The sequence below is a fragment of the Cupressus sempervirens genome, chromosome 11 (assembly GCF_028749045.1).
Source record: "Cupressus sempervirens isolate cs-2001-9-10 chromosome 11, ASM2874904v1, whole genome shotgun sequence".
Classification (NCBI taxonomy): domain Eukaryota; kingdom Viridiplantae; phylum Streptophyta; class Pinopsida; order Cupressales; family Cupressaceae; genus Cupressus; species Cupressus sempervirens.
Genome location: NC_143128.1, coordinates 481,206,208 through 481,350,386, shown reverse-complemented (window position 1 = coordinate 481,350,386; position 144,179 = coordinate 481,206,208). Strand labels below are relative to the sequence as shown.

At 36.0% G+C, this 144,179-nt stretch overlaps 2 protein-coding genes and 1 pseudogene across 18 annotated transcripts; 2 read left to right on the top strand and 1 right to left on the bottom strand.

Moving 5' to 3' along the window:
• The first annotated feature begins 26,397 nt into the window (after nt 1-26,397).
• On the top strand, nt 26,398-140,834 carry UCH2 (Peptidase C12, ubiquitin carboxyl-terminal hydrolase 1). Of its 17 annotated transcripts, none has more exons than XR_016359224.1 (8): nt 26,398-26,493; nt 26,788-26,837; nt 85,821-85,867; nt 139,014-139,060; nt 139,147-139,249; nt 139,369-140,180; nt 140,355-140,404; nt 140,520-140,834. XR_016359224.1 is itself a non-coding variant. In XM_089811762.1 (7 exons), exons 2-6 carry the CDS (start codon nt 26,807-26,809, stop codon nt 140,161-140,163), a joined length of 1,023 nt encoding a protein of 340 aa, XP_089667888.1. In that variant the 5' UTR covers nt 26,398-26,493; nt 26,788-26,806; the 3' UTR covers nt 140,164-140,180; nt 140,520-140,834. The 17 variants fall into 17 exon arrangements, 2 of the variants coding, with proteins under 2 accessions (XP_089667888.1, XP_089667887.1); XR_016359218.1 differs by having other exon boundaries at nt 139,369-140,214; XR_016359223.1 differs by having other exon boundaries at nt 139,369-140,214; nt 140,355-140,415.
• LOC149530474 (putative RNA 3'-terminal phosphate cyclase-like protein) lies at nt 107,227-111,941 on the bottom strand (annotated as a pseudogene).
• Nucleotides 119,416-120,318, top strand: LOC149530473 (uncharacterized). Its single transcript, XM_089809940.1, has 2 exons — nt 119,416-119,709; nt 119,900-120,318. The coding sequence occupies exons 1-2, from the start codon at nt 119,620-119,622 to the stop codon at nt 120,224-120,226; spliced, it is 417 nt and encodes a 138-aa protein (XP_089666066.1). The 5' UTR covers nt 119,416-119,619; the 3' UTR covers nt 120,227-120,318.
• Nucleotides 140,835-144,179: the final 3,345 nt, after the last annotated feature.

Below are 144,179 nucleotides of genomic sequence, written 5' to 3'. Positions count from 1 at the left end.
TACTTGAATGGCACTGAAGATTATGGATTATGGTATAAGTTTGGAGGAAATCTAGACTTAAAAGTGTTTATTGATGCTGATTGGGTAGGAAACATTGATGACAGAAAAAATACAAGTGGTGGAGCATTCTTTCTTGGAAAAAGGTTGGTATCTTGGACAAGCAAAAAGCAAAATTGCACATCCCAATCTACAACAGAAGCAGAGTATGTTGCAGCAGTAATGAACTATTCTAATATTGTTTGGTTTCAACAGTTGTTGGAAGGCATGAAGGTTGAAATCAAAGAACCAGTTGTTATGTTTTGTGATAATACAAGTGCAATTAACATAACAAAGAATCTAGTGATGCATTCCAAAACCAAGCACATTGCTGTAAAATACCACTTTGTCAGAGAATTGGTGTAGGAAAAGGAAATTAGATTGGAATATGTCCATACAAAAGAATAGATTGTAGACATATTCACTAAGCCTTTACCTAAAGATGCATTCTTGTATCTAAGAGGTAAGTTAGGGGTCATTCCCCTATCTGAAGCTCACTAAAATAAAGTTTTAGTGATGCATCAACAGGAACCAAGTTGAAGATCTATCAGTTGATGCAGCATAATCATGGGAACATTGCATATGAATCAGTACTCAAGGTACATTGATACTCATTTGGTATGTCTTGTCTTTGGCATGTGTTGTCATAGAGGGAGAGTTTACTATCATATCTTTTTGAAATTTGTTTGTGGAAGAGTTTGTTGTTTGAAGAAGAAGCTATGTAATTCCTTCATAGAGGGAGATTACTACATTAGAGAAGTTTGTAACATAAAATCTAAGAGGGAGAAAATTTCTATTAGAGAAAGACTTGTTTTCAAATTTCATTGTGCTATGACATATTGTGTTGCCATCAATGCCAAAGAGGGAGATTATTGGATATAGTTGTCTAATTGTGTGTTGTCTTTGATGTTACACAAATGTCATATCAATTGGTAGTCAGTGCTTACTTATCTCAATTGGTCAGTAATGCAACTTTTAGAGTCTACTGAGCATTCCTAAAAATTACTCTGTGTAGACAGTGTCTACTGATCTCACTTAGGCATCGAAGGAAAATGAGGCAAGATATAGTGTTAACCAAGCTCTCATGGTTAACGAAGGAAAGTTAGTGTCTACCAAGTTCACTCGGTCTCCAAGGAATTTTACAAGATTCACAGTGTTAACCGAGCTTCTGTTGGTTAACACAGGAAATCTTTTCAGGATCAGTGTTTACTGAGCAGGGTCGGCCAATGAAGGATTTTGTTGTTTTGAGAAATAAAGTTTACTTATTTGAAGTATTGATTCTAGTTGACTAAGGTAATGATTATTGGTAATTGTAACTTGTATTTGAGCCGACTTGATAATTTGCAAGGTATAAATGAAAGGTCAAGTTGAGATTCTAATGAGTATGAGTGAGTATGCAAGTATATTGATTGTTTGAAGAAGAAAGTGTGAGCAAATTTGAAGGATGGTTAGACATCCTTGAGGAGCAACAAAGTTATATTTGATTAGGAAGGATCTTGTGTGAAGTAGGAAAAAGGTTTGTAATCATCAATTTAGTTGCATCCCATTTAGGTCATTTCATTGTTACTTTCTTATCATTGTAGCAGTGATTCCAAAATCTCTTAGCAGAGTTGGTTTAACAACCATTTGTAAATCCTCTAACAAGGTGACAATTCCTTTGAATTTTTCTAAAGACCTCTTGCAAGGCCACTCCTAAAAGGGTGATTAAATCCTCTAACAAGGTCACACCTAACAGTGTGTTCTGTAACCTTTAACCAGGTTGGCTCCTAGCAGGGCTCACTTCAGAAGAGTAAAAATTAGTAGCTAGTTACTTGGTGGTTTTTCTCATATTGGGTTTCTACATTAAATCTAGTGTCTCATGTGTTCATGCCTTCTAGTTTTTTTTCTCTATTTTGTTTTAATCAGTTAGCTTGGTTAAGTAACCAAATAAATATCTACTCCTTGCAAGGGTAATTTTGGATTCTATTATCCAACCTTGAAGGGTATATATATGTAAGGACTCTCTCTCAGTGGATGCAAAACTAGAAATATTTTTGGATTTCGTATCTGCATTCTGAAAAGAAAATTTTGATGAAAATTTTTGGTTGCGATAAGGAAATATAAGATTTTGAAGTTTTATGTTATGAAGCTTTTCTTGAATAGATAATATTGTTTATTTTGTAATGATTTGTATCCTTGAGGAGATTGGTCATTCATGAAAAGGTTTGCATTGTCTTATTGCAATTTAGAATCTTTTTGTTGAGGTTAAAAGAATTCTAATAGATAGTGGTAAAAGTGAGCTTCAAATCATTTTCATCCATAGGGATTAATCATGTGGAGGATCTTGGTTATAAAATTTAAGTGGTTTTTCAATCTATGCATTCTTTTCATTTTTATGAATTGATTGTTTAAGTTTTTTCAACATTTTCTTTAAAATACTCATTGGGAAGGTTTTCCCTCAAAGGAGGAATTAACAAACATCTTTTCAAACTAGTTGCTGCACCTTATAGTGTTGTGAAGTAATACTAAGCAAAAAAATTCCTTACTCTTTAAGGAAATTTCAATCTGTTAGTTTATCAAGAGTTTTTCTCTCTTTGAGTTTTGAATTTAAAAGGGAAAAAATTGTTTACTAACACAAGGTTAGAAGGAGTGAGATATTTTCTTGCATATGCTACTTACAAAGGAATCAAAGTGTATCAAATGGATGTCAAATCTGCATTTCTGAATGGAATACTGGACAAAGAAGTCTATATTGAACAACTTGAAGGATTTATTGATCCAAGCAAGAGGAATATGGTATGTAAACTACACAAAGAATTGTATGGAATGAAACAAACCCCAAGAGCATGGTATGAAAGGTTGGACACATATTTGGTGAAGATTGCTTTTGTAAGGACAAATGATAAGATACTATTGGCTGAGATATTTGTGGACGGTATCATATTTGGAGGAAAATATTCATGAAGCAAATCATTTTCTAATGAAATGAAGAAAGAGTTTGAGATGTCTATAATCGGAGAGATCAAATTCTTTGTCGGTTTGTAAGTATATCAAATGAAGAAGGGTATATTAATTACATAATCCAAGTACATTAAGGAGATATTGAAGAAATTTGAAATGGAAGACTCAAGACCAATTAGTACACCTATGGTTACTGGAAATAAATTTTCAAAGAGTGATCACATTGACGTAGGTGTGAATCAAACCTTATATAGATCAATGACAGAAAATTTGCAATATGTTGTTCATAATAGGCTAGATATTACACTAGATGTTGTGATTGTTGCTAGATTTTCTAAAAATCCTAAGGAGAATCACATTATGGTTGTAAAAAGGATACTTAGATACCTAAAAAGGGGTGGAGGACTTTGGAATGTATTACAAGAAAAATGACAAGTTTGAGTTAAAAGTATACACTGATGCAGATTGTGCTGGAAATCTTCATGATAGAAAGAGTACAAGTAGTGGAGATTTATTTTTAGGAGAGAGATTGGTTTCACAGACAAGTAAGAAACATTATTGTATTTCTCAATCTACGATAGAAGTTGAAAATGTAGCAATAGCAATTAATTATCCAAACATAGTGTGGATCAAGCAATTGTTGAAAGGAATGAAGGAAGAGATCACTAAACCTATTGTCATATTTTTGTGATAACACAAGTGCTATAAAAATATCTAAGAATCTTGTGATGCACACCAAGACCAATCACATTGCTATCAAGTATCATTACTTGAGAGACTTGGTACAAGACAAAGAAATGAGATCGGAGTATGTGAATAAAAAGGAACAAATAGTTGATATTTTTACTAAATATTTACCTAAGGATGCTCATGAATATCTATGAAGTAAATTAGGGCCGATTCCCCTAACTGAGGTACCTAAGCTAGAGATGGAACATTGCATCAAATGTTTTGATTAGAAAATCTTACAACTTGATGCAAGAGGTCACACTTTAGGAGCTACCTAAAGCTATGAATATGCACAATATGTTGAACTAGTTATAAGAAATATGACAAAGAGGGAATCTAGTTCAAAGAGTTGACGTAGAGTTATCTACATGATAAAGATGTATGAGATATATTAAGGTGTCTTTGGCATTGATATCAAAGAGGGAGAGTTTGTACAATTACCATGGGAAGCATGAGTAAAGGGAGAAGTTACACATGAAAGAGGGAGAGTATGAGCAAGAGATATGATGTTTTGATATGATTGAGGAGTTGTTTTTAGATTAAGGTAAAAAAAGGTTTGGAAGGGACTCGAAACCCTTAATAGAAAAGCAAAAGATAAACCAGTAAGCACGACTAGGTTTTACAAGGACTTGAAATCTGCAATTTAAAAGTTACAAAATCAAGTTTTACAGGGACCTGAAACCACAAAATAAGACCATAAAATGAAACTAGGTTTTACAAGGACCTGGAACCTAGTTTTTAAACAAAATGAACAAAAACCAGATAAAAAACCTAGACCAAAGACCAGTTACCAAGATCGCCACCAAAATAGAGACCAGTTACCAGAAACACCACTAGTTGCTATTGCAGCTCTTTGATCATTTTCACCACCTCTTTGCCCACCTCCGCAATGCTTTGGATGGTATCAGTAGTAGATCCCCCAGTTACCTCAGCCGCCTTCTTTCTTGAGCTCTATCTTGTTCTTTTACTTAGACCACCATGAGAAATTATTTCTTCATTATTTCTCTTCCCTAAGCTTGCAGCAGTTGCACAAATGCTGGACGTAACCTATTCCATCTTATTGCCACTCTCTTTGATCAAAAGATGAAGTTTGTGTTCATATTCCTTTAATTTATTTGGTATATTACCAACCTGAACTTCCATCTAAATGATCTTTACTTGGTCAGCTTCCTGGTCCTGCTGCATCTTTCCCACTTTTCTTTTCAAATTCATTAACTCATTATAAATCTAGGAGTCACCTTGAAGAGAGGAATCAACTTTAAGCTTAGCAGTATGCAAGAAAGAAAGCATAATGTCCTTACCAGTAGATTCATCCTTCTCCTTCCCTATTTCTTCCTTACCAGTAGACTCTTCCTTCTCTTTCCTTGTATCTTCCTCTACATTCATAGGATCCTTTCCAGTGAGGTCCTCCTTTTCCTTTGCCATTTCTTCTTTTTCATCCCTCACTCTTTGGGTATGTTCACTTTGATTATATCCTCTTCTCCAACATTATCTGACACTGTGTTCTTATCATTGCTTTCATTAGCCTCAACCTGACTAGTCTCAACCTTGCTGCCAGGGTAACCATCCAAGTTTGAACTAAAACCTCCCACATCCATATTCTCCTCCTCCTCCATATTCTTTTCATCATTATTATCTGAATTCCCAAACTCAGTAATCTCCTCTGCATTTTTCTAAGGAGTTTCTTGCTTTAGACTCCTCCTTCTCACACTAACCCCTTCCTCACTCTTACTCTTCCTAGAGTAGGTTTCACTAATAGAGCCCTTATTTTTCTCAAAGAGAGGGGAAGAAACAATAGCCTTGTTCTTACAGTAATTCTCAATTAATAGGATTAACCCTTCACGTAAAATCGAACAGGACTCTTTTTCCTATGGGCTTGAAGACTTTGGAGCAAAGAAAATCTCAGATAAAAAGCAAATGAGATCCTATCCTTATACCAAAAACGATTGAAGAACACAAAATGAAATTTATGCACACGCTTAGCCCTACCATCTAAAATAAAATACTTGCGGATGCAAGAGAGAACATCCAACCAAAGAACCTTAATTTGACCTAGCTCATAAAAGTCACCATTATTCTCTAGATTCTTTTCCTCCTCATCCATTTTTGGAAATTTCTTAAATGCGGCATTGGAAATATTTGTTTCCTTACTAAATTTTATGCCCTCCTTAGGCAAACCCATCACCTCGACTATGAAATCTTTAGACAAATGCATTGTCACCCCATGCATAGAAACCCTATCCTTGATCCAATTTTTGAAGAATGCCTCTGTGACATGTGGTTTATAGCCATGAAGGCACTCCAGGTAAGTGGTAACATTACCCTTCTACAAAATTTGCCAAACAGAGGCTTTGGCCTTCCATGCTTTACAGTTCTTTGGTTCCTATTTTCTTGGTTCCCTGCCCATTTCTAAAAACTTCATTTCACTACAAAAAGCCAAATTCGAGTAGACAGGTAGACATAAAGAATTAATCAAAGTGAATGTATTCATTAAAACAACTAAGGTGCTCGTATAAACACATATGTGCCAAGCTAGGATAATAATCACATTTATGTACTTTCTAAGGAAAACAACACTAGCTTTCATAACCCCACTTCCATCTATCATTAAATTGCTAATCTTAGCAAATATTTCCCTTCATCGCGTGAGTTCTATCATAATTAATAATAGCTTTCAAATCCACACTCCCACTTAGGTCATCGTGCCATGTCATCTTACATTCCTGTTGGACTTTAGCGATCTAGTCAGCCACAACATTACCTTCACAGAAAGAATGAGATATAAAGACTTTTTTGAATTTATCCATTAAAGATTTAATTTCCATTACACTAGCTTTAATAGACTAGGTGATCAAACTTTTACCATTAAGCATATTTACAATGTTCAAGGAATCTCCTTCCATCTAAAGGTACCGAAAACCAACTTCCACTACTAACCTCATCATATATAGAGCTGCAGTAGCCTCAACTTTATGGCTATTAGAAATACCAATAGGTATAGTAATTGCATCTATTATATTACCTGTGTGATCTCTCAAAACTCCTTCACAACCTGCTTTGCCCAGGTTTCCCTTAGCTACACCATTGAAATTCTCTTTAATCCATCCCATAGGAGGAGCCTTCCATCTAGTATTCATTCTTGGATTTTCTTTCTTCATATTAGAGCCTTTGGAAAATATTGGATTGTCAATTTGAAAATCTTTATTACACTTTCTTTGGGAATTGAAGTTTTCTTTTATTGCCCTGACAATGTTTTAGCCAAGCACCCACTCTAGCATTTCTTTATTTCTAAAGATTATGTTATTTCTTTCTTTCTAGATACCCCACCAGAGATGGGGAAGAGTAATTTTCCATAGGAAATCAACATCAATATCCTTAGATGGGTAAATCTAGCTTTTAAAACAATGTTCTATATTATTTTGATAAACCCAAGTGATATTCCAAAAGTTGAGAATAGAGCTCCATACTTGTTGATTGTAAGTACAGTTTAAGAACAAGTGATCTTTGTCTTCATAACCTTCTTTACATAGACTACACCTATTAACCACATTAATGCCTCTCTTTTACAAATTGTCCTGAGTAAGAATTTTATTCTAAAGCAACATCCAATAAAAGAATTTTTTTTTTGGTATATGACATTTTATCCAAGCTCTTGTCCATAAAGAGCAGTTACCTAGCTTTCTCCTCAGATTTGAAAACAAAGAACACTTTGAAATGTCCACTTGCATCAACACTCCATATCATCTTATCCTCCTTAAGGGGATACAAAGAAAATGCATTCAACATAATCTGGATATTATGAAAAGCTTGGTTAACATCAACAAGGTTAACCCAATTTTTATTATGCCAGTAATGTCTCACAAGAGTCCCATACAATTGTTTGCATTTATCAATATGAGTCCTACCCTCAAAATTCTCAAGCAGGGGATGATCTAGTATCCAAATATCTTCCCAGAATCTAACCTTCTACTCATTTTCAACTTTCCATGAACATCCTTTCCTTAAGATATTCTTAGTTCCCTGCATAGCCCACCAGATAGCAAAAGGGGAAAGAACATCAGGAGATGACAAAAAATTAGATAATGAAGGAGCATTAAAAAGATACTTATATTTCCATATATTACTCCATTCCTTATCATCATGATAAACTCTCCATCCTTGCTTGGCTAAAAGAGCTCTATTCATACTTTGCACTAACTTGATTCCCAATCCACCTTCCCTAATAGGCTTACAAATTTGATCCCAAGCTATCAACGCCATTCTCTTCCTTTCCTCAGTTCCAAACCAGAGATTTTTTTTTTGGATTTTATCAATAGTATCTGCAAAATTTGTTGGAATTTTAAAAAGACTCAAAGCATAAAAGGGGATGCTTTGGAGACAAGCTTTAAGGAGGGTAATTTTACCAGCTTGACTCAAAAAGTTACCCTTCCAACCCACCAACTTCTTATTGAACTTCTTAATGAGATCTTCCCAAAAAGAATATAGAGCTTTAGGTCCCAAAGGGAGATCCAAGTAAACACAAGGAAAAGATCCTATTGAACACCCTAGATTTTTAGCAATTTTCTTCTATCTTAGAATAGGGGTATTAATAAAAAACAAAGAGCTCTTATTCCAATTTATCAACTGACCTGAAGTAGAAGAGTACAAACTAAGGGCTTTCTTGAGATTTCTGGCTTCCTTGACTTCAACTTTCCCCATGAAAATGGTGTCATCAAAAAATTGACCATGAGAACAAGTAAGAGGCTGAGAAGAAGGCTACAAACCTTTAATATCCCCTTGCAAAACTAGTTTCCCAATATATCTCCCCAAACAATCAGCCATAATAGTGAATAGAATAGGGGATAAAGGGTCTCCCTATTTTAAACCCCTAGAAGGGCTAAAGAATTTAGAAGAACACCCATTCACCAGAACAATAATAGAAATAGTAGAGATCAACTAAGAAATAGCCCTCACAATCCTATGATTAAAGCCAAAGGCCAATAAAATCTTGACAAGAAAAGCCCATTCCACTCTGTAATAGGCTTTCACAATATCAACTTTCATGATAAACCCCTGATTGTTAGAACAAGATAAAGAATGAATATCCTCATGAGTAGCAATAATAGAGTTTAGAATTTTCCTACCTCAGACAAAACCATTTTGTTGAACAACAATAAGAGATGGAAGCACCAAAAGCATCCTGGAAGAAAGGACTTTAAAGATAATCTTATAAAAAGAATTACATTGACTAATAGGCCTGAATTGGTATGGAGAATCAACCCTAATATTTTTAGGAATAAGGGATCGGAAGGTTGAATTGATATCCTTTAGCATTCTTTTAGCCCCAAAGAATTCTTTAACAACATTACATACATCTTTTCCTACCAGTTTCCATGCCTTCTGGAAAAACAACATAGGAAAAACATCTAGCCCTGGAGACTTATCCCCTCCTAAGGAACAAACAACCTTTAAAATTTCCTCTTCCTTGGGAATGACACCTAACAATTTATTTTTCTCCTCAGAAACTAGAGAAGGAATCACCTTTAAAAGTTTAGCTTGATGAGTAGAATCAATGTTAGAGTTAGATGTCATCAAAGAAGAAAAAAAGGAGACCATCTCTTTCGAAATATCATTTGAAATATCATTTTCCTTAGTAATCTTTAAATTACCTTTCTTAAGATATGCGATACAAGTTTTAGCTCTATGCTTCAAAGTAGAAAGATGAAAAAACCTAGTATTCTTATCTCCTTCATTCAACCAAACCAATCTAGATCTTTGCCTCCAATAAATTTCCTCTTTCGTAACAATATCATGATACTCTAGCAATTTTTCATTCTCTTCTCTAACAAGGTCAAGAGTGTAACCTTCCTTCTATATCTTGCCCTAAATATTTTGTAGCTCTTCCTTAATACTTGCTTTACACTCAAAAATATTACCAAAACATCTTTTATTCAAGGTTTTAACCTCCTTTTTGACATTTCTTAATTTTGAGGCCACTCTAAAAAGAACAGTTCCTTCAACATCTATATTCCACCATTCAGCCAATTTACTCTCAAACTGCAGGTGTTGCATCCACATTTTTTCAAACTTAAAAGGAAAGTTTTTTTTGATATTAACCTTTTCAGTAGAAAAAATGATATGATAGAGGAGTTGTTACAATTGGTGTCTAGAGGTGTTGTATATCAGAGCTACGAAGATGAGAATCAAAATGAAACTAAAAGATGAAACCAAGGAGATTATTGGATCATGAGATGAGAATTAGAATGAAACTAATGATATTAATAAAGATTTATTATAGGTCATAGAAATTTATGAAGATATTTAATATTTAAGACATGATTATTAAATAATTTTGGTTTAAATATTATGTTTAATAAAAAAAACTGTTAGAGTATAGGATTAATTTAATTTAATCTGTTAAATTACCTTTACTCCTTTTTTAAGATTTCACTTTATGCACATGCATTCCCATTTAATAATTAAATATTAATTATTAAATTTCATTTACCTCTTAGGGTTTCCCTTTTAGGTTTTATGATCTCCTTCTATAAGGATTGATCCATTGTATATTGTTACTAGTTCTTTTAGTCTGATAATATATTCTTGCATATTTGAGAGGCAAACCCTTGCCTTCTCTTGTCTTTTTCTTCTTTGTGATAGGTTCTTGCATGAACATGTTCTACTAGATCTATGGATTTGTTCTCATCAAATCCTTCATGGTATTAGAGCCTGATTTGTTGCAACTTGTTCAAATTCATTGAAGAAAGCAGGAACAGGGGTTTGTTGGATAAGATCTAGTATTGTTCAAGCATTTTTTATGGAAATGAGAGGGCCTCTAAAATTTGGAGCACTTTGAGTCCAAACAAACCTCCCTATTAGATTCAGAGCATGTCAAAACCCTAGTCTACATATAAAACATGCCTATTTTGGTCAACGTTGGATTCTGAGGCAAAAAAAATTGCCTACCAGGATCATATGATCCTTGGAAAGTAATATGAGGTGGAAAATTAAAAAATGTAATATTAAAAAATATATATATTGCATTTTTAAAAAAAGCATAACATATATTAAAAAATGTGCCACTTGCACTCCACCAGCACACAACTCACACGCCTCTTTTTCCACGCCGCCACTGACTTCGTCGCCACTCCATCACCACCTCCACATGTCGCTCCTACACCACTCGTGCCCTACCACTACTAGTGGTCAATGACCACGCACTACTGCCACACCAACATCAGTCCTAGCCCTATTTTTTGCCTGCTTGCGGTTACATGGTTAACTAGGGGACTTAATTGTTTTGCTCAAGGGTTTTGTTTTTTTTTTTCTTGCCTTTTGGAGTACCCTATAGTGTTTTTGTGACATCCTAAGCAAAAATTGGGTAAATGAAATATCATTGGAAATATGATTTTGAGACAGATGCATTGGTGTAGGTTTTACTAGTGAGTTTTTCCATAATGACACCTAATTTTACTAGTGAAGTCCGATAATCATTTTTGCATTAGAGGGGGTATAACCTGCTCAATTTAGCTCAATTTTTTTATCCAAAAGAAGTGTTAGAAAGGTCTCTTCGAGATCTTTCTGGATTCTATGTTATTTTCATTAGAATTTTTCAAAGGCACACATAATATTCATTTGAAACTTTTTTGCTCTTCTCATTGCATAACCTTTCCTTTTAGCATATGGTGTTCAATTTTTGCATTGTGGGGGGTATTTTTTGTTCTTGTTTCTATAATTTACATCAATAAACCAAAATTATATCAAAATAAACATCTTTAAAAAAAAATGATTGAGACCCCTTCTTGTCTAGTTCCTTTAAACCCACATAAATCACACATGGACAACTACCATGATACAAGTTCTCCGTTCAAAGGGTAACTGGTCTTGTTTAGATGAAATGCAACCAATTTTTTTAGAGTACCTATCAAACCTTGTAGTACAAACATAAAATGGATGAGGCCATGGATTTGATTTCTTTGAGTGTTTCAGACAACTTACAATTTCATCTTGATGGGTGTGATACTCCTCGAGAGATGTGCGCCAAGTTAAAAAAAACTTATTTGGTACCATTAACAAGTTTAGGGTACTTTAGATTGAGGTAGAGATTACATCACTTGTACCTAATTCTTTTCCCTTCATTAGGGACTTTCTGATGAGATTTAAATGATGTAGATCATTTTTACAAGGTTGTGGAAAGAACGAGACTAATATAGAGTGCGTCTATCTGATTCTATCAAAGCTTCAAGGAAACTTTAGATTTTGTCATCCACTTTCATTCCACTATGGATGCTTTGGGTCCTAGATTTACCATGGCCACATTTGAGGTATTATGTGATTGGTTGATTAGAGGGTAGGGCAAGCTTACACAGTTGGATTCTCTACTAAGATCAAAGAACCAAGCATTGGTTGCTCAGACATCTATAGGGAAGTCAAAGCCAAAACTGAAGCCCATAGCAATTTCACCTGGCAGTGAGAGTTCCTCCATGTCATCTCCTAGATCAAATACTAAAAAATCCACTCCGAAGGGTAAACCTTCTAAGTCTAATGAGTCTTCCTCCAAGACTAAGAAGTTTACAAGTGATCCTTGTAGTTTTTTGTGGAAAGGAATGAAATCTAGTTTCCATGTGTTAGAAATGTCTGAGGCTTTAGAGGAGGTCATGTAACAATATAATATTGCTTCTCTGAAGCCATCACCTCCTCGTTCACAAAAAGGACATTCTCTTTCTATATGATATTTTTCTTCATCTGTTACTTGGATCATTGATTTAGGTATTTCCCACCATATGGCATACTCACTTGATTTGGTTACCTCACTTGCTCAAAGTGTTACTGCACAGATTGCAGTTTGTTACGCTACACAACTTTTAGTTTTAGGCTTTCGCACTATCTCTTTGGAGGGTGGTTTCCTACATGATGTTATATTAGTTTTGTCCATTTCTATGAACCTCTTGTCTCACTATTGGATTTTTCATTGTGGCTCTAGTAAGACAGTTGAGTTCTCACCACATGATGTGGTTATTCAAGACCTCCACGATCTTGATTTGGTTGTTGCTACTAGGAGTTTCAATTTATAGTTTCACTTATATTAGTTTGATGGCTTCAAGAACTCCAATTATATAGGTGTTTCTCTTATTTCTCATGCAGACATAGTGAGCACACTTTGGCATGACCATTTTGGCCATGTTAACTACATATATCTACAATAGATGAGTACATAGGAGCTAGTGACTGGGCTACCTCAGATCTTTTGTACTAATAGTGTTTGTCAAGGTTGTGCACTTGGAAAACATCATAGGGATCCTTTTTCGATAGGTATATCCACACTTTCTAAGGCACCATTGGATTTGATACATAATGATCTTATGTCATTCTCCACTCCATCTTTTTTAGGTGCCCAGTATGTGCTTACCTTCATAGATGACTTCTCTAGAAGCACATGGGTGTGATTTTTGAAGTACAAGGTTGATGTATTTGATTCATTTAGAGTCTTGAAGACATTTGTGGAGAAATAATCTAGACTTTCTATCAAGTGTATATGCGTTGATAATGGCAACGAATATGTGAATCATTCTTTTAGAGATTTTTGCACTGAGCATGGTTTGCATCATTAGTTCATAGTTCCTCATACCCCTCAGCAAAATGGGGTTACTGAGAGAAGAACAAAACATTATGAGAGATGGCCAATTGTATGATATAGCCTTGAGATATGAGTCCTTCCTTTGGGCTAAGGCTATCAATTATACCAACTATATTCAGAATTGAATGTCTTAGAAGGCATTCCAATATTTTACTCTTGAGGAGGCTTAGAATCATGTCAAGCATGATGTTTCTACATTCCATTTTGGTAGTGAGGCTTGGGAATTCATTCCAGATGCACAAAGGAAAGCCATGGAGAGAAAGAATTGACCACTCATATTTGTTGTCTATTGTGAGGATGTGAAGGTGTGCAAGTTGTTTGATCCTAATTCTAGAGAGGTCTTGTTTCAACAAGATGTCCAATTTGATGAGCATTATCCCTCAATGGAGCCTATATCACCAACTTCTCCCTCACTACCTAGTACTTCCTATTCTCTCTATAGGATTCTTTATCCTTTGAGGAAGATATTATTGATGATCCACCTACCCCTCCTCCCCTTGATGTTCTGCAAGTACCCAAGTGGGCTCATTATTGTTGATGCAACTAGATCTATGACAGGAGATCCTTCAAATTCTCATCATACTCATGCTTAGACATCTGGTATTGGACTATTGAGTCATGCCATTCAAGAGGATTCACAGAGCTTTTCACAGGCAACAAGACACTCAGATTAGGATAGGGATTGTACAATTTCATAATAGATGAAGATAATCACACCATTGTCTTTCTCAAGGATACTATATCTATTCTAAAGACTACTTATTCCATCATGAAATACACTTGAATTGTCAACCCAAAGATGTAGGACCTAAAATGGGTTAGCTTAGTATGTGCACTAAGTTCCTTTAAGAGTCTTAACACCTATGCTGCAAGAAAATAAAATTCATGAAAAGAATCTATACTACTATTACAAAATAGTAAATACACTTGGGCTAGAAATAGATAATTGTAGAAAGCTTTGGAAAATGAACCTAAACTAGTTATTAACTCAAAACATCCACCATGATCATTTTCTATAAGTGCTGTAGGAACTTTCACAGTAACAATGTTGCAGGACTAATACAGTAAATCTATCTTGAAAAAAGGAAATTGCAAAGAATGAATCTACTCTACCTAAATCTATTCCACCTCCCAAGTGGGCCCTCTTGGTTGGTTTCAAATAACTATGAACACAAAAAGGATTCCAAAATCACTCTTTCATTAAAATCCTTCTTTGATTACATCAATTGAATAATTCGTGAAGAGCTAAAAAATAGTAACTTTTGAATTTTAAACCAACATTGTCTATATTTGTTAGCTTACTAAGACAATCTGAATCATTTATAAAGAGGATTGGATACTTATTAAAAATGTGACATAAAATTCTTGAACAAACATTGCCAGAAAAGAAGGCGGAAGATCAACCATGACATAGTACATTGATTACTAAGCAATAGAATAACAACTTGCAAGAAGGATAGCAAGTTGTGTCTCCTAGATTTCTTGGAACACTAACTCCTCTAAAGGCATGGCTAATCCATAAGAATTGAATTATGCTTTCCCTTGCGACGATCGATCTCTATCATCCTCTTCATTTAATGCAGTAATCACCACCCTTTGCGTCGCTCTTTATATTCCTAAAAGTTAGAAACATCTGGAACATATATGCAAGATAACACTCTTACTCTTATTCAAATATTAGAACATAGCTTAAGATATTTATATGAAAAATTGCATTCTATGTATAATATTAAGCAAAGTATGTCATACACACTACCCATAGGTTTAGTAAGTTCTAGCTGTCTCTGACATAAGTTCGCAAGATATTTACACAAATGTTTTTGACAAAGCACAAAGAGTAAGTCCAAACTATGAAAACTATATCAAAATTAAGACATTAATATGTATCATTAGGGATATGGATGAGGAGTGCTCTTCTCTAATGAATAACCACATTTGGGACCATTGTCCTCTTTTGAAAGCAAGAAAGTTGGTTCGGTGCAGTTGAGTGTATCGTACCAGGTATGTTGCAAATGGTTCTATTGATAGGTACAAGACATGTCTTGTCATGAAGGGATTTTTATAAGTGGAGGGTATTGATTACTCTAAGACCTTTGGTCCTGTAGCCAAGATGAGTTCTATTCATCTTGTACTCTCTCTTGTAGCTTCTCAAGGATGAACAATATATTAGATGGATGTGAAGAGTGCCTTTTTGCATGGAGACCTACATGAGGATATCTATATGGAGCAACCTTAGGGTTTTGTGTAAGACTCATCGATGGTGTGCAAAATTTAAAGGTCCTTGTATGGTCTCAAACAACCCCCTTGGGCTTGGTATGAGAAGATGGATTCCTTCTTGCTTGCATCACACTTCACACATTATCATTCTGATCCTACAATGTACATTCAACATCATGGGTTTGATCTATCGATACTTGTGTTATATGTTGATGATCACATTATTACAGGTAGCTCACCCTCTATGATTCAAAGTGTTCAACGAGCTTTGAGAGAGCAATTTAAGATGATAGACCTTGAACTTCTGCACTATTTTTTGGGTCTGCAGGTTGTTCAGTCTTTAGATGGGATAGCCATACTCTAACACAAGTATGCTTTTGATATGTTTCATAGATCAACATGCTGATTTCAAGCCTGTTCCCACACCTTTTCAGTCAATTGTTGTTTTATCTACCACTTTCTCTACTCCTACAATGAATTTCACTTTATATAGATAACTCGTGGGTAGTTTGTCGTACTTGATGCACACACATCCTGATCTTTCCTTTGTAGTTGGCCTTGTCTCTTGATTCTCCCATGACCCTCATGAGATCCATTGGTATGTTGCCAAATGAATTTTGAGGTACATTCAGGGTACTACATGTTGTGGCATTCACTATACATCAGGAGATCCTCGCATTGTTGGTTATATAGACTCATATTGGGCTGGTGAAATTGATGATTAGAAGTCTACTTTTAGCTTTGTTTACTATCTTGGTTATGGTCCTAGTACATGGTCTTGCAAGAAGTAACATTCTCATGCATTATCATCTATAAAGGCAGAATACAAGGCAATTGTGCTAGCTAGTCAGGAGGTTTTATGGCTTTGATAGTTGATGACAAATTTTGGATTTCCCCCTGATAGTTCCACCTTTCTTTGGTGTGACAATTAGAGTGCTATACACATTTCTCGCAACCCAGTTGAGCATTAGTAGACCAAGCATATTGAGCTTCATATGCACTTCATTAGACATTTTATTCAAGATGGCTTTCTTAGCTTGAAGTATATTCCAATTGTTGAATAGGTTGCATACATCTTCACTAAACCTTTTGCAACCTCATGGTATCTTCAACTATGTTTTATGCATGGGGTGAAGGAAGTTGTCCTTGGGGGGTCTCAGTGATGAGTCCTTCCTTCCTTCTTTTCTTTTTAGCATTCTTCTATCGCTTTTTGGAATAGGGTTTTTCCCACGTGGTTTTCCCCATTTCTCCATATTTTAGAGATTTGGTTGTGTTGGGCACCTCATTAGGCTATGTTGTCTGGACCCATTTTATGCTTTCAGCATTGCAGTTTCCTTTCTTTTTCATGAGTTGTTGCTCATCTTGGGGGGGTGTTAGAGTAAAGGATTAATTTAATTTAATTTATTAAATTACCTTTACTCTCTTCTTAAGATTTCACTTTATGCACATGCATTCCCATTTAATAATTAAATATTAATTATTAAATGTCATTTACTTCTTAGGGTTTTCCTTTTAGGTTTTATGATCTCCTTCTAAGAGGATTGATCCATTATGTATTTTTACTCATTCTTTTAGTTTGATAACATATTCTTGCATATTTCAAATCCAAACCCTTGCCTTCTCCTGTCTTTTTCTTCTTAGTGCTAGGTTCTTGCATATTGCTATTCTACTAGATCTGTGGATTTATTCTCATCAAATCCTTAAAAACAAAACATCAAATAAAGAATTTCAAATGTGGTATTTACATACATTTACAGACACAATTATATTTTATTTTATTCTTCCCTAACCATTACACCTCCTTAGCTCTAAGATCTTATATTATACTTTCTCCAACAATCACACCTTCATTAGCTTTAAGTTCTTATATTTTACTCTTTCCACCTTACCATTACACCTTTCTTTTGTTACAAGTGCTAATATTATCAGTGTTCATTTCAAATCTTCTATAATAAAAAAGGTTTATTCCCCTTAATGATTACATTCTTTTAATTAATATTTCTATGCAAGTATTATACTCTTTCAAATAATATTCTCCATAACCATTTAACCTCCCTTCTCTTACTACACTATTTTAATTAATATTCTCTATAACCATTTAACCTCAGTTCACTCAAGTATTTGTATTCCAGTTTCATTTCCCTTCTTGCAAGTGCTTTTATTGTGCATAACTACTAGGGCCCATTTGGTTACAAGCTAGGAATAGGAAATTAGAATGAAAAATGAGAATGAGAATGGAAAATGGAAATTTGAGTCCTATTTGGTTCACCTAAAATTTAATTGAGAATTTGTTTTAATTTTCAAAGATGCAGATATTAACTAAAAAACTATGTCAAAATTGCCATGTTTTGGAAAAAAATTGGGCAAGTTCTCAAAGAAAGAGAGATGGTTGTGGAGAAATAAATGAGCACAATTATTCTATTAATTTGTTTATGCACACAGATCAAGATATACTCTAACCTATGCAAAGAACATCCAAAAACTAGAAAGACACTTGAGATAATGGTTTGGCATAGAATGAAACATGACTTTGGAACAAAACTTGTAAATATATAACCAACAAGTAAAGAAAACTAGATCCACCAAATTCATAGATACAAGCGAAAGTATACATAAACAACAAAATTGATTGACTTAGATAGCATAACATACACATTTGAATGGAAATCTAAGCCCAAGACATAGTTTGCACACTTACACATTCCACATGAAATCAATCCTTCCTTGTTTATTTCAAAATTTGACCTTGCCCCAAAACCATAGTTGTATTTCTAACAAAAACAAAACACATGTATATAAATGAATGTATTTATGTCACTACAAACAATGTGAATGTGGGCAATCAATGAGTCAAATTGAGTGTTTGAAGGTAGATAAAGACCACATATTCGCAATTGAATAGGATGAGGAGACACACACACATGACGTACCACCAAGATTATGTTCTTTACTATTTACAATGTCTTTGATGCCTAGGATAGGGATTGTGGGTGATAGATTTCATCCTTGTTATTGTAGGGGCAACAAACTTGCTTATCCGCGGGAGAGCAATAGTGGAAAGTTCAGGCTTGGAGGAATCAAACTTTGGCTTCTTTGACAAAAGAAGAGAGTCTACAGACCAAAGTGACTTGTCCATGAAAGAAGTATTCCTATTCTTCATTCCAATAACAAGTTTTTTGGGGAATGGACCTATGCTCATTTTGGGCTAAAATGAAAATATGTATTCCTATTCTCATTCCCATTTCACACACCAAACAAAGAATACAACTAGATATTATAACTTTTAATGATTATTTTGGTTGTATTCCAGTAACCAAACGAGCCCTTAGGGTTGGTTTGGTGGTTGAAATACAAATTGGGAATGAGAATAAGACTTAGGATTTTGAATGTAAATTGAAAATGAGAATTGGGAATTGGAACAAGAATTGAGAATTGCAATTCTAGACGCATTTGGTTCAACAAAACTAAAATTTAAATTATAATTGAAATTAATGGTGATTTTAAAACTAAATAGGAGGAACGCAATGTGTATCTATTTGACCATCAATAGTAGGCTATGGGTTGGGAAACTCCATAATGATGAGCCAATGATTATAATCACTTCCTTCGAAAAGTATGCTCAATTTCTTTCCATCAAGAGTAGTAGTAGTGAATGAATTACTTTTGTCCAACAATCCAAAGTCCAAATTACTGAAGAAACGAGAGCCTTGGAACTGAAATGGCAATACAAAGGATTGATTAAAAAGTGCAAAGCTTGCTGTATTTTCTACTAAAGAAGACATGGAGACTCATGTCATAAAGGTCAATGAAGCTATGGAAGAGACCTTTGCAAGTGAAACAACACATTGAAGGAGAAAACCCATGATCACCATGCAAGAAAAGACTCAACGTACCCAAGAATTTGTGGCAACTAGGGTTTAGAACCTCACCACCGTCGATGACCAGGTCCTCTGCATACAAACTCAGGATATAAATGTCAGAGTTAAAATTAAAATATGTTGAAGATCTGCATAACAAAATCAATTTTCCATTATGTATTGTAAAATTCCATTCCAAATCATCAAAAAATTGGGTGGAAAACTGATTGAAACTTGCAAGCCTATATCCTAAAAAAGTCAGTCTCATTAAGTAGACCTCAAAATTTTATCAAATAAGAAAATGTCAGGATAAGAATAGGAATTGCAATTCCATTAACATGTATTTTGGTGGATTGACATATTCTCATTTTGGGGCCAAAATGGGAATGTAAATTCCAATTCCCACTTCCCAATTATGATTTGGTGCACCAAATTGAGAATTAAAAATAAACTCCAATTCCCAATTCTAATATGACGCACCAAACAATCAAAAACAAATTCCAACTCTCAATTGGAATTCTAGTCGAATTCTTGCAAACAAATAGACCCTTAAAGGGCCCATTTGGTTGCTAGAATATGATTTGAGAATTGACATTCAAAATTTTGAATTCAGGATTCTGGAACTTGAAATCCACATTATGGTTTTGTGAATTTGATTTGGGACCATTTGGTTCATCAAGAATTCATAATGCCAAAAGACATTTCCTCTATTTGGTTGGATATTTATAGAATTGGAATATTACTGAAGTAAGCATATTTTCAATTTTATAGACCCCAAACTAGCCAACCAATTATTAGAGAAGTCAATCGAACTCAACATCAACAAAGCAAGGCTTGCAAGAATTAAACTAAAGAGCTTGTTATTAAAAAGGTTTAGAGAATTCAGGCCTTGAATGGATCCTAGAGTCATTGGAATTGAACCTTCTAGCATATTGAATCAAAAAATATGATATTGGTCTACCAATCTTTATACAATTTCAGCCCAAATATCAACTCATTACCATTTTACAGTTCGGTGAGCCAAGTATCTACTATTAATCAACCCAAAAATGCATTTTCCAAAGAGGAAAATAATGCTAAAACTAGAGGATTCTTTTATCAAACATTGATGATAATTATAATGACCTGCTTGGGTTGAACCAGAGGGGTAGATCAGACCAAATTTCTAGGATGCCTACATAGGTCAAACCAGTTGGGAAGAGGGAGAGAGGGCTCACTATTGTGAGATAAGCTAAACCATTAACAACACAAGAGAAAGGTTTCATAGTTAAAAAAGATAACTTTCACATGCAGTAGACCCTAAACACCATTAGCCACCTTGCTATCGAGATTATTGTTATTGATTCTAAAGCCTATCAAACTATATGGAATATAAGGCATAAACTGAAATATAAATTAATCATCTAGATGTCAAACCTAATTAAATTTTACTTTATTTGGAATCCTCATTTTCAAAAAATGGGATTTGAAACCTAGATTCCAAATAACAAGTATTTTGAGAGGAGATGAAATTCTTGTTTTGGGGGTCAAATAGGGATACCAAATCCACATTTCCTCGAATTTCAATTCCCATTTTGTAGACCCAAATAATAGATTATGAATTTTTTAGCCGATAGGCTATTTGTGGGAACTTTGTTCTCAAAAATTAAAATTTTGACTGAAAATTTGGAAGAGTTTGGTTGGAAAATTAAAAATCCTTCCCCTTAATTATTTACAAACTAGTTTTTATCTCCCTCCACTTTTAACTCTTGTTTTGATATTTATTAGTTGTTTTTGAAATATACAACAACCAAAATAAGGGGGTTGACCCTTACAAAAAGAATGCTAGTAACCAACACACTACCAACAAATACCTACAGAAGTAACAAGAGGCAACACAACCACATAAACTATACCAACCAAAAAACTCCAGCAAGAAGTAGCTAGTCTAGCAAATGTCTGTAACAATCCAACCAACTACTGTTCAGGATAAACACAATAGGTAAAAGTAAGCCAACCCAACCCATACAACACACAACATGCAGATCAGACCAATTTTTCAGGATGCCTATACAGGTTAGACTAGTTGTGCATAGGGAGAGAGGGCTCACTGTTGTGAGATAAGCTAAACCATTAACAACACAAGAGAAAGGTTTCATAGTTAAAAAAGATAAATTTCACATGCGATAGACCCTAAACACCATTAGGCACCTTGCTGTCGAGATTATTGTTATTGATTCTAAAGCCTATCAAACTATGTGGAATATAAGGCATAAACTGAAATATAAATTAATCATCTAGATGTCAAACCTAATTAAATTTTACCTTATTTGGAATCCTCATTTTCAAAAAATAGGATTTGAAACTTGGATTCCAAATAACAAGTATTTTGAGAGGAGATGAAATTCTTGTTTTGGGGGTCAAACAGGGATACCAAATCCACATTTCTCCGAATTCCAACTCCCATTTTGTAGACCCAAATAATAGATTATGAATTTTTTAGCCGATAGGCTATTTGTGGGAACTTTGTTCCTAGAAATTAAATTTTTGATAGAAAATTTGCAATAGTTTGGTCAGAAAGTTGAAAATCCTTCCTCTTAATTATTTACCAACCAGTTTTTATCTCCCTCCACTTTTAACTCTGTTTTGATATTTATTAGTTATTTTTGAAATATAAAGCGACCAAAACAAGGGGGTCGACCCTTACAAAAAGAATGTTGGTAACCAGCACATTACCAACAAATACCTACATAAGTAACAAGAGGCAACACAACAACACAAAATATACTAACCAAAAACTCTAGCAAGAAGTAGCTACTCTAGCAAATGTCTATAATAATCCAACCAACTAATGTTCAAGATAAACATAATAGGTAAAAGTAAGCCAACCCAACCCATACAATACACAACCATTAACATAAACAAAAAAATACAGTAGTAGACAAACTATAAATTTTCAAATAAAAAATTGTTGGCTTAAACATACCAACCCAAGTCTTAGTAATAACTATGAAACAACAAACTAGGTAGCAACAGAAAATAAAATAAACTAGGATCATTAAATCCCTCATAAACAATCAAATTATTTCTCATTTTTTTTTGTTTCCTTTCCTGACCAAAAGAGCTTGAGCCTAGTCATCAGTAATAAACTTATAGAGGAGCTTATAATCTTCCATGTCCATCCCCTATTCATCCTTCTCCTGTGCTAGCAACTGGAGGGTGGTAGCAGCTGCATGAGTGACCTTTAGTGCAAATTTAGAGAAAGTGTAGAATCCCTCCTCCAAGGTTTTGACTATTTTTTCTAGCTGTGTAGTCTTTTTATTTCGTTCCTCCTCTTTCTCCTTACTTTCTTTATCAACCTTTCCAGTTCCCTCATTAGTCTTCGTCAATTGATTTTCCTCCTGCACAACTTGAGAGTTAGTAAAAATATTACATTTTTCCTTCACTAGAGAGGACATTGTGATGGGGGAAGTGTCCACTTTGTTACTGTCTTCACAGAAAGTAATGGGCTAGAGGGTGAAGTTGGCTGACACATGAGTTTCGGTGGTAATGTCTTTACCAGCAGATGCCTGGGTATGACCAACAGACCCCTAAGTATTATCCACCAAGTTTTCACTTTTTTTTTTCCCCCTCCTCTTCTTCTCTCTTAGAGTCAGAGAAATTCTCCTCCTCCAGTTCCCTTTCCTTAGTCTCAAAACTCTCCTCTTCCTCCTCTTCCACCCTATATCTTCTAGACTTTTGCTTATACCTAGCCTGGGATTTAGCAAGCCTTCCTGACCTTCTCCTACCCTTTCCTCCTCCCTCCTCTTCCGACTCCTCTATTTCCACCTCCACCAATTTTTCAACCTTAATATTTTTACAAATCTTTTTTTCAATAGCTGACTCTGGTTTTTTCTCTTTCTTATCATCTCTGTTGGGGGAGGGGTGCGGGGTGTAGATTTTGGTACCTGTGCTGGTACTCGGGGTGTGGGAATTCTGGTGGTGACACTAGTTGTCAACCACTATAACCCTAAGGGCACATAGGGCAAGATGGAACTGATAGAGTCTAGAGATCAGACCTTGGATATTTATTAGTTGTTATTTCCACTTTTAACTATTGTTTTTCTTTTTCTATTTATTAGTTGTGATCTTCGCATTAGCTCATGTTGTGATCTATTCAGTTAACTTTTTATTTTTAAAATTGATTTAGATTTTAGTTTTTAAATTATTTTTATTTTTATTTTTAAATTTTTTTTTTATGTTAGTTTAATTTTTTCTTTAAATATTAATTTTTAATTTCTATAATTTATTTAGTCAATAGAATATTTATTAGACATTTTTTTTTGTATTTCTCTTACTAATTTTTCATAATAGAGTTTTTTATGAGTTTTTAAAAATGATTATTTTTTTCATATTTGATAAATTTAATTCAAATAAATAATATTTATTAATCTATTTAAAAGATTTTAGTAAATATTATGTTATTTAAATAAAAAATTATTAATAATCTAATTTGTTCACAGAAGATTATAATTTAAATATCCACTTTTAACTTTTTTTTCTTTTCTTATTTATTTAAAAAATAAATACTTGTGATCTCCACATTAGATTATGTTGTGATCTCTATTTATTAAATTTTTGATTTTTTACATTGATTTATGTTTTAGTTTTTAAATTACTTTAAATTATTTTTTTATATTAGTTTAGTTTTTTTTTTAAATATTATTTTTTCAATTTCTATAATTTATTTAGTCAATAGATAGATAGATAGATAAAATTTTAACGTCCACGAGGCCAAAAATAGCCTATGGGACAGCAAGACAACTCAAGCAGACTTAAGTAGCGCTGTTCGCCTCTTGTGTAGACTAATGATGAACCCCCCCAATTGCTCAATGTACTCTTCGTTGAACAGGTTATGCCAAGAACTGTCACATATAGTATCCACAAACTTATCCCTGCTATCCTTGTAGGCCTCACATTCTAGAATAAAGTGCTGTTCAGTTTCCACTTTCCCAGAATTGCAAAATCTGCAAATTCTCTCTTCCCAAGCCTCCTTTGGCCTCTTCCAACGCCCGGTCTCACAACGAAGTTGGTGAGAGTTGGTTCTCAGCTGAGCAATAAGAATTTTAGCTCTCCAAGAAATGTTGGCTCCTATGTACACTTTTTCGAGTTGATCACAAGTGGGGTTGAACTCATTTATATAATATAGTTTCTTCCTCCCAATCTCGCTTCCCCAATTTCTCTTGTAGAATTTTTCCATAACAAAGACCTTTATTTCTTTATTACTTGTGGGGCACATATTGAAATGAATATTCCATTTACTCATCCACTTGATGTTTTGTTGCATCCATGTCCTTTTTCGCTTACATAGTGTGTCACTAAAGACAACTTTCGGCCATCTATCCTCTTCCATTTTTTCGATTCTTTTTAGATAGCTTAAAAGGCGAACCATAGCAAGTGCCTCAATAGGCGCAGCCCCCATTTCACTTAGCATGATGTCATATGGAACAGTGCTTTTAATTTTAAACTTGCTTGTAATCAAGCGCTTTTGGATTCCTTCGATTTGTTTCCATTGTGCTATAGTACAATGGAAACATGACACATATATATACATATATATAAAGCCTATATATATGTGTGCGTGTGTCATGTGTCTGTCTATCTGTGAAGTTTCCATATATATACCTATTCTGAAGAGCGTAGAAAGCCTTCCATCCACCTAATGTCCTTTTATACCTGCAACTAGACCAGCTTAGTTTTTTGTTGAAATCGATGCCAAGGTATTTATATTCCGCAACTTCTTCGAGAACACTTCCATTGTAATAAAATTCATGTTGATGCTATTTTTTATTATTAGAGAAAATCATAGCCTTGGTTTTGCTGATATTGACTTGCATCCCCACCATTCTACAAAAGCGCTCAAGAGAAGATAGATGGTCTTGCAAACCACAAGCAGATTTGGCAATTAAAATGAGGTCGTCCGCATATAGGAGTAGCTTTATAACAAATTCCCCTAGTTGAATGCCTTCACGCTCTTGCGTGTTTTACACTTTGCATTATTAAGATGAAGATATTTTGGTGTGTTGTTATTTTTCTTAATATTCTCTTTCTTGCATCTCTTTATAGAAATTATGAAGTATATAATATTTGTTAGAGATATTGCTATTTTTCATTTTTTTTTTTTGTATTTCTCTTATTAATTTTTCGTAATAATTTTTTTGATGAGTTTTTTTTTAAATGATTTTTTTTTTAATATTTGATAAATTGAATTTAGTTGTAAAAAATTGAAATTATTGAACACGTTTCTTAAGCAATATTCAAATTTCCTAAATATCGTGAATTTTATATCTATGTTTTAATCTTCAACTTTTTTATTTTTGTATTTTCATTTAAAAAATATTTATATTTACATTATTTAATGTTCATTCTACATTTTTCTCTTAAATCTCATCTCCTATCGACGCACTCGTTGCATGTACAAAAGCATGCGACTATTAGTTTAGAATCCTAAATTGTAATTCCTACTCAAATCCACGATCCAAATGGACCCTCCGTTTGTTTGCTAGAATTAACCTAGAATAAGGAAACGGGAATAGAAAAATTGGAATAAATCTATTCCAATTTTGACCCAAAATGAGAATAAATCGAATTCCACATTTTTTTAGGAATTAGATTTATTCTTGCATTGAACCAAAATTGGAATAGATTTATTCCAATTTTCCTATTCCCATTTCCTTATTCCAGGTTAATTCTAGCAACCAAATGAGCTTTCATCTCCCTTCTTACAAGTGTTATTATTGTCCATAACTACTAGATTCTTTTAATAAAATATTGAACATATTTTATATACCTTCTCATAAATATTAATATTGTACATCACTATATTTATACTCTTTTAGTTGATATTCCACATAACTATTTCATTCCCGTTGACTGAAAGTATTAATTTTGAAGATAAGTAATATTCAGTTCATAACCACTGCACCTCCTTTGAACACTATCACTAAACCTCTATAGACATTTAATACAATACATGTTTAATTTAATAAAAATTGTGCACAAATTTTGTGTGGACAGTTAAAAAGAAGTTGCAATTTTCCAATGTTTTGCAGGCGAGTTTAGAGGGACCGAGTTGTGCAGGTAATTTTATTTGAATGCTCAATAAAAACCCTCTTTCGTTTCGTGACTATCAACAAGCGTTCCTCTATATTACACTTCTTTCTGTATTTCAGTGTCTAGGCGCCACAAGCGTTGTGTTTTATGCTATTATATTGAAATCTGAGTTTGCAATAGGGCTTGCTACACACCTCTGCCCTATTACTTATTTTGTTTTGCACCTTCTTAAATTTAGTAGGGTTCATATATCACTTCAACGTTTTTGAAACAGCGTTGCCTTCGTTTATAAAATTGTTGCTGGTGATCTTCCTGGTGCAGGCGAATACGAATCTTAAGAATGTCTTGGTGCACTATCGAGTCGGACCCTGGTAAATTTTCTATGCTTCATCCCTTCTTATCCATACAGCATTAATTTATGCTTCGGCGAATGCCTCGGTTTTGAGTATAATTGTTTTACTATTTGCATAGTTTTTAATAAAGAAGTCTGCGTTTTTGGTTTCAATCGGTGCTTCAACCTTGTAGCGCTCCTGCTCATGGTTGCGAAAAACCATTTTGAAGCACAGATAGACAGACACTTATAATCTCACAAAATGACAGATATATTACAACTTCACAGATAGACAGACACATGACACACGCACACATATATATACATATATATAAACGAGTATATTTGTGTATACATATATGTATGTATGTGGACATCTTTACTTGTATAAACACAAATGTATGTATAGGCTTATTTACACTTGTATATCTACGTTTTTCCAAGTTTTAGGAGAAACATGGTAGGCAATGGGGAACCATATATTTGGGAGGGCTTTTTTTGGGGGTAAATGATAATGGATGACTTTTTAAAAATTAGATTTTTTAAAACAGAAGGAAATTTTAAACATTTATATGATAACATTGATAATCTATTAATCATATGTATTATAAAACCTTAATATATAACTTCAGATTTGATTTGAGATTGCACATTAGAATTGACAAATAAATTAACAGAATTTAGTTGTTTTCATTGTTAAAGTGTATGTATTATATAAAATTAGAGTAAAACACTCAAGGCCAAAATTTTTGACTACAAAAATGACAGAAAACAGGGAACACATGCAGCTACTCCTAGTCAGCATTTGCTAATATCATGGTTTAAATACTTGGACGCCACAGATCAAAATTTTGATTTGGACTCAGGACTTCGCACAAACTTGATAAAAAACCCTTATAATTATGCCCAAAAAGAAGAAATTAATGTATTTAGAGAAGATAAAAGTCTATTTTGACTATCAATGTTTCGTAAGTAAACATTATAGGTCATATAATTCATGCACTCTCAAAATTTGAGATGTTATAGTTCTAAATATATAACAACATTATAAATTTATAATTGTTTACATATAATTGTATGTCAAATTAGAAGAAAAATAACCAAATACAATCTACTTCTTCTTCTTTCCCCTCCCAGTGTAAACATTTTAGGCCTAAAACTAGAAGGCAAGTTAGTATCAAATTGGTGATGGTCTATTGTGTTCATTTTCTTCCATTGCATCCAATTTTCCTTCATTCATTGCTCATCTCTCCAAAGCTGCTAGATCTTCATATGAGTAAAGGGGACACCATCTTGTTCAATTACAATCCATTCACCATAAGCATCAATTTCATCCGAGTCGGTGGAATCATGTGAAATGCCCTTCACATTTCTAGTTTGAAGGGGAAGGTTGTAGTGAACAAGGACAAGATTGTTGAAGCACTCTTGGGTCAACTTGTTTCTCTTCTTTGTGTTAATGCGCCCTAATTTGCTTTCGATTGTCTTCACATGCAATAGCACTACAACCTTTAGAGGAATAGGAATGACCATCCTTTGAAGATTTTGTATGCCAACATCATAATTCCCAACCATCAATCAATAAGAAAACATCTAAAAAATATACAATTCAAGTAAAAAATCTAATAATCAAGTTTCTTATTTTTTGTAAATGTCCTCTTCCTAAAATTCGCCCTACAATCACAATTGCAACAAGTTAGTGTTAGTGTTACATCTTTAACAATTAAAATATCTCCTTAAGCATTATAGTTAGGGATTTGGGTTGTGCAACCATATCCAAAGGAATATATACATGTATATATACTTCCAACTATTAGGGTTAGATAATATTCATATACCATCTAAAAGAGGAGAATGCCTGCGTCTACCTTTGCTTTGCCCCTGAGGACGTTTGCTCCCAGTTCAACTTCTGACTAGGCCTTTGTGCGGGCCTCTTCCAGGTGTGGTTGCAACTGGGGCTAGCACGGCGTCTTTTGCTCGTTAACTCCATTTTGCACGGTGATGCCTTAGAAGGGTTTCATTCTCCGTCCTCTCCCGCCCCTGCTTTTGGTGCTGGCTTTGGCGGTCTCTTTGCGGTTGGTCATGTTGGGATGGCTTTTGCTCCGCTTCGTGGTGCTGCAGGCAGATCTGCCATCTCCTACGTTGATGTTGCTGCTTACGAGGCTGACATTGGAGGTCAAACTATGCGTTTGAGGCTGAGTGATGCTGTGCTAGTCGCGGTAAGCAACCCGATAATGATTGATTTAGAAGCTGATATTGTTGATGAGATTTCCACTTATGTGGATGATTTCTCTTCCACTGTTGCTATCTTTCGTTTTAAGGGTTTCTGGCCCTCTCTGTTCGATCTGCACGCCTGGATTACCCGTGTTTGGGAGCCCATCATTTTGAAAACAGCTTAGATATACCCTGTGGCAAGGGGTTTTTTCATTGTGAAATTTGTTACTACTGAAGATAGAAATGCTATCCTTCGCCGAGGTTTCTCATGGGGGGGAGAAGTTTCCTTTGATGGCTAAACCTTGGTATAAGGATTTTGACTCGTGGACGGAATCCTTTAATAAGATCCCTCTTTGGGTCAGTTTGCCGAATCTCCCCCTTCACCTATGGGTGGATTCGGTCCTGGAGGCAGTGGGGGATGCCCTCGGGGACTTCTTGCTGGTTGATACTGCATCTTCCAATGTATTCCGGACGACATATGCTTGCATTCTAGTGGAGATTGACATCTCCAAGGGACTCCTTGAAAAGATTAAGTTGGCCTCTCCTCTTGGATCTTGGATCTAGCTTCTTGATTATGAGGGTATCCCTTTCCGATGCAAGAAATGCCACAAGACCGACCACCTTGCTGCCTGTTGCTCCTCTGAAAAATCTAGACCGAAGAATTCTCCTTCTTGGTGGAAGGGGGTTTCAGATAATCACTACATGGTTTAGAAACTCCCCTCTACTGGGGATGGAGACTCTTCTTAGGACACTTTGGTGATGGACTCAATTGCTATCTTTGATGGTACGTTGGCTGCCCTAATGGTGGTGACCTCTTCTGTTCACCCTCTTTTAGATTATATCTTTGGCGATTTGACTGCTGTCCCTCTTGTGACTCCATCTTTGATGTTGCTGCTCTGTCTCAGGATGTTGTCCCTTCTTTTGTTGCGGTTTGCCCCCCGACTGCAGGGGTTTTGGGGGCTGTTTGTGGTGTTGCTGACTTTGCGTGATAGAAGGCTGCTAGTATGGTGGAGGATGGATGGACCACAGTAAAAGGTAAAAAGGTCAAGCCCTCCACTCCTTTTGATATGGCATTATGATCTCAAAAGGCGGGACCGAAAGGGAAAGCTTGAGTCCATGTTGCGGCTGTCCTGTCTTTGGTTCTCCTGGCTATTTTGGCCTGTTGTTCTTTGTAGTCTGACATGGTAAGGGACTTATTGTCTATTCCTCTTTTTACCATGGGGTTTCAGGTGCCCGTTCAAAACCTGTTTTTGTGGCTGAAGAGTACTATGTTATCTATGATGCCACCCTGATCACCTTGTCTTGGTTGGTGACTTGTTCCACCTTTGGGTTGTAGTTTTGTTTGGTTTGGGCTTCATTGAAAATTTTATGATTTGGAAAGGGTTTCAGGCACCCTTCAAAACCTGTTTTCCTTAATCAAAAAAATATTCATGTACCATTTATATTATTATACAAATACATTGGGGTTTGGAGGAAGAAGCATAAGAGGTCCATTCAAAGAAATCTCCACACTAAGCCCAAGATTGGACTCTCACCCGCTTGGCCCTAATGAACAGGCAACATGGACATCCACCGAGGTGTCCTACTTAGTGTGTTGTTTGTCCCTACTTTTCCTATTTGTGCCTCATCTTCCTAAAGTCAATAGCCATGTAGGGTTGGAGAAGAGGTTGCAAAGGGGGTTTCTTGATTGTCCGATCTAAGCCCAAGATTGAATCTTTGCCCTCTTGGCCATAGGGTCAAGCTATATGGACCTTCCTAGGTGGTGGCTTACTTAGCCATTTTTAGCTCCTTTTTACGTCTTGTACCTTCCATACAGGATGGGTTTTTTTAATTAGTTTAATGTTCCCTACTAGGAAGCTACCCATTTTCAATGATTAACATACATTACTATAAGTTTAATTCAAATTGAATTAAGAAATAGTGAATGATTCATAACACATTTGACAGTCCCCAATTTGTTGCTTCTCCTAAACTCCAACCCTAAGAAGGATGGTGGATTACTTTTCCTTAGGGTGCTTGGAAACCAATCTACAAGTAGCTCCCTCAAGGCATTGTGAATGCATGTTCATACCTATCTTGGGATTTTTCCCTCAAGGCATTGGAAATACATGTCCTTACCTATCTTGGGACTCACCTACCTCGTGAGGAATTATTCCGCCTCTTCCTGACAAAACAAACCTATCCTCATAAGGGGCTGAAGTGATTGATTTGGAAATAGGCTATGCATATATTAAAGCGATTGATTTAGAAATAGGCTATGCATATATTAATGTTTTATGTATTATGGATACATATATGTTTAGATGTAGGTATCTATGTACATACATGCATACACACGTGTAATATAGTAGCAATATGTAATATTCTACTTAATAACAAATGAGAAACTACTCATATTCAGCCAAACCATTATGTATTCTATCAATATATACATCTGCTGTTTTTCTTATAGCAGTCTGATCTGCTGCTTATATTCAGATATCTATCTCTTATTCTGATTGATTGAATGTCGTATTCTCTTCTTATTAAATATTGATACTTATGGATTAAAATAAGTGACAAGTTTTCAATTTCATTCCCTATTGAATACTTCTTTCACTTATATATATATATATATATATATATATATATTTTGTGGGGAAGGGTCACAATTCTCCACGATGACTGCCCTTTTCAATGGTCAGATCCTTTCACAGTTACCACCCTTTGAAAGGGACACAACCCTCCATCATTGCTGCCTTTGGAAGTTACTATTAGAAATATTGCATCATAGGAAGGATATACTAATTGTATCACCTAATCTAGTAGTGCCATGAAGGAATACTAATTAATAAACGAAAGCATTCACAATACTAAAACAGTTGACACTTATGATAGGACCAAAGTTATCATCAAGAAGGAAAGCAAACTAAGGATGGCAGGCTCCTTATGGTATAACCTATGATGACGTGGATATGTCCCTGATGGATGGAGATGTGTGCTCACGGTGTGGTCAAGCTTCCAATGGATGGGTGATTATCAAGTGCGTGTATGGGTGAGGGTTTCAAACAATCGAGGTATGGATGGATTTCAGCATTATTGTAAAATTGCTATGATTGAGTAGTTAGTGGAGCATTATAAGTTTGCATGAAAAGTGGATGATATTTGTGAAGGGAGAGGGTTTCATTTATAGGCGAAGGGGTAGAGGGATGAAAGGCCAAGATGCAAGGATTGGGAAAGGCTTATGGAGGGCTAGGATGTCCTAAAAGAAAGCACATGGATTGTGCTAGTTTGGAGCCAATTAGGAGGTAACACATGTCACAGGGTGATTGGATGGAGGGAAGGGCAAGATGAATAGTCAACAAAGGAGGCTCAAGAGATAAGGGCTACATAAATGTTCATAAATGCTTTGTAAGAGCTTTTAATGCTCGTGTAAGAGCCATAAATGCTTGAGGGTGAGGGTGAGGATGAGATTGTTGACTTTGGCTTGGGTTAGCAAGTCTTAACCCTTGCTTAAAGTTGTGCACATGTTTAGGAGGGGGATTAGGCTTAGCTTAGAAAGGGGGTTGGGGGGCAAGTGGCTTAGCTTTGATGGGATGGGTTAGTTAGGAGGCTAAATGAGGTTTAGTATGGGTGGATGGGTTGTATTAGGGGTTAGGATAGGGTTTAGGGATGTTTTAAGGGTTAGGATGATTTATTTAATAAATAAGGGATATGGGATTAAATTAAATAGATTTGGAAATTTATTTAATTTAATAGAAGAATAGGGATTTAATTGATAAATTGATTTTGGGTTATCATTTGATTTTATCAATTGGTCTATAATTAATTAATTAAATAAATAAACTAGGGATGACGATTAATTAATTAAATAATAAATATTTAATCAATAATGTCCTGGGAGATGACAGTTACGATCACGTATTTGTGTAATTAGATTTAGGTCTATATAATAAGTGGTACAAATTGAGTTGTTAGAACAACTCAATACAATTAGGGAGGTTGTTTAGGAATTATTCTATAAAATAGGATTAATGGATCCTATAAATATGTATGACATTTTTGCTCACTTGTTGGTCAACACCTCCTTGGGGACTAATGACATGGTTTAATCGCCTCCCATAGGTCGGTTTAAATTTGGTGTTTGTATTGGGTGTTGAGTTTGAGCTTTTAGTGCAATGACAAATAATTCTGACAATTGGTGTGAGAGCCTCGAATCACAAGTTTGAGTCTCCATTCAGTGGGTTTTGAAGGCTTAATAATCAATGCTAAGGGGGAGATTGTTGACTTGGCGGTCAGCACCTCCTTGCGGACTATTGACATGGCTTAACCGCTTTCTACAAGTTGGATTAAATCTAGTGTTTGTATTGGGCCTTGATAGTTCAAGCTTTTGGTGCAATGACAATTGATTCCAACATAAAATAGGATTAATGGAAGGCTCTTCTCCTATTCTTATATTTCCTAATATGGTATTTGAGCATAGGCATATCTAGTTGTTTTGCTGATATTTTGCTTTGGATTGACTATGGTCAAATTCTAATCCAGTCTTTGTATTTTGAGAGGATGCTTCAATAATTGTGTACTTGGCAAACAATGATGCAACTTATTTTGTAGCTTAAGTTTCTTACATTTGGCTTCAATATGTCTCCCGAGTTCTATGTCATGCTTGCATGATTAAATTTTCTTCACTATGTAATTGCATTGCCATTACCATTGCTTGTAAAGCTAGGAAGGCATTTCCTTGGTTGATTCATTGGTAAGATTGTGTAACTTTATTATTAGTTTTAGTCATGCCGATGGTTATCACTTAGGCATGTTTGCTAATTTTACTCATTTTAGATTAGGGTCCATTTCTTCTTCTTTTTCTTCTTCTACATATGGTTTTTTAATTGTAGATATCAAACTATAAAAGTGTTGAAAATTGTTTCAATTATTATTGGAGTGCATGACTAGTGGAACCTGACACTCATTATAAGTTCACATCAAGAGGAGCAAGTTATTTTCAATATGGAGAAAATTAGCATATTGATATAAAAATTTGAGGGTTCAGAATTTCATACATGACAGACCAAGTTATGGTTGATCTATATTGAAAAGGATCTATGGGATGTGGATCACATTGACATACCAAAGAACTCAAAGGAAGTGTGGGAGAATTTGAATGCTTTGTTTGGATCAAAAGCATCAAGTGCAAAGATGTGCTTAAAGATGAAATTAATTGAGCAAAAAATGGATGGAAGCCTGAAGGTGACAAGATTGTTCAACATATCAGTAAGTTTCTTTTTCTATTAAATCAGTTAGCTAGGATAAAGGCTAAAGAAGATGAAGATGCTTCAAAAGCTATTTTTTAAAATAACATGGCTTCTAGTTATGAATTTTTTTGTTTTCATATTAAAAAGTAGATGCTACCTTAGAGGAAATAATATCTACATTGACCAATGAAGGAGCTAAGATAATTGATTTAACTAGAGAGGGTAATGCAATGTATAGGAAAAATAGGCCTAATCATTCCTTCAAATCTAGTTCTTCTTATTAGAATATTATATTGTTTCTTTAATGCTCATCTTAGTTAGTCTTTAGTGTATTAGGTGGTTTCTATATCTGTTTTTAGTTCATGATTGTTTCTTTCAGAAACATCATCTTTGAAAATATATATAAGGAGCTTTCATCTTCTTTGTTTAATACAACTACAACAACATTGATTTACCATAACATGGTATTAGAGCAAGTCAATGAGATTTCTTAAATTTTGATGATTTTTTTAAGAAAGATTTGAGCCTTGTTTGATTTGGATTTTTTTCCAGAAATTTCTTTTTCCATTTTTTGAAATAAAAATCATGAGGTATTTATGAAATTTGTGGTTTGTCTTCGAAGATTTTTGCTGGAAATCGTAAGTATGGTTGAGGGTTTTGATCATGCAATTTCTTGGTTTGAGCAGAAGTCTTTGATTTTTAAAGGTTGCATGTGCTGAAATACCAAACAAAGTCTCGTGTTTTGTTGTATGAAGGTTGCTTTGATTGGCTTTCATAAATTTTTCCCTTGCAAAATTTCTCATGGGTTTTCATAATTTTTTCCATTGAAACTTTATCTGATGGGTTTCCATAAATTTTTCTTGCAAAAAAATTATGATTTTGTAATTCGCAAAGTTGCATGGGATTCCTTTGGGGGTTTATAATTTTTTCCTCATAAATTATCTGGTGGAATTAGTTATTCCCTCAAAACTTATATGATGGTTTCTACGATTTTTCCTCCAAAGTGAAGCTTTGTATTCTTTGATCCGTGTCTCAAATTTAGTTGTTTGGTTTTGATTGATTTTTCACCTAAAAAATTGTGATATTTTCTCAAATTATCATGGCTTTTTGCAGTTTGTTCTGGGGCATCATGCTTATCTACAAAGTTTGGAGGGATGGCTGATTTTCCTGCAAAAGGGTGCTAGTTGTTCTTAGTGTCTATCTTTGTCTCTAGGGAAGAGCAGCCCCATTATCCAACACCAGGTTGGATTTCATGATGATTTTTGGTTTGATGTTTTGCTGATTCGGGGAGTATTAGTGGCAGGCTCATCTCAGTGGTAGAGTTCGCAGTAGGCTCTTGTCTCTTTTTGCAAAGCTTTTTGGAGAAGGGGGTACCCTTCTCGGTTCTTTTCTGGATGGATTTTGGCTTCTTGGTCATCTACATTTTGCAAATCTAGGGAGGGCCTATTTTGCAGAATTTGTGACCAAAAAACAATAGTTAGACGATGACATTAAGGTAGGCTATTAGAATATTTTAATGTTTCTTTAATGCTTAGCTTAGTTAGTCTTTAATTTATTAGGTAGTTTCTATATCTATCTTTAGTTCACGATTGTTTCGTTGAGAAACATCATCTTTTTAAATCTATATAAGGATTTTTCATCTCCTTCGTTTAATACAATCACAACATTGATTTACCATAACACTTTTACATCAAAGGGAAATCATTTTTTCAAGAATAAATTTTTATTGCTACTATTGTGAGAAGAAGGGACGCTTTGTTATGTATTGCACTTAGCATGACAAGGATATCCTTGATTGCAAGCTAAATACATATAAGATATTGGCACTAGATGATGTTGAAGGATACCTTCATCGAGTGGCTATTGAAGTGAGAAAATTTATAAATAAGGCACCCTACTTGTAAGGCTAGGAACTCTAGCCTTTTTTGCCCCCCTTTAAATATATCAATATGCAGGTCCAAACAACTTGACAACCATTTTTGCTCCATCAATGAGTGAGGGGTTGCAGCGAAAGGTATGATGGAGATAGAAAGTGGACAGTGGCAATCTGTTCGACATAGGACCACAATATTGGAAGGTACACTGTCCATATGAAATTATATACATTTGAGATAATTATTGTTTATTGATTGTAAGGGAGATGTTGGGTTCTCCACACGAAAATAGTGAGGAGGAATATGCTCTCTAAATCAAATCTCCTGAAGGATGGAGGCAAAGGAGGTTGAATTACATTCAATTACCTCTTGTCAGTCATTAGCGACAAGGCCATGAAAATGCATTAGTGACAAAACTATTTGTGCCCAAATGACCAAAGCCAAAATTATTTTCCAGGTGGTAATGATAGCCATCTCATATCATTTGAGATTAGAGTGTGATGCAAGAGCATCCTAGGGTAGTTAGTAATCCTGCATGTTGGAGGGATTTTGGCTTTGGAGTGGAGGACTCGGTCACCAAAGGAGTGGTGCTTGGTCGTTACTGGGTGTAGTGTTGGCCGAGTAGCTCGGTCATTGAAGGAGCTCGGCATGTACTGTTGCTCGGTATGTACTATTTGCTCAACAATGCTTGTAGGAGCTTGGCAGTGCTTGGCTGGTGGTTGTTGACGCTCAACAGTGTGGTTTGTGGGATGGAGTACCTGTGGATTTGCTTGGCTGACTTGGTGCATTTATTGCATGAGGATTGAGATCGTGATGTGGAGCGATTGTGGGAATTTGTGTGGACCTATTTGGGTCTTGGTCATTTGTCCTAGGTGTATTTAATGAATCTTGTAGGTCTTTTAAGGCATTTGGTATTTAATATCTATTGTAGGTCAACTTGTGGCTCAACATTTATTTAATGTAAGGGTTTATTTAATTTGTAACTTGCTAGGCTGATTTGTGGCTTAGTTGGGTATAAGTAAGGGGTCTTGTGGAGCCTTAAGTGATAATCATCCATCTTGGAGAAGAGGTGTGAAGGAGGATCAAAATTTGAGAAGAGTTAGTGTCTGTGGCTTGGAAAACAAGGAGATTACTTGGTGGCTTGCGAGCACAAGTTTAAATTTTGCTTGGAGGTTTCTACCAGAGTGCCGTGGTGCTACAGATCTGGACTAGCTAGGGTTGGATTGGATCTTGCAAAACTATTACTTGCTTTGTATTTGGCCATAATCGAGAAGGCCTTACAGCTCGACACATAGCATGAAATCAGTTGTTTTATGAATAAAGAGTTGTGTCTGGTATCAGATCTTATATCTTGTGTTGTGTGGTTATTTGTTGGGGGCTAGGACATCTCCTTTGGGGATTCTTCTACCTTGTACTACATCAGATGGTATCAGAGCAAAGGTTTCCGTGAGCGTGTAGATAAATACCGAAGTTGAGGTAGTTTGCACCTAGACCTGGGGTGAAGATCATCAAAGTGAGGATTTGGTTGATCTTGTGGATTTGTTGCAGAGGATTTGCGAAGATCTTGGAAGATCCCTCTAAGAAGATTGGACCCTAGGGCGATTGAAGACCTTTGTGATGCTGTGGAAGCAAGGATCTCAGAGAAGGTTATAACAGATTTCATATCTGAGATGGAGTTGATGAAGAATGAGATCATGAGGGCTATTGCTGGTGTACCTTGGCATCTGGGTACTGAAGATGGTTATGAGGAAGTTGCTGAAGACTTTGAGTTTGCTGGATCGAGTGGTGAGAACAGAATTGATTGTGTGGAGAGACCTATGGGAGATAGGGCCAATCAATTTGCTAGATCTGGATCTTAGTTGAAGCTGAAGCATAAGATGGAGGTTTCTAATTTCCCAGGTACTTTGAATATTGAAGACCTGATTGATTGGATTGGTGAATTGGAAGACTAATTTGAGTTAGAAGATATTGGAGATCCGCTTAGAGTAAAGTTGGCATAGACTAAGTTGAAAGGGCTTGTTGCTCTTTGATGGAAAGAGTTGTAAAGAGATAGAGAAGAGGAAGGTGAAATGAAGATCATTTGTTGGAGATTGATGGTGACAAAACTAAAGACTAAGTTTATTCCTGCTGATTATGAACTTGAATTGTTTAATAGGTTGCAGAATCTGAAGCAGAAGGATATCTTTGTGAAGGATTATACCAAGGATTTTTCAAGTTGACTATTCGGTCTGGACAGAGAATTCTCTAAGGAGAAGGTAGCTCGGTACATTAATGGTTTTAGATCCAAAGTTCAAGATGATGTTGGTATGCTGAAGATTGATTCGGTTGAGGATGCTTATTAGTATGCTCTAAAGGCAGAAGATAAGTTGAAGAGGAGAAATCAAGGAAGTTCCGGAGGGAAAGAGAAGCAAGATCACTCAGCAAAGGATAAGTCGAGTGCAGAAGATGAACCAAAACCTATTGAGCTGTGGAAGAGGATGGGTAAGGTTGCCTTTAAAGTTAATTGTTTTCATCGTGGTGAAGGACATAGAGCTTATGAGTGTTCATAGAAGGCTGGTGATAGGAGAGCTACTATGGTGAATGAAGTTGAAGGTGATGTCAATGAACCTGAGCAGAGAGAGAACTTGTTGGCTTGGGGAGTACTGTTTGGTAGGAGGGCACTAGATACCGGTCAAAGGAGTAATTTGTTTAGTACTCGTGTAACATCAAGTTCTTAGACAACTACAAAATCAACTGAATAAATTATCTGTTGAGAAATATCTGTACTAAAACTGAAGTTAACTTAAATTCTAAATCTATTTTAATTACTGAATATCAAATTCATTCTAACGTTTGAAAAATCCTGATCTATTTTATTGTAAAGAAAAACTGCAAACTATCATATTAATAAGATTCAATTTATAATACATCTGTTTACAGAGAAAGAATATTGCTTTAAAGAAATAAAGATAAATAAAATAAAGATACGTACTGATTTACTTGAGAAACTTATCCAATTAATTGACCAAGCTCTGACTTTGGTGAGAGAAGAAGCATTAACGTAGGCTTAACCTCCCAACCACAAACCTTTTTACTTATCCCCACAAGTTCTAAATAAATAGAATGGCCCTCCCTACCCTAAGGTCAGGCTTGGGATGTTCATCGATCCAGTCATCGGAGTACTCAGGGGGGTTGAGGTCCCAACAACTATTCGATTGAATAGCTGAAGTATTAGGGCAACAACACGATCTTTTGTTGTGGCATGTTTGCCCTTTTATCGCCCTGGCCAGGGATTTCAAAGGTGGGTTTTTATAACCCGATCTCCACCGCTCAGCTTGACAATTAGTCTTCAAAGTGGACTTACATGAGCTAATCAGATTATTTTGATTATAATTAATTATTGATAGTTTTCTTGTTTTCCTTGTGTCAGGTTCATCTACGCCTCACACCATTAACAGATCTTTAGATCGGTGATTCTTCGGTGCTTGAACTCGTTATATCTTATTCATAAGATTATGATTCTGCATTCTCAGAATTCCTTGGTTTTTCAGAATTGATCATTATTACTGATTTCGGTTTATTGAAGCAGAACAGTTCATGACTCAGTTCTACAGATTTATAACATGGGCTGGTAATGGAATAGTTCTATATTCAAAAGTATTGTTGATTGAAGTGGTAATATCAGACAGATTAAAATGAGATAAGAAGTCTTAATACTATCATATGCATTATCTGCTTTAATTGCTAAACAATGATTACAAACTCTGTTGGTTTTTCTACAATTATGATGAGCTCAAGTGTAATATTATAGCTCAACCTTTATACAGAATCCCTTCACTCTGTTTCAACCCGACTTAGAAAGGAAGAAGACATAAAAGATGGTAACGTGTGAGCAAAGGAAATGAAAACCTTTTTAATACACTCTTACTTGTTTACAATTACTGAGCACCCTGTTTGGTGAAGTCTTCAATTTAAGCTGAATCCCGACTCTCAGAAAACGTGCAAGAATGGCTTTCACGTGGCTCAGATGAATGATTTCGTGGTTAACCAAAACGGGTTGCAGGCAGTGAATGTTTGGCAGGAAGATCACGGGATCTTAAAAAGAAGTCTAGCATAGATAACGCACGGCAGGGGGAGAGAGACTTTCACTTAACACCACTCTCGGATTATTGGTAGACAGTACCTGAGATCATCGCGAAGGCAAGAACAGGCGGAAACATTTGTTACTGTCATTTGAAAACGACAAAGGCAGAATTTAAAAGATATGAATCGACTTTTCATCTCCTGCCGTTACAAGATTGAAATACGATTGGAATTCCCATCGATTGGAAATATAAAATGTTGGGACAATGGGTGAAAAGTTTTATTAGTATAATTTAATGTTATATTATTATTTTGGTTAGATTATAGTTAAGTATATTCGAAGTGACATTATTGTATTATAGATCCTTTTATAATAGTGCCACTTTGCAAATATTTAATTGTGATTCTAATCAAAATAATGATATAATATTAAATGATATTACTTATTTTTTTAAAAGGTAAGAATTTTATTATTTAATTTAATAATCTTGTATTATTATTATTATTTTTAGCTCATGTAACTTTCCACTTTGAACTTTTATTGTCAAGCTTTAACAACCTTGCCATGGCGTCTTTTTGATCAAACCTGATATTCTTGATAACTAGGTCACATGATCGTCGCATTTCCAAATGACCTCATTTCGTAATGCTTCCCCTCCTTCTCGAGTCTTTATCCTGCAACCTTCAAAACAATCATTCTCGCCAAAAACATCAATTTCATAATTCATAATTTGCTTAAATAATACCGTTAGGAATTTCATCATACATAATAACTGATTGAACAATGGTTAAAGAAAAATTATATTCGTTTCACATGAACACAACGGCTATAAACTATATTCATTTCATATGAACACAACGGCTATAAACTATATTCATTTCACATGAACACAACGGCTATAAACTATATTCATGTCACATGAACACATCGGCTATAAACTATATTCATTTCACATGATCGCAACGGCTATCTTTTAACTAAAGAGAAATTAGGGCAAAAATTGGGATGTAACATACCCACCCCCTTAGGTTTTTCATCGTCCACGATGAAATAGTATCAAAGAAAACTAAAAATTAAAAATAAGAGGAATATTTAGTTCCCAGTTTCTGAAAATAGATAAGGGTATTTTTGAAAGATGTCATGATAGTTCTCCCACGTAGCATTATCCTTTGAATACTGGTCCCACTGAACCTTGCATTGAGTTACTTCTCGATTTCGTAAGCGCAGCTCACGCACCTCGAGTATTCTGGTTGGCTTTACCTCTACCACCCCTGGCTCTCGTACCTACAACAGCTTCCAATCAATCATGTGTTCATGATGACTAACAAACTTTTTAAGGTAGGACACATGGAAGACGTTATGCATCCTGGCAAGGGTTGGAGGTAAAGCAATCTTGTAGGCTACTGGGTTAACTACCTCCAAAACTTTAATTTAGCATTTTTGCCGAATTTAATAGTACTTTTCTGAGGCCTAATTCTTAATAACACTTTGTCCCCTACAGTAAATTCTCTGGGTGTTCTTTTCGCATTAGCATAACTTTTTTCCCTGTCATTAGCTTCTTTCAATCTCTGGTGGATCTGAAGTACTTGTTCTTCCATTTCTAGAAGCATTTTCGGGCCAACTATAACTCTATCTTCTAGTTGATTCCAGCTTACTGAGGTTCTGCACTTACGACCATACAAGGCTTCAAAAGGTGCCATTTCAATCGAAGACTGATAGGAGTTATTGTATGCAAATTCAACCAAAGGCAGATACGTTTCCCATTGATACTGTCGATCCACACAATAAACCCTTAGAAGATCCTCTAATACCTGATTAACTCGCTCTGTTTGACCATCTGTCTCAGGATGATACGCTGAACTTATATTCAGTTTAGTGCCCAAGGCTGAGAATAATGTTTGCCAAAATCTGGAAGTTATTCTTGTATCACGATTTGAGATAATTTTCTCTGGTACCCCATGTAATCTGAAAATTTCGTTTATGAATTTATGGGCTATCTCGGATGCTCCATCGGATAAATTTCTTGGAATAAAATGTGCTACCTTAGTCAATCTATCCACCACGACCAAAATAGTATTATGTCGATTTCGAGTCATAGGCAACCCTTGCACAAAGTCCATGGATATTACTTGCCATTTCCATTCAGGTACCTCATTTGGATGTAACAGTACTGCTGGGTATCTATGTTCTGCTTTCACCTTTTGACACTCTAAGCAACTTGCTACAAATTCAATTATCTCTTTTTTCATTCGCTCCCAATAGTATGAAGGTTTTATATCTGATAACATTTTCGTGACTCCTGGGTGTCCTGAATATGGAGCTGAATGATATTCCCCTAGAATTAATCTACATAACTCAGGTTGATTGGGCACATAAATCCTGTGGCGATATCTCAACAGTCCATCCTCCTCTAAATTAAAATCTGAATATTTAGGGCCCTGTGGATCTCTAATAAGTGCCAAACTGATTTCTGCATAAAAATCATCATTCTCCAATTGCTGTAAAATCTGATCTCTCAATTGAAATTTTACCTTAGTCATTGCTGAAATGTGCCTCCTTCGACTTAAGGCATCGGCAACCTTGTTTTTCTTTCCTTTAATGTAGCTTATGTCAAATTCATAATCTGCTAAGAACTCTAACCATCTCCTTTGTCTAGCATTCAAATTTTGCTGAGTAAAAATATATTTTAAGCTTTGATGATCAGATCGAAGTTCAAAGGGTTTTCCAATTAGATAATGTCTCCACATTTGTAAAGCATGGACTATGGCTAATTCTAGATCGTGTGGTGCATAGTTTTGTTCATAATTCTTCAATTTTCTAGACTCATAGGCGATGACTTGTCCCTCTTGCATTAACACACCCCCTAATCCTTCACCTGAAGCATCAGTGATTACCACGAATGGTTTCTGTGGATCGGGTAGTCTTAAAATAGGTGCAGTAGTCAGTTTTTCCTTCAACAACTCAAAAGCTGATTGACATTTTTCTGTTTAAATAAATTTCTTTCCCTTTCTTTGAAGTGTTGTGATTGGATAAGCTATTCTTGAAAAGTCTTTGACAAATTTCCTATAGAATCCAGCTAATGCCATAAAACTCCCGACTTCGGACACGTTTTTGGGTATTGGCCATTCTTTGATCGCCTTAATCTTAGATGGATCTACTGCTATGCCTTATGCTGAAATTATATGCCCTAGATACTGAATTTCCTTCTGGTAGAAAGCACACTTTGATAATTTCCCATACAATTTATGTTTTCTAAGTCTTTGTAGTACTATCTCTAAATGCTTCTGATGTTCTTTTTCATTTCTAGAATAAATAAGAATATCATCTATGAATACCAACACAAATTTGTCTAGACAATCTTGAATATACTGTTCATTAAATTCATGAAAGCTGTAGGGGCATTTGTTAATCCAAATGGTAAGACTGTAAACTCATAATGTCCATAGCTAGTACTGAAGGCAGTTTTATGTATGTTTGCTTCCTTTATTCGCAACTGATGATATCTTGATCTTAGATCGATTTTTGAAAACACAGTTGCTCCCTTCATTTGATCAAATAAATCATCTATCCTGGGTAGCGGATACCGATTTTTGATGGTGACCTTATTAAGCATCCGATAATCTATACATAGCCTCATGGTTCCATCCTTATTCCTTACAAATAATACAGGGGCTCCCCATGGTGAGACACTGGGTCGAATCATTTTCTTATCCATCATATCTTGCAATTGAATATGTAATTCCATAAGTTCTGTGGTGGTCATCCTGTACGGGGCTCTGGATATAGGTTCTGCTCTTGGTACTAAATCTATGGAGAAGTCAAATATCCGAGAAGGGGGTAATCCAGGAAGTTCCTCAGGAAATACATCTTGATAGTTCTTTAGATAGGGATATTTTTCTTCAAATGATTCTTTTAATTTTTGTTTAATTTCCCCATCTTCATAAATATAGTCATCTCCGAGTGTAGTTTCTCTTAAATCTTCAACTTTTACTGCAAATATCTCACAACCTTTTCTTCCATACTTCTTAAGCTGCATTGCTGAAATCTGCTGGACTCTTATTTTATGTTTAACCCCTGAAATATTTGTAGGCTTGCCTTGGTCATCTACACAACTTATTGTTTTGGCAAGACAATCTACCTTAGCTTTGTGCTCGCTGAGCCAATTTATTCCTATAATAATGTCATAAGATCCTAATGGTGCTACGTATAAATTTAGTTCTGTAGAGAAGTTTGGAAAGTCAACTTGGGCTTCGAACAAACATTGCTCTACCTTAGCCCTTGTTTGGTTTGCATATTCGACTGTCCACGGTTTTGCCATAAAGCCAGGTCTTTTTGGAAATTTACGTAATAATTTAGGTGAAATAAAACATTCTGTTGCTCCAGTATCAATAAGAATAGTTACTGGGTTACCATAATTCTTACCCGGTGTTTCAATGGGGCCTATTTGTTGCTCTGCTTGTTGATTATCCAGGGCTGCATGAATTTTTTGTTGAAAAACATGTTGCTGCTACGGCAAGGATGGGCGTTGTTGCTGATTGAGGTTAGGGCATTGTCTTTTAAAATGATTTCCTTTACAAATGAAACAACCTCCTGGAGGTCCTCTTTTTTCATTGTTCTTGTCATTTTTATTTATATGAACATTTCCCTGATTATCGCTGGTTCCACTGCTTCTATTATCAGGTTTGATATTCTTAAAGTCCTTGAACTGTTTCCTTGGTGGTCCAGATTCAACACCTTCTGAGTTCCAATTGGTTTTTCTCTTGCTGTCCCTAATAGAATCATCCTTTTTGACTTTATGCTCCTGACACACAGCTTTTTCCAAGGCTTCTTCCATGGTTCGTGGTGCTAAAACATCTACGGCTCCCCCTATTCTATTATTCAAACCCATGATAAATTTTCTTACTTTTAGATTGGTATCCTGCTGGTAAGGGGGTACATACTTAAGTAATCTGGTAAATTTCTCCCAATATTTATGAACTGTCATTTCCCCCTGTTTCAGATTTTGAAACTCCATGAGTTTCTGGTCATAGAAGGTTTGAGGTAGCCACCGTGTTCTAAATATGTTGACGAACTTTTCCCAAGTTATGTCGCTAGATCTAATGTTCAATTCTACCTTAGTGTTTCCCCACCAAGTTGCTGCTTCCCTAGTGAATTGGTATATACCTCAAATAGCCTTAGAAGTCTCTGAAAAATTCCGAATCTCAAAGTATTGTTCTATCTCCGTCAGCCATGCCTCGGCTTCTTCCCCAGATTCAGTACCACAGAATTTTGGAGGTTTAATTTTCTTAATATCTGATAAATCAACTTCAATCTCCTTTTTCTTTTGTTTATCAGTTTGCTTAGGGGAGGGAGTCCTATTATGTTCTGAGACTTCAGTCTCAACTCTGGGTGTCTCTTGCATTTCCTGGCGTTGTTGCCCCGTCTGGGCTGCCATCTCACTTATTCTTTTATCCATTGCTTCTAATTTTAATTGTGTTCCTTGAAGAATTTGAAGTAATAATTTGTTAGAGGCTTGTTGATTCTCTCGGATTATTTCTCGGTTTTCCACATCCTCATTGTTATTCATGTTGTATTTCCAGGAGTTGCACCTGTTAGTTTACACAATTAAGTTTAAAGTTTAGCTTTTGTTGCTCAAAAGTTTAATCCCCATTGTTTGCCAAGATATTTATTTATTTTATTTTGTTGCACATCTATGCAAATCTTTAATTACAAATCATATCCATTGCTCAACAAAGCAATTTTTGCAAAAATAAAAATTATATCTTATTGCTCGACAAAGCATAATTGCAAAAACATATCTATTGCTCAACAAAGCAAATTTTTTTTTAACATTCCTCGACAAAGAAAAAATCTTATTTAACATTGCTCGACAAAGCAATCCTTTATTACAAAAATTCCTCTAATGAGGTTACCTACATTCATAGAATAGGTTTATTTTTGTTTTGCAACTTTTGGCTTAATTTGGTACATGTCCCGTACCATCCAAGATCTATGAAAGTGAAGAAGGGAATTGTTCTGTTCAGCGTTCCAATTCTGAATCAATTTGTTCCTGTACACTACTTTCTTGGTCGGGGTCCATCGAATCCTTTCCTTCTTCATTCGTTGTATGGCTTGATACAATGTTTCATCATCTCGAGGCTCGGAGCAGCTAGAATAGTCATACTTAGTCATATTTTTTATGAGGTAAGGAAATATAGGATGTCGGGTTTTCTTGCGGGGTGTTCTACGTACTAGCATCCTGTATTTGTATTCATATTTATTAGATTTTATGGATGTGATGAGCCCTAGGTTCAGTGTTGAACCCAGCGCTCTGATACCATATGAAACATCAGGTTCTTATACAACTACAAAATCAACTGAATAAATTATCTGTTGAGAAATATCTATACTAAAACTGAAGTTAACTTAAATTCTAAATCTATTTTAATTATTGAATATCAAATTCATTCTAACGTTTGAAAAATCCTGATCTATTTTATTGTAAAGAAAAACTGCAAACTATCATATTAATAAGATTCAATTTATAATACATCTGTTTACAGAGAAAGAATATTGCTTTAAAGAAATAAAGATAACTTAAATAAAATAAAGATACGTACTGATTTACTTGAGAAACGTATCCAATTAATTGACCAAGCTTTGACTTTGGTGAGAGAAGAAGCATTAACGTAGGCTTAACCTCCCAACCGCGAACCTTTTTACTTATCCCCACAAGTTCTAAATAAATAGAATGGCCCTCCCTATACTGAGGTCAGGCTTGGGATGTTCATCGATCCAGTCATCGGAGTACTCAGGTGGGTTGAGGTCCCAACAACTATTCGATTGAATAGCTGAAGTATTAGGGCAACAACGCGATCTTTTGTTGTGGCATGTTTGCCCTTTTATCGCCCTGGCCAGGGATTTCAAAGGTGGGTTTTTATAACCCGATCTCCACCGCTCAGCTTGACAATTAGTCTTCAAAGTGGACTTACATGAGCTAATCAGATTATTTTGATTATAATTAATTATTGATATTTTTCTTGTTTTCCTTGTGTCAGGTTCATCTACACCTCACACCATTAATAGATCTTTAGATCGGTGATTCTTCGGTGCCTGAACTCATTATATCTTATTCATAAGATTATGATTCTGCATTCTCAGAATTCCTTGGTTTTTCAGAATTGATCATTATTACTGATTTCGGTTTATTGAAGCAGAACAATTCATGACTCAGTTCTACATATTTATAACATGGGCTGGTAATGGAATAGTTCTATATTCAAAAGTATTGTTGATTGAAGTGGTAATATCAAACAGATTAAAATGAGATTAGAAATCTTAATACTATCATATGCATTATCTACTTTAATTGCTAAACAATGATTACAAACTCTGTTGGTTTTTCTACAATTATGATGAACTCAAGTGTAATATTATGACTTAACCTTTATACAGAATCCCTTCACTCTGTTTCAACCCGACTTAGAAAGGAAGAAGACATAAAAGATGGTAACCCGTGAGCAAAGGAAATGAAAACCTTTTTAATACACTCGTACTTGTTTACAGTTACTGAGTGCCCTGTTTGGTGAAGTCTTCAATTTAAGCTGAATCCCGACTCTCAAAAAATGTGCAAGAATGGCTTTCACGTGGCTCAGATGAATGATTTCGTGGTTAACCAAAACGGGGTGCAGGCAGTGAATGTTTGGTAGGAAGATCACGGGATCTTAAAAAGAAGTCTAGCACAGATAACACACGGTAGGGAGAGAGAGACTTGCACTTAACACCACTCTCGGATTATTGGTAGACAATACATGAGACCATCGCGAAGGCAAGAACAGGCGGAAACATTTGTTACTGTCATTTGAAAACGACAAAGGCATAATTTAAAAGATATGAATCGACTTTTCATCTCCTGCCGTTACAAGATTGAAATACGATTGGAATTCCCATCGATTGGAAATATAAAATGTTGGGACAATGGGTGAAAAGTTTTATTAATATAATTTAATGTTATATTATTATTTTGGTTAGATTATAGTTAAGTATATTCAAAGTAACATTATTGTATTATAGATCCTTTTATAATAGTGCCACTTTGCAAATATTTAATTGTGATTCTAATCAAAATAATGATATAATATTAAATGATATTACTTATTTTTTTAAAAGGTAAGAATTTTATTATTTAATTTAATAATCTTGTATTATTATTATTTTTTTTAGCTCATGTAACTTTCCACTTTGAACTTTTATTGTCAAGCTTTAACAACCTTGCCATGGCGTCTTTTTGATCAAACCTGATATTCCTGATAACTAGGTCACATGATCGTTGCATTTCCAGATGACCTCATTTCGTAATGCTTCCCCTCCTTCTCGAGTCTTTATCCTGCAACCTTCAAAACAATCATTCTCGCCAAAAACATCAATTTCATAATTCATAATTTGCTTAAATAATACCGTTAGGAATTTCATCATACATAATAACTGATTGAACAATGGTTAAAGAAAAATTATATTCGTTTCACATGAACACAACGGCTATAAACTATATTCATTTCACATGAACACAACGGCTATAAACTATATTCATTTCACATGAACACAACGGCTATAAACTATATTCATTTCACATGATCACAACGGCTATCTTTTAACTAAAGAGAAATTAGGGCAAAAATTGGGATGTAACAACTCGTTATAAATTTGGTGGTAAAATCTACAATATGATTGTGGATGGTGGTAGTATGAATAACCTTGTTGTTGAGATGGTTAGAAAACTTGGTTTGAAAAGAATGAGACATCCTTGTCCTTATAAGATTGGCTGGTTACAAGACGATCATGCTTTGGAAGTGAGGGATCATTGTCTTGTTGATTTTCAGATTGGGCAGTATAAGGATCAAGTGTTGTGTGGTATTGTGGACATGAGTAGTTGCCACATATTGTTTGGTAGACCTTGGCAGTATGATTGTAGGGCTATGCATGATTGTGTCAAGAATGTGATTACTATTGAGAAAGGTGGTAGGAAGCATTCCTTGATTCCTTTGTAGAATGAAGAACTTGGTAGAAGGAACCTAAATATTGGTAGCTGAGTTGAGTTGAAAGATTTTGAGAGGGTTAGAGATCAACGTGGAAAGCAAACCTGTGGTGCACGTAGGATGGATGTGAAGAAGCAAAAGTGGAACAAGGGAAAGAGTGCAAATTGAAGACTTGGAGGACATGTGTGTGAAGAACTAGTTTGGGATTTATGTGGTAAATCCTAGAAGATGTTCTTCCAGCTACTGAGAACATCTTTTTGCACCTAGGGTGTTTGATGCAAGAGCATTCTAGGGTAGTTAGTAATCCTGCATGTTGGATGGATTTTGGCTTTACAGTGGAGGATTTGGTCACCAAAGGAGTGGTGCTTGGTCGTTATTGGGTGTAGTGTTGGCCGAACAACTCAGTCACTGAAGGGACTTGATCGCTGAAGGAGCTTGGCATGTACTGTTGCTCGACAATGCTTGTAGGAGCTCGATAGTGCTTGGCTGGTGGTTGCTAACGCTTGGTAGTGTGGCTTGTAGGATGGAGTTCTCGTGGATTTGCTTGGCTGACTTTGTGCATTTATTGCATGAGACCGTGATGTGGAGCGATTGTGGGAGTTTGTGTGGACCTATTTGGGTCTTGGTTATTTGTCCTAGGTGTATTTAATGATTGTTGTAAACCTTCTAAGGCATTTGGTATTTAATATCTGTTGTAGGCCGACTTGTGGCTCAACATGTATTTAATGTAAGGGTTTATTTAATATGTAACTTGCTAGGCTGACTTGTGGCTTAGTTGGGTATAAGTAAGTGGTCTTGTGAGGTCTTAATATAATCATCCAGCTTGTGGAGAAGAGGATGTGGAAAAGGAGCGAAGTTTGAGAAGAGCTAGTAGCTATAACTTGGGAAACAAGGAGATTGCTTGGTGGCTTGTGAGCACAAGTTTAGATCTTGCTTGGAGGTTTCTACTAGAGTGCTGTGGTGCTATAGATATGGACTAGTTAGGGTTGGATTGGATCTTGCAGAACTATTACTTGCTTTGCATTTGGCCGTAACTGGGAAGGCCTTACAGCCTGAAAAATTGCATGTAATCAATTGTTTTATGAATAAAAAGTTGTATTTGGTATGAGATCTTATATCTTGTGTTGTGTTCCGCTGTTTGGTTATTTGCTGGGGGCCAGGACATCTCCTTTGGGGATTCTCCTACCTTGTAATGCATTAGAGTGGCAGTGATCTATAATGGTGGCTGCATATATGACTGTGAGGGCTTGGTGTTTAAGCTTTTACATTGTGGTTAGATGTGTATGTCTCCAATTACATTTCTTGGTTGTTTGTGAACGGATGTGTTTGTCCCAAGTCACAAAGATGGTGTAAGTTATTGGAATTGTTTGCCCCTTGTCACTTAAGTAGGTGATTATGATTGGATGTGTTTGTCCCAATCATAATTGTTGTGTGCAGATGTTTGTGTCCTTATTCATAACCTTGATGTTGGATAGATGTGTTTTATCCTATGCAAACTTGATGTAATACCTTGGGCAGATGTATTAGTCCCTATCCTTGGTTTGTGCCTGTCCTTGGATGAAAGTCAAGTAAGCGTGGTGAGGCTAGTTATACTATTGCTTGTTATGGGTAGATATGTATGTCCCTACTCATACCTTATGATGAATAACTGAATATGGTCATTAAGTATTGTTGTTCCACTATCCCCATTTGGAGAATGATGGGGGGTGTTGGAAATATTGCATTATAGGATGTGTATAATAATTATTTGGTAGGTAGGTTTGTTAAATAGGTTAATAAGTGGAGCCATTTGAGTTGCTAAAACAACTCAAAATAAATCAAGAGGTTGGATAGGAAATTTCCTATAAAACAGGATTAACGGATCCTATAAATATGTATGAGATTATATTGAGAAATAGAAAAAAAACACAAATTATTTTGCATATTGTTATTGTTGCTTCTTTTTTGTGCTTATATTTCGTAATAGTTACTTACCTCTTCTTCCATTTATTTCTTCTTTCATTAATCCTTCCTTAATTCCTATGCTCTTTTTTTAAAGATTAGAACAGTCTTATATCTCATAACATAACTTACCAAGATTACCTTACTTATGATTCCTTCTATGCCTTCAACAAATGACTTTCCTTCCTACAATTCTTCCCATTCTAATCTTCTTCAATCACTCCTTCCTTAGTTCCATGCTCTTATTTCTTCTTTTTCTCCTTTTCCCTTCCCAAGTGAAAACCTGTTCTCCCTTTTATATCTCATGTTTAAGGGAGACATCTTTTCATTTCATGCTTTTTGACCATTCATTAAACATAATAAAATTTTAACTATACTTAATATAATTTAAATGTAATTTATACTATTTATAATTTAATATTATTATTTATAATTTAATCCTATTTCAGAAAGGGGACATCTTAAGTCGCCCTTCCCCAAAATTGCTCATCTTTGGGCAATGCCAATCTATACAAATCTTTCACCGTGAATAGCTTTTGCTGCACAACTCTAATATTAACCAAAGCTTTGAAAATTTTGCAAGTTTTGCAATTTTAAATTTTTAAGAGAAGATTCTCTCATCTTCTAGAGAAAATGATCATGACCATCTTTGTAATGGGATCAAAATTGATTTGGAATTGACCATCCTAACTTATAAATACATATATTTGGGTTCACTTAACTTAATCTCTTTTTCTAGATCAACCAAAGTAGAACCACACGTCTCTTCTAGAGATGTTGAATCTAAAAGTGAGAAATTTGAAAGTTGAACTTGAAGAACTAAAAGGAAGTTAGAAGTAGTAAAGTCTGAACTTATTCTTAAGATTGAAAACTGTTCTAAGTTAGAAAGTGAAATAGTTGGTTTAAGGAGTAAAATAAAAAAACCAATTAAGGTTCTTGATAAGCAAATGAAATTTCACAAAAAGTCAGAAATGCTAAGTGATATGTTGGCTCAATAGTGAGCCACTAGTATCAAAACATGATTAGGGTTTGAAAAGGTTGAAAGTTCAAATAGTGCAAAAGGTAAAAATAATTTTGTTGAAACTAAGAAGTGGTTTCGTAGAAGATTTAACCATTCTATGGTTATTGCAACTTTTGCAACTATTTTGGTCCTAAAAAAGTAAATTGCAGGGTTATGCCACGAAGAAGGTTTAATTTTATAAGTCCAAATTCATTTAATGTCTTATGAAATTGTAACTTGATTTGTTTTAATTGTCTAAATATTGGACATACTGCAAGAAAATATCAGTTGAGTTTTAGTGATTCAAGAAATAGGGTATCAAAGAATTTGAAGAAAGAAACAAAACAAATCTCTTGTTGTTATAGCATGCAATCCTATGAAAGAGAATCTTTGGATTGTCGATAGTGGTTGTTCAGATGACGTGATAGGTGATAAAAGCAAGTTCTTCATATTTACAAAATGGGATGGTGGTCTTGTTAAACTCGAAGTCAAATCCTAAGTGCCAATAGGAGGTAAAGGCTTCTTGAGTATCAATGGTATGCTAGAAGCAAACAATGTGTGGTACGTTAATGGTTTAAAATATAATTACTAAGTGTAAGTCAGTTATGTGACAATGGCTACATTGTAAATTTTATGTTGAAGAATGTGAGATAAGAAAACTTGATTTAGGAAAGTCTGTCGCTAAGGAAAAACAAATTGACAGAAATGTATATGATTTGAGATAGAGAATTGCAGATAATGAAATTCGACTAAAATGTGTGCTCAAACGAAGCAAGCTGGAGGATATTTTTGAAACTCTTCGTCAAAGGCTTGGGGTTGTGGCTTTGTCACATTGAATGTTTTCAGAGATTGGCATGAACTTAGGGGGAGCATTTATTGTTTTTCTTTCTCTTCTGCTTTCTTTTGTGTTCTTGGTTTGCCCTTTCTCGGACATCGTTTGATGCTCCTGTTGTTTTTTGTCTCCTTAGTTGTACGCTTTCAATCCCTTAGACCCTTTTGGTGGTCTCTTGTTGGACATTAATAAATCCATCTTATCTCATCTTATCCATGCCCCGTCCCCTTGTCATTGATGTCAAAGGGGGAGTTGTGATGGTTCAAAATTATTGGTTCATTGTTTTACAGTAATGGCTTAGAGTTATTGGTTCCGTTTTTTAGGTGTTGTTACAAAGGCCAGAATTTGTATTTTATTTTGTTGCTATTGCAGATGCTTTGAAGTTCAGATATTGTTGCCAAGGTCAGCGTTTGTATATTGTTGAAAGGTTGCTAAATGTCTTGCCATCACTAATAAGGGAGATTGATTGTTAGGTGACATTGATGTCAAGAGCTTTAACTAAAAATAATAATTTAATCCTTTGTAACCTTTAGCTCATTATTTATGTTCTGTTTGGATCAAATCAAGTTGAAGCAACAACATAAAGTTTGAAAAAAACTGAAAATTGGGCCAAGGCTCATTCACTACTAATTCACCTCCCTTTTTGTAGCGAATCTGTGTTTTTCAACTATAACTAAGTTGGATATGACCCATTTCTTGTAGCTCTTTGATTGTTTTTTTGATCTCTTATTTGAACATATGGGTGTGTCGGTGGGGGTTAATGATCACAAATTAGACCCTTCCAATTCTGTTGTATGCTCAAATCCTCTCTTTGGGGTTAGGTCTAGGGGAAATCACCTAATACTTTCTTATGCTTATTCAAAATTGGTCCTATTTATCAATGTGAATTGTTTTACCTTGCGTGGGGTCTTCTCAAGAACCATATGTTGCATAGCCCACTCTTGTTGTCGATGTTTAAAAACCCTCTCCATTTTGGAGACTACTTTTGGGGATCCATCGAGTAACCCTCTCAAAGTCATTTCTTGTCCATTATGTTGGAAGCAAATTTCTAGCTTTCAAAGATCCATGATGAAGCTTCCCAAGGAGTTCCCATTGTCACATCTGTTGAGTTGTAGATAATCACTGCCAACGTATTTGCACTGCCTATGATTTATGTACTTTCCAAAGGCAACTATCTCTTGCATTTATATGGAGAGTAAGTCAAGAAGAGACATGCCCCATGAAGGGACATGTCTATTCATTATTATATGATTAACATAATGACATTTATAATTATGGGTGTGTATATATATATATTATCTCTTAAGTCATTTTATATTACATATATACATAGATACATACATAGACATCTCATATATACTTAGTATATATATACATATCTTCACTAGTAGTTATCCGATTGAAGCTACAAAATATCAACACTTCCTCTTAGCTAGGGAGGATAAAAACATGAATAGATATTACCTCAATGTAATATCAAGTTGGCATGATTAAAGATATCTTTGATCGGAAGATATCCACCATTTAGATATCATCTCATGATATCAAGAGTAATGGCCTCCTAAATGTCAAGTTGCATGACATTCACCAAGCACTAAAAACAATGTTCATTAGGTATGTGTACACATATCCTCAATGATACTTACCATAGGAACATCCATGGTTAGTTTAAGGAACTTAATCTTCCATACAAGTTATCATCAATCATGATTTGCTTAGACATCATAAGATGTCCATCACAATAGAAGGCCATGGTTTATCTAAGGAGCTTAATCAACCATGCAAGTTATCATCTACCATGATCTGCTTAGACATCTTACTGCAAGATGTCCATCACAATACAAGGCCATGGTCTATTTAAGGAACTTAATCCACCATGCAAGTTATCATCTATCATGATTTGCTTAGACATCATAAGATGTCCAACACAATAGAAGGCCATGGTCTATTTAAGGAACATAATCCACCATGCAAATTATAATCTATCATGATCTGCTTAGACATCATAAGATGTTCATCACAATAGAAGGCCATGGTTTGTTTAAGAAACTTAATCCACCATGCGATTTATAAGCTATCATCATTTGCTTAGACATTATAAGATCTCCATCATAATAGAAGATTAAGTTATTGAAAGATCATCACCTTCCAAAAACTTTTATAAGTACAATTGATAATCATTTGGAAGTTGTCACTTCCTCATGATGTACATGGGGGGTAGGCCCATTAAAATCATGTAGTTACACACATGGATTTTCAGAGTCCCTTTGAATATCAATCATCTAAGCTCCTCATATAATGTTGCCTTTGATAAAGTGTCAGATTCCCTTTGAATCTGATATCAATCTATCTTTTCTTGCAAGAACATCCCTAGAGAGAAAGGAAAAGATCAAGGCAAATAGCTTTTATAGTACGTATTGAAAAACAAAATAAGAGAGGCTAATATAATATTCAAAGATAATAAATACTTATGTGTTCAATACAAGTTTATCCAATTAGAAAACATCTTCGTATAAGTATTTGTCAAACAATGGAAATGATACTGTGGCTGTGAGCCTGACACTCCATAGTCTACAATGTCTTAACACTTGTTTGACCACCGATTGGATTCCCGTTGCATAAATTTTTGCACTTTGCTTATGTGTTCCCTTTAAATGTGTCTGAATGGGAATCAATCTGCATCCATATGTATTCATGCTTGTCCACCATTTGTGCGCAACCTATTAGCCCATCATTCATTGTATTGAATTTCAAACTTCGTTGGTGTGTCCAACAGTCTGCTGACGTTATTAATGGGATCACTGCCCAATTGCTAATGCACAGATATGCTTCTATCTCTTGTGATGCTCAGCTCGTGCAGGGAATGCAAATTAATCCTTCCCTTAGGTATTGTCTGGTTACACTCTCCCGCCATCAGTAATATGTTTGCACCTTCCCTGATTGGTTTTTGCCACGTGATCTCTCGGTCATTGCCCTCGTTCACCTAAAATGCTGATTGGACTTTTCCCTCTTACCATATAATATGCCTTTGGATAATATATCCTTAAAACTGATGAATTCCCTTGTCAATTGAATGTCCATATTTGTTGGCTGTAATGGCAAGATGCTGAGGGTCTTATTCCTCCTCCACGATATACCCCTTCAAGACTTTATGTAATGACTTTGTCAGTAAAAACTCTATTACAAAGAAGACATTCTGTGTAGGCTACAACACATGTCATGCGTATATAAAATGTCAGATCCATAATGTTGCATACCCTTGTAATGATTACTTATCTGATTTACAGATTCAGCATGTGAATCCCATATGTAATGCGCCCCTTCTAATGTATAGTGTGCGATCACAATATATATAAACTGCAATGGTTCTTGACTTTGTATACTGTTCGATTGCCTCCAACTATATTAGTATAATTGTTCTGCATCTTTACTCTTTCTATTTTCTACATTTGCAGCCTGACACTCTGATACCATGTTGAGTTGTAGAAGATTGCTGCAAATGTATTTGCATTGCCTATAATCCATGTACTTTCAAGGCAGTGAAAGCCAAGAAGAGACATGTCCGGTGAAGGGACGTGTCCATTCATTTATGTATCATTAACATAATAATATTGATAATTATGTATATACACACACACTTACTATCTCTTAAGTCATTATACACACACACACACACACAATATCTCTTAAGTCATTTTATAATTTTTTTCTATATATATATATATATACATATCTTCACTACTTGTTATCTGAATGAAGCTACAAAACATCAACAACATCAACATTTAGTGTTACCACACAAAAATCCTCTTTGATGTTGTGCTTCCCCAGGGTGGTTCGGAGCTGGGGAATCATCTTAGTGCATTGAGCCATAGCTCTAGTAAATAGGGCTACTATATATCCCTTGAAGTTTTTGGTTTCCACTTTTTCTTTTTGCAACTAGTTTCTTGCAGTGTAACCCGGGTGTGCGCACCCGGGTCAAAACCTCGGTGCACCCGGTGTGCGTAAGCACCCGGTGCGGGTGCGTCACGCACCCGAGTACCCCCGTCGGGAGTTTTTCCGCTGCCGCACCCCCGCCGCACCGGTCAAGCACCCGGGGGAGACGCAGTGCTTGGGTGCTTCCAGGGTGCTTGGGTGCGCGGGTGCTTCCTGGGTGCTCGCGAGGTGCTTCTCGAGTGCTTCCTGGGTGCTCGCGAGGTGCTTCCTGGGTGCTTCCCGGGTGCTTCATGGGTACTCACTTTGATATGGCTATGATACATTATTATTATTTCATTGTTTCATGCTATTCGGCTCATTGTCATCATGAGCATCTTTATGATATATGATATTCATAGAATCATGTTTGAAGAATGAATTTTGAATCTTGCATCTTGAACTAAGTTGATTTGTTAAATGGTCATTAGTAATGGTTATGAAGTTTCAAGTTTCAAGTTTGAACTTATGGTTTGTGAATCACATTTCAATTTTTTCTTTTCATTGTATTCAACTATATTTGGTATGTTAATGTTATATAATATATTGAAGTATCATTTCATAATTAGCATTTTCAGTCATATATATTATATATATACTATGCAACCCCCTCCCTCCACTCCCTCTCCTCCCCTACCCCCCCACCCCCCCTCCGCTCCCCCACCGCCGCACCCCCGTCGTCCCCAAATTGAGGCTTTTTTTTTCCCGCACCCAAAACTCGTCCCGACGCACCCCCGCACCACCGCACCCCCGCGCCGGGGTAACACTGGTTTCTTGTTAATAAAATTGTGTGATGCCTTGCTATCCATGAGGGTGATAACCTTATGCCCTCTGAGAGTACTTTTGATTTGGAATGGACACTGAGCGGGGGCTTGGGAGACAGTAGCTAAAGTTCCATGCTCTTCATTATTGTAATTTACCTTCTTGCTAGTGTCTTTTTCAGTTTCTTAAATCTTTGTGGGATGTTGCTTCTATATTATGAGCATGTTCCTTCTATACTGGTGCAGGAGCACGTAGGATTTGGATGATAAAACCACATTTTGGCTTGTGCTGACCTTAGCTGGGTCATGAAGAGAATAAGGACTATGTATAGGTCCATTAGGTGTGTTTGTGAAAGTTTGGTAGTGTGTGTATGTCATTGGCAAGGTTGGGCAAAAACTTGTCATTGCATTGGCCAAAAGTTGCCATATGGGCCAAATTTGGCGTAGTAAGCAAACTAGCTCCAAAATGCACACAATGAGGCATATTGAGGGTAGACATGCTTAGGACATGATTTCACATTAATTTGCATCAGTAGGAGTCAAGATGGTATAGGGAAAAGGGAAATTGCTAAAGTTGTCAAAATGTTGTCATGACAACATTTTCAGTTTTGCGAAGTTAGAAGACAACATTTGAAAGAATTGACATTTCGATCCAAAAACAGTTAGGGACCAAAACCAATTGTTGGATCACGATGAGGGGACATATTTAAGCCCTCCTAAGACAATGTACATAGGTTGGATGCAATTTTAAAGTTCGGAATATAGCAATACACTGACAGTTGTGAAACTATCACAATCCAATTGTAATTGGCATAACTTGTGTCCATCGATTGAAACTTCAAACTTTGCATTGTACATAGTTAGGGTAGTTAGTTTTCTTTCTTTTGGTGCTTTGGTAGTGGTTTTATATAGTATAGGTTAAGCAAATAAAACTCAGACTTTGTTAGGTAGTTTGCTAGCTTGAACAGAGTTTGAGCCAATAAAATGGCCTTGTCTTAAAACCTCACCATGGGATCTTCATGACACTTTGAGATCTGTTAGTAGGGTCTATGAGCTTTCCAATCCCTTTTGTTGGAAGTCAAAAAGTGGTATTTGCTATTTTTAACTTCTTACCCTAGGTGAGCTTTGCCATAGCCTGACTAGGGAAGAACAACAATGAACAAATACTTATAGGAGTTCAATGATTTTGTGCAATCGACACTATAAGGATGTGTGATGGAGTCCAAAGAAGTTTTGGTAATGAGTTGAAGTGTAAATGAACCCATTGGAGTGAGCTTTCAAAGCAAAAGTTGTTGATAAGCCTAGTTCCTTTGAAAATTGGGCCAGCTAGGGTTTGGTACTATACGGACAGGTCAAAGACTTGAAATACTAGAAATCTTTGAGTTTTCCCAAAATGATATTTGGATTGGTGGTTTGTTTGAGGACTTGTTTGGCACTTTTTCAAGTTAAAGCTCAAAAAGCCAATTAGGAGACCTAATTGAGGGCTAATAATGTTAGTAGGCCTAAAATCAAGGATCCTTGAAATTAGTAGGAGAATGACTTCAAGAATCAACAAGATGGGGCTAGTTCTGATTGAATTAGTTGAGTTGAAGGTCCAAGACTCTTGCAAGGCTATTCTGAATGGGGTGATTGCTAGGTTGAACTTACCTTGGTGAGTTCAAAGAAGAGGAGTATAGTAAAGTGATAGTAGAGCTCAAGTTGAGTAGGGGGAAGTGGATTGAACCTCCTAAGGGATTAGGGTTTGAGAATAGGAGAAACCCTAATAGGTCCTTGAGTAGACCTTGTGTAGAGCTCTGTGAAGCTCATTTGGAGAGCATCCCTATTATATACATGTGTCATGTTCCCATGGTTCTTTATACTTGAAGCACAAAATCCTCTTTTTTAGGTCATCTCTCTACTTTTTGAGGTTATCGTCTTGGCACACATGTTTGTGCTTCCATGTCATATTACAATGATACCATGTTCTTCCTTGGAGTTCCTTCTAATGGCTATCGTCTTAATGAGGATACTAGGAGTGTGCATTTGATGTAAAGCTTTTTAGGTTGGGCTTATCTTTTAATGGGGTGATTTCCAACTTCATTGCCTTTTGAATTGCCTCTTCAAGGTCACTTACCATGCCCTTGATTGATTATTTTAATCCTTTCATGATTAAGTATTTGAGTCTCCTTTGAGAAGATTACAATACCATGATGGTAGCTTTTGGAATTTGACGACGAAGTCTCTACCGTTCTTTGCTGTTTTAGTTGAGTTAGCTCTTTAAAATACCACTTTGGATGCTTTTGATCAAATCTTATGAAGAGTTTTTTTGTGTAAACTCATTAGGAGTGGTTATACGTTGATCGTGTTGGCTAATAAGGCCATGGCATTACCAATAATGGACTGCCCCCATTAAGTGGAGTTTGACTACTTTTTTGGGCTTTCGTCTTGCACAAGGATGAGTGAAAGATAAGTGCCCAAGTTTTGGACCCATGAACCCACTGTTACCTTCTATTAGTTTTTCGAAACCATCAAAGCTTGGAAGGGTCATCTTACTCACTCACCCTTTCTTTTAAGTCTTTATTAGGTTGCCTTTTTCTCCTTTTTGGTGTAACTTGTGTTTTGACACCAAAATAATCCCTAGAGGAGATGTTCCTCCTAGCTTTAAGACCTAATCTTGAGTATATTTCTACAAGTTCTTCCACATTATCAAATGTTAGATTATTGACTTCCTTTACCATGGGTTCTTCCCTAGGTAGGAAAGGAAGTTTTGCTGGTCTATGTGTGGATATCTCCTTGTTGAGCTGTTATTTTCAGAGTGGTTTAAATTGATATATCTCCTGTTGTTGTGGTTGGATCTAGAGGTATTGTTACTCATGTTTTGGATAACTTGGAGGAGAAGTTGGCATAGACACAAAAAAATGCTTGCTCGTGACATTCCTACTAACATTCATTTAAATTAATTAAATTATCTTTATTATTTAATTAATTGGTATCATTGTTCATAAATTCAAATTTCAAACTTGTCATTTCCCACCAATTCCTATAATTGAATAATTTTAATTAATTATATAACTATTTAGCTTTTATTTAATAGTCCTTTCGGTTTCTCTAATTATTCCTCTAAAAATTAATTAAATAATTTTTATTAATTAATTAATCTCTTTCTGTAAGTCTTGATTAAATAATTGTAATATTTAATTTAATACATCCTTTCTCATGCTTGTCATCGTAAATAAATGGTTATTTAAATGCTATGTTTACTAAAATCAAATAAATGATCAATTTATTTAGTTTTCTATTTCCCCAATGCAAACTCATTCTTCTCAAAATAAATAAAATGTTTATCTTATTTATTTCCTCTCATGCACAACAAAATAATTTCAAAAATTATTTAATGCTAATTATTCCACCATTTCCATCACAACTAATGCTGACTCTTAATCTTACTAATCAATTAGTGTAGTCTTCTTGGTCATGCAACTAGTTCTTTGATCAATCTATTCAATCTACTTTCAATTAGCCAAGTTATCTATTCAATCAACTTAGTCGTGCATACATTCAACTACCAATTTGTCGTAGTAATTTGGCCAATTTGTCTAGTGACTAGTCTCAGTTTACCCTAGCCCTTCATTATCACCCAACACCCCTCAATCTAAACCGTTCATTAAAGTTTAGGATTCTATAAAAAGATGGTGATTCCTCACAGTTTGAACAACCACTATTCGCGAATCTTCGTGTCATCATATTGAAGAGTGAATCTGAGTGCCCACAAGCAAGAGAGAAACAAAGGAGAAGTTTTTCATTTGTGCAATTTGGTTTATATTTGTTTGTTCATTTTGGATTGCGCATGATTATTTGTTATTCTCTTTTGGATAGGAGTAGTTTTATGCATACAATAGATCTTTTGTGGTTGGATATAGTGATCCTTATTGCAGATTGCAGATTACGACAATTTTACCCCTTTTAAGTTGGGTTGTTCTTTCAATTCACTCAATGAGAGTTTGATTGGCTTTGCTTGATAAAGGTCATCATTTCATTGCCCACTTGTTCACTCATGGTGGATGTTTCCTTTCTCTTTCCAAAGCCCCTTCTGTCCTTTGGCTAGTTTGCATTAACTATTCTCGACCCCTTAGGCTAGCAAGAACAATGCTCAACTACCAATTTTAATGTTCCCTTCTTACAATTCATCCTGTAATTACAATTGCAACGAGTTAGGGTTACATCTTTACCAAGTAAAATATCTCCTTTAATAATGCAGCCATAGATTTGGATCTTGCAACCATAACCAAATGAACATATCAATATATACAACATACACACTTCCAACTATTAGGGTTAGAGAATAACACAATATTCATATAAAATATATTGTCATTCTAAAACATTTGGGTTTGGAGGAAGATGCACGATAGGTCCACCTAAATCAATCTCCACACTAGGCCCAAGAGTGGACACTCAATCTCTTGGCCGTAGTAGGCAACTAACATGGACATCCACCAAGGTGGCCTACTTAATGGGGTGCTTGTACTTGCTTTCCCTATCTATGCCTCGTCCCTTTGAAGGCAATAGACATCATTTTAAAGTTGGAGAAGAGGTTGTAAAGGGGGTTTCTTGATTGTCCTATCTAAGCTCAAGAGCGGATCTTTGCCCTCTTGGCCCTAGGGTCAGGCTACGTGAGCATGCCTACGGTGGCCTACTTACAGTCATCTCTAAATACCATCTTACACCTCTTACCTTACATACAGGGTAGGGTTTCAAATTCAAACAGTTTCATCACCAGACATATGTCTTTTACATTCTTTTATATGAATGTATGCATAAGAGATCCTAATTGACTAACAATGCATAAGCTAAATATATACCACGACCACAAGAGCAGTTGTTAAGATTATTAAATGCTGGGAAAAACAGATATGAAATGAATATGTCTTCTGCTCTCAAGGCTGATCTGAATGTTATGCACTGCTGGTAAGACTTGCTTTATTTTCTGATGGAATAATGAATGCTTGATCTCAATTCTGTTTGCTTCCTTAAATTGGAATGCTTGCTTGTTCAATCTGATTGGCCTTGCTTACCCCCTATAGTTTGTGAGGGGACATAACTGTTTGATATTTTTAGTTGATTGCTTGCTAGAGAATTTTTTCTTTAATCACATCACTTCATGTCAACTTTGTTATTTTCTTCCTTAATTAAGATAGTTGTTCTATGAGATTGCTGCTAACTCAATGATGATTGCTGTTTATGTGTATCTCTATTCAATGTTATTACTATTTGCATTCAGGCCTTCTGTTGCTATTACTGCTTTGGTCTATGATATATATTCTTTGTAGTGGGGATATGACATTTTTACTTGTAGTATTGGGCAAAAAATTAATGGAGTTATTTTTTTATCTGGGTATTTTTTCTCTTTTGAAATATAGCAAGTTAATTAGTATGTACGTAAAACTGATTTTTTTTGAGAGTTGACGTTGCCAATTCGTAAATCAGGTGTAGTAAATCCTATGTCCAACTCATCCAAAAGTTTGTTTTTATGCTGGCATATGACACCATCGTATCAAATGCATGAAATAACGTCTATGATGACCTCCTCATCAACCTTAAATGTTCAGAGAAGTAGAACATTGGGTTTAACCGTTTGGGTAGTAGAGCAAGGTATACATTGGTTGGTATAGTTGGTTTTGTCCATATGCAATCAATGTTGTGCCAAATGATTTCATATTTCTTTTTGTTGCCACCATAGTGATGCAGGTTGGTCTCTTTGGCATTATCTATGGCCTCATAAAGGAATCCATTAACATGTGTAAGGTTCTGTCACTGGAAAATTGGAAACAATTTTGAAATTATTACAAAATCAACCCTAAGGAAACAATTATTTGTTAATTTTATATAGTTTATATTTGCATTTGTTACTTACCTTGATTAACTCTATTGTTGACAAATAAGTCAAGAAAATGTTCTTGCAGTCTTTAGAAAATAGAGACTCCAACCAGGTGTCAAACACACATTTTCTTGAGATTAGGATTTGTGACAAAAGCGTTTTGAAAAATGAGGAAGTGGTTAGCAAATCATGTCACTTCTGGTTGCACAAGCTCATTGCCATTTGTGTACCCTCTCATCAAGAAAAGATCCAAGTAATATGATGGATAAATAAGGTAAACTGTTTAGCATCTTCAATCACATTCTTTTATCTATCCTCCAATTTTTCCAATGTACTCTAATAGCGAATTCAAGCAACGTGCATTACAAGGAGTCCAGAAAATGGTAGGATGCCTCTCCTATAACTTTCCCTATGGATGCATATTCTGTTGTGTTGTACATGATAACTTGGACAATGTTCTCAATCACAACCTTATGGATCGCCCTCTCCAATGGATTGCACAAAATGTCAGTGTTTTTGACTTAATAGGAGATATATATAGACTTCAAGAATACCAATTTGCCATTAGAAGCCAATCCTATTCTGTCCAACCGTCTATCCATTTGATAAAGTGTAGCTACCATTTTTCGTCATATTTTCTTTTGATCAAGAAATGACCCGCTTAATTCTTTAGCTATTGGACTTTTAAAAGCCTTATCATCAAATATTAATGCATTCACCAACTCTTACCAATAAGGCTGTTTTCCACACTGAAGGGTAAATTATTGTAGTATGAATTGTTTGTTTGTTGGTGATGAAGGCTAAAAGTAGAAATAGAACCCTCAAGTTTCTGACTGATAGAGAATATGTAATGTGTGATGAATACTTGGATTTTGGGTAACAAAGGAATTGTAGATGGACTCAGATTCTCTACCACTGTTATTGCATCTATTGTCTTCTGATTTTCCACTCTTAATTTCAAACTCTACAAGTAGGGCATTTATTTCTCTTGCAACCTATTTGGAGAGCTTAGAGCATACCTTCACATTTTGTCCAGGTATTTTAGCAAGGTGGTATTTTAATCTATAATCCTCCTATCATAGGCTTCTTGTGTTTGTTACAAGTGACTTGGTCCTTGATGGCTTTTATTGTCCCATACCTTGGTACAGGATCTTTTCTGCCACTTGTTTGTGTTGAATTTGACATCCGTGTATTAATATTGAAAAAATTCAGTATGGTTTTGCTAAAAATCAGCAGCAGGCAAACTGATAAGCATTTATTTTTAAAAAATCAATACAGATAGAACTTAAAAGTGTTAAATATTTAAAAGATGAGGGGAAGTGAATTTTCTTTGATACCATTCCCCCTAATTCTTTGAGTTGTTTTGCTTTTCAAATCAAGTAAACAAAAGAAAAAAGAAAATAATAGTTAATTGTCTGATTTGATCAACTTTCAATCCTTTTAAAATTCTCTTTTGAAATTGTCTTCTTGCTAGCCATGACATCTTCTACCCTCTTTCCTTCATCCAGCTGAACTTTCAGATCTACGGTCAGCTTCTCAGATTTCTCAAGCCTTTGTGTCAATGAATCTTTAGCTTTAATTTCCCCCACAATTTGTTTCTTAAGATTCCTTATCACTCTGAGCACAATGAAGCTCTTCTTTGAAATCTGTTTTAACATCTTCTTCGTGATTTTTGGAAAGCATATTTTCTGCATCACCACCAAGAGTTTTCATTGATATGAATAAAGCCTTTGCATTTGTAGACGTGTGTGAATCATACTCATCAGATGAGTAGTCATTTTCCTTAGCATAAAACCTATTCTTCCTCTTATGTTGTGATACATTATTACTACTAGTTTTGAAGGAACATTTGGATACAATATGTCTATTTTTGTGACAATTTCACACATTTGGATGCTAACTTAGCTTTATAGTATCTGGAATATCTTTTTAATCACTTCCCGAAATTTTCTATTTCCAAATCTGATGCTTTACTACAATTTGAATCTTTATTTTCCACGGACACCCTGAAAGTTGCCGCTTTTGTTAAAATTTATCATTGACAATTCTCATCTCATGTGCACTTAATTTCACATGTAACTCATCCATAGTCTGACTATTCAGATCTTTGGCTTCTTCTATTGCATAAATTTTTGAATCACCCTTAGAGAGAAGAGATTTTAGTACCATTTTGATAATCACTGGTTCTTTCACTTCTTCACCAAGGCCTTTGATGGTAAAATTAACTTCATCATCCTAGAGTAGGTATGCAACAATATTTTCATCCTCCATCATCTTTAAACTTTTAAATAGTCCTCTGCAGGTTGGAGACACTTTATCATCTCCTTCATAGATATTGTTAAGTGTGTTCCAAACTTCTTTTCCAGTCCTATAGTGCATTATCTACACAAGCTTAGAGTTGGATAAACCAAATAAAATAGGATTTGTTGCCTTTGCATTAGTTTCACATGCTCTCTTTCTTGCTCAATCTCTTGGAGGACTATTTGGAATCTCATAATCTTCCACGACAGATTGTGAAACATCAGACCCTAAAGCCATTAAATAAGCTTCTGTCCGTACCCTCCAAAACCCATATTTGGATCCATCAAAAAGTGGTGCCATGTTTGAAGAGAGACCTTCTTGAGCAGTTGAGTGTGCCATCCCGAATCTACCTCAAGCTGTTAAGCTTCTTCCAAGGGAATTTGATTTGATACCAATTGTTAAGCACACAAGTATATTGAGAGGGGCTGGGGGTTGTGAATCAGTATATGCTAAGTCTCAACTTCAACTTGAATCCAACGTTAGAATCATCACGAGTTTTTTCTCATCATTAATGTAGATAAGCTAATGTCAAATACAATTGCACTTCAACACATAAGAACACTAAATCCAATAGGGGGAAAGCATGGTGAGAATAGCTGCGTGGATCTACTATAGAAATCCAACCTCACAAAAAAATATGAGACTTACAAATGTTATGGGACAACCTATTGGAGACACCAATCCCTGTACACTGAATTTGCAGGCACTAACCTACAGAAGACACAAATCACCTAACTCAAGATCTAACACCAACTCAAATGAGGCACACGGTCCTCCATAACTATTAAGATAGGATCATGCAAATATTCCAAACTCAGTTTGCACCATCAGCTAGATATTCTGCTATAAAACTCTCTCTTAGAGTGTATAGGATCTACAACTTGATTCTCACACCTTAATCCATCTTTGCTAATTGAATAAGTGGTTTGCATTTTGCACAACTTTTCTACAAAATACTCACAGCAACACATCTAGGTATGAATCTAGATTAACAATATATATGTATTTACAATGATGAGTACATTCATATGTTGGCCTAGAAGATAGTTACATCATCCACAAGTTGGCGACAAGAAAATTCCTTAAATGAAATGTGTAATAGGCCAAGTTAAAGCCTACATATTACTCTAGAAGAGTGGATGCACTATGCGTTTCCCAACATGAACTCAACTGCTCCCAAGTAACATTCACAGGCTACCTTTGGCCAGCTCATGTTACAATCCTTTCACACATCAAACCGGAAGATGAGCCGACTAATAGTGTGAACACTTTGTCATCTTTAACTTATAGTCCTTTTGATCAAATCTGCTAAAACTCTGGAATAAATTGCTACATATGTGGTTTTACTCATCTTCCAATTGACAATCCACAATTCTCAATTGCAGCAGCAGAGCCGAACACTATGATAGTACATAGAGCACAAATACCATTTCTGAGCAACTAATCTCAAAAACATATTGCAGATACTTTTGAAGTTTTCGACCCAGAATAGTATAATGCAATATGCAGGACCTTTAACATCAAAGCATGAGTAAACAGACACAGATTTACTACCCTGGGAAACCCTCCTACTCGAGCCGAAAACCCAGTCACATCCAGAAAGAGATCATTTTTTGAGAGCTCAAATGAGTACAGTGATCTCAAGCTTGTGACTGATAACTTTTAACTTTCAATCAAAATGCTATGCAAATACAGAATATAAAATGCTCCAAGTATCTCACAGATACCTTCAACATTCAGAAGGTCTTACACAGATAAATTGATCATACATGATCAGACACAGAATGGTTCTGTTGCATATACGATGCACACATTACAGGTGGTGTCTCCTGTCGTCCTGCCTGAAGAATATATGATCTCATCACCTGTTTCCACCCACCATCAATCCAAAATAAGCTCAACACAACACAAATAGACTATGCTAAGGAATCCAAAGAGACACATGCGTTACACTGTAATGACCTGTCCATAGTTAAGATACAAGAACGTTTCCAGCTGAACCGATGATATAAGTAAACCAGCAGCTTCAATAAGGAACCGACAACAATAATATATGAACGGTCAGCATTTCCATTTCCATTAGTCGATGTATACTCTGCTATCTGTCAACTGAAAATAAGACCCATGTAGTGCTAAGTAACCACATGCAAGATACAAAGAATGTAGAACACAATCACAGGTAAGAATAATCTGTCTCGCAGCAACAAAACTTCAATGCAAACAACATGACATGTGATAGACAAACAGGAGACACTAGGACCAGAACATGATGATGACAATGGACATCAAGAGAGCTTTTGAACAGAGTTGACTTTGTCTTTCTTGAACTCAGATGCTCTAATATAACAAGACAGAAAATTCAAATCTTTCAGATGCCTTGACATCAATGACAACCTTTGCTCAACACAAACTAGTGGGTCACACATGCTAGTGGTAATAGCACGATAGCTTTACACAGACAACACAAAACTTCAATACACCCCATCCTCTCCACCACAAAAGCCCATCACACTGCTTTGATGGATGTTGAATGTAATATGCCAACAAATACATGGAAACCATGACCATGTGACTCCTCCAACACAACAAGATCATTAATGTATAAAAAATAAATTTACTTTTGATTCCATTGACAAATCAAATTTGTAACTGGAAAGGACCATGGGCAAATCTTGATCAGTAGGGATTGGCCAAGAGATTGACTACAGTTTTTGCCTCTTGGAGGCAATGAGAAGCCAATTTCCTTGAAATTCTAACATTAAGCTCAGGCCTCTTCATCATCCTAGTTTCTAAATTGGGCAAGAATATTTTTGAAGAACATTAATTAGAATTTGGGAATATCCTTTGATCCTTGGGCATTTAAGTTCAACAGAGCAAGGAAGTACAATATCTACTATTTCTGTCTCTGTAATGTCCCTGTCATAAAATAAATGTATTTAATTAAACCTTGTTAATGGGCCGATTGATTTAATATATCTCGGACCCATTTTTATTTTGTTTCCGTATTTATGTTGCTGTTGGCTATCTTTGTACACCCTCGGAAAGTTTCCCGACGAGTATTTAAGCTCGGTTTGTAGGTAGTCTTTAGGTATGCAATTTGGATTATTTTCTCTGTACTGCGAATTTCTGTTGGAATTCTCTGTTGTTCGCCATTTTGGAAGTGAAAGATCTTCCCTACTTGGCTATTTCGGTTTCGGTGGGATTCAAGGCTCACCCTATTCCCTTGCTTGTAATACTTCGCTCAGATCTAGCAAATCAGAGCACCATCATATTGCGAATATCAATTGAATGTTACTGTGTTCACTCTCCATTTCTTGTTTTGAGTTTTACCTTGGTTGTATTTGTCATTCGGTTCCCACCAACACCGACTTCATCTACACCACATCCTAGGACACAGACATCTATATTGTACGTCTCTCATTACACCATACAACCCTTTGAAAACCGTTCGTACGACCATGCTTTGTGACCACCATACAACTCTTTGCAATCTCCATACAACAATGTTCTGTATCCCCCGTACGACCCTTTGAAATCTCTGTACGGCCATGCGTGGTGCCCATCGTATGACCTTCTAAAACCTCCGTATGATCATGATTGGTGTCCACCGTACGCCCTTTTGAATTATCCGTACGGCATTGCTTGTTTACTCCGTACAACCAATATACTCTATCCTCCAAACACCGTACAAACTGTCTTCTCTACTATACGACCAAGCATCTTCCATACACCCAGGTTTGGCCACCGTACGATGTTTTGTGACCTCCGTACGGACTTACCTGAGCAATCATTCTCTGATACCATATGACATCCGTACACCACCCGCACAATAGACCATACACCATCACTTATTGTTTATTTTGATCGTAGAGTAGGATGGGAACATTATAGTGATATCAGAGCTTTTGATCCTGCTTGCCTATGGAAGTGAATGCAAGTTTATACTTGAAGGAGAAGGCGAAATAACCCTATTGATAGAATGGTAGATCATCAAGATCCTACGACAAAACTCAGGAATCTTTTAAGTGAGCTAAACAACAATCAAATACAAATCAACGAAACCCAAAGGCTTATGCAGGAAACTCTGCAAAAATTGGCCAAGGGAAAGACAATAGGAGAACAAAATGGGCATAGTGATGATTTTGTTTCGGGAAGGACAAACTTTCAACCCTCTCGCTCTTGACCCTCGATACCCATCTTCCTTCCAAGGACAGAAGCACCCTGCAAAGGAAGAGAGCCCACTTTTGAGGAAATGCAAGAAAAACTTTGGGAAGATTGGCAGAATGCAAATATAGAAGGTGATATATCTTATAGAGACTATGTTGATCTAAGAATGAGATAGTCTGGCGGGGGAAATCGTGGTTATTTTAATGATGATTAGGAGAAAGATCGAAAAGGTAAACTAATCGCCATTTGATGGATCTAGAGTCATTACCGCACAGTCATGGGTCCTAAAGGCAGATACCTATTTCCAACTCAATCTAGTGCCCAAAGAGGAAGCAATCAAGTTCATAACACTTCATCTAGAAGGAGTGGCGCATGAGTGGTAGTATCATGGATTGGTCACTCTCGGTCACGACCAAGTGACCTCTTATGTCGAGTTCACTGAGAGACTTATTGATCATTTCGATGGGAAGGATTCTGAGCTAAACTTCAAAGATCTAGCTCAGCTAAAGCAAATGGCACGGTAGACAACTACATCACTGAGTTCCAAAGGCTATTTGTACTATCTATACTAGTCACAAACATCTCTAAAAGACGCCGAATTGTGTTATTCATGGATGGTCTGAGGGAGCCTTTGAGAGGTTGGATCAAAGGGTTCAACCCATGTGCACTCAACGAAGCTATTAAGAAGTTGCGTGACATGGCCGCATCTTCCTCCAAAACTCATGTAGCTACACCAACACCATTCCCACAAGAAGACAAGGACAAGGAGATAGTTAAGAAGGAACCTCAGATTGATGAAGATTCTCGGCAAGAACTTCGGAGGAAAAAGCTCTGTTTCACATGCAAAGAACCATGGGGACCCGATCATTTTGCTACCTTGGGAAGGGAAAGATTCATTACATTGAGGTGATGCCTGATGATGACGAAGGACAAATACTTGCAGCAATTGATGAAGAAATTACCCCGCAGGAGAGAATTAATGCCCTGATACAAAAAGGGGGTTCTATTGCTACTCTCACTAAATCGACTGGAAGTGGTATCTTTAGGGTTTGTGACACACTTCATGGAAAATGAGTCCCAATCATGATGGATAGTGGCGCCACGCTCAATTTCATCAATTCATCTTTGGTCACTAGTAAAGGCCTGCGTGCAGTTGAGAATGGAGGACTTGAGGTTAAGGTTGCAGGAGGCACTTATGTAATCCCACGGCTACAAATTTCCATGGGAAACTATATCATGGAAGATGATTTCTTTTTCATAGATTTGGTTGATACTAATATCATTTTGGGCATTCAATGGTTGGAAACTCTTTACTAGTACACCCAAAGTTTCAAAAGGATGGACTTCTCATTCGAGATGGATGGCAAGGTGCTGCTAAGAGGAATGTCAAATAAAGGATTGAGGGAAGTCACAACCAAGAAGATGGAGGCAATTTTTAAACAGGATTTGGTCCCAAACGCTGCAAGTAAAAACAAGATAGTCAACACCTCACCACATTCCTTGGATAATTGTCGGGCTCATCTATTGGTCAAGTACCTCAAGAACACTTTTGCATGCGAGTTGATGGATGGCTATGTACGGGATGAAAGATACAAAGTTATTGATGACATCATTTACTTCGGCATGAAAATCTACTTAGTGCCTGCCTCAGAATTGAAGGAGTTGATTATGGAAGGTTTCTTAGAACCAGATGTACATTTGCTTGAGGACAAGCAAATTTTGGGACGGGAGGACTGTAATGTACCCATCATAAAATAAATGTATTTAATTAAACCTTTTTAATGGGCTGATTGATTTAATATCTCTTGAACCCATTTTTATTTTGTTTGTATAGTTTATGTCATCGTCAACTATCTTTGTACACCCTTGGAAAGTTTCCTGACAGGTATTTAAGCACGGTTTGTAGGTAGTCTTTAGGTATGCAATTTGGATTGTTTTCTCTGTACTGCGAATTCTTGTTGGAGTTCTCTGTTGTTCGCCATTTCTGAATTGAAAGATCTTCCCTACTTGGCTATTTCGGTTTCGGTGGAATTCAACGCTCACCCTATTCCGTCGCTTGTAATACTTCGCTTGGATCTGGAAAATTGGAGCACCATCATATTCCGAATATCAATTGAATATTATTGTGTTCACTCCCCATTTCTTGTTTCGAGTTTTACCTTGGTTGTATTTGTAATTCGGTCCCCACCAACATCGACTTCATCTGCACCACACCCTCAGACACAAACATCTATATTGTAAGTCTCATTACATCATACAACCCTTTGAAAACCATCCGTATGACCATGCTTTGTGACCACTGTACAACTCTCTGCAATCTTTGTATGACCATGTTCTGTATCCCCCGTATGGCCTTATAGATTCTTTGTACAACCATGCTTGGTGCCCACTGTACGGCCATGATTGGTGTCCATCGCACGCCCTTCTGAATTATCCTGTACGACCCTGCTTGTTTGCACTGTACAACCAATATACTCTCTCCTCCAAACACCATACAAACTGTCTTCTCTACTGTATGACCAAGCATCTTCCGTACAACCAGGTTTGGCCACCATACGGCCTCCTGTGACCTCTGTACAGACTTACCTGAGCAATCATTCTTTGATACTGTACGGCATTTGTACACCACCCGTACAGTAGACCGTACACCATCACTTTATTGTTTATTTTGATCCCAGAGTAGGACGTGAACATTACAAACTCTCATTCAACTTGAATGCGTACCTTTGAGCTCAGAGGAAAGACTGCCATTTTGCTCAAATGGATGCCTAGATGTAGAAAAATATAGAAAAACAAAATTTCAACATTGAAAATACTTAGTTTTTCACCGTTATAAAATCTAGTGAATTTTAACTAGCGTAGATATGTTTTTTATAATAATTTCAACAACAATCATTTTAAATTCATAAAGTATCAGCTAGCTATTTTATTGGCTCGATGATGCAGTTTAAACTCTTCGAACGATTTATATTTAAATTTATAAGAAGATACCTCCCCTTTTTTTATGGACTCATTTGATACATTTTGTAGTTTTATTTGGCATGGAATTTGTGCTTTTTAAGAAATTTGAGTATTTCTTCAACTATTGAATTTTGCCAAGTCAAAATTTTGGCCCGGTGAATATAATTATAGAAACTATGGTTATAATCACACAAAAAACAATTAAATTTCATACCATGATCACCTATAGATAGAAGACATAGATTGGGAGGTGAATGATGTTAATGTTTTAAGGATAATTTTCTGCAAATGTGTAATGACCTGTTGTCGTATACGAATCAGAAAATTCCCTCTCCAGACAACTTTGGTGACTAGATGGAGTTTGTACAACGATTTGGAACTAGTACTGAGGGTGTTGGGATGGTGTACAGTTGGCAATGGCCAACGTACAGACAATTGGAGGACCGTACAAACCTATATCCTTGTTAGGTTCACTATCAACCTGAATAGCTTCAGTAGGTCCAATAGGTGTCAAAATCTATGTTTTATTCTAGAAATGAGCCTTTTGTACTAGGGGAGGATTATTGCTTTGTGCCTTGTTAATCATTAAAGATATCCTACTACCTATAGATCTAAGATTAGCATTAGAACTGAAATCTATTGGTTTTTTAGCATTTTTGATCTTTTTCATTTTTATCCAAGAATTTGTTCTTTCAAGCATAGCCTTTGTTCTTTCAAGGATATTATCTTCTTCTTTAGAATCCTAGTTTATAATGGGCATGTTAGAAATCAAAGACTTAATTAGTTGGAAGTCTACTAAATATGCTTTATCTTCTTCAATATATGCAAAATCTATATCCAAATTCAATTGAAAAAGCTTCATTTGGGAAATCGTGAGCCCAGTAGATTTCCTTCTCAACGGTATGCTTGAGCATAGCAGATATGCTGTACGGTGGCACAGGAAGGGCCGTACGAAATGTTTGTGTGGGGCATACAGTATGCTTGTGAATGTTGTACGAATGACTTGTGAATGTTGTACGGGTGACTATGGAGGCCGTACGGACAACTATGGAGGTAGTACAAAATCTATGGAGGTAGTATGGGGAATAAGGAAGGGGGTACGGGAAAATTAGGAGGTCGTACGGGAGTGGGGTTGCTGTACGAGGTTGAAATGAAGGTTCCCAGTCGTGGATGAAAGATGGAAGATAATTATGCACGATTAACTATTAATCCCAAATTTATCAGAGAAGCCAGATTAAGAGATTTGAACACAAATAATCCTTCAATTAATATAGATGCCGAAAGATGATGGTCTGATTTGCCAGTTCCAAGCAAAGTATTACAGACGACAAAATAGGGTGAGGGTCGAAACTCACCGAAACTGAAAAGACCAAATAGGGAAGATCTTTCACTTTCGAAATGGCGATCAACAGAGAACCCCAATAGGAATTCACAGTACATAAAATTAATCCAAAAGCATGCCTAGAGACTACCAACAAGCCGTGCTTAAATACCCGTCGGGAAACTTTCTGAAGGTGTACCAACATAGTCGACAGCGACACAAATTACAAAAACAAAATAAAATGGGTCTGAGATATATTAAATCAATCGGTCCATTAACAATAGTTTGATAATTTATTTATTTTATAACGGGAACATTATAGTCCTCCCGTCCCAAATTTTGCTTGTCCTCAAGCAAATGCAATGCTAGGTGCTGGAGAATGTGCTCGCCCTCCCACATTGCGTCGTCCAATGGCAAGTGTTTCCAACGCACCAAATGTTCCTTCACTATGCTGTTCCGTAGAGTCTTCTCATGTACTTCGATGATCTCAGCTAGTTCCAGGATGAGCTTGCCTTCTTCATTGAGTGGTGGAAGGTCTGTGACAACTATGATGTTTTGCCCTATGGCCTTCTTCAGACATGAGACATGAAAGACGTTATGAATATGGCTTCCCTTCGGAAGTTCCAACTTGTACATGACTTCACCAATGGGACGAACTACACAATAGGGGCCATAAATCGTGGCTTCAATTTTTCCTTACCTTTTTCCTTCAATGAGGATTGCCTATATGGCTGAAGCTTGAGATAAACCAAGGCCCCTCCTTCGAAACTCCTCTCTAGTCTGTGTCTATCGGCGTACATCTTCTATTGATTTTGCGCTCATTGTAAGTTTTCCTTAAAGCATCTCAGTATGTCCCGTCCCTCCTGAAGCCAGTCTCTCGCCCTTGGTGCACGATTGTGGCTCAGAATTGTGTCGATGAAGGAAAGGGGTTCGTACTCGTATAGAGCTTTGAATAGTGCCATTTCGATGGACATTTGGTATTGTAGCAATACTCCCCTAGATGTATCCATTTGATCCATGCTCGTTGTGCTGAAACGTAGTTCCAAAGGTAACCTTCGAGCCACTTGTTCACAATCTTCGTTTGTCCATCTCTCTACGGGTGGTAATTAGTACTTGGTGACAATTTTGTTCCTGCCATCCGAAACAATTATGTCCAGAAGATATTGATGAATCGCTATCTTGGTCACTGACAATGTTTTGGGGTAACCCGTGCACATGAAAGACTTCTTTCAAAAACAGATCGACAACTTGTGCAGCCTGAAAATCTTAGGGGATGGCGAAGAAATGTGTGTACTTTGTTAATCCGTCAACCACCACGAAAATACAATCCTTTCCATTCACCTTGGGAAGCCTCATTATGAAATCCATCGAGATACTTTCCCATTTATGTTCTAGAATTGGCAGAGGTTGCAGTAACCCGACAGGTAGAGTATGTTCGGATTTGTTCTGCTGGTAGACTGCACACTCTCTCAGATACTGCAACACATCTCCTTTAAGTCCTTTCCATGAAAACCTCTCTCGAAGACTTTTGTAAGTTTTGAGGAACCTCGGGTGTCTCGCCAAGGGTGAGTCGTGTACTTCCTTTAATATTTTTTGCTTCAATTTGGATTTCGGCACCAAAAATATCCAATTCTTATAGTAGATGATGTCATCCACTACTCTGTACCGATCATCTTGGCTATTGCCATCCATTAGCTCACAGGCAAATGTGTTTTTGGAGTATTCTACCAATAGACGTGCCTTCCAGTGAGCTAAAATCTGGTTTAGTGAGCAGATGGCGGGTTTCCTGGACAAGGCATCTGCAACCACATTGTTCTTTTCTTTCACATATTCAATGTCAAAATCAAAAGCATGAACCTTGCTTACCCATTTTTGTTGCCTTTCGTTCAAATCCCGTTGTTTCAGAAAATATCTCAAACTGTTGTGATCTGTACGGACGACAAACTTGGCACCCACAAGATACTGCCGAAACTTGGTTAGTGCATGTACGATGGCCAACATTTCTTTGTTGTATATGGAATATAAGCGTTCCGTTTGTGTAAGATTCTTGCTCTCATAAGCTATGGGGTGTCTATCCTGCACCAGTACCGCACTAATGCCTTTTCCGAACGTGTTGCACTCCAACATGAACAGTCAAGTGAAATCAGGTAATGCCAATACGGGACAAGTGCTCATTGCCTCTTTTAGTTTATTAAAAGTGATTTGTGCCTTTTCGTTCCATCGGAAAGACCCCTTTCTTGTTAGATCCGTTAAGGGTGCACTGAGCTGAGAGAATCCTTTAACGAACCTCCGGTAATAGTTGCACAGCCCGAAAAATCCTCGCAAATCCGTGAGTGATTTTGGGGGAGCCCAATCAAGGATAGCCTGAATGTTCTCTTGATGAACTTGAACTCCATATTTACTAACAACATGCCCCAGGTACAGTATTTCTGTGATATCGAATTCACACTTGGATTGCTTGGCGAACAAAGACTATTCCTCTATGATACTTAGGACTTCATTCAGATGCTTCAAGTCTCCTCCCATGTCCTACCATAAATAGGATCATCCAAAAATACCAATAAGTACTTATGCAATTGTTTATTGAAGATGTGATTCATGTATGATTGGAATGTAGTAGGTGCATTGGTCAATCCGAATGCCATGACCAAAAACTCATAATGTCTGTAGTGACAATGGAAGGTCGTCTTTTCTATATCTTCCTCCCTAATGCGGATTTGATGGTATCTGGAACGAAGATCTATTTTTGAAAAATAGATTGCTCCATGTAATTCATCCAACAACTCATCTATCCTTGGAATGAGATATCTATTCTTTATTGTTTTTTGTTCAACGCATGGTAGTCCACACACATGCGCATTGTCCTGTCCTTTTTGACCAATACCATAGATGACGTGAAAGGGCTAGAGCTAGGACAGATCCATCCTTTCTCTAGCAATTCCTGAATTGTCTTTTCAATCTCATTTTTGAATTTCTTGGGATGGTGGTATGGTGTGGTTATGACCGGCTTGGCTCCTGCTTCCAACTCGATAGTATGTTCAAACCCTCGATGAGGTGGAATGCCAAGAGGAATATCAATGAAAACTTTATCATGTTTACTCAAAATATCCTGGAGTTCATCATCCTGTGGAGGTGTCCGTTGTTCTTTTATAGATTTTGCCGTTTACTCAAAATATCTTGGAGTTCATCATCGTGTGGAGGCGTTTGTTGTTCTTTTATAGATTGTGTCGAGATAAAACAATGTGTAGCTCACTCAACGTCATTACGTCGAAAAATTGCCTCCATCTGATGTGCAGAAACTTCCTTCGGACCCTCGCCATTCCGCAAAGAACAACCTTCTTTCCATTGACAGCAAAAGTGAAATCCATCTATTTGAAGCTCTGAGTGTATTCATCAAGTGTCTCCATCCACTGTAAGCCCAAAATAACCTCCATGTCATCAAGGTCTACTATGAAGAAATCCTCGGTCACGTGTGGTTCGCCATTGTGATACTTAGCTGAGGAACAAGGTGTGTGCAGGGCAGAAGAGTCCCTCCGGCAACCTTGACCTAGAATCCTGCGTGCGTCTCCATAGGTAGACCTCTTCGCTTCACCAGAGATGAGTTTAGAGTGGCTCCACTATCAAGCATCATCATAATCCTTTGTTCTTGAAGGATTCCCCATACATGAAAAGCTGTGCACCTTGGGCTACCAGGTAGGGCCATAGTTCCTCCACACCATACCAAATTTGCAATTCTCTCCATACGGTTTAAACTTTAAACTGACCATGTTGGTGTTGTTGTGAGGTTGGTTGTCTTCGGCCGACATTTCTTCCTGTTCGTCCTCATGATCAGACACGACCTCATTGTAATGGATCTTCCCTTTTCCGAGGCATCTGTGGCCAGGCTCCCAAGGTCTCTTGCAATTGAAACACAGTTTCTTCCTTTGAAGTTCCTGTCTAGTAGCTTCGTCCAATGACGGTTTCCTGGGTGGAGGTTTGTCCCTTGGAAATGCTGGTGGTTTGGAATGTGAGTAACTTCGAGAGGATGACGCCGATGACGATGCCATACTCTGCGCTTTATTGATAGCCTCTGATAGAGTGGTAGGATTGAACCCCATTACCCAACCTTTCATAGGTTCTGTTAGTTCTTCCATGAAGAGCACTACTCGACTTCTTTCGGAAATGTTCGTGACCAAACAAAGAGTTTCTGAAATTCCGCAATGTACTGATCAACCGATCTAGTTTGTCTCAACTGTGCCAAATCTTTGAAATTGAGTTCTGAATCTTTACCATTAAATCGCTTTATCAATCTCTCCGTGAATTTCACATAAGTATTTATTTGATCACGCCCTAGTGTGATGGTGCAGTGATGCCACCATTCATGCACAACTCCCTCCAAGTGCAGCACCGCAAAATTGATTGCTTCTTCTTCTGGCATAGGATTCAACTGGAAGTAAGTATTGGCCTTCATTACCCACGCTTGCGCAGATATAGATCTAGATCTGTCAAACGGAGACATATTTACTTTACTCAACTTTCTTTTGAGATCGTCGTTAAAATATGCTCTGTTTCCTCCCGAATATCTCATTCTTAGATCCGCGTAATCTTTGTAGGATATATCTTCCTTAAAATTGGCATTCTTCTAGTTTTCTCTCAGTTGTTCTTGCATCTCTTCAAAGGTTGGTTGTTTCCCTCTGTGTTGTGCCTCTGTCTGTGGAGGAAAAGTCGGCATGGAAGGTTGAGAGCGTGCTGGATGAGGGTTGGATTTTCTCGACACCGAGTCCGTGCTGTGACCATTTTGTCCTCTGGATATTTTATTGTCTGCCAACTTCTTGAGAGTCTCTTCCATGAGTCGCTGGGTATCAGTGATCTGTGCCTGATTCCTGGCAAGTTCCCTTAGTAGTGCCACAAGTTTGGCAGCTGTCGGTTCCGGTTCGGCAGCCATTCGATCAACGGAATGTGTCCTTCTCTTCCGCCTATAAACTCTCAGTCGCTGTCCACAGGATGACAGGGTCGAAGCTTTGATACCACTGTAATGACCCATTCCCGTATATGAATCAGAAAAATTGCTCTCCAAACAACTTTGGCGACCAGATGGAGTTCGTACAGCGATTTGGAACTAGTACTTAGGGTGTTGGGATGGCGTATTGTTGGCAATGGCCAATGTATAGACCATTGGAGGACTGTACAGAACAGTCTGTACGGAATGCTTGAGGGTATCAGATATGCTGTATGGTGGCACAGGAAGGGCCATATGGAATGTTTGTGTAGGCCGTATGGTAGGCTTGTGAATGCAGTACGGATGGCTTGTGAATGTCGTACAGGTGACTATGGAGGCCATATGGATGACTATGGAGGCAGTACAAAATCTATAGAGGTAGTACGATGAATAAGGAAGGGGGTATGGGAAAACTAGGAGGTCATATGGGAGTGGGGTTGCTGTATGGGGTTGAAATGAAGGTTCCTAGTCATGGATGAAAGATGGAAGATAATTATGCACCATAAACTATTAATCCCAAATTTATCAGATAAGCCAGATCAAGAGATTTGAACACAAATAATCCTTCAATTAATATAGATGCCGAAAGATGATGCTCCGATTTGCCAGTTCTGAGCAAAGTATTACAGGCGATGGAATAGGGTGAGGGTTGAAACCCACCGAAACTGAAAAGACCAAATAGGGAAGATCTTTCACTTCCGAAATGGCGATCAATAGAGAACCCCAACAGGAATTTGCAGGACATAAAATTAATCCAAAAGCATGCCTAAAGACTACCAACAAGTCGTGCTTAAATACCTGTCGAGAAACTTTTCGAGGGTGTACAAACATAGCCGCTGGCAACACAAACTACAGAAACAAAATGAAATGGGTCTGAGATATATTAAATCAATTGGCCCATTAACAATAGTTTGATAATTTATTTATTTTATAACGGGAACATTACAAAATGTAATAATAATGCCATTGTTATTGATGTGTTCCAAATGTAGATTTGAAGACTTAAAAATATGAGAGGAGACATGTCTCTTGAAGAAATATGTCTCTACGGTTAATCATCATTAGATTATATATATATATATATATATATAAGAACATTGATTTAAATGATGATTCACCATCAACCATGTATCTAATGATTGAATCAATCCGACTGAAACTACAAACTTAACACTCCCTCTTAGCTAGGGAGGATTGTTATAGAACACATTATACTCTCAACTATATGAAGAGATATCATCTTAGTATGATATTCTCAGAATGTCATATTTAAGGATATCAACATATATCCATCAACTTAGATGTTATCTTTCAATATCATCCGAAGTATGATTCAACAAGAACTATTGATCATATGATATTCATCATACTTATATTCTTTTGGTATGTGCACTGACATCAAAAAAATCCTTGATGCCTATGAAAAGAATTTGTTATATCCTAGTACAATATGAGTTATTGGATTTCCGACACTCCAGGACAACAACTTAATGTAGCCTATCAGATAATAAGAAATCGCAATGTCATGGTCTCTATAATGACAAGTTCATGATCTACACTCTGGGACAACAAATGAAGTCTAATCATGATACATTTGTTATCATGACTACCGACACTCTGGGACAACAACTTGATGTAGTCTGTCATGATAACAGGTCAAACTATTGATAAGATCGTCACCTCACAATAGCAATCCTTTGAAAATACATCAATGAAAGATTGTCACCTTTCATGACATAATCCACATCTGCAAAATAGTAACCACCATGAAGCAAGTCAGAGGGTGGAACAAAAGGCTTTCACCTCAACTTTTCTCATAGAGAAGAATGCATTACAAGGAATTCACTTAGAACTTCTCCATCATAGAGAAGATATCATTCACAAAGGATTGCACCTCAATATTCTCCTTCTGAACAATGATCTTGGGAAGTCAAGTCTAGTAGTTACTCCCTTAGAGGCTCTCTTCCCCCAAGGATGCCTGTCGGACTCCCTTTGAATCTGATATCAATCTTCTAACCTTTTGGTGATAAGTCAATATTTCCTCATGATGTACACAGGAGTAGGCCCATAAAAATCATGTAGTCACACATGTATTTTTAGACTCCCTCTGAGTATTAATCTTCTAAGCTTCTGTGTTGCCTTCGAAGAAGTGTCATACTCCCTCTTAATGTAGAAGGATATTCATAATCTCAATCATGAAAGATTTCTGCTTCAAGAGCCCCACTTTATCCAGTGTGATCACAACTTCTTTGAAGCTATTGTCATAAGCTGCCCAATGTGACATTCTTCTTTTCCTGCAAGATCATCTTCAAATAAAAAGGAAAAGATCAAGGAAAAATAACTCATATAGTACATATAAAACTGCAAATGATAGAGAGACTATAATGAGTAGATAAATGTAATACTTAAGAATAATAAATACTTATTTGTACATCACCATCGTTAATACAAGTTGCCCAAGAGATGATTCAGATTTGAAACTTTGATGATGTCCCTTCTCTTACATCTCCCTTATAAAGATGGTTCGAGTGGGAATGGAATATTGGTTATTATTCCCCCCCCACAATGTAAAATTCTTACTCTTGTATCATTGAGCAATTTTGCATCACATAAAATATGACAATCTCCTTTATGTTCTTTTTCAAAACACCATCACATCCAATAGCAGAAAATGTGTCTGAGGATAATCACATGCTTGATTTACAAAATGTTTGTCTCCAAATAGTTCAATGCTTAGTGTTTCACAAATATTTTCCTGTCGGGAATTTTTGGATTCCCAAGTGTTATCAACATAAAAGGGTCATCATAGGAAACTCTCCATAGAAGATATTATGATAATCTTTAATCACTCAATCAAGTTAGTTATCTTCTCTTTAGAAGGCTCATTAAGAGAACATTGAACCAACCTATTAAAACTAAGGACCAAAAATTTAGAAAATTAATAAACCCAATGACCACAAAGAAGTAGTTGATTCAATCCCTTCAATTTATTGTAGTAATGCTCATCCACTATGATAGTTGAACCATTATAACACAACCAATCTTTCATAGGTACCCCAATCTTTGTATTTCAAAGGAGTGAAAAATACTGTTACAAATCATGGAACTACAAAGATGCTCTAGCAATGTTGTCTTCAATCAGAGATGAATCAATATCCTTTCCCATAATAGGAGTATACCAACTACTTAAAATCAGTTTCAAGACATTGCCTGAAGATGAAATCTGTTATACAATTATCTGATGCAGAAATTGGCTCCCCATGCTAGCTCTTATCATAATCATTGTGCTAATATTTTGAAGTGCTGCATAAAATAGATGTCCAAGAATCAAGCTCAAATAAGACAAATGGATAATTACTTAGAGGAACCTTATGTGATCAAAAGATATCGTTGAACAATAGAAATATGGATATTATTCCTCAGAAGGATTTAGGATTTCTAGTATGTTCCATCCACACTATTAATTCCTAGGCAATATTTTTCAGCGGCCAACTACCGTTGTGTCGAATTCTCTATTGTTCAATACTCCTTACTCAGTAGGTAAACCCATGACATTTGATGAGCAATTTTATTATATCTTCAACGTCTAATATTTAATTATACAATATTTCATGCAGTGCCATATTATTTTTCTCATAAACACTATAAAATATGATCACATAAGTTTTGTTGACTAGATTGTCAATTGGAGAGCACTTTCAAAATGGTGTTGATCTCAGATCACTCTGATTAATATTACGCGCAGAATTTCTAGAATTAACTAGATGGGATTCATCTCACATCAGGCTAGAGTAACGATTAGTTTATGAATCTGTCGGATATGTCTACTTAGTTGTCTTCAAGAGGCAAAGGAGAAAACAATTTCTCTGTCTGTTGCCTGAGGTTGCATTCCTGGCTCATCAAAGTTGACCACCATGACAATCTATTGATGGTTATTATTCCCAACCGGAATGAATTTCATGTTATTTGGTGACCTTACATATTTCATCTTCTATTAATGTCTCTTGACACTCGCGTTGAGAAAATTAAATTCAAATAAGTTTCGTATGACTGTATTTTGCAATTTTACAAACAAAATTTGTGAGCTCTTTATCTTTTCTATAACTCCGATAAGTGAATAAAGGTGAGATTCTTCCATTGCAAAGATGGATACAATGACACACATCCCGCCGTCGCTCTGTCATGCGAATCTCGCATCGTTTCTTTGATTTATTTTAGCCCTTCGCCAATAAGATAATTCTAGTTTGTAGGGATTTTGAGGAATGGGGAGTGTTGCTAATGCTATTCCCTCCATAGTTCTATAATACTTGTTAATTTACATCCTCCATTATCGCAAAAATAAGTTTCATGATTCTTCGATGATGATTGTGGTATCTGTACGTCACAATTATAGTCGCCAATCAATGATTACATTGAACTCAACAGATTTGTGCAATCCTCCATTTTCAAATATTGGTGCAATGGTCATCAGGTATGAGCATTTGGTGAGAACATAACCAATCACATTGTCTACAAGGAATATTTGCTCTCGTGCTCACAAGATGCTGAGAACATTCAAACTGCGAATATTTCAGATTGACGGTATTTGTAATAATTATTCTAGTGGAATGGATTAACAAGGTGGCTGCTGAGAATACATCTACCATATGGAACTTGTGCTCCTTTCATGGGTTCCACAGTTTGTTTGGTATCCACATAATCTCCATGTTTTTGGATGCTACATACTCGAATAGTATTTTACGTGGTGATCATATTACAGCACATGACCCATTGGTGAGCAACTTATACCAATGCCGATTCATTCCTGCGATAGTTGACGTGTGTCTGGAGAGCGGGAAACCCCTGTTTAATATGACTGCATATTCTTGTGGACCACTGACTTTGTATTAATCCTTCACCATATGGGGTGACGTGTTCTATCTTATTTCCATAGACCTTTTCTTCATTAAGAATTCTCTCGCGATAATGTTCGACCCCACACTTGCCACCCTGGTGGTATGAGCGGCCATGATTCCTTTTCATGCATCATTTTTCTGCCCGTGTCTTCATGCAATTTTTTTTCTTTGTATTATTTTATTATTGTCCTACCTGGTTCTTTCCTCAATTTTATATTATCGCTATTTCATAATAATTCGTTCCTTATCCCCTTTCTCTTATGAATGCTGAAAGAGAATTTCAGACTCCAAATCCGTTCCGCTAATGTTCTGTTCACTCGCATTCTGTGCTTCGATTTTGCACCTCCAGTCATATAATATTTCAATGTCTTTCACCACTAACATTTCTGATCATTTTTGTTTTTCCTCCATTTACAGTATGTGCTCTGATACCATGTTAATGTTATAAGGATTGTTTTCTGCAAATTTAATAACACTGTCATTATTATTGGTGTCTTCCAAATGCAGATTTGAAGACTTATAAATATGAGAGGAGGAGACATGTCTCTACGGTTAATCATCATTAGATAATAATACTATATTAATAATAAATAACCATATATATAAGAATATTAATTTAAATGTTGATTTACCATCAACCATGTATCTCATGATCAAATCAATCTGACTGAAGCTACAAACTCAACAAATGTTAAACATGGTACAGGTGCTTGGAGATTACCATGTTTTCGACCAATTGATAATAACCCAATGCAATATATATAAGAATATTAATTTAAATGTTGATTTACTATCAACCATGTATGTCATGATCGAATCAATCCAACTGAAGCTACAAACTTAACAAATGTTAAACATGGTACAGGGTGCTTGGAGATTACCATGTTTTCAACCAATTGATAATAATTCAATGCATGCATACATCTTAAGCCTTATTTTTGTTCTCTTTGTACCATTACTTCTTTGAAAATGATAAGAAAAATTTGACCACAAAAAATTGGTGATTTTTTTGTGCAAAATTAAAAGGGAAAATTAGAAGCCTATTGTTTTATTTCTTTAGTTCTTTTAGCTTTTGTGAACCACATATCAGTACAATAGGAAAACTGAATTTAATTTATATGAATCTCTGAGAAACCTCTAGAGGAAGTTTTCCATTTGCAAAGGGATGCTTCTAGAAGTCTATTAAATATTTAAAGAAACTCCATCTGAAGTTTCCTAATTTGGAGATTTTTCCACATGGGTTTCTGCGATGTGGACATTTTTTATATGGGAGACAAGGGTTGGGTATCAGGGTACAAGTCCTTGGGTAATGATGGGCATCTTGATATTCATATAAATGCTTATGATCTATGGTAAGGAATGCCACGCAGTGGGGGACATTGATGATTATTTGAAGTTTTGTTTTCTTCATTTGCTAAAATGGTGTACATGATTCAGTATTCCAGTTTGGTGGCTAGAATCTGTTGAGTGTTTTCTTTTACATTGGCAATGCCTGTTTCATTTGCATTGTTTTAATCAATCATCAAAATGGAATAGGAATGAATTTAGAAGTGACATGTCAAAAATAAGATACTACAATTGTGACTCAAAAATTGAAACATTTCTGAGGATTTATTTTACCTTTTGGATGCATGGCACACTCAGGCGTGTTCACAGAACTTATTCAACATATGCAAGTCAAAGGAGTTCAGGTATTCATGGTTTTTCTATTATTAGAAGTGACTAATTTAAAATAGATCGAAACATTCATTTTTAAATATAAGGCTACACCTTTGAGGATTAAATTTTCTGTTAACAAGAAACAAAAAATGTACTAGCTTCCAGAATAGAACCAGGAAGCACAAGAAGCAAAAACTATGCTAGTCCCAAAGATGACGTGGTGTAACTAACTAGTAAGCAGGCAAATCAGACTAATAAAAAAGAGGCTAGCTTGCTGTATTAATTTAAGTCCGTTTTAAGCTCAATGGATGTATTTTTATATTGATGATGCTAGCCTTGTTTACTTAGATGACCAAATGAAAGCAGCTGATATATCTTCAATCACATATTCAGGAGTGTTATGGAATTCTCAACAATAAATCATGAAGGTCTAGTTTTGAATGATTTTTCTGTTCTCAACCCGAAGATATTATGAGCCTGTTGTATAAGTTCTTTTGTTTTCCCCTTTTCTGACTAAGCAAGGTACAGTGTATGTGTAATTGTAGTATTGGTGCTAGATTTCTCTCAGATGCACTAAGATGACTGATTATCTTTTAAGAAGCTGTAACATGAGACCAACCTTTTTTAATTGGGTGTTCTGCTTCGACTTAAGATTATATGATCTTAGGCTTGTCCAGGTCAGCTTTTTAATGTATAGCTACGATTAAATATTTAGAATTATAATGCCTACCAACCAAAGCTATGGGACCCTCTTGCTTTGTAGTTTTAAAGCGAAACATTTTTTTTCCTATGTGAAAACTTGAGAACAATGACAATTTGAATACATTACAAATACTATTAGTGCTTGGATCCATTCTGATAACGATTACATAATTTGTCATTTTGATATTTCCTTGAACTTTTGAATTCAATACAAAATCCTCCATTAGTGGATATCTTCTTAAATAAAGAGACGTCTACTTTGTTGGCTAGTATTATCTTATGCACTTTTTACTCAATATAGATACTAAGAGTTCCTAGATCCACAATCAATGTTGGGGAGATGCTACCACTTAGGGGGTGTTACTTCATCAAGCTGAGTCAGAAGTCATAAGAATTCAATTAAATCTGGGGCAAATATGTCTTAAAATCTCATATCACATGAAGGCTGCTGAATTTGAGCAGCATTTGAACTGCTTATTTGGAAGATACAGTCCCATCAATCATTCCACAGAGAAAAGCTCATCAGCCAAACATAAGCAGTGCCAAAAGTTTTTCTGCAGATCCCTTGTCAGCTTTCAAGATCTCTGTAGTAGTCCTCTTCTGATGCAATTGAATGCTGCTCACCGTCATAGAAATAGCTGAGAAAGAAAGCAAAAACTGACACTTAACCCTTGTTCACATCTTTCAATCCCTCAGGCAGTGCATTCTCTCTTTCCTTGGATTTTTCTCTGTGATCTAAATTAAGTTTGCAGGTCAAGGGACACTACACTAGCTGTAGAATGTGATGTATTATAAAAAAACTCAAAATACTGTATTTGCTTAGCCAAATTGGATTTTTTTTAATAAAGAGTGTCTACAATGAAGACAATCTGTGTAGAAGACTTGTATGCTTGAACTTAAATTTACCTATTTGGAATTTCATAGCTTTTCGTACATAGATTAAAAAGTTACTTAAATTGTAATTTAGTGTCCTTTGTGAGAATTGGAAAGTCACTCCACGTGGTCATAACTAGTGTCCTCAGAAAAAACATTCTATGAAAATAAAAATAGTATTTGGAGTTATTTATTTCGGGTATCCATATTTGTTTAGGTTATGCACTGAAGCTTGGAATTCAAACTTGGATATGGGTTGGAACTTGGAAGCCTTAGGGCATTAAAGCTTAGATCATGAACTGATTTTAATGCCCTAGGGAAATGATTTTTAACTCTTAAGGGCATTCAGATAAATTCCATGGGCAAATTCCACTTTGAAGGGCCTCAAAGATGTAGAATAAGAAAATGTAGAAACTACTGTAAACTCGTCTTTTCTGAAAAGTTCAGAATTATGGCCAGAATTGTTATTTGGATGATTGTGTTACTTCTTTGATCATTCATTTATCCTTGAGAAGCAGGTCCCATTGCTCCTAACTGTACCAAATGAAGTAAGTTTTCCCGCTTTTGGTCCATGGCGAATCATTTTCTCTTTTGCCAGAACTGTCCAACTCTAATGACTGGATGGAGTGGAATCTGTCAATTGTTCATTTCATTGACTACTATATCAGTGATTTGATTAGTATTCATTTTCATGGCACTGGTCATGGTTTGGTCTTGTGCTCTATAGTGGCTTAGCAACATCTTATATATGAATGAGTGGTGGGATTTATGGATAAGGTAATTCTGCTTTGAGCACTGGAGGCAACTTGTGGTAGGGGACCTGCATTATCACTTGTCTTCTTGTTGATGGCCGAGGTCTCTGTTTTCCATTTGGACCATTAACCCGCTCTTTTGGAAGATGCAACCATAATTTGTGTCCACCTGAAATTGATGAGTGCTATAAAGCTAATCAAACTATTGCTTGTATTTCCCACTATTATGCTATAAAATTTTGTGAACCTGATATCTTTGTCAAATGCATACAACAAAGTTTGTTTTCTTATCTAGTTCCCTTTTAATGTGGGGTTAGGCCTTGTCCAACATGACATATAGTGCCACATCAATGTATGCAATTGTTCGAGTAAGTTTTTTGAAATGGATTGTATCTTATGAAAATGCAAAAGTCTTTTGAATGTAGCTGCATGTTAGTGTGAATAAGGTTATTTGCTATCTAGCTCTTTCTTAGCTCTTTTCATACTAGGTTAGGCTTACTTAGGGTATCTTCATCAAATGCATACAACAAAGTTTGTTTTCTTATCTATTTTCCTTTTAATGTGGGGTAAGGCCTCTTCCAACATGACACGTAGTGCTACATAAATGGATGCAATTGTTGGAGTAAGTTTTTTTAAATGGATTGTATCTTACGAAACTGCAAAGGTCTTTTGAATGTAGCTGCATGTTGGTGTGGATAAGGTTATTTGGTATCTAGCTCTTTCTTAGCTCTTTTCGCACTAGGTTAAGCTTACTTAGGGACTTTTTATATTTATCCCACATTGATTGTGTTTTTAGTCCCTTGGGCATAATATCCTATATATACCCACCTCTTACTCTCATATGAGTATTCCAATTTGGCCATTCCATTTGGTTAGCTCTTATGTATTTTACATATTAGGAGGTACTGATGCTATTATGTCTCCGAGCTCTTACATTAGAAATTGTTCTCATATTGTTATTCTGTCAATTTCATTTCCTATTGATTAATCTATCTCTTTCATTAGATTTTGGTTTTATATTTGTTTTCACAAAATCTAACATGGTACCGGAGCCTATTTTGAAAGATTAAATTATTTTTTTAGAGGTCTTGTAAAATCTCGTATGCTCTCTCTTGCATTTTAATACTAACTAGAGTATCAGAAAGGATTTATGAAGATCCATTAATCTCTCTTTTGCATTTATGTTGTTTTTCTTGATCTAGTGATTGTAGTACTTTGGAGGATTCATAGATCTGTGATTGATTTGGTGATTGTAGTACTCCAACAATTCCATTGCATTCAAAAAGGCTCGAGAAAGTCAAGATTGACTTTAATTTCATCTGATTTCGAGTTTATTTGCATAAGTTATAGGTTTGTACTTGTAACTCAAATCTAGAGTACAATGTGCAAATGGAGCATTTTCAGGCCAAAAGAACCGTGCCATTTCATCCTAAAGGCTCAAGCGATGAATTTTGATATAAATTTCACCCTATGTTGGTGTCAGAGGCTCTTTGTGGAAAAATTTTCTTACCTTAACCCTCAACATGCAAACTGAGGCAGCAAGCATAAAAAAAAAAAAATCAAAAAAATAAATAAAGGACATGCAGTTTTTAATAAAATCATGACTCTTTTGCCAAGAGTGCCGATCAAAGAAGGCAGGCCACCCACCTTGGAAAATTTGGCCCCTTTAAAAGGTGCATGTGGGCTGCCCAAAGTCAACGAAAGACGAGTCGCTCCCTCTACACACATTCACACTTAAATTGTGCGCCCAACTTGGACTAAGCGTGCCAATACATGCTTCAAGCAGCCCACCTATACGGGGCCCACATAGCTTAAATGGAGCATGTGCTTTGAAAGGAGCACCACAAATGCATCCTTCGGTGAATGTCCTCTGGTCAAAATCTCCGCACAAGCAAAGTGCTTTGAAAAGCACACCACCTCACCAATGTAAAATTAGGGCCTAATTTGCACCACCAGGGCGCCACCTCGACCACTCATCTTTGGTTCAACATTGAGCTCTCTACATTGTAAAATGCTTTGAAGCCAATCAACCCATGAATGTGGAACTAAATTTTTTGTGAAAACTCAACAATTTGCTGTGTTAATATGACATCTGTTGGAAATTTGTTCAGCACTTCCCTTGGGATTCGTGACAAGGGCTTAATCGCCTCTTGTTTACTATAAGTTGAGTGGTTGTATCGGGCATTGACAGATCGGTCTTTTGGTGCAACGACAACCCCATTCTAACAAGTAGTATCAGAGCTTGCTCACAGGTTCGAATCCTCAGACCTTCGGGTAACGTTGAGGGGGAGATTGTTGGAAATTTGCTCAACACTTCCCTTGGGATTTCTGACAAGGGCTTAACTGCCTCCTGTGTACTATGAGTTGAGTGGTTGTATCAGGCATTGATAGAGCGGTCTTTTGGTGCAACGACAACCCCATTCTAACAACATCCATATGACCGTCATAGTGAGTAATTTTTCTTTTATTACAATAGTTTTTTGATTGTCAAAGTTAATCTTATGTTCAGCTGGTTCACCCCTCACCATTTGCATTTTTAATTTGGTAGTTCAACTTTGAAAGGCCATATCTTGGTCATCTGGACTCCAAATTTGATGCCATTTTTTTTGAGAAAAATTACGAATCTCCATGATTGCACCTATCTAATTGTGAATTTTGTAAATTTCAGAGCTTCATTCGGGGTCGTACACACATATTTTCCAATGGTGTTTTTTTTGATAGTGTGATTTTTTAACTACTTTTCAGATCTGATATCATTTTGAAGAAATTGTAAGTGGACATAGCACTGTCAAAATTTGGTCTTTTATGGCCTCATTTGGCACTTGCAATTGATAAGATCCTTGAGTGATATTGTGTCCCATTTTTTGTCTTCTATAGCTTCACATTTGTAGTTGTAATCATCAAAATCAGAAGTCCACTTTGGTCCGTTTTAGCAAGTGACAATTGTACACACACTAAGTATAAAGTGCCAAAATATCGGTTTTGGGGGTTTCTCTTATTAAGAGGATTGTGGGGGGGTGTTGTCTTTTGTGCTTGCTTCTTTTGTTCTCTTGTGCTCTTTCAATTTTACATCTTTGGTCTTCTTGCATGTCCACTATGAACCTCCTAGAATTATGCTACATGGAAAGATAAAATATGAAACTTATTAATGATAAATGGTTTGAATTATTATGTGGATGGACAATTTAAAGAATCCGTTGAAGATGTTACTGTTAAAGAAAAATGGCTTGGCAATTTTTTTGAAGCTCTAGGCTAGTTAAGAACATATGCCCATGATGATATCCTATATCATATCTCAACCATGGACAAAGTACAAGAAGCTTGGGATAAACTAGCAATCTTGTATGGTAAAATTGATGAGGAAACAAGATACCAAATTCAAGTTGATGTTCTCAATCAGATCTTAGGAACTTTGATAAAATTCAAGACTCCATCAACAAAGCAAATGATTATAGAGTACAACTTAAGGATTGTGGTAATCCCATAAGGATGACAAGTTGATCCATCACTTGATGACAAATCTTCCCCCTGAATTTGCAGCTTTTGTTTCAAGTTATAACACTCACAAGTTAACAATGGGAAGTGCCTTCACTAATCCTTCATTTGAATCATTTGCATAAATGTTGGTTTTAGAGCAAGAACAATTGACGAGTATGAGGATTCTCAAGTCATCAAAATCTAAGGCATTGGTGGCTAGGCAAGGGAAATGAAACAAAAAGAAGCAAATGTAGTGGAAGACCAAATCACAACCCGACACACAACAAGAAAAAAACAGTATATCTCGTCAACCCAAGGCAATAACAAGGGAAAATCTAACATGAGGGAGTGTCTCACTTGTGCATATTGCAAGAAAAAAGGACATGAAGAACATCATTGCTACAAGAAGGATATAGATGAACTCAAGAATCTTCTTAAGAAGAATCAAATAAATTTATCTTCAAACATGACTACTTCATCCTCTTCTTCTCATTCAGATTTTGACAAAGGAAAGGATCACAAAAATGACAAGGGCGACGTTCAAGCATTAATTGCTACTTCATTTTATGAATCAAGGAAATGGCTTCTAGATTCAGGAGCTTCTTATCATATGGCATCTTCACAGTCCATGTATTCTTCCTTTGAGCCTTGTCATGCACCACCTATTTCGATGGGCAATTGTACTTACATGAATCTGATTAGGAAAGGAAAAATTGTTAGAAGGGGGCAAGAACCATCAAAGATGTGTTGTGTGTACCACACCTAACTCATAATCTCCTTTCCATCTATCAACTCACTAATGGGCCAACAAGTGGGACTGTGGAATTCGTGCCTGAATCAGTTCATATCAAAGATTGGAGAGTAGAGAGATCATTGCTACAGAAGTAGTTGATCATGTATCTTTAATATACTACTTTGCAGACTTTGCTACTGATCGGTTGGTGCTTTGTTGGGCATTCACAAAATTTTTGGAGATACAAACTTCTTTTTGTGATGTATGGCTAACATCTTATTAGGCTGACCTGATGGATGTTATTTTGAGTTGTAGTGGGTATATTTTGGCGGATATCCTTTGATGGTTGAGCAAGAGTTCTGCATGATAGTGTATGGTTGTGTTTTGAAGTGCAAGAATGCAAATGTGTAGTGTTGAAGTATATAGCTTCAGTCAGACAATGTATCTCTGATTAGTATCACGACACTTACATGTATGTATGTACATCAGTATGTAATACTGATGTATATGCACACTTAAATATCATGACTATAACTGTGCATATTATAAGTGGATTGGATACCAGACTTGATTGATTCTTACAATGATCGATCTTGTTTTGCATCGAGCTGTTATCAGTCTTTGATAAACGAACATGTTTATATTATGCTTAATGAACCGTTTTGTATTAATGAGCGGTTATGTATTTAGACAGCGATTGGGTGTCTATGTGGATAGACATGTCTCCATAAGGAGACATGCCTATTCACATAGGCACTCCCGTTGCCAATAGATATATATCATGTTCGGTGCTTAATCTTGAACATATCAAAATCATAAATGTAGGCAAGATCACATTCTACAGTATCAACATTGCAGTTCATATCAGAACTTTGTTATTTTGAAATCATCTTCATCAACCGAACTCCAGCAATATAAGTGTCATACTAATATCGGTGCAGATGTGTATTAAAGTTTGAATTAAACTCTTCTCATTAACAACACTTTGCACTTGTCACAACAAATCAGACATCAGTAAAATGGTAATGCAAATTCTGATATAGAGCTTTACATGTAGATGTATAGATTTGAAATCAGTCACAGGTGTTTGGACAACAAAGTGTTATCAGTATTACAAGAAATAAACTTGTAATCATTTTATTCTATATAATTTATTGTAACCAATAGTATTGTATCTTGCTCTCATGAAGTGATCTTTAGTGGTTTGCAAGAAAGCAGTACGCCTTAATTTGCAAGTTCTATTTAGGAGTAGTGAGCTCCTTGGCCTCTAGGCTAAACCTTTTGGGATTAGTTCTTCATATAGTGAGTGATATTTTCACTCTGGTTTTTCCCATCTTTGGTTTTGTTGAAAATTCTGGTGTTGTGTGTTACTCTTTATGTTTGAGTTATTTACTTCTGTGCACACATTAGATGAATGAATGATTAATAACAAAGAAAGGTGACAAGAAGGAAAAGACGAAAGGATAGGAAAAGGGAACTAAAGTGTCACCTTTTTGAGCATAAAGGAGGAAAGCTTCATTCATTTGAGCATGCTTGGATTATTGTTTTGTTTGGAGAACTCTTGGAGAAATATTGGGAGAGTGTACATCTTCCATTTTAGACCTGAGGATGCAAACCTTCAGGCCATCTCTGGTGGATTGGACGTAGCCTTGGTTCATCACACATAGCCCTGGTTCATCACTGCAGTGGATTCAAGGCAGAGTTCAGGCTGGGTTTATAGGGTCTTTTCATATGTTTCCAATCTGATTGTTATTGTTGTGTTTAAGATTGGATTTTGATAATTGGTTATTGTATTGCTGATGTATAATGCAATAACTTATTTCGGGTTTATTTTTCGTTTAAACTGCTGGTTTTATTGGCAAAATATATATGTGGTTTTTTGAAAATTATTTATGTTTGAATTTAGAGAAAATATCCTTCTAGGGTATTATAGTGGTATCAAAGCATTGAACCTGTCATCTTGATTGGGTATAGCCAGAGGTTCGATTAGAGTGTAGTTGCAAATATAGAGATGGATTAATAGGAAATCTGCAGTTTTGAAATCTCTATTTGAGACTTTATCATAATCAAATGTTTGCAGAAAACTATTCCGATTTATTATTATCTGCAAAAAGAAATCAATTTCACCAATTGTGCTTGCAATGCATGTGAAGCAAAGAACAATAGGACGCAATATTTTAATGTTTAGAGATTATAATTTTGTGTCAGTTAATGGGAATAAATTTTTTGTTGTAAGTGAAGTCCAATATTTTGTGGGTTCGTTGGCTCTTTTTGGGAAAGGAAATATTTATGTCATGAGTTAATTTGTGAACCGATACAGAGGCAAAAACTTTGTGTCCAACTGTAGTTCGGAAAGCTTCGACTTTAATTTACTAGGCATGATATATTCTAGTTCATTGCGGTGAAGTGTTTTTGGCAAAATTATCCCATCAATTATTTCAATGGATTGTATGAGAAATAATTTTGTTCTCCCAAGGCTCAGAGCTTATATTAAAGAGGTGTATATTGAACACATATTCATTTAACAAGCGGCGGATATAAATTATCGAGTTGTCTTTAATATAACTATAGTCTGATGAAATATATCATGGACTTCGAAGTTATCAGCGGGAGAATATATAGAGTATATTTTGACTTGATGTTTGTAATGTCCCCATCATTTTAGTATCTCAATGGAGTTCTTAATCTTTACTTTCTTCGAAGGCTAAGTGGAGAAATAAGGAGAAATTGATTAAATTAATTTCTTATAAAGTCATTAAATAAATTAAAATTAAAAGGTGACTTTATATTTAATTAATTTAATTTTCTAGAAGCACAACTAATTATTGTATTGGAAAGGGGGAAGCTTCTAGAGAGTGCATTTTCTAGAAGTACAACTAATTATTGCCTTGGAAAGGGGGAAGCTTCTAGAGAGTGCAATTAAATAATATTTTATTTCCTTCTAGAAGGGTGAGGGAAAAGAATAAATAGAGGCAAAAGCTTCATTGCTAGGCATCCTATTATTGTCAATTGCATTTGATATGAACTTGAGAGAAGAAACTAAGGCTTTCTGATTTCAGCTAGCCATTGGAGAGTGTCAATTCTTCAGTGTTGCAACCACTTGAGGTGGTGAAATATCCATTGAATTTGGCATTTAGTAGAGCTTCATTCTGGAGTTCTATTGGTGCTTAAAGTTAAGGAATAACCGAAGGGTTTGAAGAATATTGAAGGACTATCGAGTGCAAACCTAAAGATTCATCTTTGGCAGCCATTAGTAATCGTTTTTCCCTTGTTGCTACAATACGCGTGAACAACACCACACTACAATACTCGTGCTATAGTATTTATGCTTGATTTCGATTGCAACTTTCATCTCCATCCATTGGGCATCACTATTATTAGGTTCCTCTTGCAACTATTAGTAGTTAGCATTGTAATCTTAGGCATATAATTTTACTATTGTAAGTGATAACTCAGAATCAAATTTGGAATTGTTTTTGTCATTATTGTAAGCCCATTTGTCTTGGCAAATTCATAGCAACATTGTACATGGGAATGAATTCAATAAAAGAGATATATGTTGCATACCATTTGTTTGACAAAATGTCAAACAATTGAATTTGAGAAGGATTTGGTGTTTCACAAAGTTATAACTGGTTGGGGTTATTACAGTGGTATCAGAGCTTGCATGCAAAGTGTTTGACGAAATGTCAAACAACTGAACTAGAGAAGAATTTGGTGTTTCACGAAATTATAACTAGTTGTAGTTATTACATTGGTATTAGAGCTTGCTTGCAAAGTGCTTTACAAAATGTCAAACAACTAAATTTGAGAGGGATTTGGTGTTTCACAAAGTTATAACCGGTTGGGGTTATTACAATGTTATATTAAGTCTTCTTAATTTGATTCGGCGTCCTCATTAGTCGGCTAGTCTTCAAGAAACTTTACCAAGATTTCATTTGATTTTACCTATTTTCCGTGAACAGAGTTTCTGTGCTGAGGAATTTTAGAGTGATAAGATCTTGTTCAACGTCTGGAGGACAGATGGGAATATCGACAAATGTCGTTACAACCTTCAAAATTAAAAGGAATGATGTTGTTCACATTCTAGTATGGTTGTAAGTTGTAGATATGATTGATATATGCATTGAACGATGCTAAACACATTTAATGTTACGAATTATCTATGGAATGTTGTGTGCCCATATATTAACCCAAGAAAAGGTGCAAGCATTGATTAGATTGTTGTAGCTTCAACTAGCTGTTTGGAAGGTGAATGGTAAACCAAAATGGGAGCTTTCAATGGTGAGGTGGTGTTTGCTAGTATTTGTGGAGACATTACATGCATTTGTAACCTTTTCGAATGACCAAGTTCGTAGATGTTATTATTGTCGTTGGTCACCAAATACTCCAAAAGATATGGTAACAACACTATCACTTGCCGCTTTGTTAGAGAACCGATTTGTTGAGGCATTGGTATCGAAAAGTCCTGGAGAGACTCACAAGTCACAAAGGGAATGGTGAGGTGTAATTTTAGGCATTTCAGATTCTTTGCAAAAGGGAATAGTGAAAACTCGTAAATTAAGTAACGTTCCTGAGCATATTTTCGTGGCCATACCTCCTGACTATGATATCATTGCATAGTCAAGACAAAGGAAAAGAGTTTGGAATATTTGTTTAGTTTGAAAACACAATTGAAGAAATGATTTATTTTTTATAATTCTATGGTCAAGCCTTGAGACCATTCAATAGAGAAATTTTCCTAACGGTGATACTTTATCCTTGGACGTTGTTGTTCAAGATTTGGCTCGAAAGGAATCAAACAAGCCTAAATTATTTATTGACAATCACCTTAGATTGTCCCATCATAGTTTCCAGAGATCATAGGGATCATATCATACCTTCACGGGAGGTTTGGTTGTTACAGACATGATTGCTAGCGTGAGTTGTACCCAATTCACACCCCCTCCTCTACGAGATCTTCACATCATAGTAGAGGTACTGTAAGGAAACTATTAGAGAAGACAATTATTTCTTTGGGTATGGTTGAATAACCATATTGCTGGCTGTAAACAACTCCAAGCTATACATGGACACAAGTGAAGAATAAAATAGTAGTTGTCAATAGACTGAAGATTGGAAAGAGCGATTTGGGAAAGATTGAAATACCTTATGAATATTATCCAAGGCGAAGAATTTTTGGCTTGTTGAGTGTCGAAGAAACAAGGCTACAACTAGGGAAGACCCACACAATTTGGTACTAGATATTGTAATGATCTGGGTACTTTTTTGGTAAAATTAGCCATCTTATCTCAGTGTTAATTGTTTAGGCTGATCTTTGACTTGAGAAGAATTGTTTGTCATTGTAGTTTTCAAAAGGAAAGACTCTTCGACAGGACAACACAAGGTTGTGACATTTGTGGTTGAACTTTTCAGCCGTCAGCAACAACAACAATCGTCTTGCAATATAAAGTTTGAACACGTAGTGTCTAGACCAAATTATATCTATTGTAGCAACTCCATTTTTACTCTTTGGTTCGAAACTTGGTCCATGAAAATCCATATACTAATGAGATTGTGGCAAGAAGTAGTCCACTTCATAGAACGATAGTTAGTGATATGATAGAATGCCTTTGTGAAGTTCGGGTACATTTTAGATTTTTGGGTACTACCAAACATATTCTGGAAGTTCGATAAATGAAACATAAAGGAGGTGTGGTCTGGGTACGACAGGAGTTGTTTATGCTCTTTGCCATAATATTTATGTTGAAAATATTCGACTTGGTCAATAGAGACAAAAATAGAATGCTTCAGACATTTGAGGCGTTAAGTTAGACTTTTGGCTGAGTGTTCACTCAATTTTGAGGAGGTATATTTCTTGAGACCTTTGTTGCTACAGTCATATCACACACCTGAAGTCACATGCAAATTAATCTGATATCTTTGCAAACTATTTAAAAAACTGTGTGAGGGTGTGATTTGAAAACAAAGACAAAATCCGGTTGGGTTGACTAACATATTGATTTTGTAAGCAACACAGTATGTTGTCATGGGGAAAGTACACGGCTTTGAAAAAGTCAGAATTGATCTTGTTAAGATACAACAACAATTAACCTAGAATTTCCAATCTGATATAAGAACTGAAGTACTCAACATGTATGAGGAGTACAACAAACTTCCTCCACAAGTTCAAAAAGAATTACCCTTCATTGATTACATGGATTTCCATCCAAAATTCAAAACAAGACTGATATGGCAAAGAAGAAGTATTTTGATTTGGCTCAGGATCTCCTTGCAAAAGACAAGTGCAAAAATTCGTATGAGGAGTTTTCAGCAGACCAAAATCAGCTTCTAGGTGATTTTGAAAGAGAAGGGTCGTCAACACTGATTTGCAGCCGACTCATGATAATGTAGAAAAGGTTACATAGGATACAAGTCTATTGATTTGTAGTATGGAGGTAGAGGTCTCTTGCGGGGGTGCTGACTTTAGCACTTTTGGTGAACATGATGATAACGCATTGGAAAAGACTATTCAGTCAGCTAATGATGAGAATTCAACATCTTTTGAGAGTGCTGATATTGTTTTTGATTCAGACTTAAGGGTCTCAAAAAATGGTATGGAATCTTCTTATGATAAATTTAATTGTGATCACAATTTTGCCTCTATCTCTTTTTCGCATTTGGGTATGAAGGAAGGCATTGATGATGTGGATATGTATGATGAAACATTTCCTCCCACCTCATATGCATTTGACTAATCTCACACACCTACTAGTTAACCTGATTTGGAGAGTGAAATGAAAAATAATTGAATTTAAGATTATTGCAGCTTTATCTTACTTTGATGACATTTATGGGATGTTTGAAAAACACCTTTCGAAGGAACAGATGGAGGAGAGACAAAGGGGAATTAAAGAGGAATTTCCACAACTATTAATAATACAAGAAGGCCTTAAACCTATGAAATCAGATTACCTACACCTTTCAGATCGTGATCATCTCTTTGACCTTGCACAGATTTACTCGGAGGCATTAAGGAAGAAGGAAGTAGAAGTAGATGTGTGTACATATGAGCTCATGAATGCCAAGAACTCCCTTGAGGCTTCTTTAATGGCATTTCATGAACCAGAAAATCAGATTGTTGAGTTGAATCAGAAATTGGATTTGGCGCACTCCAATTCAGCCCAACATTTAGATATGACCATTGTGGAGGTTGTTAGTGATGACAATAGGAGGGTTGATCATGTTGAGAAAGATTCATGCGCTTCCAGTGGGCAGATTGTACTTTATGACGAGCCATTGACAGAGGTGAGGATATGCATTGTGACTATATAGTGATGAGTGCTCATCACTTTTCGTTTGATCCACATGTGGAGGATTTGATGAATTGCAAGTGTGGGTTGACTCAGATTATCATCCATTGTGGGATGAAGGTCATCCATCTTCAAAAGATGGTATTAGAGGCTGCAAGTATTTGAATTAGGTAGTGATGGGAGATAATTTACAGGAGCACCAACCAATTTTTCACTATAGTGATATGTAATCTCCTAGTTGCTTACTTATATGTTAGAGGGGTGTCATGCGGATGCAAGTTTACAAGGTGATTATGGTGTTAGTTGCCACCAGCTAGATTACTTGCAGAGTCAACACATCCATAGGGGTCTTATAGAGGTTGGTTGTAGTTATTAGGTTGTCGATTCCTTCAATGGTTTGTGTCTCCTTATGGATGATGGATGTGAGGGTTATTTGCTTTTGGACCCAACTATTGACAGAGTTAGCAGTATAACTTGGTTGGGTTTTCATTGATGGGCTTCACCAATGGTGGCATGATATGTTTTGATTTTGATGAATTCCTCTTGTGTGCAAAATTTGGATAGTTGGTGTGATGTATGTCTTTACATAGTTGGGGGAGGTGAGTTAGGATGGCTTTTTGAGTCGCTCTCTTTTGAGATTTTTACTCTTGCGACACCTACTACTGGATTACTCCACCATTTCCAGCAAGGTGCTATGGTTTATGAGGTAATTTGGCAGATATTATCCTCTTCATGGGCACATGTATTACAGGAGTTAGTGGGTGATATCAAGGACATCACACAAGTTTTTATTTGGGATCCAAGGATCATAATGATAGACTGGTTGCATCCTTATTGTTGGTTCCGCAGTTTGGCATATCTTGATTATATAGTAACTAGTACGAGCTATGGAGCACCTTGCAGATGGACATGGGACCCTGGTATTGGATTATAGATTCATGATTGCTTGAGGACAAGCAATCTGGAGGAGGGAGGACTTGTAATGTCCCCATTTTGGGACATTAAGAATTCTAAAGTCAAATTCATAAAATATTAATTTTGGCTTAAGGGAGCTTAGTGAAAAGTTATAATATGGGTCAAATTAATATTATTAAGTGAGTTAAAGGTGACAAGAAGGAAAAGACGAAAGGATAGGAAAAAGGAATTGAAGGGTCACCATTTCGAGCATAGAGGAGGAAAGCTTCATTCATTTGAGTATGCTTTGATTATTATTTTGTTTGGAGAATTTGAGTTTCTCTTGGAGAAACACCTGGAGAGTTTACATCTTCCATTTCAGACCTAAGGACGTAAACCTTTAGGCCATCTCTGGTAGATTGGACGTAGCCCTGGTTCATCACTGCAGTGGTTTCAAGTCAGAATTCATGCCGGGTTTACAGGTTCTTTTCATATGTTTCAAATCTTACTGTTATTGCTGTGCTTAAGATTGGATTTTGATAGCTGGTTAGATGTGTAATGCAAGAACATATATTGAGATATTTTAATGAGTATTTTGGTTCATTGTTCGTTTAAACTGCTGGTTTTAATTGGCAAAATATGTATGTGGTTTTCTGAAAATTATTTCTGAGTGAACTTAAGGAAAATATTCTTCGTGGATATTACACGCCTGGGACACATTCCTGGGATTTTTTCCAGTTGTCCCCATCTTGAAAACGTCCCAGGGACATGGGACGCTTAGGGGACTTTGACTTTGATTTCTAGAGGAAATCTAACTTTGACCCTCAAAGTAATACAAATGGCATATGAATTTTGCTAAGTCATGTATTTAAGGTTTTATTATGTATAAGTGCATGCTTTATCCTGTTTTCATATGGATACTTTAAGTTTCTCTACATATTTTAATTTTCTCTCTTGTTATATAGTCGTCCCCTTTCTTTCCTCCCAAATTGGCTAAAACAATTGTCGTCATAGAAATGGGTCCCCCCGTCCCCTACTGTACTTGTCTCAGAAACTTGGGTAATACTGAAAAGAAACTGAAACTTAAAAGCGACATTGATCTGCTTGATGAAATGTTGCGTTTTCAGAAACCCTCAAAGGACAAAGGCAAACTAGGTTTTGACAAAGGAGAAAGCTCTAAGACTCCAACAAAGATGACAAAGGAAAAGAAATGGTCAAGGATGAATCCAAGAAAAATAGTGAAGATTGAAAATGTTTCTCTCCAGTCCAGAGCAAGAACTTTAGAAGACCTACCCCTGCTCTTGGATGATTCAGGTATGCTGTATCTTTCAATGGTAAATGTTTTTCATGCAATAAATTTGAAAACAAAGCTAGTGAATGTAGAAGTCAAATCAGATTACAACCTTTTAATGGTCAGTGTTATGCAAGTTTGGGCATAAGACAAATGAATGCATAAGCAAAATGATGAGGAATGGTTTTGCAAATGTAACTAATGCTATAAATGTTGAATCCTTTAATGGATATTGTTATGCTTACAGTAAATATGGGCGTAAGGCTGTTGAGTGCAGATCAAAAGGCAAAAGGAATGGAAGTGGTCCACAACAGGATCCTACATGTTTCAATTGCAATAAGTCAAGGCATATTTCTAGGTTCTGCAGAAGGGGGAATGAGAGGTCTTTTGGAAAAGAAGCATATTGGTGTGAATGAGGAAAGAGAAAAGATGAAGAAGACTTGGATAAAAAAATCTGAGGAGAATGTGGAAGAAAAATCAGTAGATGTATTTGTACTCCTTGCTGATGCATATGCTTCCTCCAAAAACTAAGCAAAGAAGCATGGTCACAAACCATCAATGCACTATTTCATGTGTCCATTGGAATCCTATATATAGATATATGAAGCAATTTTTGATCACCTGTGATCTTGCATTCTCAAAAGCTCCCTCATGGGAAAAGTTTTTACTTGTGCATTGCTTTCCACCATCCATTATGTTTTTTCCTCTCAAAGTTAATCTGTGGTTCAATACTGTCCATTAATTTTGTGAGCTGAAGTTATGTGGAATGCGCTTATCGCTTCTGAAGCCTATTTTCTTGCAGTTAGATTATGGCAACTCCTAGGGTCATTGAAGGGGTGGAAAAGCTTGGAGCAATGTTCAAGAAGAGACCAAACATTTCTGGTGATGCTGATTCTGTTGTCATTTTTTCACAAGTACCTCCTTGCGTGATTCATTTGAAGGATTTGTATAACTGTATTCCTGCTCAAATGGAAGAATACTTGTCAGTAGAAGTTATTGGATTTGAGAGAAAAGAATCTGTTGAATAGTTAGTCTCATTGAAGTCTGAATATAGCGTTATACGAAAGAAGAAATTAGATGTATGGTGCAACTTTCCCTGGTTTGAAAAGAAAGAGATTGTTCAAATTGTTTTAAGCATGATTCATGAGGAATCTTTTGGTTGGACAAACTCTATTTCATCACAGAGGCAATCAAAGATCTCAATGGTCTGTGATTTTGGAGATTACTATTTAGAAGTTTGCAAGAAATGACAAGGTCATGAGGTAAACTGGACCAAAATTTGATAATAGGTCACTTACTTTTCAGGACATTAAGGATCCCAAAGTAGTATATGCTACAATTGGAATTGCATATAAAGTATTCTTTCCCAACAGAGAAGGTACTGCTACTGCTATCCATATTGCCTATTAGGTGGTAAAGGAGACGAAACACATTGATTTATGAGAGGTGGTAAGGCATCAACTTTTTGAGAATCCGAAGAATACAGGGCATCAAATTTTTGAGAACCTGAAGAAGACAAAGAAAGTTGAAACCAAACTATCCCTTCTGGTATGGGCCATGTATTGTTTATCTGACGTTTTACTTGAAAAAGCCATTTGGTACAAAAAAAATCTTGTTTGGGAAATGAATATCTGTTTTCAAATTAAAAGGCATATGATAAGTTATGCTTGTAAGGAGGAATTTGATTGAGCCTATTGGGATTTCATGTCAAATCTTCGAAAGGAATTGATCAACAGATTTATAATAATTAAACAAGTTGTAGAGACCTATATGGAAGTTATCACATTTATGGTTGATAGACAATTTTACGTGGAAATAATTGAGCGCAAAATTGATTGGGTTCCTAAGTTACCATATGAGCCTCTCGAACCTTTATGGATAAGCATATGCTACCTATGAAAAAATCACCACTAAAAAGCCTTTTGTAATCTCCCTTTTTATAGGAAGTGAGGCACTGTGAGATTTTCACGATTCTAACTTGAACAGTTAGGCAAATCTGATTTATAAATCCAAATTGCAGACTTATACAATAATGCTAATGCTTGTACTGAATAATGATTTAAATGAATTCTAAATGCACAATGTTAAAATGTAAATGACTGGTAATTCCAAATCCATACTCTGAATATGTTTAATTCCAAATGCTTATCCTCCAAAGTTAATAAGAAGGCTGCATACAATAAACATAAATGCTGTTTCTGATGTGGCAATATAAATTATGCTTTATAACATGAGTGGCTGCCATACGCTATTTATCCATGCAACATATACAGGCTGAAGGATACCTCAATGGCAGAGAGATTGATATACAGCTTGCATCGGATCCTACTTTATATTATATGCACTGATAATGAAGCAGTCTCTGAGATTACTTGTGTTGACTCTGCTTCTGGATAATGCCATCTCTGATATGGATTACAATCTCTTGCACCTTTTCATTGCTATTAGCAACTGGGTTTTCTCTACAGAGAGATCCACAAGGGACTATATTTATTTAATTTAATAACTTGATCTGCCTTTTGTAATGATACGGTATCCATGTATATACATAATTGATCAACTAAAGAGGTGAAAAGGAATAGTCACCTCTCAATATTATAATAATAATAAATGAAGAGTCACCATGATTCATTGGTGGTTGTTATTCATCATGTTTTGGTTATGCATTGTTTAAGACCAGTGCAATTAGTTGTGTAATTACTGCCGCTTATTATAATGATTTTTATTGATTTGCCCATTATTGTGTCCATGACTAATCATCTGATTAGTCACATTCTCCGTTGAATCGAATATTGTTAAGTCACCTTTTTTCAATCTGTATATGCCTCTAGTCAATCTGTATGCTAATCATCGATCTTATTTTATTTCGCTTGATATTTTCAACTCTAATTGGTATTGCCGACAATTTAATTATCATTGTGCTTTGTGAAGAGTTCGATTTCACCCTTTGTCAGTTTTATTGATCACAGTGCACCTCAATTTTATTGATAATAGTGCCCCTGTAATCTAGAGCAGTTTGTTTTGCCAACATTGTTCTTTACATCTTGCGGTTGGATTGATTCCTTGTCTCTGTTAGAACTCATCATATATATATCTCCCGCTATTCATACTTTGATGTTGAGCTGGTCTGATCATTACTCAAGATGATTGTAGTTATTATTGATGCCTTGGTGAATAGATGATATGATACCTTTGAATCATTATATTGTATCTGCCAAGGGTCAAAGCATATTCATGATACTTTATTCTTAATGACTTACCTCTGCAACTTCCAGATATTTATTATGGTGAAGGTGCACTATAACTGTTAGTTGCTCTGCTGTAGTCACCGATCATAGGCTTACTCAGTGATCGTTAAATCTTTACCGATCATGTTCCTGTTCTGACTTTTATCCTGTCACCGATCATAGTAGTTTCCAACAGTGACAACCATAGATCATCTTTATGCTTTACCACTCTTATCATAATGCCAACAATCTCCCCTTTTGTCATTGATGGCAAAACATGTCTATCCAAACAGACTATTATGCTCTCCCTTGTTTTGATGTACTCCTCCTTTCCTCATGCTTCCTGTATCAACACTGCATCATTTTCTTCTCCCTTTCTTTCCCCACCCCCCCCTCCCCCCCTTGAACAACAATGCTAAAGGTGTAAGATTTAACAAATTATAAATTATTTACAACCTGTCAAAGATTACCATGTAGTTAGCCTTTGGAGCATCCATAGATGTTTCCCAAGTCTTTTGTACACGACTCAGTAAAATAATCTGTTCATGCTATCTCTTCCGAGTTGTCTATGCAATATTGCTTCTGCCTTCTTTAAGCTTTGTTGCATCACCTCCATGTTAAGTTTTGAGTCAGAAAATAAAGATAAACAATAGTAAGGGAGAGAAAAATAGATACAAGAGACACACCAAATTATTCTAGAAAAACCCTTCCACGTGAAGGGAAAAAACCAACCACTCAACAAAATATTACTTTATTAATAATAAAATGTTCAAGTGTACAATATTCTTTGCTTGATGCGATATTATAGCAAAAGAAAGACTCTTCAAATTACAATTGAAGGTCTCTTGAATTTCTCCAAAAATACGACTCTTCATTTTCAAATACACAACTCTTCGTATTTCCATGCCTCAATGCATGCCGTATGACACGTCTTTATATTTAATATTACAATTATTATCATAAATGTCCTCTTCAGCCGTAGGTGACCATAACTATAATAATGCTCATATTTTTAGAGATAAAGATCTCCATCACAGCTACAATCTTCAACACTCCCTCTTAGCGAGAGAGAGATCTTTAGTTAGACAGTCACACAAGGCTGCAACAAAAAATGTCAATGATAAATTCTGATCACGTAGATTCTCATAAGAAAAAACGTAATTCATGGAATCACTCAACATGGAAAACCTGCAAGAATTGCAACCAACTTTCATCACAAACTTTCTCAATGTGATGTTGTCATGGAATCTCTCAACATGACACTTTTGCAAGGCCTTTACTTCACAGACTCTCTCAATGTTATGTTGTCATGGAATCTCTCAACATGTCAACCTTGCAAGGCTCGCAACCAACTTACATCACAGAGTCTCTCAACATGACAAGCCTCCAAGGTTTTCATAGTTGAAACTCTCTCAACATGATATTGCCATGGAATCTCTCAACATGACAAGCTTGCAAGGCTCACAACGAGCTTATATCATAGACTCTCAATGTGATGTTGTCATGGACTCTCACAACATGACATCCAACTCCTATTACAATCACTCAATGTGATGACATCACAAACTCTCTAGATGATGTTCACTATGAATTTCTTCACATCACAGACTCTCTACATGATGTTCACTATGAATTTCTTCATAAGTAAAAGTTTTCAAAGTCGTCCTTACAACTCTTATTAATTTTACATGAATAAGAATTCATAATCAACAAGGAAAATCATAGCTAAGATTTGTTTTCAATGATAGTCTTAAATTTTACAATATCAAAAACATGAACAACATATATAAGCTGAGACTTGTTTTCAATGACAGTCTCAAATTTTGCATTATCAGAAACATGAACAACATATATAAGTATGACTGGGATTCCATAAGGACTCCCTCTCAATCAAGAACTACTTGTCACTACAATGAGACCGTCGTAGTATCCTCCCTCTGAAGCTAAACATCTCCCGCTGAATATGTAAAAGCAACATCCCCATCTCATTACTTCTTGTTGCACCTTGCAACTAAGAGAGATATTAGAAGCTGATAATATCAACTATAATAGAAATCAATACACTAAATAACATTGATTCATGATCAATACTCAATAAAATACTTATCTCTTGTAGTATAATCTTCTTTATCATGTATACGAACTTAAAGCTAGCCTGTATAATGATCGGTGGAAATATAAACATCTTGTAACAGTCGGTTCAAAATAGCACGAGAAGTATCTACCATGCGTTAGCCATTTGAGGGGATATTCTTGTAGAAAAAGCTACCCCTCTAATTTGTTTTACCATACCCTCGTCAACTCATGTAACAACTGTGCACAATTGGAACTTTTAAAAGCACTTATCCACCTCTATTAGGAGGTGCTGTTCTATTAACAATTTTCAATTCTAGGTCCTTTAAAGGAATGCCAAGTTGCTTTAGAATGGACAATGTTGTTGTTCGAAAAGTATCTACACATGGGGCCTTATCATCATTTGTAATTCCTTTGAGTCAAATAGCAAGTGGTGTCTTGCCAAAAAATCCCAGATCAATCAACAACACTGGGCTTATATTTTAACTTTATCTCCCTGTTTTTTTGATCTCCGCAACACAACCATCACTAATTTTCTCTAGAAGATGGAGATAGGAAACCTCGTAATTACGTAAGCTGGGGGACGCATCATCAACGTTAATTTTTAAATGCGAATAGTAATGCCAAAATGTTGCATCCCCATTTTTTATTATTGTTGATCTTTAAGATAATTCAAAATGGATGGTTAGATTAGTTGCTTCGTTTTTTTTCACATGATGGGAATATTGGTTATCTATTATGTCTTTTGAAAAGAAAGATGTGGTTAGTTGTTATGATATTTGTTGTTGGTTGATCAAGTTAGTTATTAGTTATGATAATCTTTGAAAGACAAATGCTTTCACCCTATCAACTCTTTTTGCAGGAAAGCGATGAAGGGGGAGGAGCATTGCAGGAGAGGAATAGGGTATGAGGGCATCAACCTGCTGCTATTGAACCATCAGGGATGAACCTAATCCACCATGGACAGGAAAAGCCAGGCTAGGCGAGAAGAGTATAGCAGGTGTCCACCATGAGCTAACTAGGTTGAAACATAATATATTTTTAAAATAATAAATGAAATAAATCAGTTGTTACCTTTGAATCGAGTATATTATGAACTAGAGTTCTTTCTTTGTCAGACATGAATTATTGTAATAACACCATTGTAAATACGTAAGGATGCACGTGTTACATACACATATATGTATATTTAAAATATGACTATGACGTATATATATATATATATATAAAATCCATGCAAACTTATGCATATACTATAGTCTTATTATAATAATTCACGGGGAAGGACACTATATTATTATTTCATTTGGTGGCAATTTAAAATATCATGGGGTCCATCGTCACCCTTCTCTTTTATTATTTTTGGCTTAGCTCAAATATGTAAATGCTACCATCTTCTTTTCTTGTTTTGTTTTTTGACTTATGCATAATATAACTGCTGCCACCTTGCAAAGCTTTCAAGAACGGTAACTCCTCCAAGCAAGTATCGAGCCATTAAGCATATATGTTCTCAATGCCACCCACTACCTTCTTCCTCTCTTCAAGAACCTCATGACATTCAGCAGAAAAAACCGTCTCCACTCATCATATTTTTTTCATCTCTCTAAGCTGTCCCAGCCATGGGGGATACATCCATTGCTATGCAAGTTAGTGTGGAACCAACAATGATAATTGCTAGCCGATTGATATTGTAATACAAGAGACTTGTGGGAAGGTTCGATTACTACAAAGAAGTTCAAGTTAATCATTCATCATCCACCATTTACTGACAGGTCATAATTGGTATCATCCTTCCTAGACTTTACCATTTCATATGTTTTTTTTCTTACATAATATCGGCCAACATTGTTAAGGCCAGATTGTTTGCATTAACAATGTATGATCTTAAGTGTTCTCAGCCAGTGTGGCTATTCACATGCATTGTTGAAGTCTGAATTTAAGTACTTTCAGTCAATGATATTTAGATCAGATCATCTTAATGATGTTTTGATTTGAAGTATATCTCGACCGAATAGTTGTGTGGCCTGTTTTCAATCATATCATCGCAGAATTCTTATCAATGCCATCCAATAAAGTTTTGGCTTTAGTATTATAGTTATAATCTCTTGATATGTTATGTCACTTCTGTCCAAAATTTAATAATGTCATGAGTTGTACTCCCCCCATATAGAGGTATTATGCCATATATCTTTGAGACACGGGAAGCCTTATCTCAATGAGAAGCTGTAATACTTGAAATACATGCATATTTTTCTTGCTTCCATGCAAGTCCCTGTTTGGGCAGAAAATCTCAATGATTGCAAAGACAGCTGGAACTACTCAAGAATAAAGGACAGTCACACCCAGGATGACCAAGTATGGTCGAGATGAGAGGTGTAGATTGATAACCATGGAGTATTTCGGCAAGTAAAGGAGTTGGGCCAGAACATGATAAGCATTAAAAGAATTTAATAACTAAATCTATAACTGAGTCAACTCATGGTTGGCAAAGGGTATGGTCTTGTTGTCAAGTTGAGCAGTGGGCGATTGGGCATGTAGTGTTCATATAAATCCCTGGCTAGGGTAGGTTTAGTGGCATATGATGCTGCTGTGATCACTAGAGTTAAGGATAGCTTGCAGTCGGAAGGATAGGTTGATCGAAGGAGTCCACAACCTAGAGACTGTGAAGTTGACAGTCTAACACTAGGATGCTCAGCCACAGGACAAGTGGTGTTCTTGTGCCTTATCCCGTACAGGGAGGGCCTTTCTTAGTTGAGATTGTGTGGGGATACTTAGGGTCCATGGTTGGGAGGTTAAGCCTCTGACAATGCTTCTCTCCACCTAATGCTAGGACTTGCTCAACATAAAGTGGATTTGCATTCATGTCCCCCTCATTTATTGAGTATTTTACTTTTGTTATGTTCTTCAAGTTTAGTTGAATTATGTTATAGTTAGTTGTTGATGTAGTATTCCTTTTCAGTATTTCAAGCAGTTGGTCAAGTATTTAAATTAAACTTTTCTTCATTCTGTTGGTAAGGGCATTTATTTAGAATTTAGTTTATCTATTATAACCGTTAACCCCTTTTCCATATGAATATGCAAATTATCTATTATAATTGTCTTTTCATGCATGTGAATATGAAAAGTAATTGTGTTCAATGTTCTACTAGTTGTTAGTTAAGGCTAGGAAAAATAGTATGTTACACAAACAAGGAAGATAATAGCATTTGCTGACTAAAATGCTATGCTCCTAGCAACTCTATACTTGACGAACCTCTCACCATTTTGATCGCAACTCATCGACAGTTACCAAAATGTCTCAATACCATGGCAATGAAGGCAGTGAAATTAGTGTTGTCACATCGAAAGGCCACAACCATGTCTGGTAAGAAATTGATCTGTGTTGTCACGTCCAGAGGCCACAGATGATCCAACAAGCCTTGGGAAAAATCCAAACTCGAAGGGAGAAAAGAATGAGTAGTGGGTTGCTTAGAGGAGAATAAAATGCGACTACCATTGATAAAATATGCCATCTGAATTTATGACGAATATCCGAGAACATCCATTGGAGAAGCATTCAGACCATCTAGAGTGGATTGTAAGGCTGCTTTCTTGGCTCCAACCATGGTGGCCCCAATCAAATCCTAATTCTTTTTCTGAACAAAAAAAGTTGGCTTCCCAACGATGATTTAGCTGACTTTGGATATACAATTAGCTCAAATTCCTTCTGCACTACACGACATTACCTATTTCACCCCTCTCGACAAACACTGCCCAGAAGCCCTCTACCTTCGTTGACATTCCAAGCTTGAAATCGTCGACATGCTTAGAAAAATAATCATTCAAAAAAGAGCTCCACTAATCGACCTACAAGTCCGGAAATGGGAATGGGAACGAAAATGGGGATTCATCAATCATGGGTTGAAATCCTGCCCAACAACCTGGGATTCTCTTGTAGGAAAACATGTTCAATAATACTGCTACGCCTAGTAATGTGGGGAAGCTGAATTGCTTGTTCATTGGATTTCGCTGTAGGTCGTCGATTTCCCCACCCAAATCGTCAACTCTTCAAGCAACTCTTCCTATCCTCATCATACACAAAGAGCACACAAGGAAGACAAAAATCTGCCGTTCCAAGTCCCTGATTGCGTCCTCATTGTGCTCAATAGATAATAAGCATTAAAAAAATCATGTCAAAGTTAATCCATTGGATATAGAAAGAACAAATATGATGGAAACCACATTCAAGAAGAAACACATAAATAATAAGGAATGGCATAAGAACGATGAGGGTTAAAAGATGATTGTCGATTCACCTTTCAAAATACTGCAGGCATGAGAATGCCAGGCATATCCATGTTTGGGCCTGCAAAAATGCACGAGCATGGCAGGCATTATGCCCAACAGAGGCAGCTATATCAAATAAAACACTAACGTATTTGGAATGACAATCTTTATGCAAGACAAATTTGAAGAGTTGTGTAAATCAACATTAGTGAGAACCATTGTGGTTGCACGCAAGTAGAATTTCTCATAAATCAAATTAGCACTTAATGTTCTGATTCTAATTGCAGATGATAAGAAACAATAGAGAATAATTACACGCTTGAACTCAAACCATCTCTGTATTTTTGCAAGTCAAAATGCTTGTCTAGGGGAGTCCAAATTTTTCTTCCATTTCATAAGAGAGGGTAGGTATTTTAGCAGCTAACCTGACATCAAAATTATCAGGTAGACGAAATGCCAATTTTAACAGAGCTCTTCTAAGAGTACATCTTTGAGCAGGATTTGCAGGCATTTGGTTATCATCCATGCTGAAAGTGTTTGGTTGGTCCATTCATTTTACAAAACAACCCTAACTATCCATGAACATCCCACTCAAAATAGACATCGAATATGCAAAACTTGATACAATAACCTTAGAACTTTTAATCAAAGGCTGATGACAAGAGCCCTTAAATACTGTTATCTAACTTGGCTCTAATACCATGGTAAGTTTTGGGCCCAGAAAATAAAGATAAACAGTAATAAGAGAGAGCAAAATAGATATGATAGATGCACCAGATTATCTTTGGGAAACCCTTCCACTTGACAGGAAATACCCAACCACACAACAAAATATCACTTTATCAATAATAAAATGCTCAAGTGTACAATGTTCTTCACTTGATGCAATATTTATAACAAAAGAGACTCTTCACATTACAACCGAATGTCTCTTGGATTTCCCAAAAAATTTGTCTACATTTTCAAATACAAAAGTCTTTTTCCATGCCTCAATGCATTTCGTATGGCATGTCTTTATATTTAATATTACAATTATTATCATAAATCTTAGTTACCCGAATCCGATTCGGGCACGTGAATCGGATCCGTGGATTCGTGATTTTTTTTTTCCCCAATTATGATTCGTGGAGGATTCGTGTATATTTAATAATAAAATATGTATAGATATATGCATTATATATACTAAAAAATGAGAGAAATATACATAATTCTAAAACTAAATCATTTCATAGCATGAATTTGTGATTTTGGTATGAATCTATGGATCAAAGCCATTATGATAAGAAGAAAATAATCGGGAAAACAAATTTGATGAATCCGGACGAATCCAAGCATGGATCCGGATCTGAATCTGGATCAGCCTCTAGGGCACGAATCCGGTAACTAAGTCATAAATGTTCTCTTCAGTTGAAGGTGACCATAACAATAATAATGCCCATATTTCTATAGATAAAAATCTCTATCGTAGCTACAATCTTCAACACTCCAAAGTATGGGATATTAGGACTGTAGCTCCAATAAAATCATCACTCTGCTGTCTTGTTTCTTGTTATAGTTTCCTAATCTTTTGCAAAACCTTCTTGACTTCTCCACTGTATGAGGTAACAGAGCTTGAAATTGGATCAAGTTGGTTGCTTATGCTTTTCAACTCCTTTTGTGCTTCTTTTTATTGCTCCAGATCTTTGACAGTCTCATAGTAATATGCTACTTTTGTGAACAGTTGTCTTGTTTCATTTAATTTGGTTTTGGTGTCCTTCACCAAGTCTGATAGCTTTTCCCGATCAGAAGTAACTTTCTCCTTCGGTTTACCTGTCATTTTCTTTTCCAAATTTTCTTCCACAATATTCATTGCCACTGTCTGCAAATGTGGGCCTTGATCAGATATTATATTGATCAATGTATCTAATTGATCTATATGACTGAATCTTCTTCATTATAGGACATGTCAGGAACTAGTTCTGCCAAGACATTACTGGCTTGCTTTAAGACTCTAGCTTTCTTCTTTTTAAGTCTTGCCTTGTCTCTTATTGCTCTCCTTTTCACCTTTTCTGAATATTCAAACAGTTCTTTAGGCTTCAATTTAGAAATATCTACTGGTCTAGGAATTCCTCCTCTCCTAAGTCTTCTTCTTCTTCTTCTATAACCAATTACATGGGTTTGTGTCTTTTTTATGTACTTGGCTCTAAACTCATCATTCTCTTCACATGATATTCTTCTTCAAATTTCATCCGTCTTTCTAATTGCTGACTCTCTGCAATCGTTTCATGTCTTCTCAGATAACAATACTTCTTCTTGTGACTTACGCGATTCTTGTTGACCAGTTATGTCAACAACTACTGCTTCAGCTTTATTGGTTGGTGGAATCTCCATGCTTTGTCCTTCTATATACTATTTCTGTTCAGAAACATCATTAATAACATCACTAATTATTTGTTCAACTGTAAATCTATCATCCTCTTGAATAGGTGTGGACTGGTCTTTTCTCTTTTCCTCATTCCTCAGAATCTTCTTCCACATGTCAACTGTTTCATCATGTAAACTTTGTTTCTCTTCAACAAGTATCTTTGTTGCTCTGTTCTTTATTCCAAACTCTTTCTTATGAGCTTCATATAATGCTTTAGCATCTTCTGGGCTTAACTCAGGTTGTGCCTCCAATAGAGATTTTTCTATATCTCTTTGTCCATCTATAGGACAGATGACCAACTTGCATCTAATAGTTGTTGCAACTCATCGGGAATAATTGAATGTGACATCCATAGATGATTAAATGTAAAACCAATGTCAGTTCTTTGTCAATGTCGACAACATGGAATTAGGAAGCAATCCACACTTTATTTTGGTGAAGATAAGGGACTGTATAACTGCCTTTGTAATGACACAACAGTGATAATGTAATCTGATCAAGACTTGTCCATACTAAGTGAGTGGAAGTATTAAGAGTGTTATGTTGTGGAGTTTGGAAGATTTAGATGATGTTCAAGTGGTTGGATATGGTTGTGTGCCCAAGAAAGGATCAGTTTGGTGATTGTTTAGAGGAGTAGGTAACTGTCAAGTGTTGACAGTAAAGAACATATAAACATTGTTATATGGTACGGGCAAAATCCTAAAGTTTAAGAGGTCTGAGGTTCGATGGGTAGAGGAATATACCAATAGGGGGAATCTCTATGACAGTCACAGTGATTAGGACTGTCATGTCTGGACAGCAGAGCTTTGGTATGATAAGAGTCTTTGAAAGAATGGGATATGTTGAGGGATCGGAGGGAATGTAGTGTGATCCTAAGTTGTGTTGAAGAGGATGGGATGTTGTCATAGGGTACAAGGGTGAGTGTTATGCAATCAGTAGAATAAGACCATGAATGGAGTCATTAAGTATTGTGAAGGAAATCAGCAGGTGTTGATGAAACAAGCAGTGAATGAGATGTGATCAGAAAATGTATGCGATCAGAGATGGAGTGTGAATAGTATGTGGAGTACAGTGGCAAGGAGAGATAGTCTTTGTGAGGCTTGACCATTAATGGGTCTTTGGAAGTGTGAAGATTAGGTATAATCTGTTTGAAGGAACCTTGTATTGTTCCAAGTTGGGTGAATTAGGACAGTCACTTTGAAGACAAGAAGTGATGTGAGAAGTTGTACCGCACAAATAGTTTGAAGAGTTTTTTCTTACTGATTAGGACTTGTGATTGGGTCCACTATGCTCTGCATTGTATTGGTATCGGAGCAATGGATTAGATCCTTGCAAGTAGATGAATATTGAGGAGAAATCTAGAAAAGTTGAAAATGACTTTGACAAGATCAGAGAGGGAAATGCTATAGGTATTCAAAGAGTGGAAAGATGATGTAGGAGCATCTTGGCTACTTTGTCAATTTTGCATCAACCAAAAATATTTCCTTTCAGTTGTTCCTGTTTGCTATTCGAGGAATGGCCTTTGCTGTTTGTGTTTCCTCTTTCCCCGTAGTTGGCTCCATGAAGTGGAACTATTGTGGACCCTTGTCCCATGTTCGTGGAAACTCATTCATTCATATGCGGGAGATATCCTTTTTCTTTTCTTGTGGCGTGTTCTATCCTGGCAGTCCGAGAAACGTGCGGGATTGGCTTAGGTGAGGTTACGTGTAGTATCAAGGATTTTCGCGGCCTTGGGAATCTCTTCTTGGATCATGTGTGGACCTATCTTTTTCGCCATAGATGTTCTTTTGCTTGTAAGGTCGTTGAATTCTCCTTTATGGGAGGAGCCATATTTTGTATTAATTCGCCCGACAAGCCAAATTGTGGTCTTGCTAGCTGTTGGTTCCCAAAATTGCTGGTTAGAAACCTACGAGCCTTGCCTGCTCGATGCTAGGTATCTAACTGATTTTGGCTAACTTGACAGGATTGATTCCAATCCTTTGCCCTTTTGGTTCCACTGAACCAAGGCCTGTTCACCTAAATCTTGGATGGCAAAACTTAATTCCAAGACGATTTATAGCGGATTATAGCAAAACTCCTCAATTGGCAAGCATCAAGGAAACATTGAGTTATTTATCTTCAAAATTCGATTGCTTTTATTTAAGATTTTATGTGTTGCTGAAAAGAAAAAGGTTTAAAATAAATTACTATTATGAATATGATGTAATTTCCTTCAAAAGAAAGAGTTAAAAGATTGCCAGCATATAAGTCTAAGGATTTAGAAACGGATTAATGATCAGTGCCAAATCTTAATGGGTAATAGAGTCAAATGTATATTCCTTACATACAACTTGATGATATTAATGATATTGTATATGTTAATAACTTAATTACTACGATGCCACGAATTGATTCACCTATGCACATTTAGATCAGTCTGTAATAATTTAACCTTTTGGATAAAACAGATACAAATAGAGGAAAGATTATATATCCTGCAATATTTGTATTAATCACTGTAACCCGGGTGCGCGCACCCGGGTCAAAAGCCTTGCGCACCCGGTGCGCGTACGCACCCGGTGCTCGTGCGTCATGCACCCAAGCACCCCCGCCCGCGGTTTTTTCGCCACCGCACCCCCACCGCACCCTCGCCGCACCGGTCGAGCACCGGGTGCTTGGGTGCTTCCTGGGTGCGAGGGTGCGCGGGTGCGCCACGGATGCTCGCGGGGTGCTTCCCGGGTGTGCGCGGGGTGCGTCGAGAAGAGGCCCAATTTAAAAAAAAATAAACAATACTTTTTGCTTTTTTTTGTTTTTGAAGTATGCTAACCCTAATTTGGTGTGGGTCCCATGTAGTCTATTTGAAGGCTTAATAAGACCAATAGATCTCTTATTCATTTCATCATTTCATTTCACCATTTTGGAGTAGCAAGGAGCTAAGTCAGAAAGAGTGTTTGGAGGAGCTTGTGAGAGATTAGTGGGTGGTTTTGCAAGGGATTGCAAAATCAAGAGGAGCTAGAGGAGCAAGAAAGTTTGATTTGGCAAGTGTCTTCTCAAGTTCGAGCCTTCAAGGTAGGGTTTTTTTAATTTTACTTTGTTTTTTTGGTTTTAAAAATCAATTTATAATTTTTAAATTTAGTATTTAGTATTTAGTTTTACTAAGTTACTTTCAAGTTTCAAGTTTCATTCTTGAATCTTGTTGATAGTTGAATCTTCTTAGTTCTATGATTTTTTATTTTATTATTTATATTAATTTTTAGTTTTTTTCATTGTTCTTAAAATAAAAATATGGCAATATGGCATATGCTGAAACGTATTTAGTAAAATACATTTCAGCATATGCCATATTGCCATATTTTTATTTTAAGAACAATGAAAAAATTTAAAAACTAAAAATTAATATAAATAATAAAATAAAAAATCATAGAACTAAGAAGGTTCAACTATCAACAAGATTCAAGAATCAAAAATAAAACTTGAAACTTGAGAGTAACTTACTAACTTAGTAAAATGTTTCAGCATATGCCATATTGCCATATTTTTATTTAATATTTTCTTTTAGTATTTTACTATTTAGTTTCATTTTTTAATACTTTAAATTTTTAAATAGTAAATGCTAAAATTAAATAGTAAAGTTTTAAGTTTTAAATTATTTTTACTTGGGCTGAAATGTATCATGATCATTTTTATAATTTTACTTTCATTTTGTGAAATGCAGTTTTATAAATGGCTTCTAGATCCAGCCAAAGTGCAGAAGACATGGAAATTAATGAGCCAAGTGCATCTGATTATGAGCCTGAAGGAAGTGATCACGGGGCTGATGTAGGTGGTCAATCTGAGCCTGCGGAAGAGCCTCCTTATGTTGCACCAGGGGTGCCTTCTACTGATTGCCCTTCAGAGATTTTGAGGAAGTATGCTAGGGGTCCTTATGACCCAAAGTCCCCTCTTAAACAGTTTGCTACAAAAATTACACGCCCTACACCTTCAGGGGGTGGCACACCCAAATGGAAGTGCAATATATGTGGAACAGAATGGTTTGGCAGCATTACAAGAGTTAATTCACACCTTCTTTTTTGGAGTGGCTATGGTGTGAACCCATGCATGTTCTTATCAAATCCTGAGAATGTCAGATACATAATTGAAGTAAATAAACTATGGGGCATTCCTGATGATAGTGTTGTTCTAGTGCCTAGATCTTTGTCTGCTAGGCAACAGGTATAGCATATACAGCAGTTACAGGGGCAACGAGATACATCTACTCGTATCTTGCATCAGAGAGCAGGGACTATGTCACCTACACCATCATTCTCCTCACCTACACACAGTTCAACTAGGGACAGCAATAGGGGGAAATGAAAAGCAACTTCAAGTGGTACTGATAGTAACCCCATTGCTCATTTATTTAACATGCATGCAAGGGACCGGTTAGATGATGCTGTTGGTGATTTCTTCTTGGCCAATGGCATCTCTACACATGTGGCTCGATCTCCCTATTTTGTGAGGATGATTACCATGGCAGTGAATGAGGGAGAGCCATCATATGTGCCACCAGTTGACCACAAGCTGAGGACTACAGTGTTGGATAGAGCCTATGACAAGGTTGGGATCTTGATGGAGCAAATGAAAGCATGTTGGATGGACTCAGGTTGCAGCATTATCATGGATGGGTGGACGGACATTAGTCATCGTCCACTCATCAACATTATGGTTACATGCACGGAGGGCCCATATTTTTTGAAGGCAGTTGATTGTTCAGGGCATCGTAAAGATGCTGATTTTCAGTTTCATGTGCTTAGGGAAGCCATTGAGGAGGTTGGACCACAAAATGTGGTCCAAGTTGTGACAGATGCAACACATGTGTGCAAAGCTGCAGGGAGGCTTGTTGAGGCAGCTTATAGGCATATTTGGTGGACTCCATGTTGTGTGCATGCCATGAACAATGCACTCAAAGACATGGGGAAAATAGAGTGGATTAGAAAGGTGGTTAATGATGGGAGAGAGGTGCAGATGTTTATTTGCAATCACCATACATCACATGCACTTTTCATGAGCTTCACAAAGAAGCAATTCCTGAAACCAGTTGAGACCAGGTATGCATCATATTATATTCTCTTGGAGAGAATGATTGAGTTGCAAGAGCCATTGCAACTCATGGTTATGACACAAGAATGGAATCGATGGCCTGAGTCCAGAACAGAGCAGGGGAAGAGGGTAAAGGAGACAGTGAAGAGTGATCAATTTTGGAGTGATGCAAAATACATAGTCTCCATCATTACTCCAGTGTTTTAGGTGATCAGATATGGAGATGCAGATTCACCTAGCCTTGGAGAGGTTTATGAGTGCATTGATTCAATGCTTGGGTAGATGAGGGCTGTTGTGCGTGAGAGAGACCCCACTCTAGCATTCTATACGGAGCACATTGAGCCTATCATTCACCGCAGGTGGGAGAAGTTGAACACTCCTTTGCACATGGCTGCCTATGCATTGAACCCGAAGTGGTACATACCTAGGCCTGGTAGAGTCACACCACTTCAGGATGATGAGGTGAAGAATGGGTTCTTTCGATGCATTGCCAAAATGTATGATACTGAGACTGCTAGTAAGATCCATACTGAGTGGTCCGAATTTGCTAGTCTTTCAGGTAATCCTTAAATCTTGATTCAGTGCTCTAAACTCTTTATAATTATAAGTTCTTTTAATAATTAATTGTTACTTATAAGTTATAACTTTATTTAAGTTATTTATAATTTTAATATTATGTTGTAAACTTTAAAACTTGTAACTTGTAGGATACTCGGATATTGCAAAGGTGGATCTCAAAACCATGGCACAAAAGAATCCCATTTTGTGGTGGAAATGTCATGGGTCACAAAAGTTAAAGATCACCTCACTAGCCATTCGACTGCTTTCTCAGGTTTGTAATACTAATAACTAATTCCAGCCCTTTACAATCTTACTTGAAGAGTTTTACCTTGCTGATTTTAATTTATGCTTCATTGATTCAATAATTATTAATCATCGATTTACCATTTATCATTTGTTACAAATTGTATGAACATTTGTTTGTAACTTGTAAATTGTAACTTTCAACTTTGTTATCTTAGGTGTCTAGCTCCTCAGCTGCAGAGAGGAATTGGTCCACTTATAGCTTCATTCACTCTGTTAAGAGGAATAGACTTGCCTCTAAGAGAGCGGAGAAGCTGGTTGCTGTACATGGTCACTTGCGGCTCAAAGATCGCAAGACACGTGAGTACAAGGAGAGCCCTGCAGCACGATGGGATGTGGAGCTAGAGGATCGAACTCAAATTGATGAGGATGCCGATGCAGAAGCCAATGTAGGGCTAGTTGTTGTTCCTTTAGAGGATCAGGATCTTACCCAGGAGGAGTCTAGTAGTTCCAGTGATGAGGACTTTGGCATAGGGGATGATTAGAGAGCACTTGAGAATCATCCATTCTCATTATTGGCATTTTGTTATTTTGTTGATTATACTCACTTTGATATGGCTATGATACATTATTATTATTTCACTGTTTCATGCTATTCAACTCATTGTCATCATGAGCATCTTTATGATATATGATATTCATAAAATCATATTTGAACAATGAATTTTGAATCTTGCATCTTGAACTAAGTTAATTTGTCAAATGGTCATTAGTAATAGTAATGGTTATGAAATTTCAAGTTTCAAGTTTGAACTTATGGTTTGTGAATCACATTTTAATTTTCTCTATTCATTGTAGTCAACTATATTTGATATGTTAATGTTACATTGTTATATAATATATTGAAGTATCATTTCATAATTAGCATTTTCAATCATATATATTAATAATATTATATATATACTATGCAACCCCCTCCCCCCACTCCCTCTCCTCCCCCCCTCCCCTGAACCCCCCCTCTGCTCCCCCGCTGCCGCACCCCCGCCGCACCCCTGCCGTCTCCAAATTGAGGCAGTTTTTTTCCCGCACCCGAAACTCATCCCGACGTCCCCCCGCACTGCTGCACCCCCGCACTGGGGTAACACTGGTATTAATCAAATCTGAATAGCTGAACAATTCAATGCACTATTCTAAATATCAAATTATAAACATATAATCATCAAAATCATAAAGGACAAGACATATACACTCCAACACTAAAACAAAATAAGTTTCTTACTGATTTTATTGCTGCAATAGTTCGTATTGAAGACTCTCAGAACTTGTTGGAGCTCTATCCAATACAAATCAACCACAGGCAACCTTAAAAATTAAGTTCAGCAATCCTCAACCTTTGTCTGCTTTGCTCAATATTTCAACACTTTCTCATTGAAGAGATTAAAAACGTACGCTCAAAGTATGAAGGGAATTCTTAACAATATGTGCTATCCTCAAAAAATTGTCTCTTTTGCTCCTCCCATGCCTTACATTTATAGAGGATGGAAGGGTGCTTGCTGAAACAACACACCCTTTCACCGCAACTAATCCTAACTTAACAAAAAACTAAAATGCAACTGTGGTTCATTAACCACCGATAGGTGCCATATCCTATACTTTGTTAATAAACTATTTTAAATTTTGATGTGTCGACAAAGCACATAGTATTCATTCCCGCCAGCGACTTGTCCTCCATCTGCCCAGCGTTGAAAATCCTGAGACCTCCGCATACCTGCCACAACATAAAAACATTATAAGTACATATGCAAAAAATTTATTAAAAATACTTACCAGTGAGAACTCTTGGATGCCAGTAACTAGACTTTTTGATGCCAAAAGCATTTCGAAGGCTTCACATTTCCAATGCTGCAATCGTATCCTTTTGTGTCTGATAAAATGTTTATCCAAGACGTTAGTGCCTTGGGAATGTTGTGCGATGTAATTACTCCTCCCCTTGTAAATATCCTCAACCGCTCTGAACCGCCTACGGCTCAAATTCCAAACGCTAAGCAATGATGGCGATAACATCGTGCACTGCATATCCCAAATGAATCACGGTGCTACAATCGGATTGAACACTTTATTTCCTATCGCAAGAAGCCTCTGGGTATTTGAAATCTTTGATAAATCATTTCTCTAACTACGTTATTCTCCAACCTTTGTAATATATCTGTCTCACTTCAGCGTCTTTGAGACCGTTTGTTTTGCCCATCCTGTCATATTTTCACTTGCCGTCTATTGTGATGGAATCCCATGGATTGGACGCTGAACCTCTCTAACAATGAATTTGAGATGCCCATTACTAAACAGGTGAAAAAAAAACTTTGTTGCTGTATCAAGCCAAACTTATTTGACTCTTCCACCTCATGGTGTTTACTCTTTGTTATTAATAACATGCTTTTGGTAATCGTTCAGATAAAACTTTTGAATGTTTTCATTGTCTGAATTGGTCTCGTCTATAGATGAGTGTACTGGTTCAATCCACTTTTTGCCTGTAATCGCAAGTTCTGTGCAACAGACGATCATTGGCAGATGGAGTATACATCTTCCAGATTTCTCCACCATCGGTAATCACTATGAGTATTAATATTACTTTCAGAACTTCTCCAATCGATGCCTGGAATTTAATACTTTTATAAATTTGCTCATCATGTGCTCAAACTGACCTCTGGTATGTCAGTATTGCCCAATTCCGTATGTGTATCGTGACATCACAAAGGGGCAATATTTGTGGGTGGTGTCCACTTGTATCATATTCTGCTAAGGCTATATGATGAATTCAAGCGGAGGGCTCTGGATGGGACAGAAACAGCTTCATCAGAAAATCTGCCAAAGACCAAATGCAAAAAATTCCAAGAACTTGAGTAACATCAAGTATTGTGTGCAATGATCTATTCATTGCCAATGTCGCGTCTGAACCTTCAATCGAAAATATCAAGGATGTTACTAATTGGGCAGCTCTATTCAATTGATGAAGTCTGTAAACCTCGAAAATAATGGGAACAATGGGCCATTTAGATGTCCTTTTATTTGCAGCATATCGTTCAAATGTGAATTGGATTACTAAGCCAGCTAAATATGGTGCAAATCATAGTTCCAAGAATCACGGCGATTCATGCGATTCATGCGATTCGGCGATTCGATTCAAGCCAAACGATTTTTTGTGAATCGGTGAATCGAATCAGTGATAAAGGGTTTATGAAATAAGTTACTCACTAAATTTCAAGGGTTTTTTAAATTTTCCGATTCATGGCCGATTCACGATTTGATTCGGCCTTGCCGATTTCGATCCGATTCCGATTCTTGTTACTTTGGTGCAAATACAGCGAGTGCTGCCAGTCCTGCCCATTTCCATACAACGGTAGTACAAACAAGAGGCATTGAAACATTGAGTAATAAGTTGGTAACTGAAGGACCCCTGTACCAAAATAATTTGTTAATTAAGCTCCCTTCACTTGATGTGAACTTTTGAAAGGCTATGTGCAAATTATAAGTAAGTTGTATAAAGACAACGACTCCAGCGTAGAATAAAGCTTCTGTGGAAAGCATTATGAGAAAATCTGCCCAAAGAGAGTCCGGAAGCACTGCTTCAAAAATTCTTTCCAAAAAAAAATGATGGCAATACAGCAGATGGTACCATTACTGCTGGACCCAAAGTCAATAAGCTTAATTTCTGCTAACTGCAGGCTCGTTGATAAAAGTATATTTTCAAATTTCAAATCACAGTGGATAACACTTGCTTCTCACAGCACAAGCAATGCATCCAGGATCTGCTTTGCAAATAACCTTCACTGGTTAAGAGATATTCCTCTGTACTGATTCGATTTGAGTATTTCAAATATTTACTCCAAGTATTTCAAAAAGCAATGCAGAGATATCTTTGATACACAAAATGGTCAAGGATGCAAACAATATGGTGCTTGTACCCTGGGTCAAAATTTATTAGAAATCTCCACAATTCTTCTCTTTAAGAGCCTTCCATCTTCATACCATCTCTGACCCATCTCACTCCCCTCTCTAATAAGAGTAATAATGCAGCCTTTACTGAATACCATCTTCAATCTATATTAAATCGAGAGCATTTTTTATAGAATCAATTATGTCTGAGAAAGAAGCTGAGCACAACGTTAATTGTAGCTCCTCACAAAGAGTCTTTCCTTCTGCAAAATCATCTCCAAGATACGTCACAAAACAAATCAGTAAACTATGTCGTGCTTGATCCCAAGAACTAGATAATCTCCTTAATGATGGATAATTATGGACAAAACTGATTCATATTATGGATTAAATTTTTAAGTTCCATCACTGGCTATATATTTTGAGATCTAGGATTAAGAAAATCTAGTTGGTGATACAATGTATCTTCAAGATGTATTTGGGTACTTAATGTATCTAGTTGGTGATACAATTTACTATATTATTTTGTAGTTCTCAGTTGATAATTTTTTTGTAGAAATATAGTCTTTGTGTTTCCTTGTTTAAGGAGCCTTCACCTCATTTGTAATTACTCATTGAATACCAATTTTCATGTTGAAAAATTAGGAACCAAATGGTTCTCTTGCAAAGACTTCTCCGAGTGTCTTCCAAAAATATGTTTGCACTAGGCCTGCCATTGACAATTCTATTGGTGAGTTTCCGAGGATCTGCATAACAACCATTACTGGTTTGTTTGTTGCGTTAACTATTAGTAACATTGAATCAATCACCTGGTTGCTTGACAGCAGAGTTTTATTCTTTTTATCTTCACCGAATTCCTATTGGGTTTTAGCATGCACCATCTCACTCGCCCGTGACACGAGAGCATTTTGAAGTTCATGAATACTTTGTAACAAGTCTACTACTTTAACTAATTTGGTAGTTTGAGTTACTTTGTTTATAACATTTTTCTTGGATTGTAAGTTTTTTAACCGTAGATCTGGCGACATTCATTACGTATACCATTCTCCACTTTGGCCCTTGCTTCATTGAGCTTTTCTTTTTCCGTACTTGGGTTCAAGTACATAGCCTTCTTTGCTTGGGCACAAGCAATGACCAATACTTCTTTTTTCTTGTCAACATTAATTTGATCCCTCAATACAACAATGTTTTGAATTTTAGGAATACTATGTGATAAATCCACTTTTGTAACTGGTTTGGTAGTTTCAAGTACTAATTTTGTAACATTTTTCTTGGAATCTAACTAATTTGTTATTGTACTTGCATTTATATATGACTAGTGATTTTCCTTACCCATACCATTCTCTACTTTGAGCCTTCCTTCATGGAGAGTTTCTTTTTCTATACGTGGGCTCTAGTACATTGGCTTCTTTCTTGGGCACGTGTAATGGCCAACACTTAATTTTGCTTGTCAATATTGTGACAAACGAATTTTCATATCTATTTCAAGACGTTTTATACTAAAACCTTCCAACATTTATATAAATAACTGGATCCTTTTCACATGACAAAGACTACTTTAAACAATTAATAGAAAATCACTGTAATCATATTCAAGATCAACTGTTAACTATTCATAACTATAATTTTATGGTCAGCTGAAATAAATAGAACAACGACTATCTATCATAACTGTAATCTTGATCAACTTAAAATAAACATAATCATATTCAATTGAAATAACAATTAACTATTCCTAATTGTAGTCATGTTCAGCTGAAATAAATAGAATAACGACTATCTATCATAACTGTAATCATGCTCAATTGAAAATAAGCATATTCTTATTCAATTGAAATAACAAATAACTATTCCTAACTGTAGTCATGTTTAACTGAAATAAAACGACTAACACACATATTTATTCATGATAAATGATTAACAAGTAAAGTAATTGCTTAACAAGAAAGAAAGGAACATACAAGCATCATTGGAGGATCTTTTATTTGGTTGTGCAAGCCTTGACATTGGTGAGAGGAGAAGCATTGTCATAGGCTTAACCTCCCAACCTTGGACGATACCTATCCCCACACATTCTATTATATAAGAATGACCCTCCCTATCTCAGGATCGGGCTTGGGATGTTGTTCAGTCCAACCATCCGAGCATCCAAGGTTTTTGAGTGCCCATTCAGTTATACCTATATAACTGACGTTACATACATCAAGTGATCATTAGATGGCACATATGCCTATAAACTACCTTGGCCAAGGATTTCCGATGGGTACATTGACCCGAACACCACCGCTCGACTTGACAACAGGTTCCATTACAGGGATAAGCATGAGCGATTAAGTATTTCATTATTTAAGTTATTCATGTTTGATTTCTTTTCTGTTTCCTTGCAGGTTCATTCCACCTCTTCACCATATGTGGCTTCATAGCCGATGATTCCTAGGTGCTTGAAAGATTGTGAGCACTGTGCCCTTTATTTAAACCTCTTCACCATTTCATGGCTACATTGCCAGTGAATCTCAGGTGTTAGAAAATTCATGAGCATTCTACTATTTATATCCTCTTATCACAAATTGCGACAACATAATACATAATTCCTTTTAAGATCGACATTACTCTTTGGATGGTAATTCAAATGACATTACTCTTTGGACAGTAATTCAGATTTTAATATTCTTACATATGGGATTGTTTCTAATTGACTTAAAGAAATTTAAGGGAAGAGGACTGATAATAAGGACATTGAGTAAGTAGCAATTCATATTGAAAAAGAAGAAGTCTGAAATGATAAAACTTCTAGACGCCTAACTGGCTGCTTTGGAAGAATTAAGAATAATACTGGAAAAGTCATATCATGACCTGATATATCATTGGATATGCTAGAATCCTTGCAACCCAAATTTGGAATCTGTCCTTTAATTGCAGACGTCCCAAATGCAGATCCCTCCAAGCTAGGTTCTTAAGGCAGAATTGCTATTGTATTGGATGCTCAGACTGGTAGTATAAAATGAAACCTTGGCTCACGGCTCTTGTGGATTCGAATGCTAGAGAGTTTATTACAGCAAAGTCCGTAGTGGTAAACGAAGATTGATGGTAACGCGGATGCTAAGTTGAATGCTTAATATGGCAAGGCAGACGAATATATAAGGAAAGGTGCCAGACTCGATTCACAGCTAAATCGAAAGGAAGGCCATGCCTTCTTGGCTTCCGCTAGTTATGTAACATATGTCATTTCGATTTACCAAATAATAAATCGATTATGAAAAGAGAAGGAAGAAAGAATTTAAATAAAAAGTTGAAAAGATGAGTTGGAAAGATTATAATTTTCAGTTATTATTATAATATGTTCTTATATACATACATGTAAGTATATTAATGGGGTGACATCATTGAATTACGTTATTATAATTTATTGGTGCCATTTCATTTTTATATATGTGTACATATGTAAGTATTTATTATAATAATATGATGGAGATTAATAAAAAATCTCTTTTGAGGTATGTATTATATTTTAAGTTAGATTATTTTATGTTTTTCCTTGATTGTTTTCTTAATAGCTCATGCGGGTCCCATAAATGTATCCTATGATTAAGTCATCGCATCCTTTTCAAGGAAGTTTAAGGTCATACCTGCTGATCCTGGTGACTGAACTAAGCGAACATTTGTTTCGATGATCCTTGTTTAGCAATGCTTCCCCCCTCTTCATGTTCTCCTGCAATCACCCATGAAAAACACTTCCGCCATAATAATAATTCCATAATAATTCATAAAAACATATTAATCATTATTTTAAATCAAACAATTGCTAATCACCTAATAACATTTATTGGTTAACAACCATCTTCATTAATAGTTAATACAACGTATATAAATAACTATCTATTTCACATGATCATGAAAGAATAATTCGTTAAATCCAACAGTTATGAACAAGTTTAAAATTAGGTCAAAAATTTGGGATGTAACAAATATTAATTAGGTTGATGGTAGCCTTTTCATTTTGGACATCCAGTGTCTTCATGATCTCCAAACCGACACTATTTGCACAATAATTACATTTTCCTACTTATTTTGATAGTCTCTTGCAAAGTGTCCCCAGTCCCTACATTGTCAACATTGAATGATAGAACCTTTTTTGGGGTCATTTTGGATTTGATTTTGCTCTTTGATTTTGATGACTTCTTAGAGATTCATTTTGTGGCTTTGATGGTTTTGATTGTGTATATATAAATTAATTTTTAATCAGATTTAGAGTAAGGGATGTCTTTTACTATTTCAGCATTTGATGATTTAATCACAGGTTTGTTGTGAGCAGATTCAAATAAAAAAAAAAGGATTTTGATCATATGTTGAGTATGGATGTACTGCGAATCCAATATTAATACATAGTGAATATTGGCAAGGTCTGAATTTATTTCTGGTTATACTTGATCTGTTCTAGATTGCACATTAATTGATTTCAATATGTTCTAGGCAGATCTTGTCTAGTCTTATTTATATTATATTGAACAGACATGTCCTTGAATGGACATGTCTCCACACGGTGGACACATGTCCATTCAGGGCATATCCCTAATATGCACCAATTCACTAATAATCAAACTCGATCATAAATCAGGATTAGTTATCATTTGCCCTCAATGGTAATGCATAGGTAATGGCTGATCTTACAAGGCAAATAATTAGGATTAAATCTGAAATATATGTTTGCATATGACCCTATCTTGTGATCATGATTCGATCACTATATATAAGATGAACATGGAAATAAACAAGAAAGAATGTGCAGAGGCAGATCGAAGATATACTTGGATATAATGATCAGATATATTGGATTATAATAATTTGTATTCTAACGTGATTATATATATGCATCAATATAAGCAAGATACATTGGAATGGATGTATGTTAAATACAGACCATTATCATCTAATTTTTATGATGGGGACACAACCCAAGAATAGAATGGACACAACAGAAAAGGGAAATTGTATTAACTGAAAAATAAGCTAGTACATTCAGTGTAGAGAAAATAAACTTCAAAACATGCCCTAAGGGCTTACAATAGCATAAATGTGGAGATAATTTCTCCTTTCAGTACCTCCTCTCAAACTCCACTCCGAACTGCCTTTTACAATGCCAGAAATCTCCTTAAATAGACCCCGGAGGGTTAAGGACTAGGAGTACATTCTAGAAAGTGCTAGTAGGCATCCACCGACCAAATAGAAGGTTCCAGAAGCTGCGTTAGAAGTTGGTGCAAATTTAGAAGAATCCAGAAACGGTAACCGAACTTCCGGGAGGTATAACTTTTGAACCGTAGCTCCGATTGATGAACCGTTTACATTTTCGGAAAGCTCTCGAAGCGCTCTATAGCTCTATGGACAAGCTTTTCTCGTCCCCAATTTTTCGGCCCTTTTCAAGGTCATTTAATGCCCCTAACCTGACTTTGAAGCATTCTTAGGAGGTCTCCAAAACTCGAAAAACTGCAATAACTTTCAAATTGTGGGGCCTTTTGACCTGATTCTTTTTCTGGAATGCTCTAAATTACAATTGCATTCATTTGGCCAATTCACACCTTCTAGTTCACCAAAATGATGGCCCAATTACATGCTCCTATTTTTTTGGGATTTTCTAGCACACTGATAGTGGAACTGTGAGAGTTGGAACCTTTATTTGACCCAAATGGGTGTCCAAAAATGAAAACACATGAAACAGAAACTAAGTCTAAGTACATTTTTTTGGGTGACACAGGATTGCCCTTATACCTCTGGATGCTCCTGCATCATTTTATCTGAACAAAGCTACATTATCAACACTCCCTCTTAGCTAGGGAAGATAAAGAAACTAACCAAGTAAATAGGCTCATCTATTGTGAGAAGAGACATCACCTAACTCATGATATCAAACGATATAATATGCTCAAAAATATCAAGTCACATGACATTCTTTTATATATATCCATGTCATGGTTTGTGCACTAACATCACGTCTCATGATGTCTACCACAACATCCACCATGATATATCTCATAAAGAACATAGTGATCTATAATTGATATCAAGTCTCATGATATTTATCAAATGTTCAAGAGATACTATCATGACATGTCCATGAATATCAAGTCACATGATATTGATCATGATAGAGAACTAATCATTGTAAAGTTGTCACCTTACTATGTTAGATACAAGTGTTCATTATCCGAATGATCGTCACCTTTCAATATTGTATACAGGCCCCCCCATAAAGTCACAAAGTCATACATATGCCAAAAATGAGTTTACACATTAAACATCTTTGTATATATGTGTGTGTGTACAAATAAACAACTTGAGACTCAATTTTAGTAACTTACATTTCAAACATACCAAGTTTCTTCCCAAAGTGTTCAACTTTGACTTTGGAGAGAGGCTTGGTGAGAATGTTTGTTGTTTGATCGCTTGCACTAATATACTCCAATTAGATCACATTCTTTCCACCATGTCTCTTACATAGTGGTAAGGAATCTCTATATGTTTGGATCAATCACGGAACACTAGATTCACTAAAAGCTTAATACAACTATGATTTTTGCAGTGGGTTTTAGGGGCTTACTAAATAGTCTCACACTCAACTTCCGAAGCCATACTGCTTTTCTCGCTCCCATAGATGTTGCATTGTATTTGGCTTCTGTTGAACTTTGTGCCTCTAAGGATTGTTTCTTGCTTATCCAAGAAATCATAGCTGATCCCAAACTAAAACAATATCTTGATGTGCTTTTCCAATTAGTTACATTTCCAACCCAATCTGAATCACAATATCCATGTAGATCTAGGTCAACATTTCCATATTTTAAGACCATATCCAATTATACCTTGAAGGTACCTCAAAATATGCTTTGCAACAACAAGGTGTATCTCTCATGATTCACACATAAATTGGCTTTAGGCATTTGATGCATAACAAATATCCGGTCTAGTGTTAACCAAGTACATTAGTGATCCAATTATCTGTCTATGAAGAGTAAGATATGCAAATCTAGATGTAGTTGTTGCTTCTTTCAACTTATGTAAGTTGGGTTCCATGGGTGTAGACATCGATAAAATATGCCCATGTCCTTTATGTCAAATTCTAATGCTAGGTTCTTACATTGGACAATAAGGTGATCTTACCCTGCTAGCATGCCATCCACATCTAGGATTAGTATTAACATATCACTTTTAGTAACTTTCAAATAGAGATTTGGGTTTGCATCATTTTTTGTAAACCCTTGTCCAATAAGATAGTTGTCGATCCTTTCATACTACGCTCAGGGATCCTGTTTAAGTTCGTATAGGCCTTTTTCAATTTGCATACATGTGAGGCTGCATTATGAATCATAAAACCTTTAGGGTGTTCTAAGTAGACTTCGTCTTCGATAGTCCCAATAAAAAATGCATTTTTCACATCCCTTTGGTGGATATTCTAGCCTTTAGCTACTGCAATAGCTATGACTGCTCAATTAGAAGTATATTGAGGAACATGTGAAATGTCTCTTTGTAATCAATACCTTCCTTTTGTGAGGACACCCTAGCAACAAAATGTGCTCTGTGTTTCTATATACTTTCATCTGCAGCATGTTTGATTTTGAAGAGCCATTTAGAAGAGACAACAAATTTCTCTTTAGATCTATGTACTATTTCCCATACATTGTTTTCAAGATGGATTGATACTTTGTCCTGGCATCTTTCCATACCCGATGGTTGAGAGGTTCTGTAATACTAGTATGTTCTGAATTAACGATTACACTCATTTAGGCAACATAACTTGAGAATTTGTTGGGCCTCTTACTTTCTCTAAAAGTTCCTTTGGGTGTTGCATAATTTTCAGCTTTCTTAAGCATTTTTCTGGCCTAAAGTGGTCTCTTTTTATTGTAATTATTTTGACTTTCCTCTTGATACTCCCTCTAATTCTCATTAGTAGTTTGGTTTTCACTTGTGGTTTCTTCTGGATACCCCCTTTGAAACTCAGGTACAAGATCCTCCTCCATATCTTTGGGTGAATCCTGAATTTTTGTCTCATGAAAGCTCTTTGCCCTCTTGAAGGCAATGTCCTCAAAGATGACATCTCTTCTCAATTCTATTTGTTTCTTATAGGCTTTTGAGGTTTCGCTATAGCCTACAAAAATTCCTTTTCTTTCTAAAAGGCTCTAGTTTTGACAACTTCTCTTTAGGCACATGGATGTAAACAAAACAACCAAATATTCTTAGGTGACTTATCTCAGGGTTTACACTAGTAAAAGCTTCTTCAAGAGTATTGTTTTCCAGGTGTGAGTGGGGGCATCTGTTTTGAATGTACACAACTGTCCTAAGTGCTTTTGCCCAAATGAGGTTTTTAAGTTTTGGTCATATAAAATTGCTTTTGCAGTTTCTAAAATAGTTCTATTTTTCCTCTCAACAACACCATTTTGTTGAGGATTAAAGGGTACAATAGACTCTCTCTTGATCCTGACATTTACATAAAATTCTTTAAAAGTTTTTGAGGTGTATTCTTTTCCATTGTCTGTTCTCAATATTTTGATTTTCTTTCTAGAGGAATTTTCTATAAGGGCTTTGAATTCCTTAAACTTATTAAGAATTTCCTTTGATACTTAACACTTGAGAAAGTATATCCGAGTCTGGAGAAGTCATCCACAAAATTTACATTATATAGGAATTTTCCCAGAAGGGAACAAGCATGGGTCCACATAAGTCAGAGTGGATTAATCTAATATATTTTTTGTTCTACTCAAGCTATTTTAAAAAGTGCCTCTAATGTTTTTCCCAAAGGCACACCCTTTGCATGCCCTACTATGTGTTTGATTTAGTTTGGCTAGTCCTGTTACCTATTTTTCCATGGAGGTTAGGGCATGAAAGTGAATGTCCTAACCTTCGATGCCAAATCTCATTTGAGTTAGAAGTCTCATGAATGTGGTTTATTTTGTCTCAGTGCAAAGTTTGTATAGGTATCCTTGTCTTATATCTATGGTTTGAGCTTTCTTTATGGTGGAGTTCTTTGGCGATGCCAGAACTTTCCATCCATGAAGGTGACCCTATATCCGTTGTCTTCCAGGGCAGATGTGGATATTAAATTTTGCTTAATTCCTAGTAGAAGTAGTACCTTAGTGAGTTGAATAGTGATGCCTGATTCCAATTTGATGTTGCAAGTTTCACTTCTTTAACTGAATGTGCATAATCATCCCCAATTGTTACTTCTTTATCAGCGTCTTCTACCATAGTGTCTAGGTGTTCTCTAAATCCTATGACGTGCCTTGACGACCCACTATCGATCCCCAAAGTGTTAAATTTGTTTGATACATGATTTTATAATGCTAAGTAGAAGACAAATTTCTCAAAATCATTTTGTTTATTTGTTGTTTCAACCTTAGCAAATGATGCTTGTTTCTTTGTCCTGTTAGGGCACTTGATTGCATAGTGTCCATACTGATCACATCTAAAACATTGGATTTGGGAAACATCTTTCCTCTGCTTGGATAAACCCTTTCCATGAAAATTTCTTTCTCTTGAAATTCTTCTTCTTACCTTTCTTATGAAATTCTTCTTCTTACCTTTCTTATGAGATTTAGTGTTTAAAAAATGAATATCCTCATCTACAGGTTTTTGTTTGTTTCGTTTTGTCATCTGTTTAATTTCTTCTTGTAGACAGTCAGATCTTAACCAATCAAATTTTGAGAGTTTTGATCTTGCTTTTATTCCTTGAACAAATCACTCCCATGAATTTGGTAGGCCACTTAAAGCTATTAGTGTTAACTCTTTGCTATCAATTTCATATTTAACAGTTGACAATTGATCCCTTAGCTCAGTGATTCTCATGAAATATGCATTGATGAATTCTCCTTCGTTCATGCTTGTGATTAATTCGTCTCTTTAGTGCAAGGGTTCTGCCAGTATTATTTATTTTCAAATGTGCCTACAAGGGATTTGAACATAAGGCATACAATCTCCTGTTTTGCCAATATAGGTACTATGTGATCCTTAATTGTATCTTCTATTAGTTTCATGGCTTTTTCATTATTCTCAATTTATTGAGATTTCTCTGGTTGATTCTCAGGTTCTGATTTCTTAATCTTTCACAAATGAGTCTAACTTATTCTCTTTTAGTATCATCATAATTCTTAACTTCCATGATGTGAAGTTGTTTGCACCTTCAACACGATCCTCAAATCTGATCACGTTTGACATATGAAGAGTGAATGTGACTGCAATATCAAGAGTGTAATCTGATATCTCAAATTTAATTGGATCTTCCATAGCAAGGCTCTGATACCGTGTAAATGTAAGTTAAATTTCTATCAGATTTAAAGGGATGTCTTTTACTATTTCAGAATTTGATGATTTGATTACAGGTTTGTTGGGAGCAGACTCAAATCATAAAAATATGGATTTTCATCATATGGCAAGTATGAATGTACTGCAAATCCAATATTAACAAATACTGAATATTAGCAGAATTTATTTCTGGTTATACTCGATCTGCTCTAGATTGCACATTAATTGATTTCATTATGTTCTAGGCAGATTGGGTCTAGTGATATTTATATTATATTGAACATACATGTCCTTGAATGCACAAGTCTCCACACCGTGGAGACATGTCCATTCATGACATATCCCTAATATGCATCGGTTCACTAATGATCAAACCCGATCAGAAATCAGGATTAATTATCGTTTTCCCTCAATGGTAATGCATATGTAATCGCCGATCTTGCAAGACAAATAATCAGAATTAAATCTGAAATATATGTTTGCATATGACCCAATCCTGTGATCATGACTTAATCACTATACATAAGATGAACATGGAAATAACATGACAGAATCTGCAGAGGCAGATCGAAGATATACTTGGATATAATGATCAGATATATTGGATGATAATAATTTGTATCTTAATGTGATTATATATATGCATCAATATAAACAAGATACAATGGAATGGATGTATATTAAATACAGATCATTATCATCTAATTTTTATCTGAACGAAGCTTCATTATCAGCAGATTGCCTTCCCCTAAAGAGTAATGTATACTCTTACACTTCAAATTGTTTGGGCACTCCTTTTTTGAATGACCCATTGGAGATTCTCACAAAACATCTTTTTAGGACAATTACCTTTTATGTGCTTCTCAATTTTGGACTTAGTGCACAAATGTTTGTTAGTTTGTTGGGTTCTCTTCAATTATTTCATCATTTGGAGCATGTCCTTCCAATGTGCTTGTAATTCTTGATACATTGTCACTATGGTCATCCAAACTCCATCTTTCTTCATTTTGCTTTAATTGTGCAAGGACATTTATGCTCACATTCTATGTCCATCACTCAATGTTAGACTTCAAAATAGGACCAGGGTGGTACTACCTTCTTGTTTCATCTTACTGACAGGAGTAGACCCACAATTATCCATCACTTTTTACACTGTCAACTGTGTCAATTTCCAGTTTTATCAACAATTCTTTGTCTTTGATTATAAGTTCATATGTTTTTGTGCTTACCTTGTTTTGTACTGTAAAATTCTCCTACTCTTTTATTATTATTATTATTTTTTTTTGGCAAAAGTGGTCTAGCCACTATATTATATTATATTAATAATTGGTTCAAGGGCTCCTTGAGGAAAAAACCAGAAAGAAAACCTCCAATCCTTGCCCATGATAAAATAGTTTACAAGGAAGCCATGTGACTTCCGAAAATGAAAAGAGCAGAATAAATTATTTTATTATTATTATGAAGTAATTTGAACTTTTCTTTAAAGGCCTTCTTAACCTCTCTTATGCATTAATGGAGGCTTGATCAATTTTTGTCTATAGTCAATTGCTATACCTCACGAGGTGGTTGGAATAGATCGTAGCGAAATTGCTTTACCATCTTGTCCATTTTCTTTTTAGATTGTTTCACAAGTCTTATAGTTCCTAAAAGATCTTCCAGTTCTGTAAACTTTGGCAATTTTTTCTTTTCTTCACTAGGGCTTGCCATGATTTAATTTTGATGCAACTGAGCGATTGGGATTTCGCTTGCTTGAGAGTATTGACTAAGACAATTTGGTGCTTTCTTTCACTTTTGGCAATTTTGGAATCCTCAAATATTCCGCTGGTTTCAGCTTTTTATGCACTTGTTTTGCCTTCAATATTTTTTTTTTTCACACCTAGGTTCAACTTTTTCTTCTTTGATTAGCAACCTTTCAATGCCCTGAAGGATACTCTCATACAATTCCCAGATTCTGACTTTTCTGACAACTTCCCTTTTCTAAAGAAGGTTCTCTTGGCTTATCAACTCAATTGCCTTTTTGGGAAGGGACCTAACTTGGGAATTGTCTGGTTGTGTGTTTGTGGTTATCTTCTTCTTATTCATATTGCTCGATGATCCTAAAAGATTATGTAATCTCATACGTTCTTAATCATTTTGTGGCCTCTTGTTGACTTCATTGGATTTAAGGGTACACATTGCTCAAATCTGACCTGATTTCATCCAAGGCAGTCGACACCAAATGTTTTCAGCCTTTTATGCACTTGTTTTGCCTTCAAATTTTCTTTTTAACACCTAGGTTCAACTTTTTCTTCTTTGATTAGCAACCTTTCAATGCCCTGAAGGATACTCCCATACAATTCACAGATGCTGACTTGTCTGACAACTTCCCTTGTCTAAAGAAGGTTCTCTCAGCTTCTCAACTGAATTGCCATTGGAAGGGCTCTAACATGGGAATTGTCTGGTTGTGTGTTTCTGGTAATCTTCTCCTTATTCATATTGCTCGATGATCCTAAAAGATTACATAATCTCATACGGCCTTCATCATTTTGTGGCCTCTTATTGACTTCATTGGATTTAAGGGTACAAATTGCTCAAATCTGACCTGATTTCATCCAAGGCAGTTGACACCAAATGTTTTCTTCTTTATCTCATTAAAAATTATACAACCTTATAATAGACATGAAAATGCAACTTAGACAGGAGCAGGATATATCTTTATTTGCACATGAAATTATTACAAAAATATACCAGATATGGTCTGTTGGGGATCGACATCTGACTAGATCATACTATTTTCCTGTACGACACAATATCTATTTAAAGGACGTGATGAATGCCAAGAGGCACGGTTGTCATCCAACTGATGCTTATAACTACTTGAAGCTGGCAAATATTATTGAAACATAATAATAAATATTGTACTCTAGCTATGCTGAAAACATTACATAAATAGGTTTTGCTTTGCCAAAATTGTGACACCGATTGATCATAATTGTATTTATGGTTTTTTTTTTTTTTTTGACACAAACATGGAGAGGAAGCTTTATGCATTTATCTCCTTGATTTTTTCTTTATTCATGTAGATTTTCTTACTGATAATCCACTCATCATTACAAATGCCTATATTGTCCATTTGTATCTTATTTAATGAATTTTTCTGATTTTATGTATTTTCTATGCTCGGGAATGCACACAAACTGCTATTCCAATGGTTGTTGAGTCCTTTTTAATGTTTTTTCTAATGCTATTTAAGACAGCGTGAACATATACACGCTTACATATACTGTTGCATATTGATATATTACACAATAATTTGAAAATTTCTCAAATTTTAAATATTAATAGACATTAGAAAGATTATACCTGTTGAATGTGTGAAAGATTATAGTAATTGACTTGGAGAAATGACATAAAAGATAAGGTCAATTCTTTTGTGTTAACAAGTTTGTAAATAATATAAATGTTATTCTTAAACACTGCTATACTTCATTTGGTCAGAGATAAATGTTGATTTTGTATATAGGACAATGAATGCTATACATTCACACTGCAGTGTGTTGAGTAGACGAATAAGGATGAGAATTAAACATCAGATAGCATCAAAGGTTTGTGATGCAGAATGTAATTGTGTTAGGTATTGAAAGATAATAAGAATTTGCAACATCTCATCTTGGCTAATGTTTGTAGTGAAGTATATGACCTCTTCAAAAGGTCATCAAACTTTAACCAGGGAAAATATGGATAAAAAATTTCCACATTTTTTTGGAAGCAAAGCGTACACTGTATCCATGTTGCAAATTCTGCTTGTATAATCCCAAGGACTGAAAATGAAATGGCATTTCTCAATAGCTAAGTGACACAGTCAGTCGAATAGATCATATGCTTTTAACAGTGGCATCCGTTGTCTAGTAAAATCTTCCATATCAACAGATGCTCTCAATAGTTAATAGAACACTTGTGTACTCTCACTTGTAAGGCTATATGGATATTCTGCAACTTCTCCGTAGAGATGTATGAGAATGAAGAACGGAGGGAGTCTGTTAAGAAATAACCATGTGCAGCAGATGTTGAACTTTGTACATGTTTTTTGTAATATAAATCTTACGACTTGCAACTCCAAATGTTATTATTTATATGACTAACATATTTTGTTAATGAACATTTTAATATTTTATTTGAGAGAGATCATTTTGGACCTTTTCCTCTCTTATTTTTCCATTATCATTTTATGAATGCCTTATTCGTATTGTTAGTCCTTTACCGTCCATCTCATTTTCCTGGAGTTATTGATAAATTGATACATACAAATATGCAACCTTGCAATGCTTCAAACATATGTTTGTATTGATATCTTACTGCTTTAAATGGGTTAATTACAGTTCCTGTTAGATGTCCTTGAATCATGTTAAAAACGAGAAATTCCTAATGAATATAAATGTGATGAAAAAAGCCTAAGACTAGTCAGTTTTTGACCTATCCGTAGCAGAAATACTATATTAGTATTAGTGGCCAGATATGATGGAATAATTTATATATTTGTTTTTAATACGATTAGTTCAGTAACTATATTCATAATTCTACCAATGAAGTATTAAATACATGCGCATGAGTATGGGATTCTGGATAACTTAAGTTAATATTGGAGTATGGAGTATCTGATAATATTTCGGTACCCTTTTCAAAAGGGTGTGTGGTCTGTGTGAAAAGCACTAGAATATAAGTCTATCATGAGTAGCTTTGTTAGTATTTGTTATATTTTCAGGTGGAATGCATAAGTTAGGGAAATGAGGCTTTCAAATATATGTACTCGCCTTCCACTATAATCAAGCAAGGCCAATCCTATAAAGGCTGGTTTTTCACTGCAATTTTTTGTTCGTTTTTGTTTTTACCTTGTGATCTTGCTCACAACGACACTGATTGAGCATATTTCTAGGAAAACATGATTTTCCACATTCCTAGAAAAACAGTTTTGATCACAAGTTGCTTTCTTTAGTTTGTTTTCTACTGTCAGTTGGAATTGGTAAGATATCTAAAAATAAACCCATTCCTCCCCCCTCTAACCAAGTAAGATAATCTTATAACAGCTATATTGTCACAGTTTTTAATTAATTCTTATCTTTACATTGTGCTATACAGGTTGAAGAGCTATATTCACTAGACTTGGAGTCCTTAAGCAATCTTTCGTAAGCAATTTGTTTAGCTTTTATATGTATTTATATTGCAATGGATTACAATATCTGCTGTGATCTCTGACCATATCATACTACAGGCCAGTTCATGGCTTAGTGTTCCTTTTCAAGTGGAGGTCAGGAGAGAAAGATGATCGACCTGTACTGGAAGATTATAACCCAAATTTGTTCTTTGCAAGCCAGGTGAATCCTTCTTAGATAGCCGAAAGACCTTTGGGAATATATATGATACATTTTACTTGAGGATGATGAAATTCTTGAGACTACTTTAATATGGTGATGCTGTTCTTGATTTGCTGCAGGTCATAAACAATGCTTGTGCAACTCAGGCAATTCTTTCGATTCTAATGAATTGTGCAGATATTGATATTGGCCCAGAACTGTCAAATTTGAAGGAGTTTACCAGGAATTTTCCACCTGAGCTCAAAGGGCTCGCTATCAACAATAGCGAAGCAATTCGAACTGCTCACAATAGCTTTGCTCGACCAGAACCCTTTGTTTCTGATGAACAGAAACTTGCTGATAAAGATGATGATGTATATCATTTCATAAGTTATATACCCGTTGATAATGTATTATATGAGTTGGATGGGTTGAAGGAAGGGCCCATCAGTCTTGGACAGTTCAACGGAGGTCGAGACAGCTTAGAATGGTTGAAGATGGTTCAACCAGTAATTCAAGAACGCATTGAAAAATATTCCAAGAGCGAAATAAGATTCAACCTCATGGCAATCATAAAAAATAGAAAAGATATATACACTGCAGAACTTAATGATCTTCAGAGTAGGAAAGATCAGATTATAGAGCAGTTGGCAGCCACAAAGTGCAATGGAGAAGACAGGATGGAAATAGATTCTGGGCAAGGAAGGCATAGCACTGCCATTGAAGTGCTTGAGAGGTCTCTCATGGAAATAGAATCAGACATTGATATTGTCAAGGAGAAGATATTATTTGAGGAAGAAAAATTCAAGAAATGGAGGACAGAGAATATTCGTAGGAAGCATAATTACATACCGTTTTTGTTCAATTTTCTCAGAATGTTGGCTGAAAAAAATAAGCTCAAACCTCTGATTGAAAAGGCGAGACAAAAGACATGAATCATCTCTGTGTGAAGGTAATTTAAGTGAAGTGAATCTTCTTCAAGCAAGGTGAGTCTTCTTCAGTGTTTGAATGATTTGTAGTTGGCAGTCTAGATTCAGTAATTTTGGAAGGATAAGTGGGTTTGATACAAATGATTTTTATCATTAGCATTTCATTTATTGATTACGTGTTTTTTTGGGTTTGTCAGATTTGATGCTTGTCCGTACAAATATATGCCTAGTTTTGTGTAGTCTTAAGGTAGTGCAATTGTGAGTGAAATTAATTTGTATTGGACAATTAGTTTATATTTTCAACATGCTTATGGGCTGATTGTAGATGGCTTATCATGCCTTGCTTCATTTTTTGTTTGCAGCTTGCTTCAACCAATCAATTTCTTTTGGATGCTGTGTTGCAGACAGTAAATATTATGCAGATGGAGTTGGGGTATTTGCTTTTATTACGTCAAATTCTAAAGAATCTTGACATGCTTTCCATAGTTAATTTTGGTCAGTTTTTGGCCTTAATATATATTTTTTTGGTTATTTGTTTTCAACACATGGATCAAGCTATCTCCTAATTATTGAAATCTTTATAAGATTTTACTTTCCTTCTTGATTGTTGTAAAATATCAGGCAATTGTTTCCAAATTGTAAGTGAAAATTTCAAAAGTGCAGGTTACAGTTTGTTAGATGTCCCTTTGAGTGTGAATGTCTGCAAGTGCTTTTAAATTTGACCATTCTGACCTTGTAGTCTCTGTTTAGTGTAGAGAGAAAATTGGTAGTTTGTATGGTTAGAGAAATCCATAAGTTGTGACCATGTGGTTTTTCAATAACGGTCATGTTCCATCTCACATTGGAGGAGTCTACTTTTGTTTGTTTGTTATTGTTCTAGTGTTAGAGTCGTGTTCTATTGCATGATAATCTTTTTTGGAAAATAAACAAATTGTTCTTTATGTTCTGGGTATATGGATAGTAAGGAAGTAATTCATAGCAGGTATTAGAAACGACATATTTATGTGATTTCTGAAGTTAGATTTCTTCAATATTAGGACGAATCACAAATGCTAAATGTAACAAGGACAACTTTCCTTTTCTGTCAGTATCAGTTATAGTCTCTCTTTCTATTTCATAACTATAAGCCAAATTTCATATTTTAAGCTCTTTATCTCTCATTTTATTGGTAATCTTAGAAGTCAGGGTAATTGGGGAATAATTATATATTTCTTTTTTTGAGCTCTAGGGAGGTATGTCAGCCCATTTGTTCTCTAACTTGAGTTGACTTCAACTCTGGATTTTGTGTCCTAACCTAAATGTCTACAGATGCTATTTTTAAACATTTAGTTCAGTTCTGTAGTTTGTTTGTCTCATTTTTTGGGATGAACTGCACTTCATTTTTTTTGACCTTATCCTTTTTTGTTTTTGAAGAAGATTAATACACCACGATTTGTATCAAGTATTCAATCTGCATTACAGTATCTACACATTTCATATGTAATGTGTTAAATCAGACAACATAATGTGAAATGGCTAGTCAAAGCAGATTGTGCTGTTTTTTGAAATCATGATGAATTATAGCATGTAATTTTTGCATCATGTTCTGTCATTTATGTAGTACATTCAAAATATGAACATAGTATTCTTCATTATCTAAAAATTTGGATGAGCATTTTTTGATTTGTTAGTAAATAGATTTGTCACCTGAAAATGATGTAGTTTAGCCCAACGGAGTGTATGTGGCAAACTATTCCCAACAGTTGGATAGGCCCTTGATATGCAGCCTTCCTCTACATTTAGAGGGGCAACTCCCTCGTAAGATGTAAATTTTTAATATTTTTCAATAAAGATGTATTCTAACTTGAAGGATAGAGAGAAAGCTATTGATGATGAATGCACCAAATGGATTAACGCTAACTCCTAATAAAAACAATTAAGAGCTACGCTTGAAGATTATCATTAGCACAACACTGATTCAAGATTCATGAACATTTGCACAATATCATGAAAATGCTCACTGCAAAGAGAATCAACACTGTCACACTTCAACAATTCAGATTTTAGAAAAAGAACTCAAATGCGCTTTCCTTTATTTTCTTGCACCAAGAACATAAGAGGAATTTTCTATTTCAAAGACAAAATCTGTACACTTTCCAAAAATTATCTTATTATAAAAAATCTAACATAAGTGTTCCCTAATTCCGAAGTCCAAAAAGTCCTCCCCTCCCCCATTTACAAAACAAAATGATTCCCTCATATGGACTTGAGGTTAAGAACTACCCTTCTATGGTTTATAATTACCTCTCAATGATGTGTTTTTGGTAGAGGTTAATTAACCTCTACAAAATTAATTAAACATGACCCGAAACTTAGACCTTAAATCTTCTAAGAAGAAGATTGAATAATCAATCCTTATCGATCCCCTTTTGATCTTTGAATCATTTATTCAAATTACATCATCAAGAGATCAAGAAGATAAGGCATATGTGTCCACCAAATGCTGACTTTATGTTTCCCACTTCTATAAGTGTGTCTATATTTGTCAAATGTGCTTTTCTTGCATCAGCAATGAGGGACATTTGTAAACATTCTTATCAAAGATGTCAACTCTTTGAGAATTCTGTCAAATAATTCTCGCGCCTTGAGAGGAGTCTTTGGAGTATGTAGAGGGTCATGTATCAGGAAGATACTAGTGTGCCCATCAATCATCACAATACTTTGGGTTGCACCATTGGATCAAGCCTAGTATGTGAAAAACATGCGATCTTGGTATTGTTGATCATGTGTAACATAATATGATCTAGTATCCAACTAAGAATGGATAGACTTGAGACTTTGAAAAATCACTCCACCTTCTATATGCATTGTTTATAAGCCTACAATTTTGCAAGGGATGTTGGACACCAAGTAATTAATGTGTTGGCTATCACATTTTCATTGTATTGGTGTTGATAAAGTGTTTGGAAACATTACAATGATGAAGACTTCTAGTTAAAATGATGAGCCTTATGCTTAATAATTTCATGAGAGATTAGGCTCGAGGTTCATATGTGCATTAAGCATCAACAACTACGAGGTGCAAAGCTATCCTCTCCCCAATAATTCTAAGTTGTATTCAACCTTAGTTTCAAACCCACGGGTATTGCGTTTCTCTAATATCGCTAGAACAATGACATATCGTCATGCTTAATGTTCAATTTCCTATTGCTAGTAGATACCTACAACCTCACATGATTTAATCAATTGGGTCTTCATACTTTTCCAAGTCCTCATCTTGGCCTTTGACCAATGCTTCAATGCTACCAAATAAATGTTAGTACTCTTCACATAATGACAATAGTAAAGTGTGAATGGAAACAACTGACTGTGACAAGCCACATGTTTGACAAAGTCGGGGGAGATGAGTCTTGAACCTTTCATAGTAACCACACAGTAAGCTAGCTTTGTTGTAACATTGCCAATTAAACCAACATTGTGGGTAGTCCCATTAGGGACTTTGCAATGGCTTCCAAAGAAATGACACTACTTTTGGTCTCTATGCTAGAAGGTGGTGCTTACATCGTACTCAAGTGCCAACACAGGCCTTGATCCTCATCACGATAGAAGCAATACTACTATCAATCCATTATACAACCTCCAATACAACATGAATAGAGAATGCGATAGGTGTGGTGTCATATCAAACAATATTTTTGCCAACATTTTATCAAACCGATTGCATGCATGCTCTACAATCATTGCATTCCATGTCACATCTCATCATGGCATTTCTTCAAATAGCTTGTATGCCTTTTAATCTTCTTTTGATCGAGTGCTGCAACAAATGATTTGGCTTGGTATTTAGTCAAATAGTTCACATACTTGTCTATGCGTCTAGATTTTGATTTTATATGTCTACTATTTAAAGAATTAAGGATAACTCTCAAATGCTTGGATCATCATCGACGTTCCTTAAAACTTCAAAGTTTTGATCATATTGCTAGCCTTCGATGGAGGAGCAAATATAGTCACAAAAGTTATCATTACATTTCAACATCATG

Excerpts from the sequence above, each read along its gene's own strand:
- LOC149530473 (XM_089809940.1), top strand. The coding sequence starts at position 119,620 with ATGGCACAAAAGAATCCCATTTTGTGGTGGAAATGTCATGGGTCACAA. Across the intron at positions 119,710-119,899 it reads CCATTCGACTGCTTTCTCAG|GTGTCTAGCTCCTCAGCTGC; the intron begins GTTTGTAATACT and ends TTGTTATCTTAG.
- UCH2 (XM_089811762.1), top strand. The coding sequence starts at position 26,807 with ATGTCTTGGTGCACTATCGAGTCGGACCCTG. Across the intron at positions 26,838-85,820 it reads CACTATCGAGTCGGACCCTG|GCGTGTTCACAGAACTTATT; the intron begins GTAAATTTTCTA and ends TGGCACACTCAG. Across the intron at positions 139,061-139,146 it reads GAGTCCTTAAGCAATCTTTC|GCCAGTTCATGGCTTAGTGT; the intron begins GTAAGCAATTTG and ends ATCATACTACAG.